At 45.2% G+C, this 141,489-nt stretch overlaps 5 protein-coding genes across 14 annotated transcripts; 2 read left to right on the forward strand and 3 right to left on the reverse strand.

Annotated features, from left to right (window-relative positions):
* The first annotated feature begins 18,556 nt into the window (after nt 1-18,556).
* Nucleotides 18,557-38,980, forward strand: NYNRIN (NYN domain and retroviral integrase containing). 3 transcript variants are annotated; one of them, XM_054449177.2, is made up of 9 exons: nt 18,557-18,848; nt 18,992-19,206; nt 27,559-28,217; nt 28,342-29,898; nt 30,782-30,912; nt 31,060-31,156; nt 32,688-32,789; nt 33,008-33,109; nt 34,288-38,980. In XM_054449177.2, exons 2-9 carry the CDS (start codon nt 19,009-19,011, stop codon nt 37,136-37,138), a joined length of 5,697 nt encoding a protein of 1,898 aa, XP_054305152.2. In that variant the 5' UTR covers nt 18,557-18,848; nt 18,992-19,008; the 3' UTR covers nt 37,139-38,980. The 3 variants fall into 3 exon arrangements, with proteins under 3 accessions (XP_054305152.2, XP_063507545.1, XP_054305154.2); XM_063651475.1 differs by lacking the exon at nt 18,557-18,848 and adding an exon at nt 25,313-25,474 and having other exon boundaries at nt 19,070-19,206; XM_054449179.2 differs by lacking the exons at nt 18,557-18,848; nt 18,992-19,206 and adding an exon at nt 25,547-26,582.
* A 4,530-nt stretch (nt 38,981-43,510) lies between these two features.
* On the reverse strand, nt 43,511-50,624 carry CBLN3 (cerebellin 3 precursor). 2 transcript variants are annotated; one of them, XR_008493647.2, is made up of 4 exons: nt 48,414-49,180; nt 47,945-48,064; nt 46,225-47,641; nt 43,511-45,144 (listed from the first exon to the last, which is right to left on the reverse strand). XR_008493647.2 is itself a non-coding variant. In XM_054448385.2 (4 exons), exons 2-4 carry the CDS (start codon nt 48,711-48,713, stop codon nt 47,444-47,446), a joined length of 618 nt encoding a protein of 205 aa, XP_054304360.1. In that variant the 5' UTR covers nt 48,714-49,046; nt 50,391-50,624; the 3' UTR covers nt 43,511-47,443. The 2 variants fall into 2 exon arrangements, 1 of the variants encoding a protein (XP_054304360.1); XM_054448385.2 differs by adding an exon at nt 50,391-50,624 and having other exon boundaries at nt 43,511-47,641; nt 48,414-49,046.
* Nucleotides 49,556-60,998, forward strand: KHNYN (KH and NYN domain containing). Of its 4 annotated transcripts, none has more exons than XM_054448377.2 (8): nt 49,556-49,648; nt 50,366-50,583; nt 51,111-52,255; nt 52,367-52,497; nt 52,581-52,677; nt 55,727-55,834; nt 56,043-56,144; nt 56,690-60,998. In XM_054448377.2, the coding sequence occupies exons 2-8, from the start codon at nt 50,383-50,385 to the stop codon at nt 56,937-56,939; spliced, it is 2,034 nt and encodes a 677-aa protein (XP_054304352.1). In that variant the 5' UTR covers nt 49,556-49,648; nt 50,366-50,382; the 3' UTR covers nt 56,940-60,998. The 4 variants fall into 4 exon arrangements, with proteins under 4 accessions (XP_054304352.1, XP_054304351.1, XP_054304350.1 ...); XM_054448376.2 differs by having other exon boundaries at nt 49,638-49,776; nt 50,135-50,583; XM_054448375.2 differs by having other exon boundaries at nt 49,638-49,776.
* Nucleotides 59,417-62,470, reverse strand: SDR39U1 (short chain dehydrogenase/reductase family 39U member 1). Of its 4 annotated transcripts, XM_054448380.2 has the most exons (6): nt 62,411-62,470; nt 62,003-62,109; nt 61,835-61,917; nt 61,331-61,452; nt 60,437-60,580; nt 59,417-60,143 (listed from the first exon to the last, which is right to left on the reverse strand). In XM_054448380.2, the coding sequence occupies exons 1-6, from the start codon at nt 62,424-62,426 to the stop codon at nt 59,734-59,736; spliced, it is 882 nt and encodes a 293-aa protein (XP_054304355.1). In that variant the 5' UTR covers nt 62,427-62,470; the 3' UTR covers nt 59,417-59,733. The 4 variants fall into 4 exon arrangements, with proteins under 4 accessions (XP_054304355.1, XP_054304358.1, XP_054304356.1 ...); XM_054448383.2 differs by lacking the exon at nt 61,331-61,452 and having other exon boundaries at nt 62,411-62,439; XM_054448381.2 differs by lacking the exons at nt 61,331-61,452; nt 62,411-62,470 and having other exon boundaries at nt 62,003-62,376.
* Nucleotides 62,471-120,328: 57,858 nt separating this feature from the next.
* CMA1 (chymase 1) lies at nt 120,329-123,237 on the reverse strand. Its single transcript, XM_054448742.1, has 5 exons — nt 123,147-123,237; nt 122,331-122,481; nt 121,446-121,581; nt 121,005-121,259; nt 120,329-120,635 (listed from the first exon to the last, which is right to left on the reverse strand). Exons 1-5 carry the CDS (start codon nt 123,208-123,210, stop codon nt 120,492-120,494), a joined length of 750 nt encoding a protein of 249 aa, XP_054304717.1. The 5' UTR covers nt 123,211-123,237; the 3' UTR covers nt 120,329-120,491.
* Between the last annotated feature and the right edge of the window lie 18,252 nt (nt 123,238-141,489).

The raw sequence follows: 141,489 nt of genomic DNA on the forward strand, positions 1-141,489 counted from the left end.
CTTTTTTCTTTCCCTGCTTGCTCCTTCATCCACCGCCCCCCTCTCGGGTAGTGGACTCCCCACCAAGGCACGCAACCCCGTGCCACTCCATCCCACAATGAACAATTTAAGTATGAGATGCAGAGGGAACAGAGGAGAGGCATTCCATCCAGCTGTGGGGGTTGCAGGGAACTTCAGGGGGTGACTTCTAAACTGCGACGTGAAGATGACTAGTAATTAACCAAGCTAAGAATAGGGTAAGGGCAGGCCAGGCAGAGGGACCAGAAGAGGCAAAGTCCTGGAGGGGAGTGGCAAGTAAGGAAGGCTGACAGATCTCTAGGGCCTGGTATACCTGGAGAACTCCGAAAGGTTCCCCTTTGAGGGTGGGAAGGCAGGTGAAGTTCTGGAAGTGGGGGGCTATAAGAAGGGATTGCGGAGGGAAGCTAGGCTGAATTCTGAAGGACCTTATAGGCTGCCAGGGCATTTAGAGTTTTCTAAGGATGATGGGCACTCTCCCACTAGACTGTAGGCCTTCAGCCATGAGTGATGTAATAGATTTGCCATAAAGTTCTTCCTCACATTGAGCTCACACCTGCTTCTTTGTGACTGCTCTGTAAGGGGCTCGTTATGCCCTCTGGGCCCACACTGTTCAGGCCTAACCCCTCTTCTCTTTGGAATCCTGATGTGGGTCAGCCTCCTGGTGCCTTTGTGTGTAGTCACTCTGAGACTGGGGTCATTGTCTCCTCCCAGGTTCTCTATAGACATGTAGCTTCCTGAGGCTGTAGTTAGGAGACAGAAGAACGAGGCTGGGTCTCCAGGTGGTGTCAGAAACGACCTTCTTGGCCCAGGTCTGAGGATTACTTGTGTTTGAACCACTAAGGAGGTTTTTGTTTTTGTTTTGTTTTTAATACAGATTCCTAGGCAACACTTAACCTCCTTGGGAGGGAGGGCTGGACCCAGGTATCTGCATGTTAAAGAATACCTTCGGTGATTCTTCAGTACAGGAAAGTTCAAGTACTAGAGTCACCTGCCAATTGTCATTCCTTCCCATTCCAGACTCCAAAATAGCCCACTGCCCTGCTCTGTAAATCTTGTCTAGGCTGCCCTGGGTAGAGAGTCACCTGGCGAAGAGGAGGAGACGGGCACACACAGTCCTCACATTGCAGTTCATCCTTCCCCTCACCTGGGTCTGTCCTGCTAGCTAGAGAATCTGAGGATGGTCTCAGGCACAGCCTGGAGCCCTGGTACAGGAGCATCTGCCCTCCGAACTTACTGAGTCTCCTTCTCTGGCTGGAACTCTGGGCCTCCACGATGCTTGGGGAGAGGCGTGTTGTGCAGCTTTCCACTGGGGTTTGGGATGTGCTTGGATTGAGTTCTGTGATGCCTTGGAACCCACTGCTGGACTTTCTAAATTGTCATGGAGAGGAATTCCTGGAAATTCCAGATGCAGAAAGTGCACAGGGGTTTGGCTGCTTTTTTAGGAGCCTGTTTTAATGGCCTCAGTGTCTTGACTATTCACATAGCCAATTCCCCACAAAGTGCTGCAGGGCCCCTGCTCTGTGCCAAGCCCTGTGCTAGGCTCCAGGGACATGCATCTCACTGCGGCCTTGACCTGGAGGAGCAGACAATCTCATCACTAATGAGAGAGACCTTCCTGCCTAGAGATTGAGGTGAACAGAGCAATGAGTAATGGTGGGGAAGTCCCTGCGGCTTTGGGATGTCAGAGAAAGGCACCGAATCTGTCCTCTCTCGCTGCTTGTGTATCTCTTGTAGTAACAGTAGACAATTACGTTTTGAGATAACCTGTGAGTCCATCCCTTATGGTGGGAACATGACATTCTCTGAAAGGAACAGATGGTCCCAATGTCCATTCTACTGGAATAAATAGCGTCTGGGGTCAGGAAATGGGGATTTGTTACTGAGGCCTTGGGTAGAGTTAGAGGAAGCATCTCTCTGTACTTCTCTCTCCTGGGCCTGAACCCTGAGGGCACTAGTTAGGCCAGGCTGTTCCCAAGCAGCCCCCACCATGGTGAGGGAGAATCCTGGCAGGGCTGGGAGCCAAGGGCCAAGGGGCAAGGAGGCAGCTCCATTGCTGGGTGGCGCTCCACTTTTATGCTCCTTTGAGCAATTCCTTTCAGTTCTTCCTGGATGTCTTACTTTCCTAGGGCTGCTGAACCAAAGCACCACAAACTGGGTGGCTTAAAACAACAGAAATTTATCGTCTCACAGTTCAGGAGGACAGCAGACTGAAATCAAGCTGTTGGCAGGGTTGGTTTCTTCTGCAGGCCCTGAGGGAGGATCTGTTCCATGCCTGTCTCTTAGCTCCTAATGGTTGCTAGCAGGCTTTGATGTTCCTCAGCTTGTTGAACCATCACTCCAATCTCGGCCTCTGTTGTCACTTGGCTGTTCCCTATGGCTCCTCTGTGTCTCTGTGTCCAAATCTACCTCCTTTCTCTTATAAAAGACACTGATCATTGGATTTAGGGCCCACCCTAATCCACTATGACCTCATCTTAACTTGAATACATCTAGAAAGACCCTGTTTCCAAATAATGTCACATTTACAGGTACTGGAGCTGAGGACTTGAACATATCTCTTTTGGGGACCCAACTCAATTCCCTACACTGGGTTTCCTGCAAAATTTTGTCAGTCATTATGATCTCAATTTTGCTATGGAAGGTTAAGTAAAAGTGCCCGTGTTTGGGTCCAAGTAGTGAAGGGGAGAACATTGTCTTCTGATGCTAGCTTGGTGGATGCAGCCATAATTCATGGGATTCCCAGGGGAAAAGTGACTTTTGAAGGAGGAAAAAGTAGGAATATGAGGCCCAAATCCTCAAGAAGTTCTTCCTGTCCTGCCGTCCTTAGACAATCTTGGTGTTATTTTATTTGGGATGCTGGCCGACTGTAGATTTACTTACAACTACATTTCCAAATTGGAAAGAGTTAATAAGATGAAAAAGGAGTAAGTCATTACATGAGGATGGGATTCTCCATGAGTATTGTATATTAAAAGCTCTGAGGAGTCCTCTGAGAAATCCCGTTAGCTGTTTAATCCAGTGTTTCCCAAACTCACTTAATCATGATGCTCTTTTCTGTAGGACAGTACAGTGTTCATTAACTACTCCCAAGTAACACATTACCCCAAAACGTAGTGGCTTAAAACAATGAGAAAAGCTATTTCTCAGAGTTTCTGGGGGTCAGAAACTTGGAAGTAGCTTGGCTGAGCAGTTTTGGCTTGGTATCTTTCATGAGGCTACAGTCATTGGAAGTGTCGCTGGAACTGGAGGATCCATATTCTAGGTGGCTCAGTCACAGGGCTGGCAAGTGGGTGTTGGCTGCTGGTGGGAGGCCTCAGTTCTTCACCCTCTGGGTTCTCCACAGGGCTGCTTGTGTGTCCTCATGACATGGCAGTTGGGGCTTACCCCACCCTGAGCTACCCAAGTAGCCAGGGTGGAAACTTCGTAACCTTCCCTTGGAAGGAACTGTCACCTCCACCATACCCTATTAATCACACAGACCAGCCCTAATTCAGTGTGGGGACACCAGAAGGTGAAGGTCATATGGGGCTATCTTGGAGGCTGAGTGCTATGTTATTCACTCAACAAATATTAACTAGTACCTAATAGTGCCAGGCACTGTTCTAGACACTGAGGATACAACAATGAACACAACAGACACACACTCGTCTCCATGGTGCTCACATTCTAGTGATACTTCATTCAATGCTTGAGACAATTTGGGAAGTGCTGCTTCACAGGTATTTGGAAGAGTAAGTGAGAATTGTGAATACAAAATGATAAATCTGGCCAGGTGCAGTGGCCACGCCTGTAATCCCATCACTTTTGGAGGCCAAGATGGGAAGATCGCTTGAGCCCAGGAGTTTGAGACCAGCCTGGGCAACATGGCAAAACCCTGTCCCTACAAAAAATACAAAAATTTGCCAGGCGTAGTAGTGCACGTCTGTAGTCCCAGCTACCTGGGAGGCTGAGGTGGGAGGATCACTTGAGCCTGGGAGGCAGAGGTTGCAGTGAGCCAAGATGGTGAAACTGCACTCCAGCCTGGGTGACAGAGTGAGGCCCTGTTTAAAAAAAAAAAAAAAAAAAAGATAAATGCTAAAACAGGAGAGAAACTCAATATCAAGGGAATGAGTTCTCTTGACATAGGCTTGGAGAGTAGTCAGGGATGGTTTCCTGAAAGAGGTAGACGTGAAGTTAGCCAATCAAAGGAGGAGTGGGAAGAGGAAAAGTGTTGCAAGCAGATGGAACAGCATGTACAATGCCCCAAAGCTTGATACAGTTGGAGAACGAAAGTGGCAGGAGCATATTATGTGTGTATATGTGTTATGTGTGTGCTCGTGCATGTGTGTGCCTGCCCATGCATGTGGGGTGGGGAGAAGAGGTGAAAGATGAGGTTAGATGAGGTAATTTGCATGGCAGGGGAGGCACAGAGATGTCAGTGATGGCATCCATGTGTCTGGTGTCAATCACAGTGATAGAGTATAGAGGGGGAGAGAAAGGAGTGGAGAAAAGGAGTAAGAGAGGTTTGGGTTGGTTATAAAATGAAGAACTCAGTTTTGTTCACATTGAGTACAAGCCATCTTTGGGGCTGTCAAGAACCTGTTACAGGTTAGCAATTCCACAACTGCTTTCTATGCATACCAGTGTTGAACAAATAAGTAAATAAATTGTTGCTAGTGGGAGGCAGGTTTCTCACTGTCACAGAAAGAAGAGGGGTGTTAGGATGGTGGTGGTGCTGGATTTGAGCTGGAGATATCAGCATGAATTCATGTGCATTTTAATACATATATGTACACTCAATAGTACAGAATATCTTTAGTAGATCCATATAGATATCTTTATCTACCTATAGATCTCTATATAGATTTATAATCCATAGATGTCTATATGATGTGTATGTATGTACACACAGATAGAGAAATAAATATAGATATGGTATATATACACACACACACATATATATATAATGTATGTTAGTATATATACTTATATTTGTTAGCTTTGTCTGCAAAGAGGGCCTAAAAGAAATGATACCCCATTAGCAACAGGAGTACTTAGCATCCAGATCTTCGTTTCTCAATAACATTCTCCAATAAAGGAGCCAGGGTTCCTTGGTAAAATGGTTAATTCTTGAGCTGGGACGGGGAACACATAAGATGATCCTGGAACAACTTTTAGTGCCAGAAAATAAAGAAGTGCTAAAAAAAAAAAAAATAAGGGAGGGAAAGGGCATATCAAAAGGACGCAGGAGCCAGCTTGAACGAGCTCCTAATGGCCAAATCTGGAACAGTTTGAGCAATGGTAATAGATAACAATATTGGATTATAACTCCAAGAGTAAAATAAACTTTTATGAATCCATACTGAGGTAAATAAAGTATTGAATAAATAACTAAATGAGAGAGAAGAACTAAATGCAGAAGAATTCTAATTATAAATGTATAAGGAATAAGGAAAATAGAAAATCACTATTAGATCATCACAATAATAATTGCTACAGGCAAGATGCATTGATTAATGCTAAAAGCAGTAGATAAAACTTTGAGGAAAAACAGGACATTTGCAAAACCTTCAAGTATCTGCCCCCAAATACATGAATACCTGAGTGGTTTTCACACACTATCACAAATTCTTTGATTTCCCTTTCTCCAGGAGGTGCAGCTTATTTCCTCTTGCCTTGAGTGTGCTCTGGACTTGGGGACCTGCTTCTTACAGACTATGGAAAGAAAAAAACAGTAACTTTACAGTAGAGAAACCTCACAAACACCACCTGAACCAAATGGTCGAGATGAAGATCACCAGCAATAAATCATGTTGACATCATGTGCCCCCATACACTGCAACGAGAAGGGCACATCACCTTTGTGCTACTCCTGCCAAAATCGACAACCTTAGTCTTTTCATGAGAAAACACCAGACAATCCCAGATTGGGGGACATTCTACAAAATACCTAACCATGAGTCTTAAAAAGTGTTGAAATTTAAATTAAAAAAAATTTTTTTCTTAAATAGGGTCTTACTCTGTTGCCCAGGCTGGAGTGCAGTGGCATGATCATTGCTCACTGCAGCCTTTGCCTCCCAGGCTCTAACAATCCTCCCACCTCAGCCTCCAAGTAGCTGGGACTACAGGTGTGCACCACCACGCCCGGATAATTTTTGTATTTTTTGTAGAGACAGGGTTTTGCCATGTTACCTAGGCTGGTCTCAAACCCCTAAGCTCAAGATGATTCACCCACCTCAGCTTCAAAGTCCTGGGATTACAGGTGTGAGCCACTGTGGCCCACTCACTTTACATGTTTTAATTCTAAATTTGCTGCAATCCTAAACCAAGACTCAGAGCAATTGATTAAAAATAGCAGCAGCAGCAGCAGCAGCAGAGGAAAACATGTTAAGGAGGCCGAGCACTGTGGCTCACACCTGTAATCTCAGCACTTTGGGAGGCCGAGGTGGGTGGATCACTTGAGGTCAGGAGTTTGAGACCAGCCTCGCCAACATGGCAAAACTCCACCTCCACTAAAAATACAAAAATTAGCTGGGCATGGTGGCACAAGCCTGTAATCCCAGCTACTCAGGAGGCTGAGGCAGGAGAATCGCTTGAACCCGAGAGGCGGAGGTTGCAGTGAGCTGAGATCGTGCCACTGCGCTCCAGCCTGGGTGACAGGAGACTCTGTCTCAAAAACACAAAAACAAACAAACAAACAAAACAACAAAAAAAGAAAACACGTTAAGGAGTATTATCTGCTCCAGGAGGCTTGACAAGCCCTTTACATACATAGCTCATCTTATTTAATCATCTCCCAACAATCCTGAAAAGTCTGTCCTGTTATTATTCCCGTCTCACAGGTCAGGAAACTGAGGCACAGAGGGTTTAAGTAATGTCTGGAGTTCCACAGCTTGCCAGAGACAGAGCTGGGATTTGAAGGTCTATTTCCTAACTCCAGGTCTGGCGATCTTTTCCACAACACTGCAGCCAATTCCTTATCACATGGGTGAAATCAGATGAAAAGTAAACATCCAGGGCAGTCTTCAAATGAGGCAGCCAGACAGGCCGCAGATCGAACTTCAGACTTTTAACCAAAGCTTCGGGGATTCATGCTCCCAGTTGGACACTGTTTACTTCTTAAGTAGTAAAATGAATGGGGTTGGATTGATCCAAACAGTGCCTAAGATCCCTTCCAATTCTAACACTCCAGGAGTTTATGTTTCAAAAGAACAACCTGCAGAGGAGCCTGCAGAAGGGGACCCTCCCACTCAGGGTGGCCTGATAGAATATGGGACATGCATGTCCCACCCCCAGCCCTCTCTGCAAAATGTAGAGTCAGGGAGGGGAATATGGGCTGAGTGTTCATAGAATGGGGCTGGTTTTTAGCCCCCACGCACTCCCTTTCCCTACTGCATTCTTTTTTTTTTTTCTTTGAAAGATGCTGCTCAGCCTTGGAGAGAAGTCTTCTTCATCCCTGAAGGCAAAGGGCAGAGGAAGAGAGATGCCCAAGGGCTCGATCAGCCTTGGTACCTTGCCAACCCCCAGTCCCTAGCATGAAAGGTTTTTCCAAGACAGAGTAGGTAAATTTCAATTTTTTTTTTTTTTTTTTGAGGCAGAGTCTCACTCTGTCGCCCAAGCTGGAGTGCGATGGCACGATCTCGGATCACTGCAACCTCTGCCTGCCGGGTTCAAGCGATTCTCCTTCCTCAGCCTCCCTAGTAGCTGGGATTACAGGTGCATGCCACCATGCCTGGCTAATTTTTTTTGGTAATTTTAGTAGAGATGGGGTTTCGCCATGTTGGCCAGCCTGGTCTTGAACTCCTGACCTCAGGTGATCTGCCAGCCTTGGCCTCCTAAAGTGCTGGGATTACAGGCATGAGCCACTGTGCCCAGCCTCAATTTTATCTTGTGTTTTTTTTGTATTATTTTCTCCATCCTCAAAACTCAGACACTTACTAACTTAGCACCCATTGGCTACTGCTCATAGTCCTGCCTGGTTTGGGGTTTCCCAATTTGGGGTGGATCTGGCTACACTTCATTTTCTGCCTCCATCAAGACTCCCTATTGTTTCTTTGAGGTTGTATTAGGTCAAGGCAAACACTTCTCTTGGTCTCCCAAGATGTAGCAAAATGTCACAATTCTTTTTGGCTCCATTGTTCATTAGCCACTCCATTTTGTTATTCTATTTGCACTACTTCATCATTGAGCAAACTTTTTTTTTTTTTTAACAAGGATTTGTGATGGTTAATTTTATGTGTCAATTCGGCTGGGCTAAGTGATGCCCAGAGAGCTGGTACAATATTATTTCTGGGTACATCTGTGAGAGTTTCTGGAAGAGATCAGCATTTGAATTGGTAGACTAAATGAAGATCTTCCCTCATCACTGTGGGTCCACATCACTCAATACGTTGAGGGCCTGAATAGAACAAAAAAGTAGAGGAAGGGCAAATTCTCAGTCGTCCATCTTCTTTTACCCTCGGACATCAGAGCTCCAGGTTCTTGAGGGAAGGGCACACATAGGTTAGTGTTTTCTGAACAATCAGTTCACTCACTTCTCCTTGTCTGACCCATGAATGTGTCCGTATCTTTTGAGGTTCATTTGGTTCAGATGCTATAGACACCACCCTTCCCCAGCCTGCTGAAATGACTTTCAAACTTGGACTGAATTACACTACTGGCTTTCCTTGTTCTCCAGCTTGCAGTCAGCAGATTGTGGGGCTTCCTGACCTCCATAATCACATGAGCCAATTCCCATAATCTCTCTCTCTGTCTCTCTCTCTCTCTGTTTCTTCTATTGGTTCTGTTTCTTTGGAGAACCATGACTAACACAGGATTATAGAAACTGCAGGAGAAAATGTTAGTGCCTGTTGGGATTAGAAAGGCGCATAGGATAAAGCCCTATCCTCAAGGCTGCTGCAGCTGTGATAGGAGCTCGTCTTACAGCTCCATTTATTTGTTCACAAAGGATTTACTATGTGTTAATTATCAGGCAATGGTAGGCACTCAGGATACCAAGATCAACAAGATATGATTCCTGTCCTCAAGCAGTTCACGCCTAAGAGATCACTAACTGGTGACTTGAGACATTTGATTGGCAAGATGCCTTAATTATTTCTCTCTGTTATCTATGGCTGTGTAACAAATCACCCCAACTTAGTGGCTTAAAACCACAATAATTTACTTTTCCTCACAGTTCTGTGGCTTAACCTGGTGATTCTCCTCCTGGTCTCACCTGGGCACACTCATGTGGTTGCATTCAGTTGGCAGTTTAGCTAGTTGGTCCTAGACAGCCTCACTCCCAAGTGTGAAGCCTCAGCTGGGGTTGCTGGAATGGCTGAGATGAGTTTGCTTCTGTCTGCCCATGTGACTTCTTTCTGTCGGTATCTCAATTTCCTTCCTTCCGGCTATCCTGGGCCTCTTAACACAAGAACAGAGCATTCCAAGAGGGTCAAAGTCAAAGTTGTAAGACATTTTGAGGTCTCGACTCAGTGTTACAAATGCTACTCCCGCTGCATCTTATTGGCCAACACAAGTCACAAGGCCAGGCTAGAATGGGGAGGAGGAGGAATAGAATTCATCTCTGATGGCGGAGCAGCAATGTCACATTGTAAAGGGTGGGCAGATAGAGATGGGAGGAATTTGTGGCCATGGGTTATAGTCTACTACAGCTGCTATAGCAAAACAAAATTAGATTTCACATAAACATCAAGTTTACAATGTTTTTTCCTTAACAATGGGGAGATTTGGCAACAAGCCACTGGTGCTGAGTAACTGCTGTGCCGTTTAGACTGGACATTCTAACTCTAGCCCATCATAGTCTCTACCACTTCTTTTTTAAAGAGTTGGGTTCTTGCTCTGTTGTCCAGGCTGGAGTGCACTGGCATGATCATGGCTCACTGAAGTCTTGACCTCCTGGGCTCAAATGATCCTCCAGCCTCAGCCTTTAGAGTAGCTGGGATTATAGGCACTCACCACTCCGGCTAATTTTTTATTTTTATTTTTTGGTAGAGGTGAGTTTTGCTTTGTTGTCCAATCTGGTCTTGAATTCCTGGCCTCAAGTGATATCCTCCTGCCTCGGCCTCCCCACTACTGCTTTATTTACTTATTTTTTTAGATGGAGTTTTGCTCTGTTGCCCAGGCTGGAGTGCAGTGGTGCGATCTCAGCTCACTGCAACCTCCGCCTCCTGGGTTCAAGCGATTCTCCTGCCTCAGCCTCCCGAGTAGCTGGGACTACAGGCATGTGCCACCACGCCCAGCTAATTTTGGTATTTTTAGTAGAGACAGGGTTTCACCATGTTGGCCAGGATGGTCTCAGTCTCTTGACCTCCTGATCTGCCCTCCTTGGCCTCCCAAAGTGCTGGGATTACAGGCGTGAGCCACCGCCCCTGCCCCCACCTACCGCTTTTTAAAGGTGAGGAAATTGGGATTTCCAGGGCTAGGATGTAGTAGTCTCTGGGCTACTGATATCAGAGTCTGTGTTTTTAACTACTATATTCAACTGCCATCACCAAATGGGTTCTATGGATAATTACATGGGAAACCACTGCTGGGGAGTTACTAGAAAAGTTTGAGTAAGCTCATGCCACAGAGCAAGTGATGCTCTTCAATTAACTAGGAGTCTGGATTCAGAGCCGAATAGGGGTGAGGGAGGCGAATGGTCTGGTGGCTGCTAGATCAGTTTGAAAGTCATTTCAGTAGCCTAGGCCAGGGAGGTGTCTATAGCATCTGAATCAAATGAAACTCAGAAGATACAGACACATTCTTGGGTCAGACGAGGAGAAATGAGTGAACTGGTTGTGCAGAAAATACTAATCCAAGTGCGCCACTTCTCTCTGAGAAACTTTGTAGGCTCCCTCCTGCCTATACCTGCCAGTCTCAGTGGTAATACATTGTTCTGTTAAAAAAAGAGGCTGTAATGTAAGCTATGGACTTTGGTTGTTAATGTGTGTCAATGCTGGTTCATCTATTCTAATAAAAGTATCACATTGGTGCAGGATGTTGATAGTGAGGGGAGGCTGTGCACATGTGGGCACTGGAGGCGTATAGGAAGTCTCCTTTCCACTCAGCTTGGCTCTAAACTTAAAACTACTTTAGAAATAAATTCTATATACACAAAAAGTGGAGGAAGAGGATGGTTTCTGAGGTAAGTTTAGGAAACTCAGGTAAATAAGTTGATTTTTAAAAAAACGGCGGGACTTACAGCATTGCTTTTACTTCATAACAATATAGTCACAAAACATAATTATGCAATTGCTTTTTTCAACTTTGGACATAGGCTCTGTGACAGCAGGGCACATACTCATTGATGTATCGCCAGCACCTAGAATGGCTTGGCACATGGTAGACACTTCTTAGTACGAGGAAGAAGGGAGAAACGGTCAACTCGCAGGACTTAATGATTGACTGGCTGAGAGAAGTGTGGGGCGGTTAGCTTCAGAGTGGCTTTGGTTAGTCATACCCTTGCTAGAGACTTCCCAGAACTCCCACTCCCTGTCCTTCTCTGCTTGACTACTAATGGCCTGAGACCCCTCAGCCTCCATGGGACCAGTTTTTGCCCTTACCCTGCTATCAGTGGCTCCTAGGCATGTGCCGTTCATCCACTGTGCTCACTGACCCTCCTTCAGACCTCCAGCCTCCTGCAGATACTCCCCCAAAAAGTCCCTTCTGCACAGCTTGGAAGCCCAGCCCAACACCCTTTGAGCCCTGAAACATTGTTGCTCCTGTTTTTCTCTTCGTGAATCACCCAAAGTGCAGCAGTGCCTCATGGTAGTAAATATAGGTAAGTGTGGGAACCACCAGGGTCCTCTGGTGTCCTTGGGCAGCCAAGGAGTAGATCCTCCTGAACCTGCCTCCAGGCTTGTTTTAAGAAGGGCTGGAAATATGCCAGCACTGAGGCAAGGCAGAAATCACTGTATCTGGTGTGATGTCGGGGGCAGACTCTCTTTGCCAGCTCAAGCCAAGATAAACAGTGATTCTAAAGTCCCGGGGATAATATTTGTTTCAGAAACAAGTCCCAGAGAGAGGTGGGACCAGCCTCTTCATGTAAAGTTAGAACATTCCTGATAACAGAAGAAGAATTTCTCTTGTAAGTATTGATATAGTTGTGTAATAACAGGTGTACCTTCTTTCTCTTAATATTAAAAAATTATAATGATAGTTTCTGCTTATTTTTAAAATTCTGAAAAAAAATAAAGGACTCTGAAGCAGGAAGTGGAAGCCTCCTCTTGTACTCCCTACTCACTCTCATCTTAAAGGCATGCCATATATCTTGTTCTGCAGCCTGTGCCCTTGTGCTCCTCACCGCCCCCCTCCTTTAGGAATTGCTCTATCCTCTACTTCATTATTTTTATTGGCCACATAATTTACCATGGTACGGGTGCACCATAATACTGGAGAACAATCTTTAATGCAATCATTCTGCTTCTAGGAATCTGTCCTACAGAAACACCTGGCACTAGCGTGAAACACTGTATGTACATAAATGTTCATGATAGGATTGTTTGCCAATAGTGAAACCCTAGAGACAATCTGTTCATTTGTAATATAATTGAAGAGAGGTGAGGAGCCAACCACTAAGGTATATATGAGAAACTCTGACTTTGAGGACTCTGTAGGGGAGACAAAAGGCCACTGTAAAATACTGAACATGAGTTTTCTACCAATAAAAGTCTCCCCTTTGCGGGGGCAAGCAGGGTGGTATCAGGTTTCCTGTCCTCTAACCTGGACTCCAGTGATCTAAAACAATTGGAAGGACACTCCTGACAGTAGTAGTCTCTGTTGTTGTTCTCCTTTTCCTCCTCCTCTTCTTTCTTTCTCTCTCTCTCTTTCTTTGTTTTATAGAGATGAGGTCTCACTATGTTGCTCAGATCCCACCTTGGCCTCCCAAAGTGGTGGATTATGGGCATGAGTCACTGAGTCAGGTCTTTTTTTTTTTTTTTTCTTTTTAATTAAAGACAAAGGTTAACATGGTATTCTGCATTTTGCTTTTAATTTTTGGTATAAAAAATAGAAAAATCAGCCGGGCACAGTGGCTCAAGCCTGTAATCCTAGCACTTTGGGAGGCTGAGGCGGGCGGATCTCCTGAGGTCAGGAGTTTGAGACCAGCCTGGCCAACATGGTGAAACCCCGTCTCTACTAAAAATGCAAAAATTAGCCGGGCTTGGTGGCAGGTGCCTGCAATCCCAGCTACTCAGGAGGCTAAGGCAGGAGAATTGCTTGAACCCAGGAGGCAGAGGTTGCAGTGAGCCAAGATTGCACCATCACTCTCCAGCCTGAGGGACAAGAGCAAGACTTTGTCTCAAAAAAAAAAAAAAAAAAAATTAAACCAAGTTACACATTTAAAAAAAACTGACAAGTACCAAAAATACCCTCAATTCTACAAAAATAACATGGTATTTAAAAAAAAATTAATAAAATGCCCGACATGCAGTTTTTGTGACCTCTACCTTTGTGTGGCCATCCCAGGTGAGGTGGCACAGTGGACAATAGGAATATATCTGAGAGGCTTTTCAGCACAGGACGGCAAACAATAAGTATGCATGGAAGTTACTGCAAACCACGTGAACACATCCCACTGAACCCACAGTGAATGTGTCTCTAACCTACCTTGCCCACAGCTAGGTCCCAGAAAAGCCTGTGGCTGCTCCAGTGTCACTTGACACCAGGTGATATGTGACAGAGCGGAAGTTGGAAGACAAAGACACTGTCATCTTGAACAACTGTGATTAAAATATCTTTTATAAATTCTACAGGACCATGTGAACACACTGCTGGGTCCCCTCCCAGGGCCTTGGCAGGGACCTCTACAAGTGACCTGAAGCTTTAGCTTCCTTAGCAGACACTGTGCCTGGGGGTGTGGGTGCTGCGGCATGAATGGGGGCAGCCAGCAGCAGAGAGTTCCCTCCAGCTCTCCTTTCTCTCACTTGGCTTCAAGTTTCCCTTTACATGTCTTGGAGATAGTCCCATATTAGCACAAATAGAGGTGCCTAATTCTACCCGCCCCCCCCAATTCTTTTGAATGATAGTATTCTATTGTATGAACATCCACATTTAGATCATTTCCAACCTGCCATAGTGAATAATGCTGCAAAGAATATCCTTGCTCAAATGGATATGGATATTTAGCATTTGTGAGAATATATCTGTAAAACACATTCTCAGAAGTGTGACTGCTGGGTCACAGAGTATGTCTAGTTAAAATTTTGATAGATATTGTCAGTTGCTGTCCTTGGAGGTTGTGAGAACATGCCAGCAGGGTGCAAGGGTGGGCACGACTGTGTGTTAGCAAACGTTGCTGATTCTTGCAGCATTTTTTTTTTTTACCTCTGTAGGTTAAAAAAATAGTACTTTGCTGTAGTTTTAATCTGCATTTCTCTTATTAAAAGTAAAGTGGCACATGCTTTTATATTTTAAGAACCATATACAGGTCCCTTTTTGTGGACTGTTTTTATACTTTGTCCATTTTTCTATGGGTTAATCTTTTTCTTCTTTATTTGTAAGAGTTGTTTAAATACTTCGGAAATTAGCCCTTGATCTATGGTATAATTGGCAAATATATTCTCCTAGCTTTTCATGTGTCTGTTGACTCTGTTTATGGCGTTTATGTTTCCATGGGAAATAATTCTATATTTATGTAACTAAAAGTATTAAACAGTTTTAAAATGACTTCTGATATGGGTATCATTCTTAGAAAGGCCTGCCTCTCCCAAATGTAATAATATAAAAATTCTTCCATGGTTTGTTGTAGTACTTTTATGATTTCATTTTTAGTATTTAAGTGTTTGATCTTTCAGAAATTTGTTTTTCTGTGTGGTGTTAGGTATGAATATTTTATTTTATCTCAGAAGGCTACCCTATTGTCCCAAGATCATTTATTAAAAATACATCTTATCTCCACTGATTAAAAAACTATCTTGATTAGAGGAGAATACCTCCTGGCAAAAAACAAAAACAAAAACGATCTTGGCCATATACTAAATTTCAGTATATAGTTGGTCTTATTTTCTAGATTTTTAGTCTGCTGCATAGAACAGTTTATGCACCAGTCGTTCACACTACCTTTAACATATGTTTTGATTTTGGGGCCTCTAGCCTCCAGAACTGGGCGAGAATAAATTTCTCTTATTTTAAGCCACTCAGTTTGTGGTAATTTATGACAGCAGCCTAGGAAACTGGTACAGTGACAGAGCTGGGATCCAAGTCTTTGACTCTGAGTCCTGTATTCTGAATGGGAGCACAGGATTATTCATTTCTGTTCCTAAGAGAGAGTGTTTATGAGGGGAAGAGTAGGGGAAAATTAGTATAACTTAGTTTCCTTAAGCCTCCCCGGCCTGTAGGTGTTAAGAGATAGAATGTGCTGAATATTCTCTGTGTACCCTTCACTCTTCTCCATCCTGCCCTGTGTTCAGGAGGTTGACCTCAAGAGATGGCTTAGCCTTCCACGGCCTTGCCATTTGGCTTCTGGTTGGGTTTGTCCAGTGCTGGGCATTCGCAAGCCACAGGAAGGTGGCTCCCTCCATGCTGGGTGGCAGCCTACTGGTGGCCGTGATCTTTACCCAGGCCCGTAGCTTCTGTCTTGTGGCCTATGGCTCCAGCTCTTGCCCAGTGGTTGGTGGCAGTAACCACTTCTGCCTTTTCCCTTTCAGGCCTACTGGTGGTAACAGCTTCCTGCTGATACCTAGCCCTCAAGAACTGCACCAGTCTCTTACCGGTTTTCCATAACCCCACTCAAATCCCCATAAAAGAGCCATTCTTTAAATTTCCTTCAGTCATCACTTTTGTGAGTATCGTGTTTCCTACTGAGATCCTGACCACTCTGGGGACCATATTGTGTGACACAGAGAGAGTAACTCTGATTTCCTTGACTCTAGCCCTCAGTGCTCATTTGGAGCCACCTTAAGTCCTGACCATTCCAAATGCCTCTGGGAGGGCACTTCTGCTTTGTGACTCTGAAGGAATGCAAGTTGCTCAGGGACTATGGCAAAGTCCTCTCTGGGTTACTCCTACACAAAGATCCCAAGCAGGGCTGCCTGGGTTCCAGGGCTCCCTGCCCCATCTCCGGAACTTGGATAGGTGTGGATCTGGGCCAGGTACTTGAGTGCCAGAACTGCCTCTCTCTCTGGAGCCTTGGAGGGATAAGGATCTATTACTCTGTCAAGCTCACAGGGCAGGCCCTTCCTTTAATCAAGATGAGCTTTCTTCTTGGAGGTTTCTCATTCCTCATGCAAACAGACTCGTGACAGGGTGTGCTCCCCTGTTGCCAGACATGCCTAGACATATCGAATTCTACTTACACTTGAGCTGGGATCCTTTTATACAAAGTTAGGAAAGTAAATGAGGGCCAGGTTGCAGAAGGCCTCCAACACATCAAACCAGTTTTAACCTAATATTGTAGGCAAGGAGTCACTGAATGTATCTGAGATAGGGAGAGCCTCGGATCAAGAACTGCTAAGAGCTTAGCTTGGTTGCCATCTCAGTGCCCATATTCTTGCTCTCCCTCTAGTTGAAATATCCCCATCAGCAGAGAGGCCCCATGGAGTCATTCTCCATCACGGTACATTGTCTTATTTCCAGGAGAGTAGTTCTCCTTCTCTGAAATCACACTCTTTCTTTCTTCTTCCTCCCGTATTCCATCGGGGCAGGGAGATCTCCATCTTACTCAATGCCATACTCTTAGGGTGTGGCTCATAGTAGACACTCAGTGAATATGTGTTAAATTTGTTGAATGAGCGAATGAATTTGGTCCTATGAATGAATTTAGACGAGGAAGCCCATAGAGTTCAAGGGACTTAATGACCTGCCTGAGTCCACATTAACTCATGCAACTCATCCAGAACTGAGCATAGCTGGGATTAAAACCAGGCTACCTAACCAAATCTCTACCTCCAGGAGAGGCAGGAGCTGGGGGATGGGTTAGTAGGAAGGATGAGGAGAGGATTTCTAGGAAGGTGTGGTGACACATTGGCCAGAACTGAGGTGGGGGAGAAGAGACAAGCTCTTGAAATGGGGAATTAACATATACTGGGTATCTACTCTGTGCTAAGCACTGTACCTGGCACCTTACATGTGGTCTGATTTCTACCCTCCGCTGTATGTATTATTATCCCAGTTTTTATGAGCTAAAGAAATAGGGACACAAGAGTTTAAATAAATTGTCTGCTTTTATCCATTTATACATAACTTGATTCCTAAACTCGACCTCTTCTGACCCTCAACATGGCCTCTTTGAACATAGAACTAAACCCAGGAGTTCTCCATGAAGATGGCCACCATGCTTGGGGTTCATGGTCTGATAGAGGAGGGCAACAAGGGTTAAGTATTCATTCAGAGAAGGAGTGGGGAGCAGGGTTATGTGGCTCTCACCTTGTTTTGTAAGAGAAACTGAAGCACAATAAGGCAGGAGACTCTTTTGATAAAAGGAGAGCAGTCAGAGGTGGAAAGAGGGCCTGAGATGGAGATTCACCCCAAAGGCCTTCTGCTTCAAGGTACTAGAGAGGGGCAGGACTGGAGGACCAGACAGGGCGGAGCAGAAGGCTTTGGAGCCAGAAGTAACACAGATCACTTTTTCCTTTTCTGGATTCCAATCTAGGGAGAAGAATCAGGTGTGTGGGATGAAGTAGGGTGTGGTGGGCTGAGTCCAGTCCAGACCAGGAGTAGCGTGAGCCCCTCCCTGCCCCCCAATTGGGCCCCTTCCTTGCAGTTGGGTGCTCCTGGTCCCTTGCCTGCACACAAACAGGTGACGACCCTGCAGACCAGATGTTCCAGGGCAGGCCTAATTTAAAGTCTGATGCCTTTTGACCCCATAGGTGTACTTGTGTCTATCAGACTGTGGCTCTTCGTTTTAGTCTGGAAAATAAGATCATTGAGGCCGAGACATAGGCCCTGCCCTCCACAGGGCCAGGTTCTATTCAGGCCCAAGGCTGTATAAGGTGTTCTTTGTGCTGGGGATGTGAGCAGAACCTGGGTGTTGAAGGTGGTCCCCTAGCCCAGGGTTAGTCCCAGACCACTGATGCCAATTGGCTGACTGGTCAGGGGTTGCAGGAGACCTGGGAGGTTACATTACTGCCCGGACCCTCTATCTCCTTCCCCTCACAGCATAACTCAAACGTGCTAAAAAGGGCTTTCATAAACAACTCAAGTCTGAAAACTCTGGCAGCTCTCCCGCTCCTCCAGCCCTGGGGGGCTTCAGGAGGGTCTGGGCTGCCCGCCAGCTCCAGGCTGTCCCTAGACTTCAGTGGGGGGTGGGGAGTCAGTGCTGTTACCCTTTCCTTCCTGCTTGGTCTCCAGCCCAGAGTTTCCTTAGGCCCCGGCCTCCCTGGGCTCCCCACCCTACTCTACCTTAACCCTTTCCTCCCAGGGAAGGAGTGGCCGAGGTCCCCGTTCTCTTGGGACGCCTGGGAGAGGCGGTTGGGGGCGGGGGGGGGGAGGTGGGGGTAAAGGGGAGAGATCCCCGTTCCAAATCTCAAAAAAGGGTGCCGGAAACCAATCCTCCCCTCCTTCCTCTTCCCTGTCCTTCCACTAGCAAGAGGGGAACGTGGAAGGAAACTAACTTTGACCCCTGGATTCTGGCTCTGGGCCCAAAACTTGGGTGGAAGGCAGAGGCCTCCGGGACCCTCCCCGCCCCCTTCTCCCCGCCCCGGCTCCCCCTCCCTTTTCTCCGCGCCCCTTTAAGCTATCCAGCAGACGGAGACAGAGTTGATCCAGGAGGGGCTGGCGGAGTGCTGGAAGGGGAAGGCTGGGGGCGGAGGGAAGGGCGGCAGGAGCCCGACCGGTCCCACCCCTAGCTACAACCCCGGGCAGGAAGAGCTCGTCGCGGTAGCAGCGGTCGAAGGGGACCAAGCTCCAGAGGGCGGGCGCCCGAGCCGTGCCGGGTGGGTCCCGCCGCCGGGAGGAAGGAGGCCGTGCGGGGGGCGCGCCGCGGGGAGGAGGGGGCGTGGCTTAGGCTCCTGGGACTGGGGGCTGGGGCGCCTGCCGCACCGAGACCCTGGTGACACTATCGTCTTCTTCGTTCCAGGAGCGGGCGGGGCAGCCATGCTCCTGTCTGGGGGCGATCCTCCGGCGCAGGAATGGTTCATGGTGCAGACAAAATCGAAGCCTCGGGTGCAGCGGCAGCGGCTGCAAGTGCAGCGCATCTTTAGGGTCAAGCTGAACGCCTTCCAGAGCCGCCCGGACACCCCCTACTTCTGGCTACAGCTCGAGGGGCCCCGAGAGAACATGGGCAAAGCCAAGGTAAACAGCTTCTCCCCACCCCCACCCATCTTTTCCAGCCAGATCACTCTCTCCCCTTCCCCTGGGGAGATGGTGGTCCGCAGAGGCACCACCCACCCTGCGCCCGCCTGGATTTGGCAGTGTGGCAGGCAGGTACTGGGCCATCCTCCTGCCTCGCCAGATCAGCCTGCGCTCCTTCCATGCCCGCTTCTTCCCTCTGGTTCCTTCCTTTCCTGCCCCACCCCTTCCCTACGTGTCACCTCTGTCCCTCAAGTGCACTGAGAGCACCTCCTCGGTGTGTGTCCCCCCATGAGACTTCCCCGGCCAGGGCCCCAGCATCAGTAGTCCCACTTTTCCATCTGGGGAGCAACTCAAGGCGCTGTATTTCTGTGGCCTCTGCAACACACCTCTTTGTTCTCCACCAAGACTGAAAGGCCCAGGTCCTTCTGTCTCCTTTTAAGTCTCCTTAAATCCTGGACTGCCCCTTGGAGCCTCTGAGTACTAGGACTGGAGGGGCCTTTAGAGATGCTTCTAGAGTGATACTGGCATTTTACAGATGAGGTACTGGTGGCCAGAGAGGGTAAGGGGCCTGGCTGAGTGCTCAGAGTCAGGTAGGTGAGGTGGTGGGGGTTGGACCAGAACCCAGGGCTCTGGGCTCCCTGCCCCACACTCTTGATGCCACTCAGCTTCTTGCAGGGGTTCAGAGTGGGGTGCAGCCCTCTTCCCAGATTCCCAGTCCTTGGAGATGGGTGGGAGTCTGGGAGGAGGGCTGTGGGCTTTCAGATGAAAGGGCTTGCTATGTGGGGCTGGACCTTGGACAGGCCAGATCACAGCACGCCTCTCTTGCAACCTCCCTGGCTTCTCTCACAAGTTTTCCTCCCCTTGGGCCTGTCAGATTCCACTGTCCCCCAAAGTTTACCTCTTCCCTTAGATTCCTTTATCTTACTTCTTCTTTGTAGGAATGCCACAGCCTCCCTCTGCCCCAGACCACCTTCCCCTTCAACACACACACCTACTGCAGCTGGGTCTATACCTATATCTTAATTGGTCAAGGCCATGGGTGGGGAGGCCCAGAACTCGGCCAGCCAGCCTGGTAGGCAGGCAGGCTGGGAAGTTCCTCCCTCAACCCCTCTGTGGAGCTGCTGGGTCAGCAGTTTTTCCAATTTTGACAGAGGGGCTAAGAGAGGGAAGGGGTGTCTTCCCAGAGAACATATGTGCTAGAGGCCTTGAGAGGAAGACATTTCAGAAGCCGGGGTAGGGTAGGCTAACAAGAGGAGTGTTTTGGGTTCTTTGGATTCTTAATCTTTTTGTTACTTTGAAAGGCAGCAGCTCACCCTCTTAGGGGACTTGCACTTTCTTTTTCTTTGTTTTTTTTTTTTGAGATGGAGTTTCACTCTGTTGCCCAGGCTGGAGTGCAATGGCGCGGTCTTGGCTCACTGCAACCTCCACCTCTGCCTCTTGTGTTCAAGTGATTCTCCTGCCTCAGCCTCCTGAGTAGCTGGGATTACAGGCACGCGCCACCATGCCCAGCTAAATTTTTGTATTTTAGTAGAGATGAGGTTTCACCATGTTGACCAGGTTGGTCTCGAACGCCTGGCCTCAGGTGATCCACCCGCCTCGGCCTCCCAAAGTGCTGGGATTACAGGCATGAACCACTGTGCCGGGCCAGGACTCACACTTTCGGAGGTACCCCCCCACCCCCTCCTTGCTCAAATCCTGGACTGGCTTCTCCAGGCTTACCTGCTCCGTCTCCCTCTGCTGCTTCAGGCTTCTTCGGACCGCAGGTCTCACCCCTCAGGCTCCTACTGCAGGCCCCGCTAATGGAATCAGTGGCTCCCTTGATTCCTAGCCCTGCTCTTCCACTCCCTCTTTGTCTTCCCTTTGGGAAAGGCATTGTTGAAAAATGGGAACCCAGTGTGAGGGGATTCTGGGTAGCTCCCTGCCTTATTGTACACAATGAGCATAAAGGAGACTTTGTTGGCAATTTGGAGAAGGAGGACAGGGAAGGTGGGGGTGGTTAAAGTTTTGTCTTAGGGGTTAGGGGATCTGGGTTTGATATGCTGTCACCAAGTTACAACCAAGATGGGAAGGGTATGGTGAGGAGAGTTTGAGACTGGGGTTTGCTGCCTGTTAACTGGGTGACCAGACCAAATAATGTATCCTCTCTTGAGCCATTTCCCTCATCTATGGAACAGACTATAATAATACCTGGTTCATGAAGAGTTTGTGAGAGTCTGCTGAAATCATGCATCTTACAATACTGTTATAAAATGTGGAGAGCTATAGAGTATAGATGTTAGCTACTATTGTTTTTAACTAGCTGCGTAACTTTGAGCAAGTCCTTTTCCCTCTCTGAGTCTCGATCTCCCTGTCTGTAAAGTGGAAGTCTTGGATTAAATGCTGTCTAAGGTCCAGCAATCTGACACATGAACGTTTCCCAAGTGTAAGGATGTCTTGTGGTTCTCATAGCGAGGCAGCGTGGCTGGCCCCAATCTCAGCTGTAGGGACACAGAAACATGCACTTTGTTAATGGCCTACTGAACATAGGCCAACAGGCAGAGAGGACTCTGGGAGACCACAGGTTGCAGGACTGGGGGAGGGCTGATGGTGAAGGTGGCTTGTTGCGGTCTGAGGGGAGGAGGGGTCGAGAAGGACACAGGCTCATCTAGAGAAGGGCCTGAGTGTGTTTCTATGTGGTTGGTTTCTCAGGAAAATCTCTGTAAAACTTGAGTGCTTTGAAATTGTTTTGTTGTGGTGCGATTAAAAAACACTGAAGACATTACTGTGAAACACATTCCCAGGCAGCAAAACAAACACTGGGGAGGCCTCTCTGAGGTGAAATCAGTGAGTGGAGAGGCGGGTTTTAGTAATGATCAGAAGAGGCCCGGGACAAGCCCTGCTCCGCCCTTCTCCCCTTTGGCAATGAGGTGAGGATGGGGCGGGCGGCAGAGAAGAGAGGTGACCACTGTGGGAGGTGATGGGGAGCCTAAAGACAGTGGTAGTGGGCAAGAGTACCTTCTGGAGACTGGGTTCTGGAGCTCTGGGACAGGGTGTGGCCTGCCGACATCTGGCTTGGCTGTCAGATGGAAGTTGAACTATCTTTGCTGCACACTAACTGGGAGCAGTACCCTGAGAGTTGGTTGTGGTCAGTGCCTGGAGTTGGCTCCTATGGACCCACTGTTAAAATTTCGGAAATTGTGCAAGCGAGTGGAGGAGTATTTACACCCATGGGGGGAGTATTTATGCCACAGAAATCGGCAAATGCGGCAAATCAAGGTTACCCCCCACCCCTAGCTGATTGTTAAACATTTACCAGGACACCTACTTGTGCTGTGGGCACTGAATACTTCTTTTTCTTTAAACTTAAATTTTCTTTTATCAAAGTAATACACATTTGAAAAGTCCAATTATTACCAAAAGGCTTAGAAGAGCACACAGTGGTTCCCTGCCCTGGCCCTCCCAATTCCTCCTTCAGTAACCGTCCCCACTGACAATATTTGCTCTGGCATTTACGCATCTCCACATTTCTAAAAGAATATGTAGACACTGATGTCTTTTAATTAATCGACGTTTGGTGTTATCTTTTTTTGGTTCCATTATTGTATGTGAGGATTTAGCTCCCTTTCACGGCCAGCCCCTCTTCTCAAGATAGTTCTGTTTCAATTATCTGCTAAATCTACATTTAGCATTGCCTCATTATGCCTGTGCACATAGCATTCACATCGAAGCACTGAAGTGTACTATGATTTTGTTTTCCTTCTTACTTTTTAGTTTCACTGAGGTCATTGAGGTTAAGCACTCCTTGTTTTTCAATTTGCCTTTCTTTGTACCTATTGTTAATTCTTACCACTTCCAGTAGCCTCTCAGTACAATTTTCTACAAGGTCAGTCTATCAGTTCAAGGTGTTCTTTTGGTTCCTAACTTTTTCTTGGCGCCATCTCTCCTGTCTGGTCAGTTGCTTTCCAGGCTGACACAGCTGTCGTTCTTGGCATCCTTTGCCTTTTTTCTTTGCTAAATACTCATGTCCTGGACCTTGAAACTTTTTCTTTCTTGGGTTGATGGAACATATCCATCTGTAGCCTCAAGTTAAAAAGATGGTGCAGTAGCAAAGTGTATGCAGGTGCCTGCTTTCAACATGCCTGTCTCTTGAGTCATACCCTCCAATCTGAACTAGTTGTCCTGTGTAATGACCATTGTCACTCTAAAACAGTGCCTGGCATGTAGTCAAGAATGATTTGTCTAATGGATGAATAAATTCTGAGATTTCTCTTCACCATCATCCTGGAGATGGTCTTTGCTTCTTTCCTATTTGGTTTGCTGGAAAACTGCTCTCCAGTGGCTTCCCGGGAAAGGTTTTACAGGAGGAAAAATGCTGAGGTTGCATGTCCACGTTGCATAGCCAAAGGATACTTGATTGATAGCTTGGCTGATATCGAATTATAAAAGGAAAATTATTTTCCTTCAGAAATGTGAGGGTTGTGCTCCGTTTGGAGGAGCCTGAAGCTATTCTGGTCCCTGGTCATTTGTGTGAGATGTTTTTTTCTCTGGAAGTTGTCAGTTTTCCCCAATGTTCTGCAGTCTCCCAGTGAGTCCCCTTTGTGCGATTCTGTTTTCCTCCATTGTCAGGCACTCTTGTTGTACTTAGGGGGCCTTCTATCTGGACACTCATGTTCCTCAGATCCGGGAAATGTGGGGAAATATTTAGTGGATGATTTCCTCTCCTGTGCTATCTCTGTCCTCTCTTTCTGGAAGTCCTCTACTTTTCTTACGTTTTCTCCTCTTTTTCAACTTTAACTTTTTGTTCTGCTTTCTGAAGATTTCCTTAATTTTATCTTTGAAGCCTTTTCTTGGGTCTTTCATTTCTGCCATCAAATTTTTAATGTCTAGAAGTCACTTATATTCTCTCTGTTAAAAAATAGTATCCTACGCTTTTTAAATAAAGTTTGAAATGTATGTATTCTATTCTTGTTTAGTGTGTACCATATTCTTTGTTACCTCTCTGAGGATAGAAATGATAGTAAGCTTTTTGAAGTTTTCTTCTCCCCCCAGTTTCTCTTCTTTCAGGTTGCTTTTTTGTTTTATTGTATGGTTTGTCCTCTGTGTTTCACACTAGAAGTTTTCCTCATAAGCCTGATAATCCTTGCATGAAAAAGAGTGAAGGACAAAAAGCTGACTGGGAGTGGAGGCTGTGGGCAAGACTTGTTGATTTTGAGCTTGATTGTACAGAGATTTGCAGGTGCTGTCGGTTAGGGACCCCGTTTTGTGATCTTTAAGTCTTTGCTCTTGGGCTGGCCAGGTTTTCCAGAACGTATGCCTCTCTTCCCTGGCCTGGAGGGTCAGGGTCTGGCTGTCAAGCAAATCTCTGAGTGGGAAGAATGAGTTTCTCTGCATTTAGCTTGCATTGTATACATCATTCTTTGGCCCTCCTCACTCTCTCCGTGTTTTTTGTGTGGTGCTCACACCTTTGATTATGCTGATCAACCTCGACTCCTAAGACCTTGTTTTGTACTCCTTGGAGAACAGCCCTCCAGTGAGCGGGAAGGTACTTGCCAAGCCTGTGTGTGTGTGTGTGTGTGTGAATGTGTGTGTGTGAATGTGTGTGTGTGTGTGTGTTGGGAGTGGTTGGGCTCCCAGATCTAACTGCTCCTCAGAGAACATGGTTTTTCATGTTCCCCTTCACTTCCAATTCCAGAGTTTCTTCTTGTTGTTTTCTGAGCCTTTTGAGTATCCTGCAGTGTAAATTGGGGTGGTTCTGGAAAGTAGACAATGAATGATAACTGACTTATGAGAAAGGAGAACCCTAAGTTAGGTGTTAAGTAATAAAGCACCTTGACAAGTACAGAATAGTATTAAAATATGTCATATAAATGCTTTTATTTAACTTACAAGTTGACTAACGACCTGTGGGTATTGGACAATATATTCTTACAAATACAGTGCTCTTTTTCTGTGCCCTTTTCTATTCTTCAGTATCACCTTTCTACCTAGTTGTTAGTTGTTCCTGCCTCTTCTCTATTTTTTCTCCTCTTGGAGGAAGAAGGTCTGGGTTGGCTTTAGGCAGGAAAGCTGTTCAGGTATTTTCAGGCTGTAAATGCCTGTTGTTTCCTTATCTTCTCTCCCTCTACAGTACAGACGGCATCATGGTGAAGACCCCCGACTGTGGAGCTAGAGTGCCTGATTATCCCAGCCTACTAACTGTGTGATCTTGGACATATGGCCTTCCTTGCTCATCTAAAATGGGGATAATAGTGTTTCCTTAAAGGGCAGAGAGAGGAATAAATAAGATAAGGTGTGCAAAGTGCCTGACACATAATAAGCTCTCACTAAATATTAGTTCAGATTTATTATTTTAAAAATTATCACAGTTCCTATATATTTCTTAATTTTAAAATATCGGGCCGGGCACGGTGGCTCACACCTATAATCCCAGCACTTTAGGAGGCTGAGGCGGGTGGATCGCATGAGGCCAGGAGTTCAAGACCAGCTTGACCAACACGGCAAAACCCCATCTCTACTAAAAATACAAAAATTAGCCGGGCTTGGTGGTGCACATCTGTAATCCCAGCTACTCAGGAGGCTAAGGCAGGAGAATTGCTTAAACCTAGCAGGCGGAGGCTGCAGGGAGCCGAGATCACTGCAGTGGAAAAATTCTGGTGTCAGAGCCTCTAGCTGTGCCACCGTACTCCAGCCTGGGTGACAGAGCGATACTCTGTCTCAAAAAATAAAATAAATAAAATAAAATAAAATAAAATAAAATATTGAACAGTTGATGGAACCATAAATATTCTAAGCTCTCTGCAGAAAGAGAAAGAAGCCACCCATAATCTTCTTCCCTAGCACATCTCTCCATTTTTCATGTTGTTTTGAGGTCATTGAAATGGGGGTGCATGGGGTGGGGAATATTTGTTAAGGTCTGAGACAGCCCACACCTGCTCAGATTTAACCTTGCTAGGCAGTGGGACCAGATGAGGTTGGGGTAGGAGAGGTTGGCTTGGGATGTCCATCAGGTTTTGAGCTGGTTTTGAACTGATTGAAAAGGGGTTAGACATGTATTTCAGGCTCTGAGGAAGAAGTTGCAGGTCTGTGACCTCAGCCAGGTGGAAGAGGGACACGTAGGCCCGAGCAGGGAAGGATGGCCCGGGGACTGAGCAGAGGCACCTGTGTGGTCTTCAGGATCGCTGTTGGAGATCCAAAATGGAGTATGGGACTGCCAGGAAAAAGCAGGAAGAGGGATGGGAGGGATGACTATCAAAGAAAGGGGATGTGGAGGGGCATGGGGGCATATGAAGTCCATATGGGGTGGCTGATTGGAGCGAGAGTTCATGGGACCACACTGATGGAACTCAGCCAGAGTGGAGGAACCCCAACCTCGCCCACCCCAGCCACTGCTAAAGATGGTGAGTGTGTGCCCTGTGGGCTCTGTGAACTCTAGGACTTGGTCTGCCCAGAAAGCCAGAGGTCTTCCTTCTGGTTAGCTATTGCGTGTATGTGCGGGTGCAGGGGTTCCCCTGGACACTGGCCCAGTGGCTTATCTCCTCCTCTGTCGCCTCTGGGCAACAGAGTTACTATGATCAGGGGTACAGGTTGTGCTAGAGGCATTCTGGAGGGGGATGAAGCTTGAGTCTCACATGATTACCCTGTAGTCACTGTGGTCTGCCAGAGGAGGTTGAAAAAATTCTGGTATCAGAGCCTTTAGCTGTGTGCCCTTGGGCAAGCTGCATAGCTCTTCTCAGCCTGCAAAATGGGAACAGGCTGTGCCAGGTGTCATCCTCAGTACTTTCTGCGTATTAATTCACTGAAGCTTCAGAGTGGCCCAATGAGGCAGGAACTATTACTGTTCCCATTTTACAGATGAGGAACTGCAGGCATGGGGGCAGGCGTGTTGTGTGATTAATAACTTGCCGCAGGTTGCATAGTTCCTAGCTTATGGAGGATGCTCAGTAGTGTGCAGCCACTTTCCCCCCAGCTGTCACACAATTCAGGAACGCCAGACTGGGGCTAGACCTCAGGAGCATCCAGTTTAACCTTCCTTTTTCTCGGCGAAGAGACTGAGGTGCTGAGAAGGTGATAGATGCCCCACGATTAACCTAATCAGTTGAGGTCGAGTTGGAGCTGCAACCTGGGTTCTTTCCCTCCTCTCTCCCAGGCTTCCCTGTTCTGTTGGTGTTCCCTGGAAAGAAATGGGTGTGTGAAGGTGCAGGACCAGGGAGAGAGTGGCTGGCCATGGGGGAGTCATTTGGCTCATGGTGGATGGGGGGTGGTAGTGGTGGGGCCACATGGTTAGTGAGGGGCTGGTCTTTTGGGTGGCGAGGGCAGATCCAGGGGCAGACCCCTAACGGGCTGACTTCATTGTGTTCTCCCCACTGTGCCCAGGAATACCTGAAGGGCCTGTGCAGCCCAGAGCTGTGGAAAGAGGTTCGCTACCCGCCGATCCTGCACTGTGCCTTCCTTGGGGCCCAAGGCCTCTTCCTGGACTGCCTCTGCTGGAGCACCCTAGCCTACCTGGTGCCTGGCCCCCCTGGCTCCCTGATGGTGGGCGGGCTGACTGAGTCTTTCATCATGACACAGAACTGGCTGGAGGAGCTGGTGGGGCGACTGCGCTGGGGCCCTGCCCCTCTGCTGACCCCCCGGGGGATCTGGGAGGCTGAGGTGACCCGGGCCTTTGGGGCCCTGGTCTGGATCCGTGGTGACCAGCATGCAGGGGACCTACTGCAGCTGCCCCCAGCGGTCCAGGAGCTGCTGCTGAGCCTGGTGCGGGATGCTGCGGGCAAGGAAGACATCATCGAGTGGCTCAGCCGCTTTGGCATCTCTGACTCCCACTCTGATCCGGAGGTTCTAATCTGCCCTCCCCAGCAGCAGAAGGAAGCCCCAGCCATGGTGTCCGTGGGAGAGAGTCCTGGACCCTTTGTGGACATGGGGACCCTCCAGAACAGGGGCCCAGAAAATTCAAAGAGATTATCTAGCCTGGGAGCCACTGGGTCCCTGATCCCAGCCCAGAGCATACCGCAGGAGGCAGCAAACCAGCTGGTACGGTAAGTTCTGGAGAATGAGCCTGGCTTCTCTGATCCTACCCCTGCTCCCCTACCCTAAGGAAATAGTAGTAGTTTGGGATCAAACTGGCCTTCCACCTTTTCAATGAACTTGGGCTTCCTCCAGGGTCGGTTCCAACAACCAAGATGGTATGGACAGTGCTCAAGAGGAAGGGCCAGTGCAAGCCACCAGCAGCCAGGACTCCACGAGCCACACACAAGCCTTGTTGAAGCAAAGGCAGGTTCAGAAGATAGAAGATAAACTCCTCTTCCAACCTCCAGTATCAGCCTTGGGTGTGTGCCCACCCTGGAAGGCCTGGACCCCGGGGCCAGCCTTTGGGCCATTGTGGCCGGGGGCTATTGCTGCAACCTTCTGGAGGATCAATGAGCTGCATTCTCTACATCTGGCCTGGCTCCTGTCCCAGGCGTGCTTCAATTTCCCCTTCTGGCAGAGACCTCTGGGCCCCATTCAGTTGAAGCTGCCAGGGCAGAATCCTTTGCCCTTAAATCTGGAGTGGAAGCAGAAGGAGCTGGCTCCTCTGCCTAGTGCAGAAAGCCCAGCTGGTAGACCAGATGGGGGGCTGGGAGGAGAAGCAGCCCTGCAGAATTGCCCAAGGCCAGAGATTCCCCCAAAAGTTATGAGTTTATTGGTGGTCCCTGGGAGCTCAGATGTAAAAGACAAAGTTAGCTTGGATCTCCCACAGATAGGGCCACCCTTGACCTCTACACCCCAACTACAGGCTGGAGGTGAGCCGGGGGATCAAGGGAGTATGCAGTTGGATTGTAAGGGACTGGAAGAGGGACCCACTCCAGTGCTGCCAACAGGGCAAGGGAAGCCCGTGGCTCAAGGGGGGCTGACAGATCAATCAGTACTTGGAGCTCAAACAGTGCCTGAAACTGTCAAAGTGCCCATGGCTGCAGCAGTGCCCAAAGCTGAAAATCCCCCCAGAACTCCAGTGCCACCTGCAGCTCCCAAAGTGCCTACATCTCGAATGATGCCGGCCGTGCACACAGAGCCTGCAGCTCCTGAAGTGCCTTTGGCTCCAACAAAGCCAACAGCTCAATTGATGGCCACAGCTCAAAAAACAGTTGTGAATCAACCGGTGTTGGCAGCTCAAGTGGAACCCACAACTCCAAAAACTCCCCAGGCTCAGAAGATGCCTGTAGCAAAAACATCAACTGCAGGTCCCAAAACACCCAAAGCTCAAGCTGGGCCTGCAGCTACAGTTTCCAAAGCACCTGCAGCTTCCAAAGCACCTGCAGCTCCCAAAGTACCTGTGACCCCCCGAGTCTCCAGAGCTCCCAAAACACCTGCAGCTCAGAAGGTGCCCACGGATGCAGGGCCAACCTTGGATGTAGCCAAACTTCTGAGTGAGGTCCAGCCTACATCAAGGGCTAGTGTCTCCTTATCGAAGGGCCAGGGGCAGGCTGGAAGGCAGGGTCCCCAGCCCAGTGGCACCTTGGCCCTCAGCAGTAAGCACCAGTTTCAGATGGAGGGGCTCCTGGGGGCTTGGGAGGGGGCCCCAAGGCAGCCACCTCGCCACCTGCAAGCGAACAGCACAGTGACCAGCTTCCAGAGGTACCACGAGGCCCTGAATACACCTTTTGAGCTGAACCTGTCAGGGGAACCTGGAAACCAGGGGTTGCGGCGAGTGGTCATCGATGGCAGCAGTGTGGCCATGGTGTGAGTAGTCACGGGCGTGGGGTGGGCTGGGGATGCTGTGGAGCTGGGGCAGGGTATCCCTGGGGGACAGAATGTGGGCATCCCTTCCCAACCTTCCTATGGGTGACATGGGGAAGAGATGGGAGGGAAGTGGTCCATCCATGTTGAATGGCTTCTGCGTGCCAGGCAGTGTGCATGGAATCCTCACAGCAGCCCTCAAGGGCAGGTTTCTGGTTTCCCTCTCTGATAGATGCTGAAGCAGGCTCAGAGGTGGGAAATCTTGCCCAAGATCCCTGAGCCAGCAAGGGGTCCAGCTGGCCTTTTGGCTCAGATGTGTCCACTGCCAAGGTCCACGCCCTTCCCAGGCCAGCTTTTAAACTTTTAGCCCAAACTTCAAGGCCCAGCACAGATTTCTTTTCCTGACTGTGCTGGCCCTTAGCGATTGCCCTTCCTGCATAGTACTTACTGCTGTAGAGGTGTTAGCATAAACATGTGCATGCCACATAATTTGCCACATGATAGAGTAGTTATCCGTGCAGAGCACACTCCCAGCACACTGTCGGTGGCCAGGGAATTTTTGTTTGCTTTAAGCCCTCAACTGAGCTCTCTGAGTGGAGGGGCTGCCTTCTTCCTCTTGCCCTCAATGTCCCTACACACGTGTGTACACACAGGTACATGCACACACACACATGCGCACGCACACACACACATGTGCGCACACACACACAGAGTTTCTGGCAGTGCCCTGCATCCAGTAGGTGCTCACAGAATGTCTGAGTATGGAGGGAAGCGGAGAGGGCATCATTGGTGTCCTTGGTGCTGGCATTGCTAGCTTGCTGCCCCAGGGCTGGTTCTGAGGGAGGAGTGGTGAGGCAGGGTCTTTCCTTGTCCCACGACCCCACAGGCACGGCCTCCAGCACTTCTTCTCCTGCCGAGGAATTGCCATGGCAGTGCAGTTTTTCTGGAACCGGGGACACCGAGAGGTCACTGTGTTTGTACCCACCTGGCAGCTGAAGAAGAATCGGAGGGTGAGAGGTGAGGTGTCCCATGCCTGCCCAGCCTCCGCAGTGTCACCAGGCTTTCTTCTCTCTGCCTTGCTGTCCCCACCCTCTGCCACCCCAGAGTGGCCATTTCCACTTAGCCCTCCCTTGACCATTTCTGTCTTCTGCCTTTCGCCCCCAGAGAGCCACTTTCTGACGAAGCTACACTCGCTCAAGATGCTTTCAATCACGCCCTCCCAGCTTGAGAATGGCAAGAAGATCACCACCTACGATTATAGGTGTGCCGGTCCCCAGGCCTGCCCTTCTGGGCTCAGGGAGTTGGGCCTGGCTGGTGTGTCAGGTGGAGTCTGGCCTGTCTTCTCTGGGGAAATGGAGGCAAACATGTTGGGGGTGTGGGTTGTGCAGAGGGGGGTGGAGCATGAGCCTCTGTCGGCAGAGGGATGGGCACATTGAGGAAAGGGCTCGAGGTTGTCTCTCCCCAAGCCCGGAGTTGTTCCTGACTTTGGGACTCTGGAGTCCGTCTGCCTTAGCTAACAGGCATTCTTGCCCCATGACCTGTGAACACCAGGGTTTTGGGTGCACGTTTTGGTTGAGGCTCATGTCTCCAGACTGCTTTAGTCTTTTCCTCCCTCGGAGCCCTGGCACTGGTGGAGGTCTGTGCATGGCTGATGTGGATGGAGCCCTGGGCAGGGCTCTGGAAAAGGAGAGCCCTGAATGCCTAAACCCCGAATGCTTGCCTGCTTGTCAATCCTAAGCGCCCACTCCTCAGCATGCTGCAGGACCTCTGTGCTCAGAGGAAGCCTGTGACCCTGCCTCTCTTAGGGCAGGGAAGGCCCTGGCATAGTCACTGGTCCTGGGTTGGAGTTGATGCTGGGCAGACAGAGATCTTGGTTTCACATAGGCAACTCTCATGCCAGGCAGGGAGAAGTTCTGTTTCTCCACACTCTTCCCAAGACCTGGCACCCAACCAGGCCTGGGAAGGGCTAGGCAGAGTACCTCGCGCATCCCTCCTTGTAGAGCTAGTCCCCTCCATAGAGTTTTTAAGTGCCTCTAAGTTCAGGCGTGGGTTTGACGGAAGATGGCTTTTCCGCAGACCGTCCCTCTGCTGGGCACTTGAAGAATAGCATGCTTTGGGGAGCCCGAATGGAAAGTTTCAGGGACTACTGAGAAGTAGGTAGCCTTTGCTTTCTTTCCTGGTCACAGCCCTCTGTAGAGGAAAGGTGATCCTTGGAAAAGTGGATTTGTTTATTCAGGTATGTGTGCTTATATGTGTTAGCATATATATGTCTGTATGTCTTGGCATGTATATGAATATTATGCATTGGTGAAGCATTATAATGGAATATTTGTGTGTGTGCTGTGTGGCCGGCACTTACCTAGACACTTAAAAGCATTATCTCATTCAGTTTAATCCTCACAGCAACATGAGGTAGGTATTTTATCTGTGTTTTACAGATGCAAAAAAATGGAAGCAGTAAATACACCTGTGTGAATGTGGACGAATGTGAGTTTCTGTGTCTGTGCATGTGTACGTGTGTGCCTATGCGTATAACAGGGGTGTGTGTTTGTATATACAGCTGGGAGTGCGTGCATCCAAGGTCACCCTTGGATGACCTTGATCCCTATCAGTGATCTCACATGGCTGCATAGAGGAGGGGATGGGCTTGGGGGTCCTGGATTTCTGAGTAGGAAGGGCAGTGTCTTTGTCTGACACACCTCAATGTGAAGCTGCAAGTTCATTTTCCCAGAGGACCCAGGAAGTGAGGGGGCTAGTTACTGGGTCATTAGTGACTTCCCCTCTCCCTGCAGGTTCATGGTAAAGCTGGCAGAGGAGACAGATGGCATCATTGTCACCAATGAGCAGATTCACATCCTGATGAATAATTCCAAGAAACTGATGGTCAAAGATCGGTAAGATGGCTCCCCAGAGGCTTGAGCCATTCCTTCCTCTTGGATGTCAGGCAGCCCCTGGCATGGGAGAGATTAGGGCTGGAAGAGAGGCCTCGGAGTAGTGTCCACCAGCACCTGCCAGGATGTGGGTCTCAGCCCCATGGAGAAGCCAGGCAACAACAGGGTGTGGGTGGGTCAAGAGCTCACAGTGACTGTGCCTCTTCTCCCCCTGGGCCCAGCTTGCTGCCTTTCACCTTTGCGGGGAATCTCTTCATGGTGCCTGATGACCCCCTGGGCCGTGATGGCCCCACCTTGGATGAGTTTCTGAAGAAGCCAAACAGGTAATAGGTCAGGCCTGCCCAGCCTCCCAGGCCCTCCTGGAGCTGATCAGAAACTTCCCCTTAGTGTTGGCCAACATCTAGTGCGTAATAATGATCAGAGTGATCTGACTTTTTCATGTCTTTATACTTGTGCCACATGTTTATGTGTTCATAAACCACTTACAGTAAGTTTTAATACATACATGAAAGCACATATGTAGAATGTGGTTTTAACATTCTATATGCATCCTTCCAAACTGGCATTTGTGCTCCATGATTTATTAGTTTTTTCAGATGTATCCTATGCTAATTCATGTAGCTCTGTTTAATGGTCATATAGTGTTCCACTACATGAGTATCCAATAGATTTTTCTGTTTTCTTGTTGAGGGCCATTTGACCACTTCCATTATATGCTGTTGGGTCCAAGGCTGCAGTGAACAGCCTTGCTCTTATTCTTTGTATCCAAGGGAAGCTGTGTCTAGAATATTCACAAAGTAGGATTTTTTTCTATGTTTATCATCTCATTCGATCCTCACAACTTGAGTTATACGTAAATAACCACTGTCCTCATTTTATAGATGAGGAATCTGTGACTCAAGTGACTTTTCCAAGGTCACATTGGTGGTGCCAGCAGAATTGGTTTGCAGTAACTTGGATCCTCTGCTGCCCACCTGCCAGTTCCCTAGGCCCAGCAGGGGACCTTGGTCAGGATCTTCTGGGCAGAGCACTGCTTCCTGGGGCCAGATCCCCCAGTCTCACCTTGCCAGTTTGGAAAAAAGTGATGTGGATGAGGTTTGTCTGCTGTGTCCTCACAAGTTCCTTGTCATGCTCTCCTTCGCTTTGGTGACACTGCCCCCCCTTTTCCAGGATTGCTCATCCTGGGTTAGGCTGGAAGCTGCCAGTCATCTCTTATCAAACCATTGGCTTACAGCTAGTTTAAATGTTACCTGGTCAGTGAAGTTTTGATTGGATGAGCCTTTAAGGCACAAATGAACCTCTAATATTGGGGATCTGGCCCATGCATGAGGTAGAGGAAGTATTTATAGGCAGGGGCCCAATTGTGCCTATGCCATGCAAGTTGTTGGCACTTGGCCCAGCCTCAGGACACTTTGGAATGGGGTTTCCACAGAGGTACTTTCCCTTTGGAGGATTGCTCAGGATGGGGCTGCCCTTCCTTCTTCCATCTGTTTTGGTGTAGGTTGGACACTGACATTGGCAACTTCCTGAAGGTGTGGAAGACCCTTCCTCCCAGCTCAGCCAGTGTCACTGAGCTGAGTGATGACTCTGACTCTGGGACCCTGGAGAGTCTGCCGAATATGGAAGAAGTCAGGGAAGAGAAGGAGGAGAGGCAGGATGAGGAGCAGAGACAGGGTCAGGGAACACAGAAGGCGGCTGAGGAGGATGACCTTGACTCTTCACTGGCGTCAGTGTTCAGGGTGGAGTGCCCGTCCCTTTCGGAGGAGATCCTGCGGTGCCTCAGCCTCCATGATCCCCCCGATGGGGCCCTGGACATTGACCTCCTGCCGGGTGCAGCTTCTCCTTACCTGGGCATCCCCTGGGATGGGAAGGCTCCCTGCCAGCAGGTTCTTGCCCACCTGGCCCAGCTCACCATCCCCAGCAACTTCACCGCACTCTCCTTCTTCATGGGCTTCATGGACTCACACAGGGATGCCATCCCTGACTATGAAGCCCTTGTGGGCCCCCTACACAGCCTCCTCAAGCAGAAGCCTGCCTGGCAGTGGGACCAGGAGCACGAGGAGGCCTTCCTGGCCCTGAAGCGAGCCCTGGTGTCTGCCCTCTGCCTGATGGCCCCCAACTCCCAGCTGCCCTTCCGCCTGGAGGTGACCGTCAGCCACGTGGCCCTGACGGCCATCCTCCATCAGGAGCACTCAGGGAGGAAGCACCCCATAGCCTATACCTCAAAACCCCTCCTCCCTGACGAGGAGAGCCAGGGCCCTCAGTCAGGGGGAGACAGCCCCTATGCCGTGGCCTGGGCTCTCAAGCATTTTTCCCGCTGCATTGGAGACACCCCGGTGGTCCTGGACCTTTCCTATGCCTCCCGGACCACTGCGGACCCTGAGGTGCGGGAGGGCCGCAGGGTTTCCAAAGCTTGGTTGATCCGATGGTCCCTCTTGGTTCAGGACAAAGGCAAGAGGGCCCTGGAATTGGCCCTCCTTCAGGGCCTGCTGGGAGAGAACCGCCTGCTGACCCCTGCGGCCGCCATGCCTCGCTTCTTCCAGGTTCTGCCGCCTTTCTCTGACCTGTCCACGTTCGTCTGCATCCATATGTCGGGCTACTGCTTCTACCGTGAGGATGAGTGGTGTGCTGGCTTTGGTCTCTATGTTCTATCGCCCACCAGCCCCCCTGTCTCCCTTTCCTTCTCCTGCTCCCCTTACACGCCAACCTATGCCCACCTGGCAGCCGTGGCCTGCGGCCTGGAGCGCTTTGGCCAGTCCCCACTCCCAGTGGTTTTCCTCACTCACTGCAACTGGATCTTCAGCCTCCTGTGGGAGCTCCTGCCCCTCTGGAGGGCTCGGGGCTTCCTCTCCTCTGATGGGGCTCCACTCCCTCACCCAAGCCTGCTCTCCTACATTATATCTCTCACCTCTGGCCTCTCATCCCTTCCGTTTATCTACCGAACCTCCTACCGGGGCTCTCTGTTTGCTGTGACAGTGGACACCCTGGCCAAGCAGGGTGCCCAGGGGGGTGGGCAGTGGTGGAGTTTGCCAAAGGATGTGCCAGCCCCTACAGTGAGTCCCCATGCCATGGGCAAGAGGCCCAATTTGCTGGCATTACAGCTGAGTGACAGCACCCTGGCCGATATCATTGCCAGGCTGCAGGCTGGGCAGAAACTGTCCGGCTCCTCACCGTTTAGTTCTGCCTTTAACTCACTCAGCCTCGACAAGGAGAGTGGCCTGCTTATGTTCAAGGGAGATAAGAAGCCCAGGGTCTGGGTAGTCCCGACACAACTCCGGAGGGATCTGATTTTCTCTGTGCATGACATTCCCTTGGGGGCCCACCAGAGGCCCGAAGAGACCTACAAGAAGTTGCGTTTGCTGGGGTGGTGGCCCGGGATGCAGGAGCATGTGAAGGATTACTGCAGAAGCTGCTTGTTCTGCATCCCCCGAAATCTCATAGGCAGCGAGTTGAAGGTTATTGAGTCCCCATGGCCCCTCAGGTCGACCGCCCCCTGGTCGAACCTGCAGATGGAGGTGGTGGGCCCGGTCACCATAAGTGAGGAGGGCCATAAGCATGTGCTTATTGTGGCTGACCCAAACACCAGGTGGGTGGAGGCATTCCCCCTGAAGCCCTACACACACACGGCTGTGGCCCAGGTGCTGCTTCAGCATGTGTTTGCAAGGTGGGGTGTTCCTGTGAGGCTGGAGGCAGCCCAGGGGCCCCAGTTTGCCCGGCACGTCCTTGTGAGCTGTGGGCTGGCCCTGGGAGCCCAGGTGGCCTCCCTGAGTAGGGACCTCCAGTTCCCCTGCCTGACGAGCTCAGGGGCCTACTGGGAATTCAAGAGGGCCCTCAAGGAGTTCATCTTCCTGCATGGGAAGAAGTGGGCGGCCTCCCTGCCCCTGCTGCACCTGGCCTTCAGGGCCTCCTCCACTGACGCCACACCGTTCAAGGTTCTGACCGGGGGTGAGTCAAGGCTCACGGAGCCCCTGTGGTGGGAGATGAGCAGCGCAAACATTGAAGGGCTCAAGATGGATGTCTTCCTGCTGCAGCTGGTGGGGGAGCTGCTGGAGCTCCACTGGAGGGTGGCTGACAAGGCGAGTGAAAAGGCCGAGAACAGGCGTTTCAAGCGGGAGAGCCAGGAGAAGGAGTGGAATGTGGGTGACCAGGTCCTCTTGCTGTCCCTCCCCAGGAATGGCAGCAGTGCCAAATGGGTGGGTCCCTTCTATATCGGGGACCGGCTGAGCCTGTCACTCTATAGGATATGGGGCTTCCCAACCCCAGAGAAGCTGGGGTGCATCTATCCCAGCAGTCTGATGAAGGCCTTTGCCAAGAGTGGCACCCCCCTGTCCTTCAAGGTCTTGGAGCAGTGAGCGGGAGCAGTGGGGGGGCCCCCTGCCCCAGGGCCGTGGGTTTCTGCTGCTAGGCCTCCCCCTGTCCCAGCAGTGCTCTCAGTCCACTGGGGGCCCTCAGTTGTGCCTTTTGTAGAGAAGTTGCTTCATAAAGCTTTGCTGAATTGCCTTGAACTAGGGACCAGCATCCCCATGGAAACATCCCCAGTTTGGGGTACTCGGAGAATTTGCCAAAGGCTGTCAGATGTGGGTCCCTGGCAGTTTTACACTGGGAAATAGAGTGCTCCTCTAGGCTATACCAGGCTCAGTGTCTTTTCCCCAAGTATCCTCTTTCCCCTTCACATGTAGGTGTGTGGTGGTGTGCACACACACACTCATGCCAGAATCTTACTATCTTGGCCATGAAACTGGGCTGTTGGCCTAGGAATTGGAACCACAGTCCTTCCCCATACAGAAACCCCAAATGTGGGCTCCTCCCTCCAACCTGTTCTTTTGGGGACCCTTTGCCCTTAGAGCTGTCACAGATGACATAAACCTGGGCAGGCTGTGGGCAGGCCGTTGCCTCCTAGCCTCATGGTCAGCTTTCCTAAGCCAGGTGTGGCCTGCACAGCTGTCAGGGCAGGGCTGGCCATCCTCCTAGGCCTCAAGGGCAGTGTCTTGGAGTGGGAGGATGGCCAGCCACAAGCCACCGGCTTGTCAGCACGGGAAGGGCAAGGGGGAAATGGGTTGGTCTACCTCATTTGACTCCAGCCAATGGAGACAATTCCTGACCCCTGCTTTGATGGTGTTGACCCCACAGGAATCAAGGATCTTGATGCCAACTGTGGCATCTCTACCTGAAGAGCTGCTTCTGTTAGACCCAGGGGCCCTGGCCTCTGTTTTAAGGGGGGAGGGCGTCTGCAACAGGAGTGGCACACGGCGAAGTGCTGGCATGGCTCTACCTCCCAACCTCTCCCAACCCCATCCCAAAGCCTACAGCCCTCTGCTCCTTCTACGTCCACTGTATCCTGCGTCCCAGACCTTACAGATTGTGTGATTGCTTCATCTGTATCACCCCCTGAGTCCTGTGGACCTGCCTTCTGTGTAGAGCAAAACCCAGGCTCCCTCACAGCCATTCTTTGCAGAGATCACCCTTGCAGTGAGCGTGAGTTCCTTGCAGGTGTGTGCACGTACACTCACCCTCTGAATTGCTGCCGCTGCCAAGGAAGTGGGCTCTAGGTGAAGGCCAGTGCCACGTCACTCTGGCTGGCCTTCCGAGTAGTTTTATTTCTCCGGAAGCTGAGCCAGTCTCCTGGTCTAGCCCAGGTTGCCAGAATGCTTGGCGTTGCAGAGTGCTAGAGCCAGTGGAGAACTTGCCAACTTGATTGTCTTACAGCAGAGGAAAGAGGATCACAGACGGAAAAGTGATCACCCAAAGTCACACAGTGAGTTCATGGCTGAGCTGAGACCAGGATTAAGCTTCCTGACTCCCAGTTCACCATGAAAAGGGTTCTGGCAACAGGTTCAAGCTGGAGAATCCTTCAAAATCCTACACCCACATTCTCTCCAACTCTTCATCTCCCTGATCTTCCAGACAAACTACCTGGATGTTGCCCTTAAACCATTTCTAGCTGTTAACCCTGTCCAGAAAAATGATTGAGTGATAGCTGAGAAGTGGAAAGTGTGGGATTTTTGGCAGGTGCTCTCTTTCCTCCGCCCCCCGCGCCATTCTTTCTCTTCCTCCTCTCTGTAATGGTATGTCCAGCCTCACTCTCCCTCCCTGGTGCTGTATGCGTTCCCCCTGTTAGCTACATTTATGATCACATATCCTTCTTTTAAGTGAATTTTTTTCATTTGATTTGTCAATAAACGAATCAAACTGGAGCTGATGTCCAGTTCTTTGTTTAGCTTCAGTCTCAATTGTGGGAATGAGTGTGGGGCAGTCATGGGGTATGGCTGCTATATGTTTTCCAGATAGACTTGCAGATTTGAAGAAAAGTACCTTTTCCAGACCATCTGCCCCAAGCTCTTACTGTACAGATGAGGAGACCAGGGCCCAGAGGGTGATATGCTTAAGGCTTCATAGCTGCTTCATGGCAGGGCTGGAAGGAGAGTCCCACCTCTGGGCTTCCAAGCTGGTACCCTTGGCAGTTAATGTCTTGGAAGTGGGCAGGGTTGGAATGAAAACGAGTGATGAGGCAGGGCACGGTGGCTCATGCCTGTTATCCCAGCACTTTGGGAGGCCGAGGTGGGTGGATCGCTTGAGGCCAGGAGTTCAAGACCAGCCTGGCCAACATGGCAAAACCCCATCTCTACTAAAAATACAAAAATCAGCTGGGTGTGGTGTCAGGTACCTGTAAACTCAGGAGGCTGAGGCAGGAGAATTGCCTGGACCTGGGAGGTGGAGGTTGCAGTGAGCCGAGATCACACCACTGCACTCCAGCCTGGGTGACAGAGCAAGACTCCATCTCAAAAAGAAAAGAGAAAGAAGGAAAGAAGGAAAGAAAGAAAGAAGGAAGGAAAGAAGGAAGGAAGGGAGGAATGAAAGAAAGAAAATAAATGAATGATGAGAGAATGGTGTTAGTGCTGAACCAGATTCATTTTACTGGAAAAATTATAGACCTAGGTTTGCATCTATATTTGCTACCTATGCAGGCTGTTTCCTGAGGCCTCAGTTTCCCCATCTGTAAAACGCAGGGTAACAATTCCTAATTTATGAGATGGTTCAAGGATTGCATGAAATAATCTGTTTGAAGAGGCTAGTATGGCTTGGGATGGAATATCATTCATCACATATAGCTAACATTACTCTTCTTCCTGCCCTGGGAACTCTTGCTGTTCTCTCCCCTCAGGGTCAGAGACCTTCTTAACCCAGGCCAAGCTTCGTGACTTTAGGCCTTTGCTTTTTGCTGCCTTTCTCACCTGCCTGGGGTTCTGCCCGGCAATGGCTGGCATATGGGTGGGGGTGGGAATCATCCTTCCTGAGAACTCCCCAGCCCATGGGCATACCATTGTTCATTCGGTATTTATAGGACACCTGCTATGTGCCAGGCTCTGCCTAGGTGTGGGATGGCTAACAGGTAACAGGAGTGACACGGTCTCTGTCTCTTTGCAGCCCACAGTCAGGTGAGGGAGACAGACAATCCAACAAACAAATACAGTTCAGGGTGGTAAGGGAAACAATGTGGCTTAGGAGCCCATGGTGCAGGGGCCTGGGGTCTCAGCCCACATGACAGTCAGAGAGGCCTTGCCTGAGCCCCTTCACCAAAAATAATAGGATTTTGCCGAGCCACCTTTCCAGTCAGCCTTCCACTTTAGAGTGCTGACCCTTTCCATTGCTGACCTGTACTACAAACAATTTATTACTTTTGGTTATTATTTTTTACTCTAGATAACTTTAAGCAAGAATCAGATTTTACTCGCACTGGCTTCTAAGTCCTCTGACAGTGAGGTTTTTCTTCTTTGCTGTTTAACAATCTCCCAGGTCTGTAAAGAAGTTTGAGATTCCTCCTATTTTTGGAGGGGTGAATTAAAGAGTTTTGTCTGTGATAAAGCACCATGGACACTCTAGTCAACCAGTCACTGCTTCTCTGGTTTACACCATCACAATTATTCCTTCTTATTTGGGCCCTGGCAGGAGGGCTTCCCCAAGTCTCTAACAGAGAAATTACAAAGTTGCCAGTATCCAGACAATCCCATGACATAAGCAAACAATAAAAATAAAGAATATTCCTATCCCGTGCCCCTGTTAAAACTTACATAAACTATCTGGTGAGGTTGGGACCACCTAAGCCTTGCTATACCATGCTTTCCTAGCAAGTATTTACTAAGTCTATGTATTCATGAATGAAAGTGAACATACCTGGAAGACAAAAGCTTTGAAACAGGTAAATGGCTACAATAAATAAAAAATCCTACCTGCTTTTAAAAGACTGTCCAAGAATCCCTGGGACAGGTCCAATTTTTAACTTGTTTACTAAGTCATCTGGTAACAGTAACTTACGTATACTGAATACTTGCTCTGTGTTGGGTACTGTTCTAAGTGCTTTCCCACCCTGTGGGGTGCATACAATTAGTATCTCCATTTTATAGATGGAAGAAAATGAGGCACTGAGAGGTGAAGTAACTCACTGAAAGTCATGTACGGCCACTGAGAGGCTGGATTTGAGCACTGACTCCTGTGCTCACCTTCTTTTCTTTTCTTTCCTTTTTCTTTCTTTTTTTTTTGCAACAGAGTTTTGCTCTTGTTGCCCAGGCTGGAGTGCAGTGGCACGATCTCGGCTCACTGCAACTTCCGCCTCCCAGGTTCAAGAGATTCTCATGCCTCAGCCTCCTGAGTAGCTGGTATTATAGGCGCCTGCCACCACACCTGGCTAATTTTTGTACTTTTAGTAGAGACAGGGTTTCACCACGTTGGCCAGGCTGGTCTCGAACTCCTGACCTCAGGTGATCCACCTGCCTCGGTCTCCCAAAGTGCTGGGATTACAGGCATGAGCCACCATGCCTGGCCTCTGTGCTCACCATCTTAACCACTATACTACTGCCTCTGACACAAGTACATTCATTTTGTTGTTAGAATTAGTCTCCCCTCGCTTAATCTATGGTCTCTCCATCTGTTATTAATGCACTACATAGAGTCCGCTAAGATGTCTCCATTAAAGTTTGGTCCTCAGTAAGATGATTCACAAACTAAAATGGATTTACCTCCGTTGGGTCCAAGAACTATTCTCTTGGTCCTGATAAGTTTTGACTGAAATGCTGTAATCTCTTTTTCCAAAGAGTGCCATTTCCCCTCAGCTAATAAGTGATGCTATTTCTTAGGTCTGTACATTCTTGTAGATGGTGAAAAATGAAGAGTGGAGATTCTGGGAGCTGAATTGTGAGGGATCTCGAAAACCATGTTAAGAAATATGGATTTCATTCTGAGGCCCACCTGGAGCCCCCAAAGGGCTTAGGCAGTGAAATTTATTTACACAGATCACTAAGGCAACCACAGTCTGGAGAATTGAAGGGAAACCACAGGACCAGTTAGAAGGCTTTCATAGAAATCTAGCTAAAAGATTATTAGTTTGAGCCAGGGCAGATGGAAAGAAATGAATGGAACTGATGGATGTGAATGACTAGATATGAGGGTTATGGGAGAGGGAAGAATTAAGGATAATGGCCATTTTTGGTTTGGGCAACAGGGAAGTTCCATTTACAGATATAGAGAACAAGGGCGAGAGAACAGATTTAGGGAGGAAAGACTATAATTTCAGGTTTTAGCATGTAGACTTGAAAGTGGAATATTCAATGTAGAGTCTGAGTTTCAGAAAGGGCGATCCTGGATAGAGATAACATTGTCAGCATATGGACGGTCATTTGTGCCTTTGAGAGTGTCTTAGGACCAAAGAATGCTAGGGCAGAACCTCGACAAAAATCAGCACTTAAGAGATGCAGGGCACAGGCAGAGAGGTGGAGGAAAACCAGGGAGCGCACAGTCAGGGAAGTCGGGGCAGAGTGCTTCTAGAAGGAGGGCATAGTCAGCAGGGTCAAATGTTAGAGAGAGACTGAGTGACAAGAGGACTAGGAAGTGTTCACCAGCTCCAGTAACACGGAAGTTATGAGCCATGGCTGAGGGCAGTTCAGGTGGAGCAGTGGAGGCCACAGTTCACCGGTGGTTACGAGGTGTGCAAATCGAGAGTGTAGATATTTGTACTACAATATTTTGCTTTAAGGAGGAGATGAGCTGACGCTAACTACCTGCAGGAATAAATAGAGCTGAGGATAACCATACCTATATCTACAACTACTTCCGTGGCTATCTTCTCTTAGATTTAAGAGACTTGAGCTCTTAAACTTTAAGAGCTGCTGAAGGGAAGGAGTGAGTAGAAAGGAGAGTGACAGATGACAGGATGTCTGGAGGAAACTGGATCCAAGACTGGTGGATGAGGATAGCAGCCTTGATCAGAGAAGGAACTCATCTCCCACCGAGACAGGCAGGAAGAAGCAGAGATGGGGAGGAAGGTGAGTTTGTAAGTGTGGTGGTGGGCAGGGTCCCGCTTGGAGTTTCTGTGTTCTCAGTAAGGTGGAAGGCGAGGCCGTCTGCCGCTGACCATGGGCCGTGGGAGCAGAACCAGTGGGGCAAAAGGCTTAAGGAGTGAACAGAAGCCGGCAGTGGATTCTGGGGAAGATGAGGGGCAGCTGGCAAAGGAAACCAGTAAAGAGTCAGAGGATTGAGGATTACAGGATTGAGGACCAGATGTGGCTGGAGGCCATGGATTTAGATCCACATTGAATCCTTCATCAGTGGGACTTCTCTGTAGGACTCAGCTGCCAGGGCATGGGCATAGGGAAGGTGAATAGTTGGAACCTTGTGTTAGGATCCTTAAAGTCTGAGGAGCTTTTGGTACCTGGAGAGGACCACACACCATCACCTGTGCTTTATTTATTGTTTAATCTATTCACAAACCTACTGAAGGAAAAATTGTCTAAATATTTGAACACAATTTCTATAACCAGCAGATCAAAATCTATACATTTGACAAGTCAAATTATTTAAACATTGATTAAAAACAATCAAATCCTCCTAAATATTTCAATTGAATCACTAATATGTCAGTTTCTCTAAAAGCTTCATTTTGGTAAGGGACACATACCATTATAAGGATTATAAAGTTTATAACATCTATGCTTAAATCCACTATAAAAATGGGTGGTAGACCTGAGAGACATTATCTCAGCTCAGGCCAATTTTTGAATTTAGATATCTAAAATAAAAATATATCTCAATGTAGAACAAGTTTTGGATTATTAATCAGTGAATTTTTGGTTGGGACCTGAGAATTGGTTCACCTTCTAAACTGATTAAAATCTGAGCTGGTATTTATCTTATATATATCATGGGAAATTTTCAAGCCCATAAGTTTTCCATGCAGTGGTATTGTAGCTGGATGCCTTTTCTCTACATGATGCCATCTTTAAGTTTAGTGACTGTGATATGCAGATGTCCTGAAGATGTCCATGCCTTAATCCCTGGAACCTGTGAATATGTTATGTTACATGGCAAAACGAACTTCAAATATACAATTCAGGTTGTGGACCTTAAAATAGGGAGATTATCCTGGCTTATCTGGGTGGGCCTAATCACACGAGTCCCTAAACTCAGAGAACTTTCTACACTGAAGTCAGAGAGATGTGGTAGAAAGGTAGGCCTGAGAGATTTAAAGTGTGAGAAGGACTTGGCTTGCAGTTGTTAGCTTGAGAATGGAGGGGGCTAGGACCTAAGTCCTACAACCATAAGGAACTGAACTTTAAATGAGTTTAGAAGTGAATTCTTCCCCTCTAGTAAGGAAGGCTGCCCTGTTTATACTTTGCTTTTGATCTTGTGAAACCCTGAGCAGAGAAGCCAGTCACGTTTTGTTGGACTTCTGACCCATAGAAACTGTGAGGTAATAAATAGTTGTTTTAAGCCACCAAGTTTGTAGTACTTTGTGGCCAGATGTGGTAGCTCACACCTGTAATCAGACCACATGAAGCCAGGAGTTTGAGACCAGCCTGGACAACATGGCGAAACCCCATCTTTACTAAAAATACAAAAAATTAGCTGGGTGTGGTGGCTCGCACCTGTAATCCCAGCTACTCGGGAGGCTGAGGCATGAGAATTGCTTGAACCTGGGAGGTGGAGGTTGCAGTGAGCTGAAATTGCACCACTGCACTCTGGCCTGGTCGACAGAGCATGACTCTGCCTCAAAAAATGACAATAAAAAACAACCTCTAGTTGTCTTCCCCAATAGCTAATCTCCCCTTCTTCCTTATTATAAAACTCCCAAATTCTGGCTGGATATGGCTGCCTGGAATAAACACTATAGCTCCTAGCCTCGCTCCCTGGCTTGCAAGGTGAGCGCCCAGGTGACTAAATTCTACTGAGACACAATTAGAAATATTGGTGCATCTTTCAGAAAGCTTCTTTCAAGGAAAGAGATGTGCTGTTTCTTCCTTCCTCCTTCCTGTTAGGCTGATGTAATGGCTGGAGCTCAGGGAGCCGTCTTGGGTCATGAGGTGGCAAGCTAAGGATGGTAGAACAGCAAGACAGAAAACTGGGCTTCCAAATGATCATAAGGCTGCCATCCATCCCTGGACTCTTATTTACAGATTTTTCTATGTGAGACAAAAATGATTTCCTATTTTGTTTAAGCTATTCTTATTTTGGGTTTTACTGTTACAGCCAAAGCTACTCTTAATCATTTTGCCTAATTAATATCTCATTGTAAGTAGTGGGGTAATACAGAGGATCCATTTTCCAGGAGATGAATGATCAGGCCTGAGCAGTGAACAGTTGTTTTTTGGACATTTGACTAATCCATTGTCTTATAACACACCATTGGACTGTTTTTCTTCTTAGTTGCAAAATATACCCAAATAGTTCCATCAGTATCTTTCATTCTTGGCACAGTGCCAGATCTTCTTGGACTTACTCACAGTTCTCTGTACTCACCCCTCCCTACTTACATAGATAAAGAAAAACAAACGTACCTTGCAAATAGACAAAATGCCTAATATATTTGTGTTCTTGTACTTATCACGACTCACTAAAATAGCCTATTATATTCACTCTTCTTCACTCAGTATATTAACTACCTTTTGGCACACTTTATAGTGGCTTCTTTCTTTTTGAATATCATTGCAGGTACATAGATTTAAAAAATTCACCTTGTTCCAATTAACAATATTATTTTCCTTTTGAGAATCAAATTGTCAAAGCAGGTCAAGTGGGAGCTTCTTTAAATTGATTCCTTTGCCTTTTCAGCTTTACTTTATACATTTAAAAAGTATCTTTGCTTTCTGTCATCAACAACATGTTCTGGGCCTGGAGTTACTTAAGGTGTGCAGCTATTCTCCAAGGAACCTGAGGGTTTTTGGTATTTTTTTTTTAATGGTGACTAATATTTGAAGCAAAGATCCCGTTTCTAAGAATGGATATCAGATTGTTCCTGATGTTGTTTTTAGGATTAGTGACCATTCAAAAAGTTATTTCTTTTCAAAACCACAAATTCACCTTGGTATTTCCTATTTAACTCAAACATTATTGAACTTTTAAAATGTAATTTTAGTATACAGTTTGATATTTATTTTCCTCTGCAACATACCTACTTGTACCTGTAACACCCGATCCAAACTCCAGAGGTATCTTCTCTTTAGTAATCCTATAGTGTCTCACTGACTAGCATTCTCTAGTTGTTTTATTGATAGATTCATCCAGGCTGGGCCAATGGGACAGCAGGATAAGAAAGAGAGAGGGAGGGTTTAGCATACTGGCAGGAGAGGGTCTGAAGGAATGAATCATGGAATCCCAGGTAATAGGAAGCCTAAGGAGGAGAATAACACAGCACAGATCAGGAGAAAGAGAGATGGTGGGGATAGGCTGGAACAGGTACAGTGAAGATAACTCAGTGAGAGAGCTGGGAGGAAGGAGGCAGCAGTCAGAGTGTGGAGGGACTAAATAAAGTTCAAACTTCAAAGGTGGAGCAGTTTCAGGAGGTGGCCAAGCAAGAGGATGCATGGTTATCGATGTTTTCCATGGTCCACTTCCAGCTCTCTATACCTGCTCTCAGCTCTGCTCTCACCCAGAGCAAACACACTCACCCTAGTCTCAGGTGGGGAGGTAAGGGCCAGAGTCTATCTGGGATCTGGCAGAGGAGGACAGCCAGGATTGCTGCCTGCTGGCTGCTCTGCTATACATGCAGAATGTGTACCATGTTCAGTCTAGACAATACACCCTCCTTCCTTCCTCACCAGCCACAGACTCCAGGCCCTTCCCACCCTTCTGCCTGTGGCTGAGCCTCCCACCCTAGCCCATACGGTGCCGGTTCAGCTTCTGATGGTGCTGGCTGAGATCCGTGATGCTGGCATTCCTCACAGGAAGAAGCCTGCGGGGTACGCTGAGGCTTGTCCATCTGGGCTCCTGTGGGGGCCTGTCAGGCTCACCTGTGCCACCTGTCCCTGAACAGCATTGAGCAGGAAGCTGGGGTGGGGGAACAGGAGGAGCAGAGGCTGCAAAGTAGTGCAGATCTTCCTTCTTGCCAAGCCTTGCCCTGATCCTAGGGCTGCAGGCAGGAACAGATGCAGCAGGTGGCTGGGAGGGTAACTGGGGCGGGGGCGGGGGGGTGCGGTGTGGAAAGGCCTGGTCTGGAGATGCCACAGCTCTACTCTTCTCTTAAACTTGGGTGTTTGGCACAGGGTCCCATGCAAAGAGGTGGGATAGGCAGCCAGAGGGAGTCTCTCTCCCGCCTCTGCTGTTTCTGGGGCAAGAGAGGGCAGAAGAAAGTTGTCAGGGGCTGGATTCTTGTGCTTGAAAGGCTTGGGTCCTCAGAGAGGGAAGATGAGGAAGCCAGAGAAACTTGAGTATTTCCAGCCACCCAGTAGATTCCCCCGACGCAGGCGCAGAGACACTCGGTCCCCGGGGTCCAAGGGCAGTAGCACAGAGCTGGTGGCTGCTTCCCGGGTCACGTCAGGGTCATTGGCAAAGGCTGAGATGACAGGCCACGTGTTCAGCATCAGGCTCACCTGGGGAGGGGAGCCCAGTTAGCCCCCATTCCCCAGCCCTTAGCTCAGGACCCCCCACTTTCCCAGGGGCTTCCTCTTGGGAAGCTGGGTTTTAATGGGCTCTCCCGGGACGGCTGAGGGGCGGCCAGCATTGGACTCTGCACATCCTCCACACTCAATGCAAGCGAGGCAGGCCCATTCCTCCCCTGGTCCTGGCCTCCAGGACACAGGTCAATGGAGAGTGCACCCGGAGGTCAGCTGGGCTCCACTTCTTCCCCCTCCCTACCCTCCTGAGCCGGGGATGGGGGCCAGTGCTGAGGTCACCTGGACAGTTTGGCGGTTGTACACCTTCACCACATGGAACCGGAAGCTGTAGACACCCCGGACAGGGGCTACGAAGGAGCCAGAGGCCCGGTCAAAGCCACCGCCCTCGTTCACCAGGACCTGGGGGAAGCAGAGCCTGCTGAGTGGGGCTCAGGAAATGCCCATGGCTCAGGGGTACCATGGGGACTAGGGGCAGGGGCAGTGAGTAATGAATAGAAGGAGTGGCAAGTAGGAGTGAATAGGAGTGAACAGATTCAAAAGAAATGGTGAGAAAGGGCAAGGAGGGGGCTGCGTATGGGTGGAGGGAGAGGAAACCGTCGGTGGGGTGGTGGGGCAACAGGCCAGATTAGGGAAAGATGTAGGAAGCTGTTTTCTTAAAGCCTCAGAGACAGCAAAGTGGGCTTGGACAGTTGCTTCCAGGTCCTTGCAGGGTCCTTCCAGGTCCTCTGGACGGGGGTAGGGGGATTACCTGGTCGAAGTAGATGGCCCCACTGGTGCCATTGCCGGTTTCCCCTGCTGGCTCATGGTGGTGGCTTCGGACCGCAGCAAATGCCACTCGCCCAGGGGGCGCCTCTCCCAGGGCTGCTCCCCCGGGCCCCCCTGCAGCAGCTCGGCCAGGCTCACAGACCACCAGGCACTCCCCCTCCAGCAGGACGGGCTCTGACCCCTCCTGGGCCCACCCGGCCCCCAGGGCCAGAAGCACCAGAACCAAGGGCAGCCCGGGACTGTGTAAGGGACCTGGTAGCCAGTGTGGCTTGGCTCCCAACATGGCTGAGGGGCTCTGCAACCCACAAGTGCCCCGGTCTTCTGTCCCTCTTCTGTTTCCGCTCCTCTCCCTGGACTCTCACCGCCGGCACCCTGATGGTCTGCCCTCTCTAGGCTCGCTGAACCCCCTCTCCATACCTGTGTCCCAGCTCTGTCCTGCCTCCCACTCTTACTCCTGCTGTCACTGCAGTTCCCTCCTCCTTGGCAGAGCATGCAGTGACAGCAGTTGGGCTTTGGGAGAGAGAGGAGGGATGAAGCCGCCTGCCCGCTGGACGGGAGGGTTGCAGCCAGAGCTTCAGGGCAGCCCTGCTGGATGGGACAGCACTGAAGGCTGAACCTGGGGGGATGGAGAACATGGTATGTGTGTGTGAGGGGTGTGAGAGAATGTGTGAGTGTGTGCATATGCCAGAGGCAGCCCCTCAACCCCTTCCTCCTATTCCTCCTCTCTTCAAAATCCCCCACAAATCAACAGCCCTTCTTCGTGGCATCTTTCCATTTGTTGGAAGAAAGGGGTACTCCACCAGGGGTACCCCCCGCCCCCCCGCCTCCCCCCTCCGCCACGATTGCTTTGGTGGAAAGTGCTTGGGCCTAGAGCACCAGTGGGCCAGTCACGCTGCCTCTTTCTTTGGTCGGCCACATCTTTATTCGCGGGAAACAACTTTCAACGCGTGGTTCCCCTTTCCGAGAAATAACTGCGCAGAATGCGCGAGGACCCTGAGGGCCGGGAGGCAGACGGGAGGGCTGGTGAGAAGCGCGAGGAGCGAGCCCTGGAGCCGCCGAGGGGACTAGGCCGAGCGGACCCGTCGGGGCCTCTGGGCGCGGCGGCAGGGTTGGGAGGAGGGCGCGCAGCCGGGAGGAGCTGGGCTGACTCCGCCCCAGGCCAGGAAGTGACTCAAGAAACAGTTTGCGTGCGATGTGGACAAGAGAGGTCCCCGTTGGGTGAGGAACCCGGGAAGGCCCGCCCAGATTCGGGCCCCCTGCCCTTGTCCCCTGGGCTGGGGGCGCGGGCAAAGCGGGGGCCCGGCGGGCGCTGAGAGGACCCGAAGCCGGCGCGGGCGGCGGAGGCGGTAGGCGCGCCCCTCCCCCGCGCCCGGGAGCGGGGAGCGGGGGCCGCGGTGCGGAGTAGGCCCAGCCCGGGGTGGCTGCCCCAGTCCGCGGTGGGCGGGCCCGGCCCGGCCCCTGGGCCCTGGGCGGCGCTCGTGGCCTGACGGAGAGGGGCAGCGGACGGCTGGGGGAGGGGTGGGAGTGGCTTGAACCTTGGAAATGGCAGATCAGGGCCCCCAGAGGACAGCCTAGTTCAATCCCCTGCTGAGGATTCGTCTTTATGAAGCTTCAGAGTCCCCCAGGAGACTCCTTCTGGCCTCCCGGCCGAGCTGGAGCCCCCCCACCCTTCTTACTCCGGACTGTGGTCATCCTTTTCCAAAGCCCAGACGCCCACCCTCGATAGACAGCCTTGTTTACCGGGACTTCCTCTCCGGAGAGGCCTGCGTGACATACACCCTCCCTACCTCCAGTGGACTCAGATGCTTGTCACCTCCTTGGGCTGTTTACCAGAGCCTTAACTAGGTGCGACCTGTTGATAGTTGGTGTAGTCCCAGGAACCAGGATTTGGATTGAGGGTACAATGAGGCTCTGAGCTGCCTTCTCCCCTTTCAGGGCTGAGGGCAGCAGCCATGCCTACCTGGGGGGCCCGCCCCGCGTCCCCAGACCGCTTTGCGGTGTCTGCGGAGGCTGAGAACAAGGTTCGGGAACAGCAGCCCCATGTGCAGCGCATCTTCAGCGTGGGGGTGAGCGTCCTTCCGAAGGACTGTCCGGACAACCCCCACATCTGGCTGCAGCTGGAGGGCCCCAAGGAAAACGCCAGCAGAGCCAAGGTGAACTCCTTCTCTCCCCCATCCCTCCAGGCACCAAGGACGCTTTCCCCCAGGGCGGAGGAGAGCAGGGAAGAGGAGGGGCCTGGGGAGGATCTCGACTTCTTGGTTGTCTTACTGGCAACCTCAGTGCCCCTGAGTTTTGAGGGACTTTCCAACTCTATATTTGTTTTCAGTTTCAGCTTAATTTCTTCTGTGATGGCCCAGGCTCGCAAAAATCATTCTGTGCTCTTTGAGAGAATAGAGATATCTGGCTGAACAAGTTGGCCCCACCAAGGAATGCAATGTGGGGTGGGAGGCTGGGCCACATTGCTTCCTTTGGGATTAGGCTGGGGTTCCAGGATGGCTCAATCATGTACCAGCTTTGTGATGGGAGTCTCAGTTTCCTTATCTCTAAAATGGGAATAACATCATGTGGATACTCCAGACATCCTGGAGCTCAGGAGCGAGCAAGGAGCCAGGAGGGGTGACCTGGGCCAGTTAGGATTCCAGCAGTTTACTTTTCCTGACCTTCCCTTCCTTCCGACCAGGAGTACCTGAAGGGTCTCTGCAGCCCAGAACTGCAGGATGAAATCCACTACCCGCCCAAACTGCACTGCATCTTTCTGGGAGCCCAGGGCTTCTTCCTTGACTGCCTGGCCTGGAGCACGTCAGCCCATCTGGTGCCCAGGGCGCCCGGCTCACTGATGATCAGTGGCCTGACTGAGGCCTTTGTCATGGCTCAGAGCCGGATAGAAGAGCTGGCAGAGCGGCTGAGCTGGGACTTCACGCCAGGACCATCTTCCGGAGCCTCACAGTGTACTGGAGTGCTGAGAGACTTCTCTGCCCTGCTGCAGTCCCCGGGGGATGCCCATAGAGAGGCTCTGTTGCAGTTGCCCCTGGCTGTCCAGGAGGAGCTGCTGAGTCTGGTGCAGGAAGCGTCCATTGGGCAGGGGCCAGGAGCACTGGCTTCTTGGGAGGGGCGGAGCTCAGGCTTGCTGGGTGCTCAGTGCCAAGGAGTGAGGGCTCCCCCTAGTGACGGCAGGGAGTCCCTGGACACTGGATCTATGGGACCCGGAGATTCCAGGGGAGCAAGGGGAGACACTTACGCTGTGGAGGAGGGAGGGAAACAGGTTGGTCCCAGGGAGATGGATTTGGGGTGGAAGGAGTTGCCTGGGGAAGAGGCCTGGGAGAGAGAAGTGGCCCTCAGGCCACAGTCAGTGGGTGGAGGGGCAAGGGAGTCAGCACCCCTGAAAGGGAAGGCCCTGGGGAAGGAGGAGATAACTCAGGGAGGAGGAGGGTTCTGTGTTCACCGTGAGCCTCCCGGTGCCCATGGCTCCTGTCACAGGGCAGCTCAGTCCCGAGGAGCCTCCCTCCTCCAGCGGCTCCACAATGGGAATGCCTCTCCCCCGAGGGTGCCCAGCCCTCCGCCTGCACCGGAACCCCCATGGCACTGTGGAGACCGGGGTGACTGCGGAGACCGGGGAGACGTGGGGGACAGGGGAGACAAGCAGCAGGGCATGGCACGGGGTCGGGGGCCTCAATGGAAACGAGGCGCCCGAGGGGGCAACTTGGTGACTGGCACACAGCGTTTCAAGGAGGCCCTGCAGGATCCTTTCACCCTGTGCCTTGCCAATGTGCCTGGCCAGCCAGACCTCCGCCATATTGTCATTGACGGCAGCAACGTGGCCATGGTGTGAGTACCTGGTGGGGCTAAGGGCCTAGGAGAGGGAGGATATGTCCTGAGGGGCTGGCATTGTAGCCAGGGTGCCAAGCCCCTCCTCTGGCCGACCCCCTCCCACTACAGGCATGGCCTCCAGCACTACTTCTCCAGCCGGGGCATTGCCATTGCTGTGCAGTACTTCTGGGACCGTGGCCACCGTGACATAACTGTCTTTGTGCCTCAGTGGCGCTTCAGTAAGGATGCCAAAGTCAGAGGTGAGTTGGGCCTGGTCTTCAGTGTCCCAGGATAGGCTCTGTTTCCGCCTTGAGGAGAACCCTATTATGTTCTTTTTTAATAGAGAGTCACTTCCTGCAAAAGCTGTATTCCCTCAGCCTGCTCTCCCTCACACCCTCACGAGTCATGGATGGCAAGAGGATCTCCTCCTATGATGACAGGTACTTGCTCCTCTCCTGGCTCCAGCCTTGATATTCAAGGAGCCCTGTGGAAGATTGAGGGAGAGAGAAAAGCTCCTGGTGGTTTATGCTGTTTCCAAGCCTTGGTGGTGGGTAAGGGGCCAGTTATTCCTCTGTGTGCCTTATGATTGGGTAGGTAAACCTGCCCTGCAGGTGTGATGAGACGAACTATAGACAACCATGTTTGCCTATTCATCATTCATCAAACAAAATGATACCTTGTATTTATATAGTGCCTTACTGTCTAGAAAATACTGGTTTAGTGGAAAGGTGGGAAAGCTGGTTACATAAATAGCTATAAGAAGACAGATGTCTTCTTATAACCTGAATTTCCAAACATGCAGAGAAATTTCCCTAACATTCTGGAAAAACCAGAGTAAAGGTCAAAATAACAAGTAAAATGGAGAAACACAGCCCATGAATAATAGGACTGTACAAAACATGGTATAATAGAAAGATCACTGGATTTAGAATTGGAAGATCTGAATTTGAGCCTCAAGTAGCACTACTCATTGACTTTGACTGTGGAACTTTTCTTAGTGAATTAACCTCTTTGTCTCAGGGTCCTCCTCCATTCATTTACCCTCCTTGTGAATATACGAAAGAGATAAGGTATGTGCTTGCCTTGCTCAAGGTGCTAGGCAAGAGTACAGTGACATTCCGTCCTAACTTTGCACAGACCTACTCAAGTGTGGCAGCGGGTATATCTCCAATCTACAGTCGTGGAGACAGAGGGTCAGAGTGGTTACCTGTCTTAGCAAAGGGAAATTAGACCTCAAAGCTGCCAGATGGTTTCAATGAAAATACAAGGCACACTTCTACCATAGTCTGCATAGGTGGTGTGAGAAATGAGCAGATTTTGGAAAGCCAAGTTAAAAAATTTACAAGTTCTTTATTCTCTAGGACATTATACAGTTTTTAAAAATTAGTTTCCAAACCATAGTGATTATATACTTTGTCTTTTCAAACACTTACCTTCTATTCCTTAACAAGTAAGTGGTATTCTACAAAAAAGCAGTTTACGTTCTCCCAGTGTTATTGTATTTATATCTAGATTTCACAGATTACCCAAGATATGGAATCTTCTTTCCACACCTGCATTGACACAGAACTGAAACTGAAGATTGAGTTCATTTTAATGAATGTTAAAGGCATGTGTCTGCCCAGTTGTGTGGGACCTGGTTGGCAGATAACATAATATAAATTGGGAATTTGCCCAGTAACAGTGAATAAACACAGTGGTGCACAGCGTAGGCATACGGAATGAATGTTGCTGAACAACATACTGTGTAATGCGATCATAGTAAAATATGCTTAACTGGAAAATACCATTTGCATACCATAAGTGTACCATATACTTTTTTTTTTTGTTTGTTTTTGAGACGGAGCCTTGCTCTGTCGCCACGCTGGAGTGCAGTAGCATGATCTCGGCTCACTGCAACCTCTGCCTCCCAGGTTCAAGTGATTCCCCTACCTCAGCCTCCCGAGTAGCTGGGACTTCAGGTGCATGCCACCATGCCCAGCTAACTTTTTGCATTTTAGTAGAGACGGGGTTTCACCATATTGGCCAGGGTGGTCTTGATTTCCTGACCTCATGATCCGTCCACCTCGGCCTCCCAAAGTGCTGGGATTACAGGCGTGAGCCACCAAGCCCAGCCAAGTGTACCATAGACATTTGTATGTCATTCCCTTAATTTGTTTCCCAGACAGAAGCTCAGAGCCTGATATCTGTCACACCTAATCCTGACTCCCAGTTCCCCGTATACCACACCATCTTTCAAATACTGACTGCTCACTTAGTACTAGGCGCGTGGCCTGCAGGAGGAGGTGGGAACACTGGGAACAAGATCTGATTCTTGACTAGAGAGCTGAAAGAAACCATAAATCGAACACTACAGGAACTCAGAGGGAAGGGAGCCCCATCCTGGGTGGGGTTTTGTGGGAAAGGAGAGATTTGTGAGTTTTTGTGTTGAGAAGACTGGGATGGGTTGGATCTCTTCATTTCTAAATCTGTTAAAAAGACCACCACCCATCACCTCACGAGTCCTACCCTGTCTTGTGGAATCAGAATTACTGAAGTGGAGGCCAGGCATTTTTTAAAAAAGTTCCCTTGGTAATTCTGTTCCTCAGCAAGTCTTGGGAAGTGCCTTCCAGATAGAGGAAATAGTTGGAGAAATATGGAAGTCAGCATAAGACATACCTGGAGAGCAGGGTGTAATCTGATTATTGACTTTAGCTGGAGTTGAGAGTGGGATAGGGAATATTGGGAGAGATAAGGCTGTAAGGGTGATTTGAGCTGGCCTGTAGAAGGCTGCCAGGCCTGGGTGTGTGGACTTTATTTGGTAAATAAAGGGCAAGTGTGGAAGAGTTTTGTGTAGGTGATAAGCATGCTTTCTTGGGGCAGGGCAGGGGAGACTGGAGGGTGGGTGAGTGGTCAGAGGCAGGGACCCCCTTGTTAGGAGGTTATGCATGATCTCAGTTGCAATATCTGAATTACTGGGGTGGTAATGGTGGGCCTGGGAAGGAAGGGAGCAGAGCGAAAGGCTCTTCAAGGGAAGGGCATGTTGGATTTGCGAGGGGTTGGTTGGGCAGGGTGGAAGACAGAGCTAGATCTTACTGTTTACTAACGAGGCACAAAGTGTTGGGTGAAGGAGTATGGTGGGCAGATAGGATGCTACTGGGAGACCACCTTGGATTCATCTGTTTCCTCTCTAGGTCATGGCACTTGTATCTAGTCAGTTGCCTGTAGCTGGGTCAAGGTGAGGTAGGGGGCGAGATCTCCATCACCAGAAGTGGCTCATGGGAGACAGTAAAACTTCTGGGGTTGGGGCCTTGGAGAGTCCCAAATGGTTGCTGTGGTTTTTACTTTTATTTTTATAGATTTGGGGGATACCAGTACAGTTTTGCTACATGGATATATTGCATAGTGGTGAAGTCTAGGCTTTTAATGTAACCATGATCCAAACAGTGAACATTGTACCCAGTAGGTAATTTTTCAACCCTCTCTCGGTTGCTGTGGTTTTGGAGACAGGTTCATGGTGAAGCTGGCTGAAGAGACAGATGGGATAATTGTCTCCAATGACCAGTTCCGGGACCTGGCGGAGGAGTCTGAGAAGTGGATGGCAATCATCAGAGAACGGTGAGGGAGCCCTCCCGCTGAGAATTGGGCACAGATGCAGATGTTTTTCTAAAGCCATCTCTGCTCTGGCCATGGGGTGAAAACTCTGGGAAGGAGGTGAAGTTTTCTTGAAGGATGGAGCCAGCAGCTTCTGGTGATACTGGTCTCAGTTGTCTGGGAGGTGGGCAAGGGCCCCCTCTGTGACCACACATTATCTTTTGCCATCCAGCCTGCTGCCCTTTACCTTTGTGGGAAACCTCTTCATGGTACCTGATGACCCACTGGGGCGAAACGGCCCCACCCTGGATGAATTTCTGAAGAAGCCAGCCAGGTAATCAATCCCCTAGACTACTTGCAGGCAGCCCCCACCCCTGGCCCTCTCTCAGCAGGCCCGGAGACTTGGGTGGAAGTGTGGCCTCAGTTTGGGCCAGCTTAATTTTGCAGTAGTTTGAGTTGCATTGGCCTTGGCCTTTATAAGCTTCCCAGGGGATCCTGACATAGAACCTCCTTGCTGGGAGGGAAACACCTGCTTCCTGTTTCTCTTAATCAGCATGTTTGATGGAGTTATTTGGAAAATGGTTGCTTATACTGACAGCCAGTTGTATTCAGCATGCCTTCTGCTGACCATTACATAAGTGACTCATTTAGGACTAGAACTAGATCATAATAGTGGCAGAGTTCACCGTTTCTAAAAGAACAGCCCATCTTCCCTTCAGAAGTGGGTTGATACTGCCACTCAGTGGTCAGCTTCAGGAACTTCAGGATTTCTCCCCCAAAGCCAGGAATAGGCAGGACAATTAAGAGAGGGGTAGCCCACTAAGATGTAATTTCCCCCCCAGGATGCTCATCAGCTCTTTTTGGTCTGTTTCTTCCCAGGACACAGGGGTCTTCTAAGGCTCAGCATCCTTCCAGGGGCTTTGCAGAACATGGTAAACAGCAGCAGGGGAGAGAAGAGGAAAAAGGTAGTGGTGGCATTCGGAAGACCCGGGAAACAGAGCGGCTCCGGCGGCAGCTGCTGGAGGTGTTTTGGGGTCAGGATCACAAGGTGGACTTCATCCTGCAGCGGGAGCCATACTGCCGGGACATTAACCAACTGTCTGAGGCCCTGCTCAGTCTTAACTTTTGAGCCTCACCTGCTTGAGTGGCTGCTGCCCTGTCAGCTCCAGCCGCCTCCAGCTCAGCCCTTTCTGTGAGAGTCCCTCTGCTGCTCACACTCTGATCCAGAGGCACCCTGAGTTGGTGCTTTGGATCAGGGAAGCCACTTTGGGACAGGTCCATAAAGTGACCTGATCTTACCGAGTCAGGACCTCAGCCAGCTCTCAAGAGGTTCTGCTCAGCCTTAACTTCTCAACTTTGCCTTAGCACAGGGTTTCTGTAGGGAGTGGGGGCTGCTAGAGAGGATTAGTTCTGGAGACTGAGACTGTTGGCTCCACCTCCAAGCTGAGCTCGGATGGAGGGCAGGGTGGGCAGGAAGTGACAGGAAGTTAAGCTGTTCCTCTCCCTGGCTGCTGCTCTGGATGGCCAGAGAACAAGATGCTCCCTTGCTGAGCTCCTGGGAGCGTGGAAGGAGATGCTAGGCCCTGGCACAGCGTTATGTGGACTGGGCCACAATAGGGTGGAGTGAGCTAGTGAAGAAGGCAGAGGGAGACTTGGCTTCTGGTCTCAGCTATGCCTGTTTGTGACCTTGATTGAGTTGCTTGGACTTTACTTCCGCCTACAAATCAGGGGTAAAAATACCTGTTGGGAGGAGAAATGAGAACATAGAGAAAAGCTTCTTGGAGGAAAGGTGCTTGGACAAAGTCTCAGGTGTGTCTGCCTGTGGCTGCACAGGCTCTCTAACAGAAACCTCACTTTCAGAGAGATGTGGGTCCTTTGTCTCCAGGATCCACACCCTAGATTTTAACACTGCATTCTCACTATAACATGCCCTATAATGGCTGCATCCCTTTTGAGCAACCTCCAAAATCCACATTTACACAATAGGTAAATTAGGGATGACTGCATTATCAAAATACTCTCAGGGTTCCTATAAATGGCAGCTCTCCTGTTGTATTCAAGTGTTTGTTTACAGACTAACAAATGTGTTGGCAAATCCCTGGTTAGATGCACTTGCTGGTGTTGAGATGAACACGTCGATTTTTCACCAAATCGATGAAGCCATGCTCTGCAATGACAATATTAATGTGATCCAACCCTAACATTTTCTCTATGGAAGACATATGTTGCATAAAGCAAGGCACACTTCTGCTTTATGTGTGTGTGTATGGGGATGGGAGGACTTAACGGAAGTTGAACCAGTTGGTTCTAGATGAACCAATTATCTGGAAAATGAAAGAACCAGAGTTGGAAGGCACTTGACTGGCCACCAGACCAACTCTGCTGTTACTGACATGCTCTCTCCACCCTGATTCCTAGAGGTCATTGCCCTGGATCTGCTTGAAGTCCTCCTGTGCCAGGGGATTTACTATCTCCAGGGTAGCACATTCCCTGTGTAGAAGGTATTAATCAGTACTCCTTGCTTTAGTGCAGCCTAAAGTATGCTTTTCTGTTACATCTACCTTTGAGGCTGGTCATACTCCGAGGAACAATACAGAGCCAGTCAACTTCCTGGAATCCAAGACCAGATAAAGAAGTAGGACAGGTGCCCCTGGGTTCTGTTCTGTGTGGGCCTGCGGTGAGTCTCTGGACAAGATCTTTTCCAGGCCCTGACTTCTGCCTCCCTCTGAGTGGCACAGGGAGTCGAATACTGCATGGAGAGTGTAATGATGATGGGGAGGGTCCTTGTGTCCTCACCCCTCCCTTTTTGGTGATTTACACCACTGTACCATACTGACCCAGGCTGGGGGCATGTGTGTTGGAGACAGGCTGGTCAAAGAGGTGACAATGATTAAGAGATAAGCCAGAGGTCCCTGAGAAGAGATTGGTTAGTATGGCCTGAACTGGTGGCTGGGGGAACTGTGTCTGGTCAAGTTATGGCAGATGTCACAGCTTTAGGTAGGTAAAAAGGGTCCTAGATGAAAACTTGGGAGTTTTTTTTTCTGATAGAGTTGTTTATAGTTCTTGATTGGTTTCTTGCCCTTTTCACTTTCAGTGATGGTGAGTGTGCAGTAGACCAAAAGTGTCTTCTGCTTTTTTGTGCTAAGGGCTCTGGTTGACTGAGTGGCCCCAGTCAGAGAGGCAAGTCCTAAGCTTCTTATAGACAGGGATGTTGACTTTGTTCTGCTGCAGCCTGATAAACTGGGACCACTGTGTGGTTAGTAATGCACTTGCCATTTGGTGACACAGACTGAAGGCTATCCTACACCTGGGCCTTACCTCTTCCTCTACTGGCATCCTAATGGCACTCTGACAGCGTCCAGGGTGACTACAGGGCCCACTGGAAATGGATCATCATTCTCTCTTCTAGTGTCTACCTTTATCATAACCTGATGTCCCAAACTTGTGACAAGTTCTTTTGGCAACTGAAGGACCAAGAATGGAGAGGGTGATGAGAGAGACTGCCCATTATAACTTTCAAAACCCCGTCTTTGGGGAAGAATCATCTAGGGTGACATTCCTTGAAGTAAATCCCAGGAGAATCTAGGCCAAAGAGATGAGCCAAGGTTAGTGAGACAATTTATTTTTATTGCCTAAACTGCAGAGCATTCTCTACACAGCGTAAAGGAGAAGTGGGGCAGCTGCAGGACATGGAGAGAAACCAAACTGGGAAATCTTACAAGGAGTTGAAAAGATTAATGTCCCAACCTGAAGAGATTACGGCCTTGAGACAATAAGGTGGAGCAACAGAACAATGGGAAAGAGGACTGGGAGAGGAATCTAAGAACCAGATGGCTTCAGCTCTCTAGAGGAACTGAGCCTATTCACAGTGCCTAACTTGGAAGCCTGTGAGGGACAGGCCTCAGGCCCTTGCCACGACCTACTTAGGCTACAATTTCCTTTAAGGCAGCCCCTAGCTCTGGGAAGGAATACTGGTAGCCAGTGGCCAGTGTTCGCCGTGGGATCACCTTCTGGCCCTCCAGCAGCATGATGGCACGCTCTCGCCCAAAGACAGCTTGCACCACAGTGCTGGGGAGAGGGATGAAGGCTCGGCGGCCCAGGGCAGCACCCAAGGTCTGGGCAAACTCAGCATTAGTGGCGGAGGATGGAGCCACTCCATTCAGGACCCCGTGCACGTGGTTTGCTTCAAGGGCATGGGTCAGGATTCCTGCCAGGTCCCCAATGTGTATCCAGGGGAAGAATTGGTGGCCTGAGCCGATGGGGCCCCCCAGGCCCAGGCGAAAGGGCAGCAGCATGTGGCCCATGGCACCACCCCCACGGCCCAGCACAACCCCTAGAGCAGGCAAGAGGGAAGGTACAGGGGTCCTCTCAGCCTTGAAGGAGCCCCGCTGCTCCTCCTGGTTTCTGTTTCCCCTTCCTCACTCTCCCCATGCTGACTTGGCTCTGTAACAGAAGTGAGCAGTATGGCTCTCTTTAAGACTTCACACCTTCTCATCTGCAGGTTGGCTAGAAGTGGTGGCATCCTCTCACTCTGTAATTATAATCTCAGCTCTCCTAATCCCATCACTTTCCCAGCCCAGAGAAGACATTCCAACCCTGTCTGATACCCAGGCCCCTGTTTCTCACCTGAGCGCACCACCACCTGGCGTGTAGGATCTCCAGGAAGCCTGGCTGCAGCTTCCCATTTGGTTACGAGGTTGGAGAAAAAGTCAAAGTCTCCTCCTGGGCTGTCTTCATCATACTCCGCAGTCAGACTGGGCTGGTAGTAAGCTGCCGGTGGAACACAATCATTTGTCCTGGGTGTCCTTGGTCCTGCCTGGCTCTCTGTAGTGGAGGCTCCCCTTGGCCTCACCTTCTTTGGCCCTTAGGATCTCCCCATTTGGAGACAGAGCCATTTGGATATTTTCCCCTTGAACTTCTCCATGACCTGAAGCGTTCCTTCCCTGGAGGAACTCTTTGGTTGCAGGGCTAAACTTAGAGGCTGCTAGAGTGTAGTGGTTAAGAACAGGAACTTGGGTACCAGGCGCCTGAATTTTAATCAGCTCCCTCATTTATTAACTCTCTGACTTGATGCAAGTTACTTAACCTCTCTGTATAGAATTTTCACATCTTTAAAATGGGAATAATAGTACCTACCTCATAGGGTTGTTGTAAGGAATAAATAATAATAAGCATAAAACACTTCAAATAGTGGCTGGTGTGTATAATTGTTTGCAATTACTTGGTCCCAAAGGTGACCAGGAACTCTGTTCCTAAAGAACTATGGTGTGAGAAGTAAGGGACTTTGGGACAGGTGGACTTTTCCCTGGCACTAAGAGTGATGCCACTCCCCACTCTTTTTCAGGGTCTCAATTTCTTAGTGAAAGTACACAAAGGTTAGGAGAAACATGCATGGATCAAGGGCCTAGGAAGTCATTTTGCCTGGAAAAGACCAGTGCCCTGGTATGTGCATAGCTACAGAGGTCTGAGTTACCCCGTTCCCCTGGCGAATATAAGAGGCTGGTGATTTGGGGGGCATACCTACACCTGTGACTAAGACCCAGGCCTTGGGGGGTTGTGGGGCTTTGGTGATGGCTTTAGCCAGCAATTGGGTGGTCTCTAGGCGGCTGCCGAGAACCTCTTTTTGGAAGGTTTCATTCCATCTGCAGGAGAAACATGGGAAATAAAAAGCCACTAAATACATAAGTGCACATATCCCTCTCTCTATCTTTTCCTGGGAGCTATTTCATACAAATTTCTTGTAAAGCCCTGAATTTTGGCTTAAGAGAAACAGTCAACGTCTCCTGTAGAGGGAAAGGGCATTCATTTCTTGGGCATCCTGAGTTATAGGGGAGGACTTAAGCCAATTGGCTGACTGGGTGGAGGAGCAGGTGGGGGTGGAGGAGTGGAGCAGAATGAGTAGTCTGGGATATCGGTTTAGTTCGGAATCTGGGAGCTCCATTACCCATAGCTCACAGGTTCTCATCAGTGGGGCACTTTCCTCCCTGTGCTCTAGTGGGTATCAGCTTTAGGGCCCGGGCTGACCTTCGGAGAGGGTTGAGGATGTTCTCTCCGGCCAGGTTGACGGCGGCATCGCAGCTCGGCAGCCCCGATGCAGCGAGCTCATCCTGTCGGAGAAAGCACACAGTGCCGCTGCCCCGCCCTGCGCCGCCCAACTCTGCCCTCCCACCCGCTTCCAGAGGATGGACTTACCCACGTGATCCGGCCGGGCCCAGGGTGTCGGGAGATCAACGTCACTTCGTGGCCTCTGGCATTCAGCAGCTGGGTTAGGGCTGTCCCAATGAAGCCTGTCCCGCCACCTGATCGGAAAATACAAATTGTTTATATTCCCGTGGAGTTGGGGTGGGGGCGCCTTCCGTCCCCGCTGTGGCACCCTCTTCCAGCGCCATCCTATCTGACACCAGACTTCTCCCCACTTGTCCCCCTCGTCGTGACGGAGAGGTGACACAGGTCACAGGGATTAGGGAGATTCGGCTTCTCGGGCTAGGAGGCCAAGGCCAGGTTGCCTGTGCACTAGACAGTGCCCTCCCGGAAGCGGATTCCCAGTCCTCAATCTCCGACCAAGCCCGCCCAGCACTCTCCCTTTCTGCCCTCCCTCACCCACAAGCACACGCATAGCGACTAGGACCTAACACGCCTGCGTAAAGTTTAGAGTTTACCTCACTTCAGAAGCGACTACAACCTCTCTGCGCATGCCCCTTTCGGGAAGCGCGTTCCAGTCGAGGTCGCAATCCTGTGCGTGACCCTTCTCGGCGACCCGGAAAAACTTGTAAATACAGGCTGTGTGTTTCAATAGCAAGCGAGATGGGAGGGATTAGACCGATGGACCCGGAAAGGGCGGAGGAGGGAAGGCTTTAGTGTAGAAAACCAACCAAACCAAACCCAAACCAACGAAACCCTTCACCTAAAACCCGAAGCTACCCAGACCTCAGAATTCTGGATGTCTATTAAGTTGGCGGGTCAGTAATGCAAGAGAACCTTTCCACCGGTAATCTGAATTTCTTTCCACTCGGCCAGTTTTTTCTTCTCTCTCTTCCCGCTGGCGCCTTTCTATCAGCATTTAAACATTCCAAAGATCCCCTTATATTAAAATAAGCCTTCTCCAGACCTGTTTTTCCTCCAGCTAATATTCTTTTTTTTTTTTGCCTTCATAGCCAAACTTCCCAAAAGTGTGGTTTCCATTTTCTACTTCTTACTTCACTCCTATAGGGTTTGTGCCTTTATCATTCATTTCCTCACTCTCCAAGAACATACGTTTCCCGTGTGTCACCAAATCTAATCCCTAGTTTTCAGTTAGTTTTCTTGACCTCTCAGTATCATTGGGCACCTGCTGATTCCGTCCTCCCTTTGAAAATGTTTGGCTTCAGTGAAAGACATTCTCTTCTCGGCTTTCTTCTACCTTTTTTCAGTCTCTGATGCTTGCTCCACCTCTGCTAAGTTCTTAAAATATTGGTATTCCTCAGAGCTGGATCCTAGGACCTTCTCTTCCCATTCTGCACTTTACCCTAGGCATCTATGCCTTGAATTCAGTTACCAGGCTTTAACAGAAGACATCCCAAATCTCCTATGCAACTCGGATCTCTCCTCTGAGCTGCTAACCCCTATAAAAACTTTTCACTACACATCTCTTCTTGGACATCTGAAACCCTATTGATTTTAAATACTGAATCTCTCCCAGATTTATCTAAGAGGGGTCTTTGAAAAGTTCATGGAAAATGTGTATTATGCTAAAAAATACATAGGTTTCCAAATTTTTTTTACACCAAAATAAACTTGTACTAACTTATTATATAACATGTCTGAACAGGATCTGAGGCACTAAGAAGGCTAGACAGTTTGAAAAGAGCCCCTATCAAAGCAACCTGAATTCTGCTAAAATTGAAGCAAGAACAAACATGGAATTTGTGGTGAAGAATGATGAAATTGATGCTTTATGAAAAGTTTATGAAGACAATGCCCCAAATAAATCAGCAGTCTACAAATGCATAACTCATTTTAAGAAACGAGGAGATGGACAAGCATGGTGGCTCATGCCTGTAATCTCAGCACTTTGGGAGGATTATGCACGAGGCTCTCTCAAGCCCAGGAGTTTGAGACCAGCCTGGGCAACATAGTGGACCTCATCTCACTAAAAATTTAAAAATTAGCCAGGTGTGGTGGTGCACACCTGTAGTTCCAGCATCTTGGGAGGCTGAGGCAGGAGGATTGCTTGAGCCCAGCAGTTCAAGGTTGCAGTGAGCTATGATTGCACCACTGTGCTGCAGCCTGGGCAACAGAGTGAGACCCTGTCTCAACAAAAAGGGGAAGAGATGATGTTGAAGATATAGATAGTGGCAGACTATCCACATCACTTTGTGAGGAAAAAAATTCATCTTGTTTGTGACCTAATTGAAGAGAACTGACAACAGCAGAAACAATAGCCAACACCATAGACGTCTCAGTTGGTTCGGTTTACACAATTCTGACTGAAAAGTTACAGTGGAGCAAACTTTCCACTTGATAGGTAACAAAACGGTTGTACCCAGATCTGCTACAGATAAGAGCAGAGCTTTCAGTGGAAAGTTTAAACAAGTGGGGTCAAGATCCTTGATATGGCTTTGTGACCTCACCCAAATCTCATCTTGAATTGTAATCCCCAGCTATTGAGGGAAAGACCTGGTGGGAGGTGATTGGATCATGGGGGCAGTTTCCCCCATGCTGTCCTCATGATAGTGAGGGTGTTCCCATGAGATCTGATGGTTTTATAAATAGCAGTTTCCTGTGGGCTTTTCACTCACTCTTTTTCCTGCCACCATGTGAAGAAGGTCTTTGCTTCCCCTTTGCCTTCCACCATGATTATAAGTTTCCTGAGGCCTTCTGGGACATGCAGAATTGTGACTCAATTAAACCTGTTTTCTTTATAAATTACCCAGTCCCCAGCAGTTCTTTATAGAAGTGTGAAAACAGACTAATATAATCCTGAAGCATTTCATCAAAGAATTGTAACAGGAGATGAAACATGGCTTCACCAGTATGATCCTGAAGAAAAAGCACAATCAAAGCAATGGATATCAAGAGGAGGAAGTCAAAGCAAAGCAGACCAGTCAAGAGCAAAGGTAGTGGCAACAGTTTTTTTAGGATACTCGAGGTATTTTCCTTGTTGACTTTGTGGAGGACCAAAAAATGATAACATTAATTTGCCTATTGAGAGTGTTTTGGGAAAGTTAACCAAAGCTTTAGTAGAAAAACACCTGAGAAAGCTTCATCAGACAGTTCTTCTCCACCGTGACAATGCTTTTGCTCAAGTCTCTCATCAAACAAGAACAATTTTGTTAGTGTTTCAATGGGAAATCTTTAGGCATCCACCTGATTTGGCTCCTTCTGACTTCTTTTTGTTTCTTAATCTTAAAAAATTCTGTCAAGGGCACCCAGTTTTCTTCAGTTAATAATGTAAAAATGACTGTATTGACGTGGTTAAGTCTCCAGGACCCTCAGTTCTTTAGGGTGTACTAAATGGCTGGTGTCATTTCTTACGAAAGTGTCTTGAACTTGGTGGAACTTATGTTGAGAAATAAAGTTTATATTTTATATTTTTTAATCTTTTAATTCATTTTTTCCACAAACATTTTGAAATTTCCTCATATTTCCCTCTGTCTCTGCCATCACAATCCTCTTATGAGTTATTCTGTCTTGTGTAAATATCTGCAGTAGTCTCCTAGTAGGTCTTCCTGCTTTTGCATGTTTCTCCTCTCCAAACTGTTTCACAAATTGCAAGCTGAGTGATCTTTGAAAACCATATGAGGGGAGTTTTATAGTGGCACGTATAGTTTAAAAAACTCCCAGTTTAAAATTCCCGGATATGCTGGATAAAATTAAACATACTCCATTTAAATGTATTGCCAAGTTAGCTAGAAAAATAAAAAAATCCCAGAAACCAAAAAATGAAATGTGTCTTGGGACTGAGGTTATGACAAAGATTATTTGCTTGGCCAAACTTTAGTCAGGCTTCTGAACCTTCTAGGCTCATTTGTACACCTCTTTGTAAAATCCAGTTTTCTCAAAGAGCCTTGCTAAGTCAGTTTAGCAAGAACCCCCTCACCCTTGATATCTGATCACTCTCAATCTCTGATCAGGCCCCTCATCCTTCATCCCCTAGGTGATGTCTGATCACCTTGGCCCATCTTCACATGAATTCCGTTAGTTTGGGTTAGCCAGAATCCCTCTTACCCTTGATATTTTTCTCTTATTAATTTTTCATCCACTGACCCCCACCCTATTCATTGGCTATAAATTCCCACTTGCCCATGTTTCAGACTTGAGCCCAATCTCTCCCACTGCAAGACCACATTGTAGTGGTACTTGTACCTATTGTGATGGAAAGTCTTCCTTACCTTACTCTATCAAGTGTCTCTGAATAATTTTCTTTAACAGGTACTTTGTGGCTTTTAGTTTCAGTAATCCAGAGGCTTGGGTGACAGGAGACCATGCCTGAGATTGAAGCAAATTCGGGACTGAGACCCCTGGATAAAGCCCTTGGGCTGTGTTCTCAGATAAAAAGTAAACTTTAAAAGTCCACCTGGTATCAAAGAACATGGCCTGGAAACTTGTTTCTCTAGGCTTTGCTCTTGTCTAGGATTGGTTGTCAAAAAAATTACTGTTCTCTGAGAAGTTGTATCTATTGTCCTGTCCGCCTGCATATTTGTGGTTTGAATTAATTGTTACCTACTTGGCCTAGAAAGCTCTAACCCAAGAATTTAAATTAAGTGTTCCGGATAGAAGACGTAAATCTTCCCTTGGTTTGGTTTCACAGGATTTCAATAAAGTCCTGCCAAGCATAAACATACAATACAAAATTACAAAACACACAAGGAAACAAAGCACTCTGAGGGTGTCAAAACCAAAACAAAACAAAACAACAAACAGCAGAATTAGACAATCAAAGATTTAAAGTGTTAGAATTTAGAGATATAGAATATAAAATTACCAAAGTTTAAAATGTTTAAGAAAGAGAAGAAATTAAAAACCTGAGAAAGGGACAAGATGCTATCAAAAAATAGCAGCAGAATTGATAAAAGAACCAACCTGAACTTTGAAAAATTAAAATTTTTTTAATTCAAAAATTTTTTTTTATTGTACTTTTAAGTTCTAGGGTACACGTGCACAATGTGCAGGTTTGTTACAAATGTATACATGTGCCATGTTGGTGTGCTGCATCCATTAACTCATCATTTACATTAGGTATTCCTCCTAATGCTATCCCTCCCCCCACACCCACCCCACAACAGGCCCCGGTGTGTGATGTTCCCCACCCTGTGTCCAAGCGTTCTTATTGTTCAATTCCCACCTGTGAGTGAGAACATGTGGTGTTTGGTTTTCTGTCCTTGCGAGAGTTTGCTCAGAATGATGGTTTCCAGCTTCATCCATGTCCCTACAAAGGACATGGACTCATCCTTTCTTATGGCTGCATAGTATTCCATGGTGTATATGTGCCACATTTTCTTAATCCAGTCTATCATTGATGGACATTTGGCTTGGTTCCAAGTCTTTGCTATTGTGAATAGTGCCACAGTAAACATACATGTGCATGTGTCTTTATAGTAGCATGATTTATAATCTTTTGGGTATATACCCAGTAATGGGATCACTGGGCCAAATGGTATTTCTAGTTCTAGATCCTTGAGGAATCACCACACTCCCTTCCACAATGGTTGAACTAGTTTACAGTCCCACCAACAGTGTAAAAGTGTTCCTATTTCTCCACATCCTCTCCAGCACCTGTTGTTTCCTGACTCTTTAATGATCACCATTCTAACTGGTGTGAGATGGTATCTCATTGTGGTTTTGATTTGCATTTCTCTGATGGCCAGTGATGATGAGCATTTTTTCATGTGTCTGTTGGCTGCATAAATGTCTTCTTTTGAGAAGCATCTGTTCATATCCTTCACCAACTTTTTGATGGGGTTGTTTGATTTTTTTCTTGTAAATTTGTTTGAGTTCATTGTAGATTCTGGATATTAGCCCTTTGTCAGATGGGTGGATTGCAAAAATTTTCTCCCATTCTGTAGGTTGCCTGTTCACTCTGGTGGTAGTTTCTTTTGCTGTGCAGAAGCTCTTTAGTTTAATTAGATCCCATTTGTCAATTTTGGCTTTTGTTGCCATTGCTTTTGGTGTTTTGGTCATGAAGTCCTTGCCCATGCCTATGTCCTGAATGGTATTGCCTAGGTTTTCTTCTAGGGTTTTTATGATTTTAGGTCTAACATTTAAGTCTTTAATCCATCTTGAATTAATTTTTGTATAAGGTGTAAGGAAGGGATCCAGTTTCAGCTTTCTACATATGGCTAGCCAGTTTTCCCAGCACCATTTATGAAATAGGGAATCCTTTCCCTGTTTCTTCTTTTTGTCAGGTTTGTCAAAGATCAGATGGTGGTAGATGTGTGGTATTATTTCTGAGGGCTCTGTTCTGTTCCATTGGTCTATCTCTCTGTTTTGGTACCAGTACCATGCTGTTTTGGTTACTGTAGCCTTGTAGTATAGTTTGAAGTCAGGTAGCATGATGCCTCCAGCTTTGTTCTTTTGGCTTAGGATTGTCTTGGCAATGCGGGCTCTTTTTTGGTTCCATATGAGCTTTAAAGTAGTTTTTTCCCAATTCTGTGAAGAAAGTCATTGGTAGCTTGATGGGGATGGCATTAAATCTATAAATTACCTTGGGTAGTATGGCCATTTCCACGATATTCATTCTTCCTATCCATGAGCATGGAATATTCTTCCATTTGTTTGTGTCCCCTTTTATTTCATTGAGCAGTGGTTTCTAGTTCTCCTTGAAGAGGTCCTTCACATCCCTTGTAAGTTGTATTCCTAGGTATTTTATTCTCTTTGAAGCAATTGTGAATGGGAGTTCACTCATGATTTGGCTCTCTGTTTGTCTGTTATTGGTGTTTAGGAATGCTTGTGATTTTTGCACATTGATTTTGTATCCTGAGACTGTTGAAGTTGCTTATCAGCTTAAGGAGATTTTGGGCTGAAACGATGGGGTTTTCTAAATATACAATCATGTCATCTGCAAACAGGGACAATTTGACTTCCTCTTTTCCTAATTGAGTATCTCTTTATTTCTTTCTCCTGCCTGCCCTGGACAGAACTTCCAACACTATGTTGAATAGGAGTGGTGAGAGAGGGCATCCCTGTCTTGTGCCAGTTTTCAAAGGGAATGCTTCCAGTTTTTGCCCATTCAGTATGATATTGGCTGTGGGTTTGTCGTAAATAGCTCTTATTATTTTGAGATACGTCCCATCAACACCAAGTTTATTGAAAGTTTTTTAGCATGTAGGGATGTTGAATTTTATCTAAGGCCTTTTCTGCATCTATTGAGATAATCATGTGGTTTTTGTCTTTGGTTCTGTTTATATGATGGATTACATTTATTGATTTGTGTATGTTGAAACAGCCTTGCATCCCAAGGATGAAGCCAACTTGATCGTGGTGGATAAGCTTTTTGATGTGCTGCTGGATTCGGTTTGCCAGTATTTTATTGACGATTTTTGCATTGATGTTCATTGGGGATATTGGTCTAAAATTCTCTTTTTTTGTTGTGTCTCTGCCCAGCTTTGGTATCAGGATGATGCTGGCCTCATAATATGAGTTAGGGAGGATTCTATCTTTTTCTGTTGATTGGAATGGTTTCAGAAGGAATGGTATCAGCTCCTCTTTGTACCTCTGGTAGAATTCGGCTTTGAATCCGTCTGGTCCTGGACTGTTTTTGGTTGGTAGACTATTAATTATTGCCTCAATTTCAGAGCCTGTTATTGTTCTATTCAGGGATTCAACTTCTTCCTGGTTTAGCCTTGGGAGGGTGTATGTGTCCAGGAATTTATCCATTTCTTCTAGATTTTCTTTTTTTCTTTCTTTTTTTTTTTTTTTTTTTTTTTGAGACAGAGTCTCACTCTGTCACCCAGGCTAGAGTGCTAGAGTGCAGTGGCGCTATCTCAGCTCACTGCAAGCTCTGCCTCCCAAGTTCATGCCATTCTCCTGCCTCAGCCTCCCGAGTAGCTGGGACTACAGGTGCCCACCACCATGACTGGCTAATTTTTTTGTACTTTTAGTAGAGACTGGGTTTCACCATGTTAGCCAGGATGGTCTCGATTTCCTGACCTTGTGATCCACCCACCTCAGCCTCCCAAAGTGCTGGGATTACAGGCATGAGCCACCACGCCTGGCCTAGATTTTCTAGTTTATTTGCATAGAGGTGTTTATAGTATTCTCTGATGGTAGTTTGTATTTCCGTGGGATCAGTGGTGTTATCCCCTTTATCATTTTTTATTGCATCTATTTGATTCTTCTCTCTTTTTTTCTTTATTAGTCTTGCTAGTGGTCTGCCTATTTTGTTGATCTTTTTCAAAAAACCAGCTCCCGGATTCATTGATTTTTTGAAGGATTTTTTGTGTCTCTATCTCCTTCAGTTCTGCTCTGATCTTAGTTATTTCTTGCCTTCTGCTAGCTTTTGAATGTGTTTGCTCTTGCTTCTCTAGTTCTTTTAATTTTGAGGTTAGGGTGTTGATTTTAGGTCTTTCCTGCTTTCTCTTGTGGGCATTTAGTGCTATCAATTTCCCTCTACACACTGCTTTAAATGTGTCCCAGAGATTCTGGTATGTTGTGTCTTTGTTCTCATTGGTTTCAGAGAACATCTTTATTTCTGCCTTCATTTCTTTATTTACCCAGTAGTCATTCAGGAGCAGGTTGTTCAGTTTCATGTAGTTGAGTGGTTTTGAGTGAGTTTCTTAATCCTGAGTTCTAGTTTGATTGCACTGTGGTCTGAGAGACAGTTTGCTATAATTTTTGTTCTTTTACATTTGCTGAGGAGTGCTTTACTTCCAAATATGTGGTCAATTTTGGAATAAGTGCGATGTGGTGCTGAGAAGAATGTATATTCTCTTGATTTGGGGTGAAGAGTTCTGTAGATGTCTGTTAGGTCAACCTAGTGCAGAGCTGAGTTCAAGTCCTGGATATCCTTGTTAACTTTCTGTCTTGTTGATCTGTCTAATGTTGACAGTGGGGTGTTAAAGTCTCCCATTATTATTGTGTGGGAGTCTAAGTCTCTTTGTAGGTCTCTAAGGACTTGCTTTATGAATCTGAGTGCTCCTGTATTGGGTGCATATATATTTAGGATAGTTAGCTCTTCTTGTTGAATTAATCCCTTTACAATTATGTAATGGCCTTCTTTGTCTCTTCTGATCTTTGTTGGGTTAAAGTCTGTTTTATCAGAGACTAGGATTGGAACCCCTGCTTTTTTTGTTTTCCATTTGCTTGGTAGATCTTCCTCCATTCCTTTATTTTGAGCCTATGTATGTCTCTGCATGTGAGATGGGTCTCCTGAATACAGCACACAGATGGGTCTTGACTCTTACCCAATTTGCCAGTCTGTGTCTTTTAATTGGGGTATTCAGCCCATTTACATTTAAGGTTAATATTGTTATGTGTGAATTTGATCCTGTCATTATGATGTTAGCTGGTCATTTTGCTCGTTAGTTGATGCAGTTTCTTCCTAGTATCGATGGTCTTTACAATTTGGCATGTTTTTGCAGTTGCTGGTACTGGTTGTTCCTTTCCATGTTTAGTGCTTCCTTCAGGAGCTCTTGTAAGGCAGGTCTGGTGGTGACAAAATCTCTTGGCATTTGCTTGTCTGTAAAGGATTTTATTTCTCCTTCACTTATGAAACTTAGTTTGGCTGGATATGAAATTCTGGATTGAAAATTCTCTTCTTTAAGAATGTTGAATATTGGCCCCCACTCTCTTCTGGCTTGTAGAGTTTCTGCTGAGAGATCCGCTGTTAGTATGATGGGCTTAGCTTTGTGGGTAACCCAGACTTTCTCTCTGGCTGCCCTTAAGATTTTTTCCTTCATTTCAACCTTGGTGAATCTGACAATTTTGTCTCTTGGGGTTGCTCTTCTCGAGGAGTATCTTTGTGGCATTCTCTGTATTTTCTGAATTTGAATGTTGGCCTGCCTTGCTAGGTTGGGGTGGTTCTCCTGGATAATATCCTGAAGAGTACTTTCCAACTTGGTTCTATTCTCCCCGTCACTTTCAGGTATGCCAATCAGACCTAGATTTGGTCTTTTCACATAGTCCCATATTTCTTGGAGGCTTTGTTCATTTCTTTTTACTCTTTTTCCTCTAAACTTCTCTTCTTGCTTCATTTCATTCATTTGCTCTTCAATCACTGATACTCTTTCTTCCACTTGACTGAATAGGATACTGAAGCTTGTGCATGCCTCATGTAGTTCTCATGCCATGGTTTTCAGCTCCATCAGGTCATTTAAGGTCTTCTCTATGCTGTTTATTCTAGTTAGCCATTCATCTAGTCTTTTTTCAAGGTTTTTAGCTTCTTTGTGATGGGTTCAGACATCCTCCTTTAGCTCAGAGAAGTTTCTTATGACCGATCTTCTGAAGCCTACTTTTGTCAGCTCGTCAAAGTCATTCTCCGTCCAGCTTTGTTCCACTGCTGGCGAGGAGCTACATTTCTTTGGAGGAGAAGAGGCACTCTGATTTTTAGAATTTTCAGCTTTTCTGCTCTGGTTTCTCCCCATCTTTGTGGTTTTTTCTACCTTTGATCTTTGATGATTGTGACCTACAGATGGGGTTTTCTGTGGATGTCCTTTTTGTTGGTGTCGATGCTATTCTTTTCTGTTTGTTAGTTTTCCTTCTAACAGTCAGGACCCTCAGCTGTAGGTCTGTTGGAGTTTGCTGGAGGTCCACTCCAGACCCTGTTTGCCTGGGTATCACCAGCGGAGGCTGCAGAACAGCAAATGTTCCAGAACAGCAAATGTTGCTGCCTGATCCTTCCTCTGGAAGCTTTGTCTCAGAGGGGCACCTGGCTGTATGAAGTGTCATTTGGCCCCTACTGGAAGGTGTCTCCCAGTTAGGCTACTCAGGGGTCAGTGACCCACTTGAGGAGGCAGTCTGTCCCTTCTCAGATCTCAAACTCCATGCTGGGAGAACCACTGCTCTCTTCAAAGCTGTCAGACAGGGACGTTTAAATCTGCAGAAGTTTCTGCTGCCTTTTGTTCAGCTGTGCCCTTCCCCCAGAGGTGGAGTCCATAGAGGCAGGCAGGCCTCCTTGAGCTGTGGTGGGCTTCACCCAGTTCGAGCTTCCTGGCTGCTTTGTTTACCTAGTCAAGCCTCAGCAATGGTGGACACCCCTCCCCCAGCCCAGGCTGCCTCACAGTTCAATCTTGGACTGCTGTGCTAGCAGTGAGCAAGGCTCCCTGGGTGTGGGACCTGCTGAGCTAGGCATGGGATATAATCTCCTGGTGTGCCGTTTGCTAAGACCATTGGAAAAGCACAGTATTAGGGTGGGAGTGTCCCAATTTTCCAGGCATCATCTGTCATGGCTTCTCTTGACTAGGAAAGGGAATTCTCTGACCTCTTGCACTTCCCGGGTGAGGTGATGCCCCACCCTGCTTTGGCTCACACTCTGTGTGCTGCACCCACTGTCCAACAAGTCCTAGTGAGATGAACCCAGTACCTCAGTTGGAAATGCAGAAATCACCTGTCTTCTGCATTGCTCACACTGGGAGCTGTAGACTGGAGCTATTCCTATTCGGCTATCTTGGAATTATCCCACCATGATGATTCAAGTTTTAAAATTCAGTGAATGTTTAAACATCAGGGAATAGATTTAGGCATTGGTTAAGAGAGGATTAACTGGATGTGAAGAAATTACCCAGAATGCAACAGAGAGAAAAAGAGATAGAAAATGTAAAAGACAGGGTATGAGACAAGGATGATAAAGTGAGAAATTATAATTCTTCTATTTGGTGTCCCAGAAGAGAGGAGTCAGAGAAGAAGATAGAGAAAATATTTGATGAAATAATAGCTGATTGTTTTCTAGAATTAAAGAAAGATATGACTCCTCAGATTCAGTAAACAAAATGAGTTTCAAGTAAGATAGATAAAAACAAAACCATACCTAGTTTCATCATAGTAAAACTAGAAAAACAAAGAGAGATATTAAAAGTAGTCAAAAAGAAGACAGATTATCTATAAAGAAATGCCTTTTTTTTGAGATGGAGTCTCTCTGTCGCTCAGGGTGGTGTGCAGTGGCAGGATCTCAGCTCACTGCAACCTCCACTTCCTGAGTTCAAGTGATTCTCCTGCCTCAGTTTCCTGAGTACTTGGGATTATGGGCATATGCCACCATAGCCAGCTAATTTTTGTATATTTAGTAGAGATGGGGTTTTGCCATGTTGGCCAGTCTGGTCTCAACTCCTGGCCTCAACTGATCCACCGCCTCGGCCTCCCAAAGTGCTGGGATTACGGGCATGAGCCACCATGCCCAGCCTAAGAAATGACAATTAGACACCTGACACATCAGCTGCAACAATATTTTCTAGTGGAATAATATCTCAAGCTTGAAGAGAAAATAATTACCAACCTAGAATTGCTTACCAACACATTATTCAAGAATGAAGGTGCCAAGACCAGCTTGGTCATGGAGACCCAAACCCAGCGGCGCCAGAGGAATTAAAGACACACATACAGAAGTATAGGGTGTGGAGTGGGAAATCAGGGGTCTCATAGCCTTCAGAGCTGAGAGCCCTGAACAGAAATTTACCCACATATTTATTGACAGCAAGCCAGTGATAAGCATTGTTTCTATAGATTATAGATTTACTAAAAGTATTCCTTACGGGAAACAAAGGGATGGGCTTAAACAAAGGGATGGGCTCTGGCTAGTTATCTGCAGCAGGAACATGTCCTTAAGGCACAGATTGCTCATGCTATTGTTTGTGGTTTAAGAACGCCTTTAAGTGGTTTTCCACCCTGCGTGGGCCAGGTGTTCCTTGCCCTCATTCCAGTAAACCCACTACCTTCAGCATGGGCATCATGGCCATCACGAACATGTCACAGTGCTGCAGAGATTTTGTTTATGGCCACTTTTGGGGCCAGTTTATGGCCAGATTTGGGGGCCTATTCCCAACGTGAAAGGAAAACAAGGATACTTTTTAGACACGCAAAAACTGAGAGCATTTGCCACCATCAGACTTAATATACTTTGTCAGGAAAAAAGAAAATGATCTGAAAAAGAAAATGTAAGATGCAGGAAAATAGTGATCAAAGGAATTGATAAAGTTGATAAGTATAAATATTTACTATATTAAGCAACAACAATAATGTTTAATTTGTGGGTAAAAATTAAAAATATTAGTCACCAGTAATAGGTAGTAAGAGAAATATTTGACTGGAGTTGAATTATTATGAAAAATATAGCAATACTGAATAATGTTAAACTTTGTTAAATGTAAATTTAAAAATTAAGGCTAAATATTGCATATTAGAGGTAAAGTATGCACTTCTAAATCAGTAGAGGGAAACAATTGAATAAGATAATCTAATCAATTTAAAAGTTATCAGGAAAAGATAAAAAGAGGATGCTTAGAAAAAACTAGAAAGGCCAAAATAAGATAATAGAAATAATCAGTAACCATAATAAATTTAAATGGAGTAAGAAATTAAATTAACTAGATGTATCTGGAATTACAAATTTCAAGAGAAGTGAATCTCACAACTATAATGTTAAACAAAAAAGAAGTTGCAGAAAAGTACCTACAATATAATGCTATTTACCTAGAGATTAAAAGTATGCAAAATTATACTTTTTTTATTGAGGGGCTAAATATATTTATAGTTAAAGTAAAAAGAAATGCAAGGGAATGATGATGATGGGTAGAATAGTAATGTGATCAAGGAGGAGTACCCTGGGAAATTTAACTTCTTATTTCTTAGGCTGTCTTCATTTTATTTTTTTGTATATCTGAAATATTCCACAATATACAAAAATGTATAGTGGATTTAAGATGTGTTGTCATATTTCAGATGTATGGAAAGATAACTTTATTTTCTGTAATTGAACACAACTTGCTCATAAACATTTCTCATTGGAAGTGGTATAAACTTAAATTCACCCAACAAAGTTAATTATCATTTCTAGTTTAAAACTTCTCATATACTCAGTTTTCTCTGGATAAATTCTTAGTCTTTCAGCATACCTTGTCCCTTTTCTCCTTTCCTTCTCCTAGCTAGACACCCAGGTGTAGCAGGCCCTTTGGCAGGCACTGTTATCTAGTCCTCAGTGCCTGCTTGGAAGGGTCTCATCTCCTTTGGCCTTTGGATCTTGCCTGCTGAGATCAGCTAAGGCACAGCTGGTTAGGCCAGACCTCTGGGCAGTGTTTTGGCCACTGCTTCTGATACCCATGGCTCTTGCCTTGATATCAGAGTTCCACAGCATCTGCTGGAGGATGAAGAAACACTTGGCTTGCCTCTGGCCAACAGAATGGAATGCATGGGCCTTGGTGAGGGTCCCCTCAGGCTCATCTCTTGGTAATTTTTCACAGTCATTACTTCTCAGGCACCTTATTGTGATCTAGTTATATGTTGCTGTTAACAAATTATCTCAAAACTTAGTGGTTTGAAACAACAATAGTATTTATTATCTTGTATAGTCTTGTGGGTTAGGAATATGGTAGCAGTTTAGCTCGGTGGTTGTGGGGTGTGGCTCAGGGTCTCTCATGAGGTTATACTCAAGATATCAGCTGGGGCTGCAATCATCTGAATACTTGACTGGGGCTGGAGACTCCTCTTTCAAGAAGACTCGCTCACATGCTGTTGCAGGAGGCTTCATTCCTTGCTGATTGTTTCTCACCATGTGGACCTCTCCACATGGCTGCTTGAGTATCCTTATGACATGGCAGCTGGCTTCCCTGGAGTGAGTGATCCAAGAGAGTGAGAATGAGGAGAAAGCTTCAATACCTTTAATGACTAATCTAATCTCAGTGTAACATACAGTTACTTTTATCACAATCTATTTTTTAGATGTGAGTCACTGAGTTGAAGGGGAGAGAAATTTGGCTCTAAAACTTTTAAAGGGAATAGAGTCAAATAATTTGTTGGCACATTTTAAAACCAAAACAAGCTCTGTGCTGCATTTAGGGCTTCTCTGAGATGCTTGTAGACTCTCTCAGTTGTGTCTGGGAATTGTGGTACAATCCCTGTTATTTTTAGATGCCTCTTTTACCTCTCCAGGTTTTCAAGCATCTCTCCTTACGTCCCTAGCTAGGCTCCTTCTCAGAGAGTTCAGGCAGCATTTATAATCTAGTTATGTTCTCTCCAAATCTTTTAGCTCCTTCCCTAAGCCCAGGGAAAGCTAGGTAATGGGCAACTGCTCTGACATCATAGCCAGTTTCTTTCCTACCCTCTGATTTATAAAACAAATTCCATGCTTGGTCTTCTCTCAACAAAAACCTTGCTCTTGAATTTCCTCCTTTCCAGGCTATTAGTTAGATATGGAATAAAACAACTTGCTTTTGAGAGTCAAAACTAAGGCTTGTCGGATTTGTTCCCTTACACTGCAGAGAGAAAAGGAAGTACTGAGGGAAAATACATTGGGTAATATTGCAAAGCAAACTGGCTTCATACATGGCTAGATCCACGTGCTTACATAATGTCATCAAGAATCCACATCTTTTTAATTCTCAGCTCTTATTTTTTGTTGGTTGACTTCATTCTTAGGAAGATTTTCTCCCTTTAGAGTGAGAATGAATTCTTGGCTTCTATTTCCAGCAGAGTAACTATTTCTCTTAATTCCATAAGGAATGTCAGAACTGACTCTTCTTGGACTGTTATGGGTCTCGTGCCATCTCTGAACCAACTATTGTGGCCAAGTATGGAGTGTTCTGCCTGGCCAGGTCTGAGTTGTGTGTATACTGCTGGACCAGGGGTGGGGTAGCCCCACTCACTCTCCTCCACTGTGGAAACCCAGCTGAGCCCCTGAGGTGTTAAGGAACTCCTCCTCTCTTCAACAACGTTGACATTCCTTCCTTTCTCTCCTGGCTGTGAGCTGGGGGTTGCGGTGTAGAAGGTGAGAGGTGAGTGGGAGGGTTCCACTAAATTAGATGCCTTTTAGAGTATAGATTTAAGAGGGTGGATGTCCATCAATATCCTCAAGGAGGTGAGATGGACACCTCCTGCAGAGCTTTACACCCCTTGCGAAGAGGAGGTACATAGGGACAGAGCTCCCATTGCAGCAGCCAACCCCTCATCTCCAGGGAGGCTGATGGAGAGCAGGCTCTGTCTGAGTGTGTTCAGCTTTCCATCCAACCTCCTTAAAGCTGTTGTTCTTCTGGGTTCTGGGGATGGGTGGGTCAACTTCTCCCATCCTCCTCAGCCTCTCATTTAGTGACTGAACTATTTTAGTTAAACTTTTTGCAGCTCTCAGAGTCCATCTGACACTTTGGAGGTTAAAACATTCAAACCTTAGACAACAAGACATGAGAAATTTTCATCTGCACATCTGGGCTTAGGGGCAAGTGCAGCTGGCTTTCCCTTTGGGAAGAAAACACTTCCTCCTGGGTCTGCAGCAATCACAAGGACTTTGAAATGGGACTGTTTTCCTCACAGCTGCTTCCTGAAACAACAAAAGGAGCTGAGCTCAGTCAACCTCTGGGGCATCAGGCCAGCCCTGTGGGGCAGGATAAAAAGTCAAAGAGGGGTCCTGGCTGCTTCCTCAGCTTGGGCCGAGGCAGAGTGGGATGGGGGATTTGCTGGTGACAAGTGCCTCTGCCCCTTCCTAATGCCACCTGTGTGAATGTTCCCTGCTTCATTTTGTTTGAATAGATTTTTGTGACTTCTCTCAGGCTCTGAGATGTTACTTGCCAAACGCTATTCACATAACTATTTTACATATTTCTGTTACCGTATGGTAGAACCAATCAACTAACCAGTTAACCAACCAACCAACCAAAATCCTAATTCTGGAGACACATTAGATAAAGGATCCTAGAAATCTCTCTTCCTTTTTATAAGATAGTCTGCTCTGACCTCAGGGTCTGGGGCCATAGGAACAGCATTCCTGAGCCTCGACGTCTGTGGAGATGCCAGGTCTTCTCCAGGGGCTGCACCTTGTCTTCTCCTTTTTCCCTTCCACTAAGACTTTTAGATGCCCCCATCCCTAGTCTGACCCCTAACCAGACATCTGTTCCCAGTGGGACCTTTTGTAGGAGCTGAGAGACCTGGCCAGCCTCCAGCATGAGCTCTGTACCCTCCGTTGTTGGCCAGGACCTACTGTGGAGAACAAGTGCCCTTGAGATCTCTCTGCTCTTAGTTTCCAGGGCAGTGAATGAGAAATGCCCTCTTACATACTCTGACAGTGCTGGGGAGAGAAAGATAAATAGATAGATAGATAGATAGATAGATAGATAGATAGATAGATAAGATAGATAGAGAATGATGTTAGTCTTTGGCCAGGCTGGACCTGAGGGGAACTGTTTAGCATAAGCAGCTCTTCTTGCACCACCAGAGGCTTCACCAGCCCATAAATTCCATTTCCTACTCACTCAGAGGAAGGGCTACTGGCTGCAGGCTCTTGCCACTGTCTGGCTCTGTGCTGTAAAATGGCCATTGGGAGGCTTCTCCTGGGTCTGTTTTCCCCTGGCCCCAGCACAGGCCCTTCTAAAATTAATTTATGGAGAATGTATTTCTCCATCTCCAGTGTGGCTGTGGCCCTTTCCCTACAGTCTACTCAGCCCCACATGAGTTGGGGGTAGTGGGAGGCTGGGCACTGGGGAAGGGACCCAGGGAGATGTGACCAGGTGCTTGCAGGGAAGGTCAGCTTTCTCCAGCTCCTTTCTCATGTCAGACACTCAATTAGAGGGCCTCCCAGGTGCTGGATAGCTCTGTGCTGTCAGAATGCTACTTCTCACACCCCTCTGCACAGCAGAGATGATGAGGGCTGGGCCTGATTTTCTCCCTGCACTCTGATATAATAAAGTTGTCACTAGGACCTATTAAATAAGATGTTCATGGTAGTAAATGTGGAGATCAGGCAGCTTGGAAATCCTCAGGCACATGTGCATGTGGATGTGTGTGTGTCATGAGGACACAGGATAAAGTCTGTTGTCTGTGGCCGTGGGGGGTTGAGGCAGTGATCACCAGAGCTGGCTTTATCTTTGCGCTCATGCATCTTCTGCCCACTCAGCTCACATTTAGTTATACCATTCAGCAGTTGGCAACCTGAGGGGTTCCTAGGGAGGGAGATGTAGGCTAGTCCATTTTCTCCTCCATGGATCAACATAGGCCAGACCCAGCTACAGGAGGCTGGACCACAACCAACATGGAATTTTTGCTGAGTTTATAGAGAAGGTCACTATGTCACTGAGGTATCTCATTGAATACTTGATTAGATAGAGAAGGAGATGATGGAGAAGAAAGAAAGATGACAGGATAGGATAAGGGGGTGGCCATGACAACAGAGGAAAAGAGAGGACTCAGAGGGTGTCCCCAAGGCTTAGACTCTAAATAATTAAGAGACAGCCCTGGGCTCAGTATCCAGGTTAGATCTGTAGATCTGTGTAGGATCCCTGGGGCACTGAAGTTGAGGATGTAACTAGTGGCTTGAAGGTGAAGTTGAGAGGTTCAGGGTGCCTGGTGTGGATTGTAGGGAAGAAGGTTACAACCAGGACCTTTTATGGACTGTTCACAGGACTCCACATCCAGGCAAAGGCCAGAGTATTGATTCTTTGATGAAATGCTGTTACACAGCATGGGGACTTCACTTTTTTGAGACTGAAGAACTCTGAGGGGAAATAAAATCTCTGAAGAGAAGCTAGGTTCCATCTACAGAGGTAGCATGGCTTAGTGCCTCTCATCCATTCTGTTGAAACAGCTCTTGTCAGTGACCTCTATGTTGCTAAATTCATTAATCTCAGATCACCACATAATTTGCCTCTCTGCAACATTTGTTTCAGTGGAAACACTTTCTTCACTGGTTTCCAGGACATGATTTGTCCTCCTCTTACCTCATTAGCCACAGCTCAGTCCCCTTGGCTGGCTTTGACTGTCACCTGATCTCTAAACATTGGCATACTGCAATCTTTGTCTTTGGGCCTCTCCTCCATGTAGGCTCACTCCTTAGTATGAATATCAGGTTTTTGAATAGTATCTAATGAATCCCAAGTTTCTGACTCCAGCCTGAACATTTTTCCTGAATTCTAGGCTTAAATATCAAACTACCTACTCAATGTTTGTATGTGGATGACTAATAGCCATCTAAACTTAACACACCCCATACTGTTCTCTTGATTTCCATGGCCCAAACTTGTTCCTTTGCTGGTTGTCCCAGTCTCAGCAAATGGCAGTGTAGTTTTCCCATTTGCTCAGGTCAAAATAAAAAACTTGGAGTCATCATTAACTCCCCCTGATTCATGAGCAGGAATGGTTGGATTTATCTCTAAAAGAAATCCATACATGCAATAAACCCATAATTAGGTATCTCACCATGTCCACTACAGCTACCATCTGGTTCAAGTTAATGGCATCTTTGTCTGGATCATCATAAGGGCCTCCTTACTGGTTTTTCTGCTCTAACTCTTGCTCCCTTACAATTTATTGTTCACTTGGTAGACGGAGTGATCCCTATAAAAACTTAAATCAATCATGCCACTCCTCTGCTCAAAGTCTTCCAGTGGATTCTGGTTTCAGAATAAAAGCCAAAGATCTTATAAGATCTCAGGGGACCCTTGAGACCCCCAGTGATTTGGTCCTCACTTGTCTATATGACCTCACCTCCTTCCTGTCCTGCCCAAGTCACACTGGCTTCTCAGTATAGTGTGACAAACTTGCTTCTGCCCAGGACTTTTTTGCTATTCCCCTGCTTGAAATGCCATGCCTCCAAATAGCCACATGGCTCTCCCAGACCTCACTTCCTTCAGGTCTCTAATCAAATGTCTTATTAGACATTATTTGACCAGCATATTTAAAATCGGTTTTCTTCCTCACCTTTGGAACTTTGTTTTTCCTTCATCCTGTCTTATGTTTCATACCACTTATTATCATCTGATGTATTGTGTATTTACTTGTTTGTCACCAGTTTCTTCTCACTAGAATGCAAACTCCACAAGAGCAGAGATTTTTATCTGCTTTGTTCACTCTTCACCCCTGAATTTTGGATAGCACCTTCATTTTGTAGATGCTCAATTAGTATTTATCAAGTAAATGAAAGAATGGTGGTTGAGAGTGCAGGTCCTGGAAAAAGATTCCCTGAGTTCAAATTCCAGATCTTCTCTTTAACAACTGTGTGATTTGGGCAAGTTTCTTAACCTCTCTGTACCTTAGTTTCCTTACAGTAATTGAGGATAACAAGTACCTGCCTCATAGAATTGCTATGAAGACTAAGTTAATACATTTAAATCTCAGATCAGTCCACAGCACATAGATTTGATAGATGTCAATCTTCATCATCATCACCATATGAAATTATTAGCTGGGGTGTTAGAAATATAAGAAGAGACAGAATTTTAGAAATCTGGGAGAAGTGAGAGGATGCAGAACATATGGATGGGATTGGTGGAAGCTTTGTGTGGCAGATTGTATTTTTCAAAGACGGCTGCAACAATATCTCAGTTTCACATGCTATTCTGGAAACTTTTCACTCCCTATCAAAAGGTAGAGTGTATGTACTTTCCCTTCAAGTTCAGATGGGTATTTATGACTGCCTCAAGTGATATAACTTCCAAGACTAGGTTATAAAAATGCCACACACTTCGAACTTATTTTCTTGAAATGTTCACTTTTAGAACCACCCATCATGCTATGAGAAAGTCCAAACTAGCCCATGTAGACAGACTACATAGAGAGGCCATATGGGTGTTCCTGCTGACAGCCCAGCTGAGGTCCTTGCCAACAGCCAGCATCAACTGCCAGATGTGTGAATGAAGATGCTGCTAGATGACTCCAGTCCCTGTTGAGTCACCCCTAGCCTTCAAGTATTCCCACATGAAGCACCAGGGTTCATGGAGCATAGACCAGGTGTCTCTGCTGTTCTCTGGAATTCCTGGACCAGGCAATCCATGAGAATAATCATATGGTTGTTTTATGGCACTAAATTATGGAGCAGTTTGCAGTGCAGCAACAGCAATAGGGTAATCAGGTTCAACTGTCAAGAGACCAGTCAACAGTGTAGCAAATACATAACAGGCAAGAAAAGCCACACAAAACCAGGTGTGAGAAGTGGTCCTATTTCATTGCTTGGTCACGGATTACTGAACAGGAGATTTGAAACCCTTAACGGCATATCTGATCAGCAGGGGTTTAATGGGAAGAAGATGATTGGAACATAATTCCAGAGTAAAAGAAAGATATATGAACAAGCAGATGAAGGTAAAGTGGTCCTGTATGTGAGGAAGGCATAAGTAATTTTAAAACAAAAATTTATAAAATATCTATGGGAGGAAATTACATTTTCATGTGAATCTGAAAATCACACTCACATATAATAAAACGTTTGCAATCTTATGATGCGATATACTCTTGGAGGTTGCTTGAGAAGGCAGATTGTCAGATGAATTAAACTTATGTATTTGTTGGCTTACTAGAACATATTTAGCATCCTTTTTTGGGAACCACTGAGTGAGTGAATGAGGTGGTAAAGTATACTTTTATTTTTCAAGACTGAATGGATAAAACAGTGAAACATGAATGTAAAAAAGTGGAGGCACTCTTTTTTTCTTTTTTCTCTTAATATATATGTATCTTTTTTTTTCTTTTTCTTTTTCACACCTGGTGAACAGGAAGTAGTGGTGCTCTTTATTGTAGATCAACTGACTTGTCCAAAAGACTGAGTAAAAAATGAGATGATAGAAGCTGTTAATTGAATACAAACAGTACTACTTGATGAAACAAATGGTGGAAAATGCCTTATTATGATGGAAATTAAAGGTGATGTTTTTAAGATCTGGGGATATAAAAATAGACTGGCATATAAACCAGGCCAGGTGTTAGCTATAATTCTTTTAGCAATGGTGTTTATGCCCAGTTAAATTCAATATCCTCATGGGAGAAGGGAGATAACTGAGATAAAATAGGCAAATTAGTTAATGAAAAATTGAAAAATAGAATATGAAAAGGTAATAACCCATAAGAGCCAGGTAAATTACAGATACAGTGGAAGTTCAAGAAATAACAATTTCTGGATCAATATTTTCATGTACTTAATATTTTTTCCTTGGTGATTAATAGCATAATCAAAGAGGCTGTTATGGGTAAAAATATGCCTCTTAAAATATGGTAAAATTGACAAGGTGAGGAAAAAATGAGGTCACTGAAAAGTGTTAATTATAAATTAGGAAACCAAAAATTCTCACAGGGACTGAAAACCAACTTAAAAAAAAAAACCAACATACCAAACTTTTTTTTTTTTTTTTTTTTTTTGAGACAGGGTCTCTGTTGCCTAGGCTGGAGTGCAGTGACAAGATCACAGCTCATTGCAACCTGGACCTCCTGGGCTCAATCGACCCTCCCATCTCAGCCTTCTGAGTGCCTGGGACTACAGGTGCACCCCAGCATGACCGGCTAATTTTTGTATTTTTTTTTTGTAGGGATAGGGTTTTGTCATGTTTCTCAGGCTGGTCTCAAACACCTGGCCTCAAGCAATCTATCGTCTTTGGCCTGGCAAGGTGCTGGAACTACAGGCATGAGCTACCATGCCCAGCTCAAACCAAACTTTTAATTGTGGCATGGTGCTCTGCTAATGTAACTCAGTGAGCAATCACAAAGTGAACACATCCCTGTTACCACCACCCTAGTCAGGAAATAGGACATCACCACATAAGAGGCCCCCCGACAACCATGTGCCTCATCTTAATTCTTACCATCTCCACCCTCACCAAATGTGACTGCCATCTTGACTTTTAACACCAAAGATTAGTTTTGTTTGTTTCTGTTCTTTATATAAGTGTGCTGACACAATAGGTGTCCTTTTAAGTTTGGCTTTTGCTCCCCTTAACATTATGCTTGTGAGATTCATCAATGTCATTGTAATAGCAGTTAATTTTTGTTGCTGGGGAGTATCCCATTGTATCACGGTACCATAATTGTATTTATTCATTCTACTGTTGAAGGAATTTTGGGCTGTTTCACATATCATGCTGTAATGAACATTCTTGTTCATGCTTTAGGATGCAGAGATTTCTTTTGGGTGTGTTCTTAGGCATTGAATTGATGTCATAGGATATGTGCATTTTCAGTTTCTCAGCTGATACTGAGAAAGTGAAAAGGGGAGCTGTTAACTGGCACTTCCTCTAATAGTGTAGGAGAGTTCCAGTTGCTCTCCTTGTCAATATATGATATTATCAATCTTTCTAATTTTAGCTATTCTAATGAGTGCATGCTGCTATTGCTCACGGTTTTAATTTCTATTTTTCTACTAATGAGGTTAGTACCTTTCATATATTTATAGGTCAGTTGGTTATCTTACTTTTGTTAACTTTCTGTTGAAGTTTCTTTTTTTAGATCATAAGATCACTTTTATTAAAATACTGTGAAATTTTGCACACAGTGAGTTCTGTTCAAGTTTCTTATCTGTGTTTCATTGAGTTGTCTGATGTTTTTTCTTATTGATTGATAGGCACAACTTGTAAGTTCTGCATGTGAGCCCTTTGTTGATATATTTGTTGCAAGGATCTTCTCCCATTCTACAGTTTGCCTTTTTCGCTCACTTAAATGTGTCTTTTCATGAGCAAAAGTCCTTCTTGTAGTCTCATTTTTAAAATTGTTTTTCCTTTAAGGCAATAATTCTCAATGATAGGGTGAGTATTTTTCAGGCAATATTTGGGACATACTGAGTATCTTCATCTATCTATCTATGATATCTTCCTATCTATCTATCTATCTATCTATCTATCTATCTAGTTTTTTCCTTGTTGTTTATCTGAGATTATAATTGAATTTGGCATCTTGTTTTTTTCCTCCTAAATCTGGTAACCATACCCCCAGGGGACATTGGAGAATGTATTGGAGAACTTTGTTGTCATAACTCGGGAGTGGTGGTGGGGAATCGGTTGGTATCCCATGGGTAGAGGTCAGGGATGCTGCTGAACATCCTACAATGCACAGAACAGCTCCCCACAACAAAATTGTATCCAGTTTGAAATGTCAATAGTGCAAGGTTGAGAATCTTGCTTTAAAGTTAGTGCTTTTTTATGTGCCTTGAAGAAATCTATCTAAACTCCAAAGTTTTAAAGATATTTTTCTATTGTATCATCTCTAAGTTTTATTGTTTTACCTTTCCCATGTGGATCACCTGGAATTAATTTTTGTGTGTCTGTGAGATAGGGGACAAATTTCATTTTTGCTTCTAGATATTCACTTGACCCAGAAATATTGATTGAAATGACCATCCTTCCTACTTCTCTACAGTTCCTCCTTTGTCATAAACCAAGTGTTTATGGATAAAGGTGTTTGTTTCTGATCTCCATTCTGTTCTATTGCTTTAATTGATTGTGTTTGCATCCAAACCATATTTTACTAATTATAGTAGTTTTAAATAAATCTTGGTATCTGGAAGCAATCTTTTTTTTGGCCTTTAAAACATTTATATAAATGTCTGGGGCGCAAGTGCAATTTCATTACAAGCATACATTGCATAATGGTCAACTCAGAGCTTTTAGGGTATCTAGTACCCTAATAATCTACATTGTACCCATTAAGTAATTTCTCATCATGGGAGTATCTCGATTGGATTTCCTCAGAAACAGACCCTGATACAAAAATTTGAGTGCAAATAGTTTGTTTGTGATGTGATTCCTGGAAGCACTGATGGGTGAGTGAAGAAGTGAAACATAAGGAAAGAAGGAAAGAAAATACAGGGTGTTTTAATGAGCAAATTACCTCTGTGGGCACTTGGGGATTTATCTCACCCAGGACTTTTGGAAGATGGTGTGGGACACGTCTCAGCACTGTTCCACTAGAAGGAACATGAATGAAATAATGAAACTGGGTTATTTATCCAGCAATTCTCATCCATAATGGGTTAAGGCAACTTTAGGGGCATTAACTCTCTGACATTTCTTGTCTGCTGTGTAGTCTGGCTGAGCATGCTTTTGTGGCCTGAGAAAGCTTTTGAGGAGAGTTGTGGATGATTGGCATAAGAAGCCTTCTGTAGAGGCTCACTTTGGAGAACATTGATGATACGTTGGCAGGACACCAACAGTATCACCTACCCTCCACCTTTTGAAATGGTCTGATCCAGTACCTGACATTGATTTCATTTCATCTTGTCACTGATTGTTCAAGGGGGTAGCCATTTCAATTTATAATAAAACGGTCTTATAAAGGGAAGTGTATTACTCAGTGTTCTCTAGAGAAACTGACCCAATAGGATAGATATTATTTGTAATTGAGAGAGAGAGAGAAAGAGAGAGAGAGAGAGGAGAGAGGAGAGAGGAGAGAGAGACTAAAGAATTGGCTCACACTGTGGAAGCTAGCAAGTCTGAAATCTGTAGGGCAAGCCAGCAGGCTGGAAATTCAGATAAGAGTTCAAGAGTTGACGCTGGAGTCTTGAATCTGAATTCTTCAGGGCAGCAGGCTGGACACTCAGGCCGTATTTCTATGTTGCAGTCTTGAGGAGAATTCTTTCTACTTTGGGGAACCTCAGTCTTTGCTTTTCAGGTCCTCAACTTATCGGATAAGGCCCACCTATGTTATGGAGGATAATTTGCTTTACTTAAAGTCTACCGATTTAAATGTTAATCACACAGATTCATTGCAATCCCTATAAAAATACCAGTGACATTTTTCACAGAAATAGAAAAAAATCCTAAAATTTGTATGCAACCACCAAAGACCTCAAATAGCCAAAGTAATCCTGAACAAAAAGCACAAAGGTGGAGGCTTCACACTACTAGACTTCAAAATATACTGCAAAGTTGAAGCAACCAAAATAGCATGGTACTGGCATAAACAACAGACACATAGACTGATGGAACAGAAATGAGAGCCAAGAAATTAATCCATGTAACTACAGCCAACTACTTTTTGACAAAGGCACCAAGAACTCTCATTAGTGAAAGGACAGCCTCTTCAATAAATGGTGCTGGAAAAACTCGATATCCATATGCAGAAGAATGAAATTAGACTCCCACCTCTCACCCTATATGAAAATCAACTCACAGTGGATCAAAGATCTAAATATAAGACATGAAACTACAAAACGACTAGAAGAAAACATAGTGGAAACACTTCAGGACATTGCTCTGTGAAAAGATTTTATGAATAAGACCTCAAAAGCACAGGCAACAAAAGCAAAATAAACAAGTGGGATTATATCAAACTAAAAAGCTTCTGCACAGCAAAGGAAACCTTACACAAAAGGAAAAGACAACAGAGTAAAAATACAACCTACAGTATGGGGGGAAATTTTTGTAAACAATTCATCTGACAGAGGATTAATATCCAGAATATACAAGGAAGTAAAATTCTCAACAGCATAAAAAAACCCACCCCAAAATGATTAAAACATGGACAAGTGATCCAAACAGACATTTCTTAAAAGAAGACAAACAAATGGTCTACAAATATTTAAAAAATACTCAACATTACTAATCACCGGGGAAAGGCAAATCAAAACCACAATGAGGTATCATCTCACTGCAGTTAGAGTGGCTATTACCAAAAAGACAAAAAATAACAAATGCTGGCAAAGATGTGGAGAAAAGGGAACTCTTATATACTGTTGGTGGGAATGTGAACTAGTACAGCCACTATGGAGAAAAGTATGGAGGTTCCTCAAGAAACTACAAACAGAAGTACCACATGATCTAACAATCCCACTACAGGGCATTTATCCAAAGGAAAGGAAATCAGTATATTGAAGAAACATGTGCATCCCTAAGTTCATTTCAGCACTATTCACAATAAGCCAAATATATAATCAACCTAGGTGTCCAACAACAGATGAATGGATAAAGAAAATGTGGTATATGTACACAATGGAATAAATTCATCAAGCCACATTCAGCCATAACAAAGAATGAAATCCTTTCATTTGCAATGGCATGGATAGAACTAGAGGACATTATGTTAAGTGAAATAAGCCAGGAACAGAAAGTTAAACACCACATGTTCTCACTCATTTGGGAAGCTAAAGAAAAGTTGATCTCATAGAAGTAAAAAGTAGAATAAGAGGGTACTAGATACTAGAGAAGGGGGTGGGGAGAGGAGGAGATTTGTTAAAGGATACAAAATTAGAGCCAGATAGCAAGAATGAGTTCTAGGGTTCTATAGCACCATAGGATGACTATAGTTAACAATAATATATAGTTTCAGATAGCTAGAAGGAGGATATTGACTGTCCTCAACACAAAGAAATGATGTTTTAGATGATGGATATGCTAATTACCCTGACCTGATCACTATACATTATATGTATCAAAACATCACCATGTATGTACTCCATAAATATGTACAATTATATATCAACAACAAAATTTAAAAATGAAAATGTCATACAAATATTAATAGCATCTTAAAAATATTTTTATAGGGACAAGCTACAGTCCATACTTTTTTTTCATAATTTTATTTTATTTTTATTATACTTTAAGTTCTAGGGTACATGTGCACAATTTGCAGGTTTGTTACATAGATATACATGTGCTACGTTGATTTGCTGCACCCATTAACTCATCACTTATATTAGGTATTTCTCCAATGCAATCCCTCCCCCTGCCCCCCACCCCATGACAGGCCCCTGTGTGTGATGATCCCTGCCCTGTGTCCAAGTGTTCTCATTGTTCAATTCCCACCTATGAGTGACAACATGCAGTGTTTGGTTTTCTGTCCTTGTGATAGTTTGCTCAGAATGATGGTTTCCAGCTTCATCCATGTCCCTACAAAGAACATGGACTCATCCTTTTTTTATGGCTGCATAGTATTCCATGGTGTATATGTGCCACATTTTCTTAATCCAGTCTGTCATTGATTGACATTTGGGTTGGTTCCAAGTGTTTGCTATTGTGAATAGTGCCACAATAAACATATGTGTGCATGTGTCTTTATAGTAGCATGATTTATAATCCTTTGGGTATATACCCAGTAATGGGATTGTTGGGTCAAATGGTATTTCTAGTTCTAGGTCCTTGAGGAATCACCACACTCCCTTCCACAATGGTTGAACTAGTTTACACTCCCACCAAGAGTGTAAAAGTGTTCCTATTTCTCCACATCCTCTCCAGCATCTGTTGTTTCCTGACTTTTTAATGATCGCCATTCTAACTGGTGTGGGATGATATCTCATTGTGGTTTTGATTTGCATTTTTCTGATGACCAGTGATGATGAGCATTTTTTCACGTGTCTGTTGGCTGCATAAATGTCTTCTTTTGAGAAGTGTCTGTTCATGTCCTATGCCCACTTTTTGATGGGGTTGTTTTTTTCTTGTAAATTTGTTTAAGTTCTTTGTAGATTCTGGATATTAGCTCTTTGTCAGATGGGTAGATTGCAAACATTTTCTTCCTTTTGCTACAGTCCATACTTTTACAGTCAGTCCTGAGGTCATTATTAACAGTCATCATCTTCCTTTAGCACCTTTTCTGCATTCTCCACCCTAACTCCCTGGCAAGCACTTCTGATGGTTTAGGTTGTTTATTCGATAAGGCAAATCGGATCTTTATCTCTAAGGTTACCATGCCATTGTTAAGGCAGGATTTCTGCAATTGTGTGTTATAGTTATCACTGGGTAGAAGCATCAAGAAGTGTCTTGTACTGCTTCCTGGGCCACAATTGCATTGTTGTGCGGCAGCAACTTGATCTCTTCATGATAACCAGGGTCATTTAGTAACTTCACTGTTGCCTAGAGATCTACTGTCAAAAGAAGCTTGACATGACAGTTGGCAGCCGTAACTTTATTTTTTAGTGAAACCCTTATTGTATCCCTGGTCCTGGTGAAAGCAAATTCCCCACTCTGTGCTTGGAAATGAGGACCTTTATTAAGTGGGACCTAAAATTGTGGGGACAGAAAAGCCAAACTTAACAGGTTGGTCCCTAGGAGTGCTTGCCTCATACTATGACTTGGTGGTTCTGATATGATTCGGTTCATGATGGACAGCTGTGATCACACAGTCACCCTTATGTCCCATGGTCAGATACTCAGTGTCTGCTAGGGCCCAGTAGCATGCTGGGAGCTAATTTTCATATGGTAAATAGTTCTCTGCTACATATGGCATAACCTTACTATGGAACCCTAGAGGTCTGTGCTATAATTCACTTATGAGGGCTTGTCAGTCATTTCACAGGTGCCCACCCTTATCTGTCATGGCTACCTTTAGCACCCGTGGAATCTGCTGGGTCATATGATTAGGGGCCAGGGCTGCTCATACAGCAGTATGAATGTGCCGCAGGACTCTCTTGTTTTGGGAGATCCTCTAAAAAGCTGACAGCAGCCTTCTGAGAAAACCCATTAAATGGGCTGGAGCAGTATTCCCAAGAGTGTTATATGCCATGTGCAAAATCCAAAGAGGCCTGCCAGGCACTGCACCTCTTTGTAGTCTATGTCTTCAATATAGTGGATCCATCTGATGTTCCGTGGAATGTCCAGATGCAAAGGTCTCTTTGGACTGTGTTGAGAGAGAACCGGAGGTTTAATATAGTGCTGAGATGAGACTGCTTTCCATCCTGGGTGAATGCAAACTGTTCTGATCCTTCCTCCTGACGGGAGCTAAAAGAACACATTTGCCTTATCAAAAGTCACATATCAAATGCTAGAGGCTGTGTTGCTCTATTCTAATGAAGACACAACATACAAAACTGCAGTAACCACTGCCTTACCACTTGGTAGAGTAGTCTGCTATCATCTGCCAGGGTGTATTTGGTTTTCCAGGTGACCATCTCTGCATCATTTAAATCTTTGATGCTAGCACCAAATTCTGCCATTTTACCCAGAATGTTGTTATTGTTTCTGATTTGCCATCTTGGCTAGGTTGTGGACAACTACAGCCTTTTTTTTTTTTTTTTTTTTTTTTTACCGTAATGCCTCTTATTTTATAAGTCAGGGAATCAAGAGAGTTCCATCAGCTTTTAAGTGCTGCCTATACATTAAAAGTATGTACTCAGGGACCACGGTATTTACCAAAGGGTAGGTTCAAGGACCCAACTGGCCCACTGCCAGATGGATTTAGGATAGGGCTTCCTTTATCATTTGGTGCCTTTCAAGTGCAACTCTAACAGATGGGCCACAACATATTTTGGGTTCCCTAGTATTAGTGAGCGGTGACAGCGTGCTGGCAGCTCTGGCAGCCCTCGCTCGCTCTCGGCGGTGCCTTGGCGCCCACTCTGGCTGTGCTTGAGGAGCCCTTCAGCCTGCCACTGCACTGTGGGAGCCCCTCTCTGGGCTGGCTGAGGCCGGAGCTGGCTCCCTCTGCTTGTGGGGAAGTGTGAAGGGAGAGGTGCAGGTGGGAATTGGGGCTGCACACTGCGCTCATGGGCCAGCACGAGTTCTGGGTGGGCGTGGGATCTGTGGCCCACACTCGGGCTTAGCACCTGGGCCAGCAGCTGGGCAGGGTGTGCCGGGTCCCCCAGTAGTGTCGCCCGCAGGTGCTGCACTCGAATTCTTGCCAGGCCTCAGCTGCCTCCTGGTGGGGCAGGGCTCGGGACCTGCAGCCCGCCATGCCCAAGCCTCCCCACCACCATGCGCTCCTGCGCAGCCTGAGCCTCCTCGACAAGCGCCACCCCCTGCTCCACAGCGCCTGTTCCCATCAACTGCCCAAAAGCTGAGGAGTGCAGGGGCATGCGGGACTGGTGGGCAACTCTGCCTGCAGCCCTGGTGCAGGATCCACTAGGTGAAGCCAGCTGGGCTTCTGAGTCTAGTGGGGACTTGGAGAACTTTTATGTCTAGCTAAGGGATTGTAAATACACCAATCAACACTCCGTGTCTAGCTCAAGGTTTGTAAACACACCAATCAGCATCCTGTGTCTAGCTCAAGGTTTGTAAATGCACCAATCAGTGCTCTGTGTCTAGCTAATCTGGTGAGGACTTGGAGAACTTTTATGTCTAGCTAAAGGATTGTAAATGCACCAATCAGCACTCTGTGTCTAGCTCAAGGTTTGTAAATGCACCAATCAGCACCCTGTGTCTAGCTCAAGGTTTATAAATGCACCAATCAGCACTCTGTATCTAGCTAATCTGGTGGGGACTTGGAGAACTTTTATGTCTAGCTCAGGGATTGTAAACGCACCAATCAGCACCCTGTCAAAACGGACCAATCAGCTCTCTGTAAAACAGACCAATCAGCTCTCTGTAAAATGGACCAATCAGCAGGATATGGCTGGGGCCAGATAAGGGAATAAAAGCAGGCTGCCCAAGCCAGCAGTGGCAACCTGCTCAGGTCCTCTTCCACACTGTGGAAGCTTTGTTCTTTTACTCTTTGCAATAAATCTTGCTGCTGCTCACTCTTTGGGTCCACGCTGCCTTTATGTGCTATAACACTCACTGCGAAGGTCTGCAGCTTCACTCCTGAGGCCAGCGAGACCATGAACTCACCAGGAGGAATGAACAACTCCAGATGCACCACCTTAAGAGCTGTAACACTCACCGCCAAGGTCTGCAGCTTCACTCCTGAAGCCAGCGAGACCATGAACCCACCAGAAGGAAGAAACTCTGAACACGTATGAACATCAGAAGGGACAAACTCTGGACACACTATCTTTAAGAAATGTAACACTCAACATGAGAGTCTGCGGCTTCATTCTTGAAGTCAGTGAGAGCAAGAACCCACCAAATTCCGGACACATTAGTACCAGCTCAGATCCTATATACAAGACCTCTCAAAAGTACTGCGTATTTTGTGGGTTCCTTTGGCAAAGGATTGGAACAATATCTTCTGAAGGTCAGATGAAGCATAATGGAAGGACCCAAAGTCACCAGTTCTCTCAGATGCAACTGGGGCAGTGAGAAACTAAAGAAAATATTTATAAAATGGTATACAAGTGGGGGCAACACACAAGGCAGAAGAGATGTCAAATGTTTGTTCTCCTGAAACTGTTGGCTGAGCTTTGATGAGTGTCACTCCATGTTTCCTGGCATAGGTGAGGGTTCCCTCTCTGTGAAAGGGTGGTGGGCTCCAGGTTACATCCCTGTTCCTAGGAGTCAGGGTTAGGAGTTAATTGTTATGCAGTGATCAAAAGATGTTTCCCTGGCTCCTGCAATACCTTTGACCCCCTTGGTGGCCTCTGTTACATAGGGATTGGAAGACTCCCTCTTGAGGGGTGTGGCTTCAAAAAAGAAGCGTTTCCTATCTCCAGGAAATGGAGACATAACAGTATACTTTTTGGCCTGCTTGTTTTTCTTTACCAAAAGCTATTTTCGGAAAAGCTTGAGAATATCTAAGGCTCAGTGATGTGACTTTTTCCTTTTTCTTCTGTCCTTGAAGAGGAAGAGTTGAGGAACCCCCTTGGATAGAAGGGGTATAGCTTATTTTAGGACTTCAACCAAAGGCACGGGAGAGAGAAGAGGCCAAAGGACTGTAAGGAAGGTTATCTCAGGATTGGGATCCGGCAGGAAAAAAGCCCTGGGTTGTTATTCTCCACTTAACCCTCCAGGACAGCTCCTCACCTTGCTCTGGGGCCTACTTTTGAGGGCAGCTTCAAAAGCCACTCTGTGCTCTGGCTGGCAATTGGAGTTGGCCAGTGGAAGCACTGGCAGGAGATGGAGGCAGGAAGAGAGAGAGGTGGTGGAATTTGTTCACAGAATCTCTTTCTGCCAGACCACCGGTTGGCTGTGGGTCCTTCCTCTATTGCAGCCCACAGCTCCTGCCCTATAGCTGCAACTGGCACCATAGAGGTAGAACTTCAACTCTCTTCCCAGGTTTGAAGTACCAATCCTTCTGCAGGCCCCTTCCTGCTGGTAGGCAGTGGTGGCTTCTCACTCTTGCTAGCTCTGGGGCACATCACCATGCCCTACTGGGTTTCTGTAACTCTGCTTCTTTTGCAAATATTCCCTCTGTTGAACTTTCCCTACATTACCCTGCGTGATTTTGCCATCGGCCACTGCTGGGATGTGACAGAAAGGCCATTTGAGGATAAAGGACCAAAGAACAAGTCAATGTGATTATTTCAGAGCCGAGGTGGGGTTGATTACAGAAAACTCACAGCTGGTCAGGGTGCACTTTTCAGAGCTAGGGGGCCCAGCAAAGATACAGTCATATACTGGATGCAAATCAGAGAAGTTTTCCTGATGAAAATCTATCATGAAAATTAGCAAAGATCTTAGCTTCCTGGCTACCCCTACCTAATGATATAATTACTGATGAGAAAATGAACCCAAAGTAATGCAGCCAACTCCTCTTCTGGGGAGTGGTTGCATTTAATTGCACTAAAGCCACGTAACAAAAACAACAGCAAAACCCTCAAACACTTAAACTACCCAAACAAATTGAAAGTGCTGAAAAGTTGAGGGAGGACAGAAGCCTCTCATCATTTAATCCAAAACATAGACTCACTAAATAATAACCCCAGCCCAAATCATGTAATCTAGAGAGAGAACTATGAGCTCTTTCTCTGTCTCTCTCTGGCCTGGCGGACTGAGAGATCCAGTGCACAGAAGATCCAGTGCACAGAAGGGCAGCCTCAGATGGTTTGTATGGGGAGTGCTCAGTCTTGGGATATTCAAAGGGAAAAGAGGAAAAGTCCAGGATTTTTCCCGGAAATACCAGGCTTGCCTTAGAGCCCTCATACTGACACCCCTTTTAATTACATGTATTGTGCTGTGTATTGGCATGTAGTCAGTATTCAGTGTTTTTTGGAGTTGTTTTTTGCTTTTTTTGTTTTTAGAGACAGAGTCTCACTCTGTTGCCCAGGCTGGAATACAGTGGCACAATCATAGCTCACTGTAGCCTCGAAATCCTGGGCTCAAGCGATCCTCCTGCCTTGGCCTCCTGTGTAGCTAGGATTACAGACCCACATTACTGGGCCTGGCCAGCAGCGTGTTTTGACTTGAGCAGCCTTGGCTTCTTTGTCTTTCCCTCAGCAGAGGGGATTCAGCTTGGCCAGTGCTTGTGATGGGCAAGCCTGGGGCATCTCCTTCTCATGGGTTGGGTGAAGCCTCTAGTGCTGAAGGACAAAGCTCACACAACTCCCACTTTTGGCTGTCAGCACCAGCAAGACAGGAGCACGAACCAGGAACAACTCCTAGCATCTCAGAATCAAATCTCCAGTCCTGGATGCTCTAGTCTTTCCTGATTACAGGCCCACATGGAGCTTGTTTGAAGGGGTCGCTGCCATGGGCTGAGTCAGGGCATTGAGGCCTGGATGTCAGGGCTCAGCAGTGTCCAGTTTCCAGGCCTCATTACAGCTGCTCCCATGAGGGGTTCCCCCAGCACTGGGCCTGGAGAGTGATGAGTCTCTCCTGTACTTTCTGCTCTGGGGACCTGGTTCCACAATCTTCCGGGAAGGTCTTTCTGGTGTATGTGCTCTGTTTCAGTTTATATTCTGGACTCCTATGAAGATGTTTCAGCAAAGTCTTTTGCTCCTTTTTGTTTTATGTTGAGTTATGTCTATTGTAAGAAATCAATGTAATAAGTTTAAAATTAATTAAAAAAAACCCAGTCACTTCTAATCTCACAAACAAGTGTGCACCTATTATGACATTGTTGGAGATATGGTACATATACATTTTTTTCTTTGCCTCAACATTACATTATATTAAGACTAAAGGCTATGGCTCCATGTGGTGGAGGGGAGGGGTTTCAGAAGCCTGGCCCTCATCTTGTCTTTCTTTTTTTTTTTTTTGAGACCAGGTCTTGGTTTGTTACTCAGGCTAGAGTTCAGTGGTGTGAACACAGCTTACTGCAGCCTCAATCTCCCAGGTTTAGCGATTCTCCCACCTCAGCCTCCAGAGTAGGGTAGCTGAGACTACAGGCACGTGCCACCATGCCCAGCTACTTTTTGTATTTTTTGTAGAGATGGCATCTCACCATGTCACCCAGGTTGGTATCAAACTCCTGAGCTCAAATGATCCTCCTGCCTCGGCCTCCTAAAGTGCTGGATTACAGGCATGAGCCACTGTACCAGCCTTCTCTTTTTTTATACAAGGGAAGAATCCTATTTCAAAGGGAAAGGAGGAGTTCATCTTCTTGTATTGGATCCTGTGTCAGAAATATTTTTAAAAGATTTTGTTATAAAAGTTTTTGAACGCATACAAAAGTAGGAAGGATTGCATAGTGAACTCAGTGTAACTGTTCCTCAGCTTCCATCATAATCAATACATGGCCAATTTAATTTCCTTTATGCCTTCCATTCCTTGCCTTATGCCAACCTCCCCAACCCCTGAGATTATTTTGAAGCAAATCCCAGACATCAACAAGTACTCTTGTACACCATGAATATGGGTCTCAAGTTAGGGAAGTGATCTGGTTCTAATTTGTATACTTGGCTTGCCCCACTCCTCCAGTGGCCTGAGGAGTCATGGGTAGGGCAGGGGGCCTTGCCTCCTGCTCTTGCATGTGGTCTTTCACAACAGCTGAACATATGGGGGACTTGTCCCATGAAACCATCAACCTTGGACCCTGAGGGATATGTTCAGAGAAGTGAGGAGGCTGGAGGAATGGGAGCTATTAGTCAGAGAAAGAAAAGATCTGGAGAGGTATGACCATTGTCTTTAAGTGATTGGAGAGTGGTTTGGATTTGAAGTGTTAGATTTGTTTGACTTGTTCAGGTGTGAACACAGAATGCAAATGAAGGCCCTCTGGGCAGAAATAACCAGGAAGCAGATTTTCAGTTCAAGAATTTTCTAATAATCTGAGTGGTCAAAAAGTGGAGTAAGTCACCCAGGTGAGGATGAGGTAGCAGAATTTAAGCAGTGGGTTAGGGTGGTACATGAGTAAATTAACTAAGTTACTTTAAATGAATTTTCCAATTGCTAAGAGAATCAATGACACACTTGATTAAGAGTCAAGAACTTTGTGTGACCACAGAAGTCCTTTTACCTTACTGGGTCCTACTCATACAATTAGGATTTTGGATTATATGATAGCAATAATAGCTAATGCTTTTATAATATATATATATATAAAAAATATATAATAGCTCAACATAATGTTGAGCCCTTATGTGTTTTAAGCAAGTATTAGCTTGATTTCAATAACTACATAGGATAGTGTATTAGTCCAATCTCCCACTGCTAATAAAGACATACCCAAGATTGGGTAATTTATAAAGGAAAAAGGTTTAATTGACTCAAAGCTCAGCATGGCTGGGAAGGCCTTGGGAAACTTACAATCACTGCAGAAGGGGAAGCAAACATGCCCTCTTCACATGATGGCAGGAAGGAGACATGCCAAGCAAAAGTGGGAAAAGCCTCTTATAAAACCATCAGGTCTCTTGAGAACCCACTCACTTTCACAAGAACAGCAGCATGGGGGTAATTGCCCCCATGATTTAATTACTTCCCACCAGGTTCCTCCCATGACATGTGGGGATTATGGGAACTACAATTCAAGATGAGATTTGGGTGGGGACACAGCCAAACCATATCATTCCACCACTGGCTCCACCCAAATCTCATGTCCTCAGATTTCAAATCACAATCATACCTTCCCAACAGTCCCCCAAAGGCTTAACTCATTCCAGCATTAACTCAAAAGTCCGAGTCTAGAGTCTCATCTGAGACAAGGCAAGTCCCTCCTGCCTATGAGCCTGTAAAATCAAAAGTAAGTTAGTTGCTTTCTAGATACAATGGGGGTACAGACATTGGGTAAATACACCCATTTCAAGTGGGAGAAATTGGCAAAAATGAAGGGGCTACAAGCCACATGCAAGTCCAAAATCCAATAGGGCAGTCATTAAACCTTAAAGTTCCAAAATGATCTCTTTCGACTTAATGTCTCACATCCAGGTCACACTGATGTAAGAGGTGGGTTTTCACAGTCTTGGGGAGCCCTGCCCCTTGGCTTTGCAGGGTACAGCCCCAACTTCTAGCTGCTTTCACAGGCTGGCATTGAGTGTCTGTGGCTGCACATGATGCAAGCTGTTGCTGGGTCTACCATCCTGGGGTCTGAGGACAGTGGCCTTCTTCTCACAACTCCACTAGGCAGTGCCCCAGTGTGGACTCTGTGTGGGGCTCCCATCCCACATTTCCCTTCCACACTGCCCTAGCAGAGATTCTCCATGAGGGCTCTGCCCCTGCAGCAAACTTCTGCCTGAGCATCCAGGCATTTCCACACATCCTTTGAAATCTAGGTAGAGGTTCCCAACCCTCACTTCTTGATTTCTCTGCACCTGCAGGCCCAACACCATGTGTAAGCCACCAAGGCTTGGGGCTTGCACCCTCTGAAGCAAAGGTCTGAGCTATACATTGGCCTCTTTTGGCCATAGCTGGGATGCAGGACACCAAGTACCAAGACCGCACAAAGTAGCAAGGCCCTGGGTCCAGCATACGAAGCCACTTTTTTCTCCTAAGCTTCCATGTCTGTGATGGGAGGGACTGCTGTAAAGACCTCTGACATGCCCTGGAGACATTTTCCCCATTGTCTTGGGAATTAACATTTGGCTCCTCTTTACTTATGCAAATATCTGCAGCTGGCTTGAATTTCTCCTCAGAAAATGGGTTTTTCTTTTCTAGCACATCACCAGGCTGCAAATTTTCTCAACTTTTATGCTCTGCTTCCCTTTTAAACATAAGTTCCAATTCCAAACCATATCTTCATGAAGGAATAAAACTGTGTGTTTTTAAGAGCACCTAAGTCACATCTTGAATGCTTTGCTGCTTAGAAATTTCTTCTGCCAGATACCCTGAATCATCTCTTTCAAGTTCAAAGTTCCACAGATCTCTAGGGCAGGGGCAAAATGCCACCAGTCTCTGTGCTAAAGCATAACAAGAGTTACCTTTGCTCTATTTCCCAACAAGTTCCTCATCTCCATCTGAGACCGCCTCAGCCTGGACTTTTTTGTCCATATCACTATCAGCATTTTGGTCAAAGTCATTCAACAAGTCTCCAGGAAGTTCCAAACTTTCCCACATTTTCCTATCTTCTTCTGAGCCCTCCAAACTGTTCCAACCTCTGCCTGGTACCCAGTTCCAAGGTGTCTTCCACATTTTTGGGTATCTTTACAGCAGTGTCCCACTACCTGGTACCAATTTACTGTATTAGTCCATTCTCACACTGCTAATCAAGAAATACCTGAGGCTGGTAATTTATAAAGGAAAGATGTTTAATTGATTCACAGTTCAGCAGGGCTGGGGAGACCTCAGGAAACTTACAATCATGGCAGAAGAGGAAACAAACACATCCTCCTTCACATGGTGGCAGGAAAGAGAAGTGCCAAGCAAAAGAGGGAAAAGCCCCTTACAAAACCATCAGATCTCATGAGAAATCACTCACTATCATGAGAACATCAGCCTGGGGGTAACCACCTCCATGATTCAATTACCTCCCACTGGGTCCCTCCCATGACTTGTGGGGATTATGAGAACTACAATTCAAGATGAGATTTGAGTGGGGACACAGCAAAACTATATCAGATAGGTACTATAATTATCTGTATTTTGGATATGGAGAAACTGAGGCACAGAGACAGTATGTATTTTGCTCAAAGTCACACAGCTATCATATGATAGAGCTGGGATTTGAACCCATGCAGTTGGTTTCAATGCTAGCATGCTTAACCACTGTGGCACAGTACATTTCTAAGATAAGTTTGAGTGTTTCAGCTCTAATCATACAGTGATTCTAGGATGAAATGAGATAATATATGTGACCTTGCATTATTCTATACAAATGACACCCCTTCACATCTTATATTTTTCTCAAAACAAGGTTATCACAATTTTTTTTCCCCAACCAGATCTTGGACAAGCTGTGCTCCTCTGAGACAGTAACATCAGGCAAAAGTCTCATAGAACGTGATCTCTGACAGGGCGAGTACTGAACCAGGCGTATTCACTTTTGAAAGCCTGGGACGATGTAGGCCCTCAGGAGGATTTGTTTATTGATTGATGGCAGGGCTGTGGCCCAGGAACCTTTTCACTTGAAAGGTGCCATGCTCCAGGTGGCCAGCTGGGGGAGCCTTAGCCCAAAGGCAGGGCAGGCTGAAAGTAGCAGAGGCTGCGTTGTGACTGGCGGTCAGAGGTCCGGAGTCCACCGAGGGCTGGGCTGGATGTGAAGGGTTGAGTTGCCTGTGAGGAGAGGCCTTGCCTGTCCCAGAGGCCTGGTCCCGCTCAGCCAGGTCATGGGACAGTGGAAAGGCCTCGCAGTGGAAAGGAGGAAGTTGCGCGGGTCAAGACGGTCTTAGCGGACAGGAGCTGGTGGCGGGAGGGGAGACAGCACTCCGAGCAACCTCAGCGTGCCTCGAGGGGGACAGGCATCCGGGAGGCCAGCGGCTGAGCTGGGTTCTGGGCGCTGGCAGGTCAGCAGGGCAGGGAAGAGAAGGGAATGGACAGTGGGCCTGGGGGCTTCCCAGTAGCCAGCCCCTGTGACTGGGAGAAAGTCCTGCCCCTGGGCGGAAAGGCCCCCATCTCTCCCTAGTGGTGAGAGGGCAGGATCCCGAAGGGGCCCCAAACCGTACCTCTCAGTGTGCGCCTCCTTCAGGCGATTTCCCACCCCATCCCCGTCTTCTCTGCCACTCAAAGGGGCAAGGGTGTGTAGGAGACGAGGTGGGGAGATTCCTCTCTCCGGAGGAGCCCTGGCAGAGGGGCCTGGCACTGCAGGGGTGTATGCAAGAAGTGGGTGCACGTCCGCAGAGCTTGAGTGGGCAGCAACAAGGGGGCTTGGGTGGGCGAGAAGAGAAGGCATGGGCTGCTTGCACTCACTTTATTCCAACCCCACAGAATGCGGCTAAACCACGAGGTGAGTTGCTGAGGCTGGGCGAATGCTCTGCTCCCATTTTACCCAGGGAAGCCAGATGGAGAACTGAGAGAAGATAGGAGGAAGAACCCGGAACCCCACTCTCATGGGAAGTGGACTCGGACCAGAGACCTTCCTCTTCTTTATGTTTTATTTTGTGTTTTTAGATACAGGGTTTCACTCCGTTGCTCAGGCTGGAGTGCAGTAGCACCATCACAGCTCACTGAAGTGGCACCATCACAGCTTACTGCAGCCTCAACCTCCTGGGCTCAAGCAATCCTCCTGTCTCAGCCTCCTGAGTAGCTGGGACCACAGGTGTGCACCACCATGCCCCACCAATTAATTTTTTTTATGGAGGTGGGGTCTCACTATGTTGCCCAGGCTGGTCTCAAACTCCTGGCCTTAAGTGATCCTCCCACTTCAGCCTCCCAAAATGCTGGGATTACAGGTGTGAGCCGCTGTGCCCAGTTCCTCCTTTTTTGACTCTATTTCCTCTTCCCCAAGGAAGGGGATGAAGGAGAGGCCTCTGTTCACTGCTAGTGTGAGGTTAAGCTGGGAGGATGGCCAGAGACTGAGTCACAACTCCTGAGGCCCCTTTAGGTGCTGTGGTTCCAGAAGTCCAGCCTCCTACCCTCTTTAGGCCACTTCAGCCCCAGGTGCTAGCACCTTCACCCTGGTGCTTTTCCCTCCCAGGGAGTCTCATGAACTATTTCCTTTGGGGAAGGTGAAGAAATACCAGTTTAGCTTGGAGGGGACCATCTCTACTACTCAATGCCCCAATAGAGGACTACCCAGCTGTCATCTCGAAATTTCTCATTCTTGGCACTTGTGGGTAAAGTCTAATTCTAGAACTCCCCAGAGTCACTTTATCTCCTGGGGCAGTAAAAATCTGCCCATGGCACTGATGTTGGAGGAGACCTCTTATCTTCAGGGACACCGCATCTGCTAGAGGTAGCAGAGGCCCTGCCATTGTTCCTTTCCACCTTTGCGCTGCAGCACCTTTTTCTCGGCTGGTCTGGAGAACCCCTCTACCCACACTGCAGGCTGGAGGTCGCCTTGCATGCTCTGGCTCCTAGGCTGGGTGAGCCTTAGAGCTTTTGGGTGGACTCCTGCTTTAGCAGCTTAGAAAGGCAAATGCTGGCTCCTCTTCCTCTCCTCACTTGCTAGGACTCAGAGCAAAGAGAGGATGGCTTTTCTCCAGTCCGTCTCCCTTTTCAGACAGGTGGCACAGCTAGAGAAATATGTAAAGATCAGGGGAAGCCTGTTTTGCATGGTGAGAGTCTTGCATGCTTGGGACATCAGGACAGCCTCAAGGGGTTCTAAGTGTGTGTGGACTATTCTCAGGGAAGAAATGCTGGAGGGCCTTGGGCTGACATTCTAGCTCCTCCACACTGCTCTTGACATCCTAGAATAAAGAGGAAAGGCCAAGGTCACCTTTAGGGCATTCTTTGAATGTGGCTGGCCTGGGGCTGGAATGGGAGAATATAGTGCAGTCCTGGCTCTGAAAAACCACAGTTACTCTGGGTCTGTGCCTTAAAGCTGTGGTTTCATGAGGTCGGATTTCCTCTCAACAGCCATGAGTAATCAAGATAAAGAACCATTTAGGCTTGTTCCTTCCTATATGTCAACAGCTATTCTACCCCAGGACTCAGATTTAGAGCTAGTGTCCTGTTCTCTTTAGCAGAACTGTCTCCTCTCTCCTCTGTGCCTCTGTGTGATTGCTGACCTGGCCTTAAGCACCGCCTCAGTGGTTAAGTTTTGCAGAGAGGGCTGGTCACTTCCCTGGTACCTCTCTTTTGTTAACCCTAGTTTCCTGTTGACTATCTATCTTTTCTTCATTTACTCCTTATTTTGTCATGTCTAGCTCCCAGCAGTTTTCTGAGAAAAGGTACTTGGAAAGCCATTTTTTTTGAGACTTTCAAAGATGGAAATAGATTTATTCATTCTTCACAGTTGATTGATAAACTGGCTGCTTAAGCATTTCGAGGGTCAAATTATGTTTTCTGGTATCAGTAGTAACTGTGAGCTGTGAGAGATCTTTCTGTTTCATGATAAACAGATACAATATGATGGACTCTTGGAGAAATCGCTGGTCACAAGGGAAGCAGGCGAGGTCTCTGATGACCCTCCCAAAGTACACATAGCCAATAAACCAAATCGTATCTGAGCCCAGTATACTGGAGCTGTGGATTGGGGTGGCCAAGAGCTTTGTCATGTGTATGGTAATAGCTTATAAGTATTTATTCCCAAGTGGCTAAGAAATTAACCCAGCACCATTTATTTTACCATAGTTTCTGTGTTTATTATATACTAAATGTTTTCTATAGGCTGGGGCCATTATCTGAGCTCTCTAGTCAGTTTCATGGATCTATCTGGTCAATTCTTGTAGCATCATATATATTTTAAAGTTTCTCTTCTCTTTATGTGTTTATTTTATTTATCAGGTGTCTTAAGAAGCACCTTCTCAAACTGTCAAAAGGCTCTGATTTTGTTCTTGGGCTACCTAGTGCTTTTGACAGCCTTGGAAGATGCAATGGAAAGCATGTCCATCAATGCTAAAAATGTCATGAGTTGGGAGGAATACACAAAACCAGGAGAGCAAAGCAGCAGTCTAAAAAGATTCTGCCAATGATTTATTAAAGTCTCAAAAGATTATATATATATGTGTGTGTATATATATATATATTTTTTTTTTTTTTTTGAGACAGAGTCTCATTGGGATTACAGGGATTACAGGCACCTGCCACCATGCCCAGCTAATTTTCGTATTTTTAGTAGAGATGGGGTTTCACCATGTTGGCCAGGCTGGTCTCGAACTCTTGACCTCAGGCAATCCACCTGCTTTGGCCTCCCAAAGTGCTGGGATTACAGGCATGAGCCACTGCACCCGGCATATGTATATATACTTAAAGGATAGATATAGAGTCTCTCATTTGGTTTAAAGACCAACTGCACGAGAATAAAAGTGAATATGCATGCCTTAACAGTTGCGTATGTCAAGGACACACGAGTTTCACTTGGATGCAAAGTTAGCTTGAGGCTGCTCTACTCTGATCAGATCAAATACCTACAGGAACCAGGGTGGTAACTGCACTAGTGCAGTGGGCTGTTAATTTAACTATATTACATTATATTTAATTTAATATGTACACGTTAAATTAATATGTAACTTTGTTTACATAATAAATATTAAACCCATAGGATGAATCTTTATTTCTACAAAGCCGTGTGTGCTCTCCCCACTTTTTTTGAAGCACAGGGCCAGCTCTCTCCATCTATATTTATCATTCTCCATGTTCAATACAGAAAAATTTCAAGAAAAATTTCATTTTTCTCCTTACTGCAAGAAAAGCAACAGCATAACAGCAATGATACATGAAACGGACACTCTGTGCTGGGGAAGAAAATAAGGGGAGGTGGGATTTCCTGTGTGGGAATTAGATGGTTGCATGCTCCTTCTAAACTGGGCAGCCATCAGCTCCAACTGATTCTTGCCATACAGGAGTATGGGTCAATGATTGCCAGACTGGATGTTCAGGAGATGCCAGAAATCCGGATTTTCCCATGAGATTTCCTGATTTTAAAAATTTTGGCAACCATGTTCTTAAAACCTCGTGCAGGACAGGCTCAATGAGCAGGATGCTGGATTGTGCTGTCTTAAACACTGTAGCCAGCTCTAAGTACTTTATTTTATTTTTTTTTTTTGAGACAGAGTCTTGCTCTGTCACCCGGGCCGGAGTGCAGTGGGGTGATCTCAACTCCCTGCAACCTCCGCCTCCCGGGTTCAAGTGATTCTCCTGCCTCAGCCTCCTGAGCAGCTGGGATTATAGGCATGCAACACCGTGGCCAGCTAATTTTTGTATTTTTTGTAGAGACGGGGTTTCACTGTGTTGACCAGGCTGGTCTTGAACTCCTGACCTCAGATGATCCACTTGCCTTGGCCTCCCAAAGTGCTGGGATTATAGGTGTGAGCCACTGTGTCTGGCTAGCCCTGAGTACTTCAAAGTAACAGTGACAAACTACAGCACATTAAAATTGTGAGAGAAACTAGAAGCTTGAGAAAAGGGTGGGAGATCCAGGGATGATGCTTCTGAGAAAAGAAAGCTCAGCTGAGATTTGATACCAGAATTCTGGTTGTGTAAGAACTTCCCTGTTAGGGACAGAACATTTTTTTACTGGAGACAGGAGGAGGGATGGGATCAGGTCTAGCATTCAAAGGTATTTTGGAAGCAGCTGTGAGATCTATATAAGTAGAACTAACAATCAGCTACTTTAGGACATCAGGACATATGTGCCCGGGAAAAGCAGTGAGTTTCCATCATTGGAGATGTTCAGGCAGCATCTTCAACCAGTTGGGGACATCATAAAGAGTACTGAAACACTGGAGGAGGGCATCATGCCCAGTCTGAAGGTCCTGTCCATCCCTAAGGGATTATGATTCCAATCTTCTTTAGCTACTGTGGAGCATTTGGGCTTTTCCTTTCCCTAAGCTCCCATGCAAGTTGTACCATTCTTTTTGCTATTTAAGGCATGCTGTAGGCAATAATTCAATGTATGGGGCTCCAATCCTGGGTGCCCTGGCTTTTGCCCTTGGCAAAGCTTTATAGCATCTCTTAGCCTTACTTTATTTATAAAAATATGAGTGAATACAAAATATCAGTGTGAAGATTAATATGGTCCATGCAGCTCTTTTGAGAGGTCATGGAGATTGGGACTGTCCAATGGCCTTTAAAAAAATTTACCCAATGGCCTTTTAAAAAAATAGGTCTTTTAAAAAAATTTAGCTCTGCTGAAGGGGGAGGTTCCAAGATGGCAGAATAGGAACAGCTCCAGCCTACAGCTCCCAGCATGAGCGATGTAGAAGACTGGTGATTTCCGCATTTTCAACTGAGGTACCAGGTTCATCTCACTGGGGCTTGTCAGACAGTGGGTGCAGGACAGTGGGTGCAACCCACGGAAACAGTAGCTTCAGCTACTGAAGCTTGTGCATGTGTCACATAGTTCTCATGCCATGGTTTTCAGCTCCATCAGGTCATTTAAGGTCTTCTCTTTGCTGTTTATTCTAGTTAGCCATTTGTCTAATCTTTTTTCAAGGTTTTTAGCTTGAAACCTTTTTTCAAGGTTTTTAGGTCATGAGCCAAAACAGGGTGAGGCATCATCTCGCCCAGGAAGCACAAGGGGTCAGGGAATTCCCTTTCTTAGCCAAGGGAAGCCATAACAGATGGCATCTGGAAAATCATGTCACTCTCACCCTAATACTGCACTTTTCCGATGGTCTTAGCAAATGGCACACCATATGATTATATCCCACACCTGGCTTGGAGGGCCCCATGCCCACAGAGACTTGCTCACTGCTAGCATAGCAGTCTGAGATCGAACAGCAAGGAGGCAGCGAGGCTGGGGGAGGGGTGCCCACCATTGCTGAGGCTTGAGTAGGTAAACAAAGTGGCTGGGAAGTTCTAACTGGGTGGAGCCCATGGCAGCTCAAGGATGCCTGCCTACCTCTGTAGACTCCACCTCTGGGGGCAGGGCATAGCTGAACAAAAGGCAGCAGAAACTTCTGCAGACTTAAATGTCCCTGTCTGACAGCTTTGAAGAAAGTAGTCCTTCTCCCAGCACGGAGTTTGAGATCTGAGAACGGACAGACTGCCTCCTCAAGTGGGTCCCTGACCCCTGAGTAGCCTAACTGGGAGGCACCTCCCAGCTGGGGCCGACTGACACCTGATATGGCTGGGTGCCTCTCTGAGATGGAGCTTCCAGAGGAACGATCAGGCAGCAACATTTGCCGTTCCGCAATATTTGTGATTCTGCAGCCTCTGCTGGTGACACCCAGGCAAACAGGGTCTGGAGTGGACCTCCAGCAAACTCCAACAGACCTGCAACTGAGGGTCCTGACTGTTAGAAGGAAAACTAACAAACAGAAAGGACATCCACACCAAAATCCCATCTGTATGTTACCATCATCAAAGACCAAAGGTAGATAAAACCACAAAGATGGGGAGAAACCAGAGCAGAGAAGCTGAAAATTCTAAAAATCAGAGCGCCTCTTCTCCTCCAAAGGAATGTAGCTCCTCACCAGCATTGAACAAACCTGGATGGAGAATGCCTTTGATGAGTTGAGAGAAGGCTTCAGAAGATCGGTAATAACAAACTTCTCTGAGCTAAAGGAGGATGTTCAAATCCATTGCAAAGAAGCTAAAAACCTTGAAAAAAGATTAGACAAATGGCTAACTAGAATAAACAGCATAGAGAAGACCTTAAATGACCTGATGGAGCTGAAAACCATGGCATGAGAACTATGTGACACATGCACAAGCTTCAGTAGCTGATTTGATCAAGTGGAAGAAAGGGTATCAGTGATTGAGGATCAAATGAATGAAATGAAGTGAGAAGAGAAGCTTAGAGAAAAAAGAGTAAAAAGAAATGAACAAAGCCTCCAAGAAATAAGAGACTATGTGAAAAGACCAAATCTCCATCTGATTGGTGTACCTGAAAGTGACAGGGAGAATGGAACCAAGTTGGAAAACACTCTGCAGGATATTATCCAGGAGAACTTCCCCAATCTAGCAAGGCAGGTCAACATTCAAATTCAGAAAATACAGAGAACACAACAAAGATACTCCTCGAGAAGAGCAACTCCAAGACACATAATTGTCAGATTCACCAAAGTTGAAATGAAGGAAAAATGTTAAGGGCAGCCAGAGAGAAAGGTTGTGTTACCCACAAAGGGAAGCCCATCAGACTAACAGCGGATGTCTCAGCAGAAACTCTACAAGCCAGAAGAGAGTGGGGGCCAATATTCAACATTCTTAAAGAAAAGAATTTTCAACCCAGAATTTCATATCCAGCCAAACTAAGCTTCATAAGTGAAGGAGGAATAAAATCCTTTACAGACAAGCAAACGCTGAGAGATTTTGTCACCACCAGCCCTGCCCTAAAAGAGCTCCTGAAGGAAGCACTAAACATGGAAAGGAATAACCAGTACTAGCCAGTGCAAAAACATGCCAAATTGTAAAGACTATCGATGCTAGGAAGAAACTGCATCAACTAACGAGCAAAATGACCAGCTAACATCATAATGACAGGATCAAATTCACACATAACAATATTAACCTTAAATGTAAATGGGCTAAATACCCCAATTAAAAGACACAGACTGCCAAATTGGATAGAGTCAAGACCCATCTGTGTGCTGTATTCAGGAGACCCATCTCACATGCAGAGACACACATAGGCTCAAAATAAAGGGATGGAGGATGATCTACCAAGCAAATGGAAAACAAAAATAAGCAGGGGTTCCAATCCTAGTCTCTGGTAAAACAGACTTTAAACCAACATAGATCAGAAGAGACAAAGAAGGCCATTACATAATGGTAAAGGGATCAATTCAACAAGAAGAGCTAAGTATCCTAAATATATATGCACCCAACACAGGAGCACCCAGATTCATAAAGCAAGTCCTTAGAGACCTACAAAGAGACTTAGACTCCCACACAATAATAATGGGAGACTTTAACACCCCACTGTCAACATTAGACAGATCAACAAGACAGAAAGTTAACAAGGATATCCAGGACTTGAACTCAGTTCTGCACTAGGTTGACCTAACAGACATCTACAGAACTCTTCACCCCAAATCAAGAGAATATAAATTCTTCTCAGCACCACATCACACTTATTCCAAAATTGACCACATACTTGGAAGTAAAGCTCTCCTCAGCAAATGTAAAAGAACAAAAATTGTAGCAAACTGTGTCTCAGACCACAGTGCAATCAAACTAGAACTCAGGATTAAGAAAGTCACTCAAAACCACTCAACTACATGAAACTGAACAACCTGCTCCTGAATGACTACTGGGTAAATAAAGAAATGAAGGCAGAAATAAAGATGTTCTCTGAAACCAATGAGAACAAAGACACAACATACCAGAATCTCTGGGATGCATTCAAAGCAGTGTGTAGAGGGAAATTTATAGCACTAAATGCCCACAAGAGAAAGCAGGAAAGACCTAAAGTCAACAACCTAACCTCAAAATTAAAAGAACTAGAGAAGCAAGAGCAAACACATTCAAAAGCTAGCAGAAGGCAAGAAATAACTAAGATCAGAGCAGAACTGAAGGAGATAGAGACACAAAAAAATCCATCAAAAAATCAATGAATCCAGGAGCTGGTTTTTTGAAAAAGATAAACAAAATTGATAGACCACTAGCAAGACTAATAAAGAAGAAAAGAGAGAAGAATCAAATAGATGCAATAAAAATGGCAAAGGGGATATCACCACCCATCCCACAGAGATATAAATTACTATCACAGAATACTATAAACACCTCTACGCAAATCAACTACAAAATCTAGAAGGAATGGATAAATTCCTGGACACATACACCCTCCCAAGACTAAACCAGCAAGAAGTTGAATCCCTGAATAAAACAATAACAGGCTCTGAAATTGAGGCAATAATTAATAGCCTACCAACCAAAACAAGTCCAGGACCAGATGGATTCACAGCTGAATACTACAGAGGTACAAAGAGGAGCTGGTACCATTCCTTCTGAAACCATTCCAATCAATAGAAAAAGAGGGAGTCCTCCCTAACTCATTTTATGAGGCCAGCATCATCTTGATACCAAAGCCTGGCAGAGACACAACAAAAAAAGAGAATTTTAGACCAATATCCCTGATGAACATCGATGCAAAAATCATCAATAAAATACTGGCAAACCGAATCCAGCAGCACATCAAAAAGCTTATCCACCACGATCAAGTGGGCTTCATCCCTGGGATGCAAGGCTGGTTCAACATACACAAATCAGTAAACGTAATCAATCATATAAACAGAACCAATGACAAAAGCACATGATTATCTCAATAGATGCAGAAAAGACCTTCGACAAAATTCAACAACCCTTCAAGCTGACAACTCTCAATAAATTAGGTATTGATGGGCTATATCTCAAAATAATAAGAGCTAGCTATGACAAACCCACAGCCAATATCATACTGAATGGGCAAAAACTGGAAGCATTCCCTTTGAAAACTGGCACAAGACAGGGATGCCCTCTCTCACCACTCCTATTCAACATAGTGTTGGAAGTTCTGGCCAGGGCAATCAGGCAGGAGAAAGAAATAAAGGGTATTCAATTAGGAAAAGAGGAAGTCAAATTGTCCCTGTTTGCAGATGACATGATTGTATATTTAGAAAACCCCATCGTCTCAGCCCAAAATCTCCTTAAGCTGATAAGCAACTTCAGCAAAGTCTCAGGATACAAAATCAATGTGCAAAAATCACAAGCATTCTTATACACCAATAACAGACAAAGACAGAGCCAAATCGTGAGTGAACTCCCATTCACAATTGCTTCAAAGTAAATAAAATACCTAGGAATCCAACTTACAAGGGATGTGAAGGACCTCTTCAAGGAGAATTACAAACCACTGCTCAATGAAATCAAAGAGGACAGAAGTAAATGGAAGAACATTCCATGCTCATGGATAGGAAGAATCAATATCATGAAAATGGCAATACTGCCCAAGGTAATTTATAGATTCAATGCCATCCCCATCAAGCTACCAATGACTTTCTTCACAGAATTGGAAAAAACTAAAGTTCATATGGAACCAAAAAAGAGCCCGCATCGCCAAGTCAATCCTAAGCCAAAAGAACAAAGCTGGAGTCATCATGCTACCTGACTTCAAACTATACTACAAGGCTACAGTAACCAAAACAGCATGGTACTGGTACCAAAACAGAGATAGACCAATGGAACAGAGCAGAGCCCTCAGAAATAGTACCACACATCTACCATCATCTGATCTTTGACAAACCTGACAAAAACTTGAAATGGGGAAATAATTCCCTATTTAATAAATGGTGCTAGGAAAAGTAGCTAGCCATATGTAGAAAGCTGAAAGTGGATCTCTTCCTTACACCTTATACAAAAATTAATTCAAGATGGATTAAAGACTTAAATGTCAGACCTAAAACCATAAAAGCCCTAGAAGAAAACCTAGGCAATACCATTCCGGACATAGACAGGGGCAAGAACTTCATGTCTGAAACACCAAAAGCAACAGCAACAGAAGCCAAAATTGGGAAATGGGTTCTAATTAAACTAAAGAGCTTCTGCACAGCAAAAGAAACTACCATCAGAGTGAACAGGCAACCTACAGTATGGGAGAAAATTTTTGCAATCCACCCATCTGACAAAGGGCTAATATCCAGAATCTACAAAGAACTGAAACAAGTTTACAGGAAAAATCAAACAACCCCATTAAAAAGTGGGCAAAGGATATAAGCAGACATTTCTCAAAAGAAGACATTCATGCAGCCAAAAGACACATGAAAAAATGCTCATCATCACTGGCCATCAGAGAAATGCAAATCAAAACCACAATGAGATACCATCTCACACCAGTTAGAATGGCGATCATTAAAAAGTCAGGAAACAACAGGTGCTGGAGAGGATGTGGAGAAATAGGAACACTTTTACACTGTTGTTGGGACTGTAAACTAGTTCAACCACTGTGGAAGACAGTGTGTCAATTCCTCAGGGTTCTAGAACTAGAAATACCATTTGACCCAGTGATCCCATTACTGGGTATATACCCAAAGGATTATAAATCATGCTGCTATAAAGACACATGCACACGTATGTTTATTGCAGCACTATTCACAATAGCAAAGACTTGGAATGAACTCAGATGTCCATCAATGATAGACTGGATTAAGAAAATGTGGCACATACACACCATGGAATACTATGCAGCCATAAAAAATGATGAGATCATGTCCTTTGTAGGGACATAGATGAATCTGGAAACCATCATTCTGAGCAAACTTTTGCAAGGACAGAAAAGCAAACACCGCATTTTCTCACTCATAGGCAGGAATTGAACAATGAGAACACTTGGACACAGGAAGGGGAACATCACACACCAGGGCCTGTCATAGGGTGAGGGGAGGGTGGAGGGATAACATTAGGAGATATGCCTAATGTAAATGACAAGTTAATAGGTGCAGCACACCAACATGGCACATGAATACATATTTAACAAACCTGCACATTATGCACATGTACCCTAGAACTTAAAGTCTAATAAAAAAGAGAAAAAAAAATTTAAAGTTTTTTCAAATTTTAATTTTTTCAGTTTTATTTATTACTATTAATTTTTATTTATTTATTTGTTTTTGAGACAGAATCTCGCCCTTTTGCCCAGGCTGGAGTGCAGTGGCACAATCTTGGCTCACTGCAGCCTCCACTTCCTGGGTTCAAGCAGTTTTCATGCCTCGGCCTCCCAAGTAGCTGGGACCACAGGCACCTGACACTGCACCTGGCTAAGTTTTGTATTTTTAGTGGAGACGGATTTCACCATATTGGCTAGGCTGGTCTCGAACTCCTGACCTCAAGTGATCTGCTAGCCTCGGCCTCCCAAAGTGCTGGAATTACAGGCATGAGCCACTGCACCCATCCAATATTAATTTTTAAATTGACAAATACAAATTATACATATTTACAGTGTACAACATGATGTTTTGATACACATATGTATTGTGGAATGACTAAATCAAGCTAATGAACATATTCGCTGTCTCACATGCTTATCTTTTTTTGTGGTGAGAACACTTAAAATTTATTCTCTTCATGATTTTCAATTATTAAAATGCATTGTTATTAACCGTAACCAGCATTTTGTACAATAGGTCTCTTGAAATAGGCCTTTAGTGTTGTTAACTTCCTTCCTTTAATTACGTTTTGCTCATAAGACTTTTTCACAGGTAAATGATGAGTTCACCCATTGAGTTGAAACCCTTGTCAGGGAAGGTCAGGAGTGCACATATCACATGTTTTGGACCTCTCCCATGACACCAGTGAATTACAGGTGTGCAGTTTGCAGGCCATCACTATGTCCTGCTTTACACAGAGGTTGTTTTCATCCTGACTTTATTCTGCTTCACACACGGGTTTGCTGAGCTCTCTTTACCTAGGTTGTTGAGGGCTAGATAAATCATTTTTGATTTGACTATCAAATGGCCTTGGAGAGACAAACCTTGACTTATAAGAATGTATATGTTTGCAAGAACTTTTCTTAGGGAGGGGCAGAGACTGAGAAGAATTCAAGTGTGTTGGGCAGTGTGTGGAGAGAGGAGTGCTATGAAGCTGTCAGAGCAAAATATTTACAAGCATCAGATGTACCTGAACATTCTGGAGCTGTACTCTGTACAAGCTCTTACAGTAGGATAAGCCTTCTTTGTTTCTCTTTTCAATTTTTTTTTGGTTATCATTTACTATATAACCACTTTAGAATAATTTGACACATATAAGGGAAATCTGTTTCTCTATTACCCCTTGCTCTATATCAAGTAGGATTGTGAGTGTACAAAGTAGTTAAGGTAATTGGTGGAATGGAGGGAGGGGAACAGCTTGCAGTATCTTAGGTGAAGGCTCAGCTTTGGGTCAGGGTCAGTGTCGGGAGTCAGGGGTGTCCCTGATTGGCCTTCTTACTTCTGTCTCTGCCTTTTCTGCAGAACCCAGGGAAACTGGGCTGTTTTGGACTATAATTATCCAGTGTTTGTGTTGGGCAGGTCCCTTCCCATGGCATGGAGAAAAAACCCCTCATATCTGGGCTAAATCTGCAGATGCTGGAACATTTTTCTTCCCCTTATCAGACCCTAGCCTCTGTTAACAGGGTCAGTGTCACTCTCTGAATTGCTGAATCAAACCTGCAATGATGGTTGATATTGTCTTTTATGGATGGGCTGGTTGAAGAGGCCAGTGTGGCACCAACAGCTCTTTCCACATTCCTTGCCCAAGAGGGAGTTGTCTTCTTTGGGTTCACACTATGGGCAGACCCAGCCACTGGCCTCAGGGCATCCTTAAAGCTTTTCCTAGGTAGTTCCTCCCAGCTCAGGCTCTGGATGATACTGAGGATGACCTCCTCACTCCCCATCTTCTGCCCCGGGTGACAGGGTACCATGTCCTGTGGTTTCCCTGCTTCCTGGGGAATGTGCTCTGTATGGGAAAAACAGAAAATAAGACCATTTGCTGAGCATCTAAGCAAATGTTTGAGAAAGCCCTCCTGCATTTTTGTGTTTCTTCATTTTTTTTGTAATTTGTGAAAATAAAAACAATTTTAAGGAGAATAAAAAATAAAAATAAATAAATAAAAAAGCCATCCTTTAAGTTACAATTCTGAGAAAATTACCTCTATTTTTGAAGGATTCTTTCCACTTTTCCCTAAAATGTATAGTTTTCTATACTGTTGCAATCAAAGTATATGTACATTTTTGAATATTCTTTTTTCTTCAATTCACACTGTATTGTACTTATAACTAGTTTTGGAGTTGGGATTCCCAAGCTCTGAGGCAAGCAGGGAGGGATCTTTTGGAGGCCCCTTGATGTTTGCACCTTTGGAGTAGGATGATTGTGAAAGCAGTAGAAGGACTTCAGAACCAGGAAGGTCATCTCCTCCTGTACCTCTCCCCTACCCCAGGCTCTGGTAACCACCATTCTACTTATTTCTATGAGTTTGGCTTTTAAGAGTATATGACTGAGATGATGCAGTATTTCTCTTTGTGTGCCTGGTTTATTTCACTTAGCATAATGTCCTCCTGGCTCATCCATGTTGTTGCAAATGACAACATTTCTTCCTTTTAAGGATGGATAATAGTATTCCACTCTGTGTGTGTGTGTGTGTGTGTGTGTGTGTGTGTGTGTGTGTATGTATGTGTTCTTTATCCATTTATCCAGTGATGGACACCTAGGTTGATTCCATATCTTAGTTATTATGAATAAACATGTGAGTGCAGATATCTCTTTGACAAACTGATTTCAGTTCCTTTAAATATATATCCAGTAGTGGGATTGCTTGATCATATGGCAATTGTATTTTTAATTTTTGGGTAAAGCTCCATGCTTTTTTCATAATGGCTATACTAATTTACATTGCCATCAACAGTGTACAAGTGTTCTCTTTTCTCTACATCTTCACTATCAGTTATCTTTTATTTTTTGATAATTGCCATTCTAATAGGTGATATCTCATTGTTGTTTAATTTGCATTTCCACGGTGATCAGTGATGTTGAGCATTTTTTCATATACCTATTGGCTATTTGTATTTTTTGAGAGAGGTCTATTAAGTTCTTTGCCCATTTTAAAATTGGGTTATTTGTTTTCTCACTATTGAGTTGACTTCTTTATTTATTTTGAATATTAACCCCGTATTAGATGTGTGATTTGCAAATATTTTCTCCCATTCTATTGATTGTTTCTTCACTCTGTTGATTGTTTTCTTGGTTGTGCAGAATACTTTTAGTTAGATGCAATCCCATTTGTCTATTTTTGCTTTGTTGCCTGTGTTTTTGGGATAATATCCAAAAATTCATTGCCCAGAGCAATGTCATGGAGTTTTCCCCTATGTTTTCCTCTAGTAGTTTTAGAATTTCAGGTTTTATATTTAAGTCTTTAATCCATTTTGAGTTGATTTTTGTATATGGTGTGAGACAAGGGTCTAATTTCATTCTTTTGCATGTGGACATCCTGTTTTCTCAACACCATCTATTGAATAGACTGTCCTTGCCCTATTGTGTGTCCTTGGCAGCCTTGTCAAAAATCAATTTGGGCATCTATTTTGTGTGGAGAGAAGTGGCTCAGGGAAAAGATACATGTGAGCTTATGGACATGGATATTGGTTAGTGGCTATCACTCACAACAGCTGGGGAATGGGTGCATCACCTGCTTAAGAGGTCCTGGGAAGGGCATCAACAATGTCTACTAAAATCCCTTCCTTGCACTGTTCAGATTCACTTGTTTCTGGCCTTCAGGTGGGCAGTTTTTATTTTCTCATCCACATTGGTGTCACCTCCTCAACCCCCTCCTTTACTCACTCTAATAGATGACATTTACATACATAATTAGGTCCACTGTTGACAATATACCTTTGCTCAGAATGATCCAATTATCAGCAGAACAAAGGTGAGCTTGTTTATGGAGGGTCCCAACTACATCTCTGGGTAAGGACCAGTGCACCTGGTCCAGTTTATACACCACCCCAGCTTCCCTGGATTCCACTTGCATTGACTGCTTGCTTTGCTTTTAGGTTGGAGTGGCTCTAGTGACAACTCACTCTGTTCTCATGGTCATAAATCCCTGCTCATTGCTGCCACTGCTGCTGCCACCACAGACCAAGAGCTCCACTTGCACAGTGCTGCCTGCTAAGGAGAAGTTGCTGTACCTGAGCACTGGACCACATGGACTCACAGAGACTCCCAACCAGGTAAAGGGGTGATATGGCTTGTGGATGTCAGCCACATTCTCTTCTTGATCACCTCACTGCTGGAACAATGGGCTATGATCAGAGTAGAGTGGTCATGGAGGTTGAATAGAGGCTATGAATGGGTCCAAGAACATGGACACTCTCTTTCACCAAAATCAATTCGGGTCTTGCCACTGTTAATCACCTAACTTGCCAACAGCAGAGACTATCGCTGAGTCTTTGAGATGGCACTGCTCTTGGAGAGATCAGGCAGCTATCCAGTGAGAGGGGTCAACCTTTGGAGGGGATGGACATTCATCCTTATCACCATTGATACTTGCTCTAGACATGAGTTTTCCTTCTCTGCCTGAAATTCCTCTGCCACTACCACTATATGAGGGCTTACAGATTTCCCAATCCATCAACCTGCTTCTCACACATATTACCTCAGAGCAAAGGACTCATTTTATGGCAAAGAATGTAAAATGATGGGCTCATTGGTCTTATTATATACCATGCCACCCAGAATCAGTCAACCTAGTGGAATGATGAGCTGGCCTGTTGAAAGCTCGGCTAAGGTGCCAGCTCAGAGATGACACCCTGTAGGGTTGGAAGTTGGACCACTGCTTTCCAGGATGTGATACATATGCTGAATCAATAACCAATCTATGGTTCAGTGTCCCCACATAACTAGAATATATGAGTCCAGGAACCAAGGGATAGAAGTAGAATTGATCCCTTTAGTTATCTCTCCCAGGGACTTACTTGTGGAATTTGTATCTTACTGTTCCTGCAAACTTAAATTCTGCCAGTTTAGAGGTCTAAGTTTCCAGGAAGTAAATGCTTTCTCCAGTGGAGGTGGGAAAGGCTCCAGTGAACTGGAAGTTGTGACTATCACTCAGCTGTTTGGGGCTCCTCATAACAGTGGACCAGCAGGCAAAGGAAAGAGTTGTCTTCTGGCTAGAATAATTGGCCTTGATTACCATGAGAAGCTAGGGTTGCTGCAACGCAATGGGAGAAGATAAGAGTATGACTGCAACCCATGGGATTCGCTGGAAGTATCCCCCATACTTTTGTGCTCACTGATAATTGTAAATGGGCAGTTATAACAACCCAAACCTAACAAATGCAAAGCAACTAACAACTCAGTCCCCTCAGGGTAGAGGTCTGGGTTACTCCATCAGACTACAGCACAGACTTACTGAACTGCTAGATGGTTGTTGGGGGGCACCTAGAGTGGGTGGTGGAAGTGAGATTCAAAATATCAATTAGGACTCTGGGATCAGCTGTGGCAGTGGAGATTTTCAGGAGATTGCAATTGGCCATTGACACCACTTGCCAGGAAAGACTGCTCACTAACCTGAGGGAACTTGTAGGGCTTAGCTTCTCTGGTAGCTTCCTGAATGGGCTGAGTGACGCGACCTGGAAATGGAAGGATGCTTTGTTCCCTGCAGAAAACCCTGAGCTATGGAATTCTGAAGATGGTTATATGTGCTTATCCACTGATGGAGCCATGAGTGGTGCTGCATCCTCAATAGTTAGAATACATGGATGGGGCTTGGAGCCAGCATAAAGACAAAATCAGAATAGCTATTAATCCCATCCTGTAGAGATAACCCCCATAATTATTTTGATGTAATTACTTCCAATTTTTTCCTATGCATATATAAAATATATAGCTGCAAAACTGAGATTCTACTATAGGAAGATTTTCATACTGCTTTGTAAAAGCATTACATTATATTGAATACATTGAATTTTCTTGAATTTTTCCATATTAAATGTTTTTAACACAAATTTTCATGAATTCAAAATATTCAATCATACAAGTTTATCATAGAAGATTTTCTTCATGTCTGGGATTCCAGATTTTTGTTATTAAAAATGCTGAGATTCAAACTATCACAAGGACAAAAAATCAAACACCGCATGTTCTCACTCATAGGTGGGAATTGAACAATGAGAACACATGGACACAGGAAGGGGAACATCACACACTGGGGCCTGTTGTGTGGTGGGGGGAGGGGGGGAGGGATAGCATTAGGAGATATACCTCATGTTAAATGAAGAGTTAATGGGTGCAGCGCACCAACGTGGCACATGTATACATATGTAACTAACCTGCACGTTGTGCACATGTACCCTAATACTTAAAGTATAATAAAAAAAATGATAACCAAGGAAAGAATGTTGAATTTATAGACAGCAATTGTCCTTCTTGTAGAAAAATATTGAGCTCCTGTATTTCAGGTTAAAATGGCATGTCAGTTTTTCAGATGAAGTAACTGAACATATCAAGTAGTATCTTTAAGTCATATAGATGGTAGAAGACTTGAAACTAGAAACCAGAGCTGAAATGAAGTCAAAAATTCTCACTTTGGTATGGTTTCATGTTTCTGAAAAAAAATCAAGTCATACAGTGCATTAAAAAAATTTTCTGATATTAAGACTATGATAGAAATTTCATAGGTATATATGTGCGTGTATGTGTGTGTGTATAATAAATCACTTTTTTAATACCCTTGATGTATTAAATGTGAAGCAGAAATTATTTGGAAGATGAAATATATAGGAATAAATTATAAAAAGTAAAAAAAAAATAAAAATGCTGAGATTAAAATTTTTATGCGTGAATCTTTGTGTGTGTCTTTGATTCTTTCTTAAAGACAAATTCCCAGCAATAGTTCACTTGGCCAAAGGTGTCCAGCACACCCTCAGAAATGATGGGTGTTGCCAGCCTTAGGCTCTGGCTGTTCTGACCCTGTCCTTCCCTGTTTTCTCTCCTCCAGTCAGTCTCCCATGACAAGGGTTTGTGTTGAGCAAGCTCTAGGTTTTCGTCTTCCTGCTGGTTTGGGTGAAGCCATTTGTGGATGGGTGTTGCTCATGCAGACCTTGTGATGCTGTCTCTCCTCTAATCTGCTCTCAGTATCTGTTTTGTAACAATGAGTGAGTGGGAGGCAATCTTCTCTGCATATCAGATGAAAGCTTCACAGAGGGAAGATCTTTTCTTATCGATGTGGGCTATAAGGAGGGCCCTGTGTGGCATCAACTACTTTCTTTATATCATGTATCTAAACCATAGTCTTCAACGAAAGAGAGCCGGTGGTCTTCAACGAAAGACAGCGATCTTTCTTTCCTCCTCCCTTCCTTGCCTGGGGACATTTAGCAATGCCTGGAGACATTTTGGTTGTCACAAATTTGCGGTGGAGAAGGGGGTGTTGCTACTGGCATCTAGTAGTAAGAGGCCAGGGATGCTGTAAACATCTTATATCTTGTTTATAATTCAAAATGTTCTTAGTGCTTCTGAATATTACTAAAGATAAATCAGAATTGGTATAGGGTTGATGATTAAGGCAAGGAAGGATTTCGTGTCTTTTCTTAAGCTGGAAATATGGATCCTGCCTTTCCAGGGAAAATCTCTTCTTTTTCCTCATTTTTTTTCTTCATTATTTCCTCTCTATTTCTCTCTCTCTCTCTCTTTCATACACACAGACACACACACACACATACACACACACACACACACACACACACACACCCCTTCCAAATCCTTGGGTGCTTGGGCTGGGAATCAGGTCGCTATGTGCAGGGAGAAGAGAGCAGCAGAGAGGGGACACACACCCATGACTAGAAACTGTGTCTTCACTGAGGTTTATTGAGAGTTCTGTGACTTGTAGGATACTTCTGGAGGCTTAGGGTTGTGGCTGAGGGACCAAGGGTAGACCAGAATGAGTGGCACACACTTTGCTGCTCGGGTCCAGTTCCAGGTTCCCTTTAAGGCTGGCTCAGGATCCAGAGTTAATTTGCCTGCAGGATCTGGTTGATCCAGGGCCGGTAATGGGAGATTCGGGTGAAGACAGCAGGGGGCTTTGCATCCGACCGTCCATAGGATACGATGCCCTGGGCTACCCCAGCACACAGAAGAGGGCCCCCAGAGTCTCCCTGTAGGGGGAGGAGAGAGAGAAGAAGGTGAGCCTGGGAAGTCCTCCACTCCTGTCTGCCAGCCAGCTTGGAGTCACAGTGAGACCTAAAGTCAGACCCAGGAGGTGGGGCTCCTCGCTTATACATCTAGTTCTGATGCCCCTTCTTCCTTTCTTGGGACTGTCATCCACATTCTTCACATCACCCCATGCCCCTAGTGCAGTAGACTGGAATGGACGGTCAGAGGCTGTCTTGGGCCATGGGAGGACAGACAATTCCTGTGATGCCCACCCTGTCACTGGCTGACAACCTTCTGACCCCATCTCCTTCCAAGAGCATTCTGGTCCCTGAACAGTGAGTTTTGGAGAAGAAACCTGGTTGGAGGCTCACCTTAAATGCAGATTTTGTCTTCCTGGGATTGCCCACACACAGCTGAAGATTGTGGTCAAAGTCTCTGAAGTGGCTGCAGGCCTGGGGATCCATGAGTCTTAGCTTCACCTCTTGCAGAGTGTCTGAGCCCGGCTTCAACACACCTGTTCTTCCCCAGCCAGCCACCCGGCACATTCTCCCAGGTGGGACAAAGTTGAATTGGGATGGTAAGGGGAGTGTCCCCACGGCCAGGGTCAGGCTGGCTTTCTCCTTCAACTGTGAAGGGAATAAAGGACTGTCAGTCCTCTAAATGGGCTCTGGACAGTTGGAGGTGATCAGGGAGGGACAGGGTGAGTAGCTTCATGTTATAGCCAAGTCCTAAGAAAAATTCAGGGCAATGAGCACCTGAAGGAGAAGCTTAGGAGAATGGGAAGTGGAAAAGGAGAAGAGAGGTGTTGTCACCTTTAGTAACATGATATCATGGTGAAGAGTAGAAGTGTTATATTTTGGATGACGGAATTGCTTTATAACCTCAAGCTTCTGCCATGTGTCTTCTTCCTCTGTTATGTTATGGGCTCCAAGGGTGACTGTTATAGACCTGTTGTGAGGAAGAAGGAAGGAAAAGGAGTGACAGTGATGGCTTGGGGTTTCTCCTGAGGTGAGGTCATTCTGAGAAAAAGGGACTAAATTCTGTCACTGGGTCGCTGGACTCTACCCATCTCCCTTTTCGTGGGCCACTTGTGGCGTTCGAGGGCTCAGGATTTACTCATGAAAGAGCTTTCTCAGGGAACAGACACAATTTCTAGGACCCTTGGAATTGCTGGGGAATGAACAGGCAGGGAGGACTCAGGGGACAAGGTTCACACTTCCCAATTCAGGGAACCCTGCATGAGGGCCAGCCCCTGAAGCAGGAGATATCAGTTAAACGGGAAAGTGGGGTGTCATGTGGACCCTGTTCTCTGCCTCCCATAAAATGATGGGTTCAGGACCCTGAGAACTAGAGGCCAGTGTTCTTGAAAAGGCCATAGAGGAAGTGGCCCTGAGACTGGGTGAGGCCCTGAAAAGTGAGCTGCGTGTCTTGAGTTGGGTAGGGGTGAGGGGTGCTGCTGCTACAAGAGGGACCTTGGACAGGGCCCCCTTTTCCTCTGAAGGGGAGCTTAGCTCACAGTGACTGAGGCTCAAGGAACTATTCAAACATGGACTAAAGTCTTTCAGCCCAAGTCTTCCCTCTCCTGAAAGTTGACAAGACCCAGGACCCCCTCTTCAGGCCCCAGTGCAGGTGTATCCCTGGTTGCTACTCTGGTTATTCATCTCCCATTTGGAGATAAATAGACCCTGTTTTCTCACCTTCCTGCACAATGAGCAGCCGTCAGCACAAAGTTCCGTCTTATCAGGAAACCACCACAAAATTTTGAGGGACCGTTGGAAGTTACAATTTCCAGGTAGGCCATGTAGGGGCGGGAATGTGGCTTGCATTCTGTGCCCCCGATGATCTCCCCTGGAACAGAGCACCCCAGGGTTTGAACACGGGCATAGATACTCACTCCAACGAATGGACAAATTGGGTTAAAGCTGAGCAAGGCTTCCCTGGAATCTCATTCTCACCCTGTGTTCCGCCCATCTTCCCTCTCCTGTCTCCTGTATTTCGTATCTTTCCCCACCCATAACCTCCCAGGTGAAATCTCATTCTTGCCTCTGCTCCATTCTGATGTTTTCATCTCAGACTTCTCGCACTCCCACCTTGCCCTGGCCCACCCTCCTCTGTCTCTGCGTAGGACCCGCTGTCCAGGTTCCTGTTTTAGATTTCTCCATAGCTCGTGAGCATGGTCACGGAGTGAGCAAGTCACAAGGTAATTGGTAGCCCTGATGCTCAGAAGATTAAGAGGGCATGTCTGTTTTCCTGGGGATACCCCTTTTCCTTCCACTTGCTCTGGGCTTTTCTACAATTGAGGTGAAATTCCTTGTTCCTGGGAGCTGCCCTAGGCTGTAGAGAATGGCAGTGGGTGGGGGTGGGGTGGCATGCATCCCAAGTGGAAATTTCCCTCTGGGACTCTTGAAGAGAGCTCTTGGAACCCCGTTTAAGAGTCAGCTATTTTCAGACTAAACATCTTTGTTTCAGGAGCTGATACTGCAGATTTCAGAGGGAAGAACCCTGATACTCACCAGCTTCAGCTCTGGAGCACAAGAGAAAGAGCAGCAGGGGGAGAGGAAGAAGCAGCATCTTCATCCCAGAGAGGCTGCCTGAGCAAATTCTGGTTTTCCTTTCCAGTCTTGGGTTTTATAACTCCCAGCAGGCAAGAGAGGGGCAGGGCTGGTAACCACAGGAACTGCGTGGTTATGTTTTCTTCTCTCACTCTGAATTGGCTGTTTCTGATCAGAAGTTCCCCCAGAATTACCCTGTGTTTTTCTATAGAGGAACTTGAGCCCTGAACTCCCAAGTGCTGGCTTCTCAGATGTACCCTCAACTATGATGCCTTTTCTGGAGTTGGGGGCAGGAAATGGAGGGACCATGTTTTTCTTTCCCAGTTAGGGCAGCTTGTGAAAGGCCCACTGAATGTTCAGCGCAAAGACTTTTACGGCTATGGTCCATAGTCAGAAATGCATATTGCAGAGTCCCAATGCATGCACATATGTATGTGTGAGTATGTAAGCACAAATGAAAGGTTTCAGGAAACAATCTTTATCTTAACCATGTGCAGTGTTCTCTGTTAGTTTCCATTCCACTCCACTCCACTCCATTCCACTACATGTCAAAACTTGAGCAACAACCCCACTTAAAGGATAATTCCTTGTAACTTGAAAAACATTGACCTGGATCCTCTGAACCACATGTTTTTGACAGACGAGAGATCCAAGGAGGGTAGATGTGGGAAAGGAACAGACCCTAACTTTATGCAAAGAGCAATTGGGATTGGAATTAGCATTTTCTGAGAGTCTAGGCATATCATATATTGTCACAACTCTTAGATATATTATTACTTTCATGGCAACCCTATCAATATGTATTACCATTATGATCATTATCATGTCACGATAGTCAATTTTTTAAATCAGCTGTCATAGCTTATGGTTCAGAATTAGATTTTCCTGATTCCAAATCAAGGGCCCTTTCTGCTGTAGCACTAGAGAGAAATAGAGGAATAGAGTCCTGCCAATGTGCAGGGGAAGTAAAGATGTAGAAGGGTGTTTGCTCCAGAGAGGTTGGGGTTTCCTACTGTTACATTAAGAATCAAGCTTTCCACAACAACCTGGGGACACACCATTACTGTCACTTTACAATTGTAGAATTGAGACTCAGACACATTAACATGACCAAGATCACACACCTTATAATATCAGAAGTGGGTTTCAAGCACATAGCTTTTATTTTCCCTGGACTTACAGCAAGCAGGCTGCATGGTGGACTGTCATTTCTCTTGGAGATTTATAAGGCATTTAGTTCAAAGATGGGGATGTGTAGTGTATAAGTGCCTTTCCCAAATCATCTCACTATGCCCTTGGTCTCAGCTTGGGCTTGTGATCAGAGTGATCCACTCCTTAGTATATATTGGCCAGGTCCTCTGTTGCTTTTAACTTAATTTCCCAAGTTCTACCTGTAGCTCTAACTCTCTCTAGAATAAGATGTTTAAACACATTCCTAATGTCTTTTCAAATCTGGTCTTCTTAGGTGTCCTTGTACCACTTTCTTCACTCTCTCTGGGGTTGCCAGAGAATATTCAGAATGCCCAGTTAAATTTGTATTTCAGATGAATGACAAATCATTTTTTAGTTAAGCATGTCCAAATATTGAATGAGACATCCTAATACTAAAAAATTGTTGTTTATCTAAAATTTGAATTTAACTGGGAATCCTGTATTTTTTATTTGCTGAAGTTGGCAACCCTTCTCTGGGCATTCCTCCATTAGCAGAACAGAAGAGAATCCGGAGCTGAAGAAGTTTTGTCCTGTGGTCTTACATCAGTTAGACCAAAAAATCAGAGGCTTAAACAAATCAAAGGTGTTTGTTTTCACTGATATAATGAGAAATTGAGAGGTAGGTAGTCTGGGGCTAGTATGACAGCTCCACAGCATCAAGATTCAGATCCACCAAGATTTAAGTTTTGTTCCACCCGCCTGGCTGAGGGTGAAGAAATGGAATAGGCATAGCCCCAGTCAGGGGGCCAATTTCAGAAATGAGGACTGCACTATCTGCTCACATTTTCTTCTTTGCTTTGTCATATGTATACCGTGTATTTTAAGAGATTTCCTTTTTATCTTTCTTCTTCCCCCTTTGGTTATTTTATATATAGCATGTTGGTAGTGAACTTTATGGTTTAGTGTACAGTTATCAAGTTGGGAGACTAGAGAGTATCAAATCGAAAATGTGACCAAACTATTGTTGCAGCAGGTATCACCTAGAGACACAGTACTTGAAGTTAAAAGCAGTAACTGTTGAGACTGGGTTATTTCAGTTCTGCTGAGTCAAGCCTAATTTTCCTTTATATAAAAGATAGTAAAGATTATGTTCAGTGGGATAATTTTTGTTCTTGGAAACTTTATGGCAAAAGACTGAATGTTGATGTTGGGCAACCAAGTGATGGATTGCAGTGGACATTTTCCATTTATATGGCTCCTTAATGTCTCTAGAACACCCTTCCTGTATTAGAGGAATTCCCAAGGATAATTTTTGCCTTACTAAGGTAGAATCCACAAACTTCCATTCCCAGTTTCTCTTGCATTTAGGTCATGTGACTTAGACTCTGTTAATCAGATAAAGGGGTGCACAATTTGACTTAGAAGGGAGTAACATGAGGGAGCTATTATCATGTGGAATTAATTCTTCTAGTGAGGGTGAGTGGCAGAGGGGTCAGGGTTTGTGGAAATAATTGATGATTCAGATATCCAGTGCTGCCTAGAATGTTTGGGCCAACCAAGGGGTAGTGGGACCTTTGCTGCACAGTGTTAGGTGTATTTTGGACATTGCTTCTGGCTAGTTTGACTCTAGACATAATCCTACAGCATCTTGGGAAGCAGCTGTTGAGTATGTATAAGAAAGGACTTACTAACAATCTGTTGTTATAAAATAAATGGGTGGTTAGTGGAGGTAAGTGATTTCTCATTGCGGCAGATACTCAAGTAGAGGTTGAATTGAGTTGATTCACAGTTAGTAGGACAGAAAATTTGGGCCTGATGTAGAAGCACTGGCATTTAAATAATGGCAATGATTCCTTAGTAACTATAATGCAGAGGGATCATTCCTTCTCTGAGTTTCCAAACATTGTGTTAACTGTGCTATTATTCACTTTGACATTTAAGGCATGCAGTTTGCTCTGCAGTTAGATGGGGTGAGTTTGAATCTTGGTTCTGCCACTTAGCTATGTGTCTGAATTTAGGAAAATTTTTAAAGTTCTCAGCCTTAGTTACTGCATCTGTAAAATATGAAGAATGATTCAGTACAAGGATTTTTTTGAGAATTAAATATGATGCTCAATGTGAAATGCCACATGATTGGTTCTTAATAAATGTTGGTTTTATTCCTTTGTGTTTTACCTTGTGCTGCCATATCACCACTTGATGGATAATTGATAGATATGTCCTCATTGGCTATAATTTTTTTGATGAAAGAATAAATCTTTTTTTTATATGTGCCACATTTTCTTTTTTTTAATTATTCTTATTCTTATTCTTATTCTTATTATACTTTAGGCTCTATGGTACATGTGCGCAACGTGCAGGTAAGTTACATATGTATACATGTGCCATGCTGGTGCGCTGCGCCCACCAACTCGTCATCTAGCATTAGGTATATCTCCCAATGCTATCCCTCCCCCCTCCCCCCACCCCACAACAGTCCCTGAAGTGTGATGTTCCCCTTCCTGTGTCCATGTGTTCTCATTGTTCAATTCCCACCTATGAGTGAGAATATGCGGTGTTTGGTTTTTTGTTCTTGCGATAGTTTACTGAGAATGTTATACTTCCTCTAAATTCTCCTAAACACATTACAGATTAACATCCGTTATGGACTTTGGTTATTTCATGCTTTGCATGTAACACCTTTTTTCTATTCATTCATGTGCTGCCAAGCTGTTTATTATTCTTTGAGTAATGACTGTGTCTTTCTTGATTGAGCATTTCTATGCAAGTTGTTTTAACCCTCGAGTTGGCAGGTATAAAACACCTAGAAACTTTTGTTGCAGTCTCTTGTAAAGAACTCCTGTGGGTCAGGGACAGCTGATGGCATGGGCTCATGCTGAGCAGTAGTGCAGTGGAGCAGACAGAGTACATCCTTTATGGCACTGGCAGATTTTCCTGAAGCAGGCTGGAGCTCACTCTGTGTTTGCCCTTGCAATAAGTCCTGCCTGTTTCTATAGTTTCTGAATGACCAAGTTTTTCTGAATTTAAGGTTTACATTTAACAGCTGCTAGCTTACATTAAACATCTATAAAGCAATTTAAGAGAATTACTTTCAAATTGATTTATTTTACTATACTCTTGCCTTCACTCCTAACACAATAGCTCACTTTTGAATTACTGCACTCTGCACAATATTTCTGAGTGGACAGAATATCCAGGAGAATGAGATATGGAGAGATCCTCGGAGGTTATTCCCAGTGTTGGGGCAGGAGGAAGATTTCTCAGCGTGTGTGTCCTTATTTCTTTTCCAGCCTCTTCAGCACAAACCTGAAAACATTTTGCTTTTTTAAGGGGTTCTTCCTAAGATTTCTCTTTCCACTCACCATTTCTGCAATGGGCTAATATTAAAGTAGGGAGAGTCTCTGAGGGTGCCCTTTATCATAAGTTTGGGCAAAGCTCTTTTATGTGGATGGTTTCTGCTATAGTCTCTGAGATGCTACTGTTCCCCTTATCACTCTCAGCTTCACTCAGGCAGGCCTACTCCTTGGGCCATCATCTTCTGTAACATTGTAGCCATGATTTTATCTTTTCTGGGTGGGTTGTGGGGGAGGTTGATAAGGCAACAACTATTCTTTCCATCCCAGGGGTCCACAAGATGCTTGTTTAATCTGTGGTTGGTGTCAGTGGTGGAGCTGGTGCTCACAGGCTCAGCCCTGATCCTCATCATCTTCACTTCTGGTTCCTGTGAGCCAAGCTGTTAGAGTATAGTTCCTGGATTGAAAGGAACTATACTCTAGTTGTATTCTAGATGGTCCTGCAATGGCTTGATAGCTCCTTACTGGGATTACTATATTGTGGGATTTCTGTATTGTGCTGGGGCCTTAAAGGGTGTCTCATTGGTCTAGTCATTCTTGGTTGCAAGGAGATTCTTTAGTTTCTTGAAGGGCAGATGCTGCCCAGGATGCAGGTATGGTTTTGGTAAGGCTGATGGGGTAGACAGTTTGAAAGGGCAAATTAGGTGAGACTCATGAGGCAGGTGGTATCAACAGCATGTGTCCATGGCTACAGGGTAGAGCCAACCCTGCAGGGGTCGTTTAGGGATTTTTCAAAAGTGCTTCTTTCCAACAACATTTGGAAGGAAGGGCAGAGGGAGCAAATCAGGACAACCGACAGCTCCCAGACCTTCACCTTTTTTTTTTTCTGGGAAATGCCAGGTTGTTCAAAGAAAATGAGTTGGCGAAGAAAATGAGTGAAGAAAATGGCGAAGAAAATGAGAAAATGAGTTGTTCAAAGAAAATGAGCGGGCTCTTTTTTGGTTCCATATGAACCTTAAAGTAGTTTTTTCCAATTCTGTGAAGAAAGTCATTGGTAGCTTGATGGGGATGGCATTGAATCTATAAATTACCTTGGGCAGTATGGCCATTTTCATGATATTGATTCTTCCTACCCATGAGCATGGAATGTTCTTCCATTTGTTTGTATCCTCTTTTATTTCATTGAGCAGTGGTTTGTAGTTCTCAAGTCAATCCTAAGCCAAAAGAACAAAGCTGGAGGCATCACACTACCTGACTTCAAACTATACTACAAGCCTACAGTAACCAAAACAGCATGGTACTGGTACCAAAACAGAGACACAGATCAATGGAACAGAACAGAGCCGTCAGAAATAATGCCGCATATCTACAACTATCTGATCTCTGACAAACCTGAGAAAAACAAGCAATGGGGAAAGGATTCTTTATTTAACAAATGGTGCTGGGAAAACTGGCTAGCCATATTTAGAAAGCTGAAACTGGATCCCTTCCTTACACCTTATATAAAAATTAATTCAAGATGGATTAAAGACTTAAACATTAGACCTAAAACCATAAAAACCCTAGAAGAAAACCTAGGCATTACCATTCAGGACATAGGCATGGGCAAGGACTTCATGTCTAAAACACCAAAAGCAATGGCAACGAAAGCCAAAATTGACAAATGGGATCTAATTAAACTAAAGAGCTTCTGCACAGCAAAAGAAACTACCATCAGAGTGAACAGGCAACCTAAAAAATGGGAGAAAATTTTCGCAACCTACCCATCTGACAAAGGGCTAATATCCAGAATCTACAATGAACTCCAACAAATTTACAAGAAAAAAACAAACAACCCCATCAAAAAGTGGGCGAAGGACATGAACAGACACTTCTCAAAAGAAGACATTTATGCAGCCAAAAAACACATGAAAAAATGCTCACCATCACTGGCTATCAGAGAAATGCAAATCAAAACCACAATGAGATAGCATCTCACACCAGTTAGAATGGCAATCATTAAAAAGTCAGGAAACAACAGGTGCTGGAGAGGATGTGGAGAAATAGGAACACTTTTACACTGTTTGTGGGGCTGTAAACTAGTTCAACCATTGTGGAAGTCAGTGTGGCGATTCCTCAGGGATCTAGAACTAGAAATACCATTTGACCCAGCCATCCCATTACTGGGTATATACCCAAAGGACTATATCATGCTGCTATAAAGACACATGCACACGTATGTTTATTGCGGCACTATTCACAATAGCAAAGACTTGGAACCAACCCAAATGTCCAACAATGATAGACTGGATTAAGAAAATGTGGCACATATACACCATGGAATACTATGCAGCCATAAAAAATGATGAGATCATGTCCTTTGTAGGGACATGGATGAAACTGGAAATCATGATTCTCAGTAAACTATCGCAAGAACAAAAAGCCAAACACCGCATATTCTCACTCATAGGTGAGAATTGAACAATGAGAACACATGGACACAGGAAGGGGAACATCACACTCTGGGGACTGTTGTGGGGTGGGGGGAGGGGGGAGGGATAGCTTTAGGAGATATACCTAATGCTAAATGACGAGTTAGTGGGTGCAGCACACCAGCATGGCACATGTATACATATGTAACTAACCTGCACATTGTGCACATGTACCCTAAAACTTAAAGTATAATAATAATAAAAAAAAAAAAAAAGGAAAGTGAGTTGGCCTCTAGGGAAGGTAAGGAGGATGGAAATGCAGGTCAAGCACGGCAAGATACAGGGAGAGTAGACATGGAGAGATGTATTAATAAATTGCATATTGATTATGTATTAACTGGGATCCCTGTTAGGAAACTCCTCTCCCCCAATCTTTTTTCCCCCCGAAACTTGAAGTTCTTTTTCAGAATTTCAAACATTCCCTTTAGTGATCTTTAATATTACCAAAGGTGGAGAAATCAATATTTCACTCTCGGTTAATGACTGAAGTAAGGAAAGGGCACTGGCTGCTCAGGGAATGGGTCAGTGGGCAGTAGAAATGGCAGCCACACAAACAGGCCTTCAATGTGTGTTTTTAAGGGGACTTTTTGGACATACCCCATCACCTAAGTGCATCCCTAAAGTCTGGTGAGGTCTTCTGTATGACCTGGCTACAGAAAAAAATGGCTTCTCTCTGGTTATGGTCCATGTTAATTTTTTTAAAACTGAGAATCATAACATACATACATAAGAGTGAAAAAAAAATTTTTCTTCAAATCAATAATTATAAATTAAACATTCATGGAATCATTAACCACCTTGATTTGTCATTTCCTTTGGACATTTCACCATGTCCTTATCCTGCCCTCCTCAATACAAGAGAAGGGCCATGGATAAGAATCGGGGGCATTTTGAGCAAAGTAGGGTAAGGGAAACTTCCAAAGCCAGTTTCTGATTCTTTCTCCACCCTAGTCTTCTTGTCCCTGGGACACTGTCATCAACTACAGGAAAGCATATGACTCTTCTAGGTAGAGCTCTCCCTTTGGAACATATGCAAAGATATCCTGCAGCATTATTTTAGGCTCTTCTCTGACTCAGGTTAATGATTTTGGAATAGGGGCTGAGGACTTACAGGACAGGAAGTTACACCCTAGACTCATCAGATCCGGCTTCAGGAGGCAAGAGGAAGACCAGCAAAATGATCAGGGCCTGCATTTTCCCTGTGACACTACCCTTACTGACCGTGGTTAGTTCTGTCACCCCTTCACGGGGCCCCGCTTTTATAGTCCTGGAAGTGGAAGAAAGGGGAGGGCTTGAAGCCACAGAAACCACCTGATCTCATTTCTGTCTTTCATGCTGGCATGGTTATCTTCCTCATCAGAAATTCTCATAACTCTACTCTCTGCTCTGGGAGTGTAGAAGTTGTGGTGAGTTCCCAAGAGTCCTAGGATGAGGGATGCACACTTGTCATTCAGAGCAGCTCTCTAGAAGTAGGTAGTAGTACGCATGGAGTGGGGAGTTTTAGGTGCTGTAGCACCCATTCTAAGCAGGGATTAGGGAACTTTTCTGTAAATCACCAGGTAGGAAGTACTTTCGACTTTGAGAGCCAAATGGTCTCTGTGGCAACTATTCAACTCTGCTGTGTAGCACAAAAGCAACCATAGACAACTTGTAAACTCTGGATGTGAACATGTTGCAGTAAAACTTCATTTACAAAGGGAAGAGTGGAAGGCTGATTTGGCCTGCAGACCATAGTTTGCCAGACCCTGCTCTAGGTATCAGCCCTTCTTTCAATTCTAATAATCAGAAGAAAGGAATGTGGTGGTGAGAGGAGGAAGGAAAAAGGGAGATTTTATTTTTTTAAATTTTTTCTTTCTTTCTATATTTTTATTGAAACATAATTCACATACCATAAAATCACCCTTTGAAAATATACAATTCAGTGTCTTTTAGCAAACTCACAAGGTTGTGCAACCATCAACACTATTTAATCTAGGATATTTTCATCACCCCATAAAGAAACCTGTATTAATGAGTAGTCACTTCCATTGTCCACCTCCCCACAACCCCTGGCAACAAATAATCTACTTTTTGTCTCTATGTATTTTGCCTATTCTGGACATAAATGGAATTATATAATATTTGGCTTATTATGTCTGGATTCTCTCACCAAAAATAAAGGGTGAATTTACAATGTGCTTGGCACTGCTAGGACTTTACATGTGTCTTCTCATTTAATCTTTATTAACAGTCTTTTGGGGTTAGTATTATTATACACAATTATGGAGCACTCAGTGGAAGTTCAGAATGTCACATAGCAGCAGAGCCAAAATTTAATTTGTCTGGTTCTGAAACTCATACTTTTTCTATTCTACTAATATGAGTAATAAGGGTTGTAGGAGGAAGAGTTAGTCCAATGAATGGAGAAAAAAATGGAATGTATAAAGGAGAACATTTGTGTTCTCTGGAGGGGTTGGGGTTACCCACTTGTGCATTGAGAGTCACACTTAGCTTGAGAATAAATTGATATCTGCAGCCGTCATTATTTGAAGTTACCCTGGACTCTCATTATTTTATGTGCCACTGAGGAAGAATAAAATTGTTCTAAATTAAAAAATAATGTGTCATTAATTACCAGGTTCATTTCTGTTATGAAGAGGTTAAAATGAGAAATATTGTGCATCTTTTAACCTATGACATATGGTAGAGTTCAGGTGTGTGCTTTATCTCATTCACCCTCAAATCAACCCTGAGAAGTATTATTGTGTTTATTTTACAGATGAAGAAACTGAGTCTCAGATAATTTGAATCACTTGACAAAACTTTGTAAGCTATAAACATAACTAGGTATCGAACTTATATCCAATTGCATGATCTTTCCTTACATCATCCTGCTGTCCTGGACTGTAGAAGCAGAACAAAACCAACAACAAACCATTTCCCTCAATTTTATAAGGCATGATCCATATTATTATGATTTTCAACATTATTTTTATTTCATTTTAGATTCAGTGGGTACATGTGCAGGTTTGCTACATGGATATATTGTGTAATGATGAGGTTTGGGCTTCTAGTGAAATATTGTACTTAACACGTAATTTTTCAATCCCTCTGCTTTGGAGTTCCTGGTGTCTATTATTTTCATCTCCATGTCCATGTGTACCCACTGTTTAGCCCCCACTTAAAAGAGAACATGCAGAATTTGATTTTCTGTTTCTGAGTTACTTCACTAAGGATAATGGCTTCCAGGCCCATCCATGTTGCTGCAATGGACATGATTTCATTTTTTTTATGGCTGCATAGTATTCCATGGTGTGTGTGTGTGTGTGTGTGTGTGTGTTTGTGTGTGATTAGATATTTTCTTTATCCAGTCATCCATTGATGGACACTTAGGTTGATTCTATGACTTTTCTATTGGGAATAGTGTTGTGATAACCATACAAGTGCAGGAATCTTTGAGATATAATTATATCTTTTCCTTTGGGTAGATATCTAGTAGTGAGATTGCTGGGTTGAATGCTAGTTCTATTTTTTTTTCTTTCGGAATCTCCATACTGTTTTTCATAAGAAATTTACACTCCCACCAACAGTGAATAAGCATTCCCTTTTCTCTGTATCCTTGCCATTGTCTGTTATTTATTTTTTGACTTTTTATTAATAGCCTTTCTGACTAGTGTGAGATGGTAACTCATTTTGGTTTGATTTGCATTTCTCTCATGATTAGCGATCAGCATTTTTTCATATGCTTGTTAGCTGTTTGTCTTCTTTTCAGAAATGTCTGTGAATGTCCTTCGCTCTTTTTTTTATTTTTTTGAGACAAAGTCTCACTCTTTTGCCCAGGCTGGAGTGCAGTGGTGCTATCTTGGCTCACTGTAGCCTCTGCCTCCCAGGTTCAAGCGATTCTCCTGCCTCGGCCTCCCAAGTGGCTGGGATTACAGGCACCCACCATCACTCCTAGCTATTTTTTGTATTTTTTGTAGAAACAGGGTTTCACCATGTTGACCAGGCTGGTCTCAAACTCCTGACCTCTAGTGATCCGTCCACCTCAGCCTCCTAAAGTACTGGGATTACAGGTGTGAGCCAGCGTGCACGGTTTTTGCCCACTTTTTAAATGAGGTTATTTGTTTTCCTTTCTTGTTGATTTGTTTGGGTTTCTTATATATTAGTCCTTTATTGAATGCGTAGTTTGCAAGTATTTTCTCTCATTCTATATGTTGTCTGTACTGTAGGTCTCTCTCATTCTGTAGGTTCTCTCATTCTGTAGGTTGATTGTTTTGTTGTGCTGAAGCTCTTTAGTTTAATTAAGTCCCATTTTTCTAATTTTGTTTTTGTTGCATTTGCTTTTGAGGTCTTATTCATAAATTCTTCACCTAGGCCAATGTCCAAAAGAGTTTTTTCTAGATTTTCTTCTAGGATTTTTATAGTCTCAGGCCTCACAGGCGAGGCCTCGAGTAGCTGGGACTATAGGTGCGCACCACCACGCCTGGCTAATTTTTTTGAACTTTTAGTAGAGACTGGGTTTTGCCATGTTGGTCAGGCTGGTCTTGAACTCCTGACCTCAAGTGATCTGCTCACCTCGGCTTCCCAAAGTGGTGGGATTACAGGAGTGAGCCACTGCACCCGGCCCTTATTTTGCTGTTTTGCTTCTGTTGCAGATTCATTGCAGATCCGAGAACAGTTGGGTTTATGTTGTTTTCTGCTCTGTCTTACCTCCTTTCACCAGTCTCCCCATTTATTCGGTGTTCATTCTAAGCAGTCCTTAAACCATCCCTTTCCCATGGGTTTGGGTAGAGACCCTTAAATCTGGGATAGTTCACTCGTTAAACCTTGTGATGCTGCCTGTCCCTCTATCAGCTCTCAGCATTGGCAAGGCCAGCAATGGAAAGTTCCCTGCATCTTAGAGTCAAATCTATCAGTGGTGATCTCATATCTGGTGGGATTTAGAAGAGGTTTGTAATGTCACAAACTGTCCTTTTCACACGCCTACACGAAGCTCATTCGATCTGTGGTTGTTGCCAGGAATGGAGGCAGCCAACTCCTGAGGCAGTGTGGCAGGAGTCAGAGGGCCAAGTCTCAAAGATTCTTTTATGCGCCCCCCTTATGTGGTTTCAGTTAGGGTGAGTACTCCCTTAATTGAGGGACTACTCAGGACTTCTGAGTAGTCCTGGATTTAGCTCTCGAGGATCTGAAATCAGTGTTGTCCCAGATAATGATTCTGCCTTTCATTTGCTCTTTATTCCTGTATTTCCTTATCTCTTAACGCATACATCCAGGAAAAACTTTCTCCTTCCCCTAGAAGTTATGCACAACTGACACAGTTTTGAACATTTGGCTAGTCTATTGATGCTGCCATAGAGAAGTGCTCTAAGTATCAAGATCTCTTGTGAAAGACTGATTTTTCAGTGCCTGTAAGGGGAATGTCGTAAGGAGAAAGGAGCGGTGAATTTCTCAGGACAAATGTCTCTGATTAACAGCAAAGATTACATTGTTGAGACTTAGGAAAGGGTACATCTTTTTCCTACAAAAGCGTTATTCACACCATGCATTTGGGAACGAGGTGAAGTAAGTATTAAATACATAGTTAAGAGCTCTGGAATCAGACTGCATTGGAATCCTGGTAGCACCCTTTATCAGCTTTGTGACTTTGGGTGCGTTTCTTTATCTCTCTTAGCTCCCCACTTCCACATCTGTAAAATGGGCTTAATGATAGTGAGGATTAAATATTTTTTGGGGAATGTATCAGGCATAGTAAGTACTCAAAGTTAGTTATTAGTATTGACATTATTAGCCCCCAGGATCACTAACCTCTTCCAAGAGTTTGTGAACCAGAATTGTCTTCTTTTAAGTTAAGCCAGGACTCTAAAAGGCCAAAGAAATAAAAAGAGGACCTCTCAGCACTTGGAACAGTCTTCCACCTGCCCCAATCCTTATCTGAGGGATTCTGGGAGCCACCGCTCTGTTCCCAGCCCCTACTGTGAGGAGCAGTGGTTCTGTGCCCTGGGGTTTCCCAGCCTTGTGAGAATGATAACATCCTTTTTGTGTTATGCTGGGGCAGTTAGTTGCATCCTCATTTTGTGTTGTGGGATCTCATGTGCCACTATTTCTGTGTATTCTTGCGTTGCTCAGCTTCCCCTAATTTTTATAACCTTTTCTGTATGGCCTGGGTTCCTTGAGAACCACCTGATACATGACTGGCACTATCTCACCCAGCCTCAACCTTCTATTCTTTTTCTCTGGCTGTCTTATGAGTTCTTTCAATGACAATATTTGTGTCAGCCTGGCTATCAAAATTCTCTATTCCTCCCAAGTTCTGGGGTTCTAATAAAATACCACTTACTCACTCACTAACTTTATCAGTGAGAAAGTAGACGGATGAGCACTTCCTAGATACCAGACCCTGCTGAGACAAAGGAGATCACAGTCTGCAAGCTCATAACTACAGCACAAATAGCCACGTGCTTCAAGTGGGAGGTGTAAATGTGCTGTGTGGTGGTAAGAGAAGCTCTCGAGTCTGTCCTGGAAAGGCAGTGACAGCTTCATTTGAGCTGAGATCTCAAGGATAGGTTAGATTTTATCACTGGACAAATTGAGGCAGGGCTTTCTGTGCAGAAGTAGTGACCTATGCAAAGAGCGCAAGAGAAAGGACGGGTGTTTGTGGAACTACATAAAGTATCTAGCATAAAGTTGAGTGAAGAAGGGCAGGAATGGTGGAAGATGAGGCTGGATAAGAGCTGGGTTAGGAAGGGCTTATGTGCCATGAAAGTGTAGAGTTCGTCCTATAGGTCAGTTTTTAAAAATTGTGGTTAAAAAAACATAAAATAATGGTTAAAAAAACCCATAAAATTTACAATTTTAACCATGTTTAAATGTACAGTACAGTAGTGTTAACTCTATGCACCCTGCTGTGCGGCAGATCTCTAGAACTCTCTTACCTTGCACGATTGAAACTCTATACCCATTGAATAATTCCCCATTTCCCCCTTCCCCAGCCACCATTCTGCTTTCTGTTATTCTATCAGTGTTGCCTACTTGAAATACCTGATGTAAGTGGAACTATGCAGTTTAAGAATTTTTTTGCTTATGTGTGATTGGCTTACATCACCTAACACAACGTCCTCAAGTTTCGTCCATGTTTTAGCATATGACAGGATTTCCTCATTTTTTAAGGCTGAATAATATTTCATAGAATGTATATATCACATTTGCTTTATTCACTCATCCATGGTCATTTAGATTGCTCCTCCCTCTTGTCTGTTTTTTTTTTTTTTTTTTTTTTTTTTTTTTGGGACAGGGTCTTACTCTGTCACTCAGGCTGGAGTGTAGTGGCACATCATAGCTCACTGCAACATTGAACTTCTGGGGTCAAGCAATCCTCCTCCCTCAGCCTCCTGAGTAGCTAGAACTACAGGTATTCATCACTATGCCTGGCTTACTTTTTGTTTTTAAATTGTGAAATATATCACCTATACAGAAAAGACTTACAGTTTACCTGTCAGTTTAAAGAATGATTATAGAGCGGATGCTTGATTACTATTACCTTGGTTAAGAAATAGAAACATAGACAGCTCCCAGAAGCCCTGTATGCTTCCCAATCACAATTCTATACATCCACTAGAGGTAACTGTTAGCCTGACTGACTTCTGTGATAATTCCTTACTTTTTTGAATCTACTTGGCTCCTGAGTTTGGAAAAGTGAAATAGTTATATTTTTACCATCTATGTATGTACCTCTACAAAATATGATTTAGTGTAGTCTATTTTGAATATTATATAAATGGGATTATATATATGTATTATTTTGTAGCTAGCTTCTTTCACTTAATATTCTGTATGCAGGATCTGTTTATGTTGTTGTGTGTAGGTCATTATTTCCATTGTGTGAATACCACAATTTAACTATCAGTTTTACAGATGATGGACATTTTCTTCTGTCTTGTTTCTTTAAATTATGCATCTAACGCCAGGAAAAGCATTCTTGAACATGTATCCTGGTGCACATTTGTACATGCTTTTATGGCCTGTTATCCAGGAATACAATCATTTGGTCAAAGCATATGCATAGCTTCATTTTAATAGGAAATGCCAAACTGTTTCCAAAATCATTGTACCAATTTATGCTCTTACCAGCAGCTTATGAGACTTCTTTTTGCAGTACAGCTACACAAACATACAGTATTTTCAGGCAGTTTAAAATGAACTTTTTACTGAAGAATGACACAAGCATACCAAAGTGTACAAATCTTAGGTGTAGTCCCAATGTATTGTTACAAAGTGACACACTCATGAAACTGCAACCTAGATCAGACAATAGACCATTGCCAGCATCTCAGAATTCCTTCTCAGATGCTGCCTTGCTTTTCCTGAAACGTAACCTCTACTTTGACTCCCATTACCTTAGATTGATTTTACCTGTTTGTTTTAAGACTTTATGTAAATAGGATCAATCAATAAATACCCTTTTGTGTCTGGTTTCTTTTGTTTAACATTATTATTGTAAAGATTCATCCATGTGTTTGTGTGAAATGTTGTTCCTCAATTCTTATTGATGATTACTGTTCCATTAAATGATTATACTATAATTTATATATTAATCCTACTGGATATTGAAATTTGTCTTATTTCTAATTTAGTTGTTGCTATTGGGAATGGATCTGCTCTGAACTTTCTTATTCATATCTTTGGTACATAGATGTACGCATTTCTGTTTCATGTATCTTTAGAAAAGAATTGCCATACTAAACATAAGCATATATTGAACAAAACATTTTTTCTTCAAAGTGATTGTACCACTCCCATCAGTAGTGTACAAAAGTTTTGGTATTGTTGGTATACTTTGGTGACACTTAGTATGTCAAAACTTTTTATGGTAGGCACTCTGGAGGTTCAGTAATGGTATCTTATTGTGGTTTTAAATTTGCATTTATCTAAAGACCAACAGGGTTGAAAAATATTTTACATATATATTGGCCATCTCAATATCTATTGTGCTAAGTGTGTATTTAGAATTTTGTTCATTAAAAATTGCATTGTCGTTAGGAGATATACCTAATGCTAAATGACGAGTTAATGGGTGCAGCACACCAGCATGGCACATGTATACATATGTAACTAACCTGCACATTGTGCACATGTACCCTAAAACTTAAAGTGTAATAATAATAAAATTAAAAAAAATTGCATTGTCTGTATTTTTCTTACTGATTTGTAGTTCTTTGTATATTTGGATATGAGTCTTTTGTCAAATACATTCATTGCAAATGTTTTCTTCAACTTTATGATTTGTCTTTCACCCTCTTATCTTTTGATGAACAAAAATTCTTAATTTTAAGATTAATTCACTTGTACATATAGATTTTGTGCATATATCAAAATAAATAAGAACATTTTTGCAAGTGTTCCATATAGAGGCAGCAGAGATATTCCAGGTCAGAAAGTGAGAGATGCATAATGCAGTGGAGGCAAGGTGCCATCCAGTTGCATTGTGGGGAGCTGATTGCTATGGCAATGACTGGAGTAAAAATGTGGGCCAAGAAAATGTGAGACAGGGCACAAGAGGTGTTCAATATGCATGTAGATATTTTAATCTGCCCGTATATCAATAGAGGTGCCTGTCGTACAAACAGAGATGTGTTAAAACATTCCACTGGGTTTGAGAATTTGTTTTGTTTATTGCTTTGTATATTCTGAAGTTATGTTATTAGATGCACATGGTTTAGAATTATCATGTCTTCTCAATGAATTTAACTTTTTAACATGATTAAATGTCTTCTAAAATCTCTAGTAATATTCCTGTCTTTAAAGTTTTCTTTGTGAAGCTAGATCAGCTTTACTTTTTGGTTAGTGTTTTCAAACGATCTATTTTTTCATCTTTTTACTTTCAACTTTTCTGTATCATTATATTTAAGACATTTTCCTTGTAAGAAGTGTATAGCTGTTTTTCAATCCAATATGATCATTTTGTCTTTTAATTAGATTATTTTTGGGGTGCATTTTAGGTACATTTTAAAAAATAATATCTAATATTCATTGAGCACTTACTATACATTATACTAGGCACTGCATTAAATGCTTTTCATATGCTCTGCCATTCAATTCTTACCACAACCCTATTTAGGTAGTAATTGAAATAGTTGATGTAAAATCTACCACCTTACTACCTGTTTTCTATGTTTCACCCGTTATATGTCCTTTTTCTTTCCATTCTTATCTTCTTTTGGATTAATTTCTTAATCATTTAATTTGGCTTCTCTTTCTGCTTGCTAGTTATACGTTATTGTTCTATTCTTTTAATAGTTACCCTGGAGATGAAAAAATAAAGCCTTGACTTATTAAATGTAGTTTAAGTTAGTACTCTTTCCACTTCCTGGAGAATTCAAGAACCTTAGAAGATTTTAACTTAATTAGTTCTCTTTAATCTCTTATGTTATCATTGCCACATATTTAAAACCCTATTAAGACATTATTGTTATTGCTTTATATAGATAATATTTATTAGATTTACTCATATATTTATCATTTCTTTGCATTTGATTCATTCTTACATTTGAGTAATTTTGCTGAAAACATTTTATTAATTTGAATAACTTTATATAAATATTTTTCTAGTGTTTTTTTTGGCAGAGAATTCTGTCAGTTTTCTGTTTATTTGGAAATATTTTTATTTCACCTCTAGCATTAAAGACTATATTCTTTAGATATAGAATACTAAGTTGGTAAGTATTTTTAAAAAACACTTTATACATATATGTTCAGCACCTTAAAGTATATTATATTGTCTTATGGCTTCCATTGTTTTTATAATAAGAAACCAGGTGCCAGTCTTATTGTTCCTTTTTTACTTTACTAAAATGTTTGCAACATTTTACTATAGTATGGCAAGGTGTGTTTTTCATTTTTCTTTTCAAAATTTATACTTTAAAAATTCTGTAGCTTGATATATTTTATCAGTTTGAACATTTCTTGGTCTTTAGAACTTCAAATACTGTTTCTGCTTTATATTCTCTTTCTTCCTCTTTTAAGACTCGAATTTCATTTTATATTAGAACTTCTTACTATTTTCCACGTGGCTCTTACACATCTTTTTGTATTTTATATATTCTTCTTTCTGTGATTTAAAAAACTTCTAGAAGCCCTACTTAACCATAATAGGTTCAGAAGAAAAATGGTAAACACATAGTAATCACTGGTCCATAACAATGATGAAATCCCACTGGGCAGATGTTACAAGGATAAATCCATTAGCTCCTGTATCTTCACCCAGGGAAGGGCTTCTCAATGTACTGTTCTATAGGATCAGGTTCAGATGTCTTAGCCTGCCCTGTAAAGGGCTTCACAAAAGAAATCCAGCCCCCTTCTCCAATCTCATCTTCAGTCCCTTTCCTTTAGGTCCTTCAGTACATTTCCTCTTCC

The sequence above is a fragment of the Pongo pygmaeus genome, chromosome 15 (genome assembly GCF_028885625.2).
Source record: "Pongo pygmaeus isolate AG05252 chromosome 15, NHGRI_mPonPyg2-v2.0_pri, whole genome shotgun sequence".
NCBI classification, from domain to species: domain Eukaryota; kingdom Metazoa; phylum Chordata; class Mammalia; order Primates; family Hominidae; genus Pongo; species Pongo pygmaeus.

Coding starts and splice junctions, on each gene's coding strand:
- KHNYN (XM_054448377.2), top strand. CDS start 50,383: ATGCCTACCTGGGGGGCCCGCCCCGCGTCCCCAGACCGCTTTGCGGTG. Junction 50,584..51,110: donor AAAACGCCAGCAGAGCCAAG/GTGAACTCCTTC, acceptor CCTTCCGACCAG/GAGTACCTGAAGGGTCTCTG. Junction 56,145..56,689: donor TTTCTGAAGAAGCCAGCCAG/GTAATCAATCCC, acceptor GTTTCTTCCCAG/GACACAGGGGTCTTCTAAGG.
- CBLN3 (XM_054448385.2), bottom strand. CDS start 48,713: ATGTTGGGAGCCAAGCCACACTGGCTACCAGGTCCCTTACACAGTCCC. Junction 48,065..48,413: donor GGGCCATCTACTTCGACCAG/GTAATCCCCCTA, acceptor TGCTTCCCCCAG/GTCCTGGTGAACGAGGGCGG. Junction 47,642..47,944: donor ACAACCGCCAAACTGTCCAG/GTGACCTCAGCA, acceptor TCCCCTCCCCAG/GTGAGCCTGATGCTGAACAC.
- SDR39U1 (XM_054448380.2), bottom strand. Junction 61,918..62,002: donor GGCCCGGCCGGATCACGTGG/GTAAGTCCATCC, acceptor TTTCTCCGACAG/GATGAGCTCGCTGCATCGGG. Junction 61,453..61,834: donor ATCCTCAACCCTCTCCGAAG/GTCAGCCCGGGC, acceptor TTTCTCCTGCAG/ATGGAATGAAACCTTCCAAA.
- NYNRIN (XM_054449177.2), top strand. CDS start 19,009: ATGCTCCTGTCTGGGGGCGATCCTCCGGCGCAGGAATGGTTCATGGTG. Junction 29,899..30,781: donor GGCAGCAGTGTGGCCATGGT/GTGAGTAGTCAC, acceptor ACGACCCCACAG/GCACGGCCTCCAGCACTTCT. Junction 30,913..31,059: donor GAAGAATCGGAGGGTGAGAG/GTGAGGTGTCCC, acceptor TTTCGCCCCCAG/AGAGCCACTTTCTGACGAAG.
- CMA1 (XM_054448742.1), bottom strand. CDS start 123,210: ATGAAGATGCTGCTTCTTCCTCTCCCCCTGCTGCTCTTTCTCTTGTGC. Junction 122,482..123,146: donor GTGCTCCAGAGCTGAAGCTG/GTGAGTATCAGG, acceptor GCTCTGTTCCAG/GGGAGATCATCGGGGGCACA. Junction 120,636..121,004: donor AGACAAAATCTGCATTTAAG/GTGAGCCTCCAA, acceptor CTCCCCCTACAG/GGAGACTCTGGGGGCCCTCT.